The sequence below is a fragment of the Gallinula chloropus genome, assembly GCF_964237585.1.
Source record: "Gallinula chloropus genome assembly, chromosome: Z".
Classification (NCBI taxonomy): domain Eukaryota; kingdom Metazoa; phylum Chordata; class Aves; order Gruiformes; family Rallidae; genus Gallinula; species Gallinula chloropus.
The window spans coordinates 86,442,727-86,543,678 of NC_140089.1; the positions used below are offsets into that span (position 1 = coordinate 86,442,727).

The 100,952-nt window shown below is 43.5% G+C and overlaps 1 protein-coding gene across 3 annotated transcripts; it reads right to left on the reverse strand.

Moving 5' to 3' along the window:
* Positions 1–9,382: 9,382 nt before the first annotated feature.
* On the reverse strand, positions 9,383–52,192 carry ST8SIA5 (ST8 alpha-N-acetyl-neuraminide alpha-2,8-sialyltransferase 5; the record flags this gene model as incomplete). 3 transcript variants are annotated; one of them, XM_084277949.1, is made up of 8 exons in its annotated part: positions 9,383–9,851; positions 11,641–11,733; positions 15,032–15,144; positions 17,471–17,615; positions 19,487–19,573; positions 22,383–22,475; positions 35,569–35,676; positions 52,062–52,192. In XM_084277949.1, 8 exons carry the CDS (start codon positions 52,190–52,192, stop codon positions 9,383–9,385), a joined length of 1,239 nt encoding a protein of 412 aa, XP_084134075.1. The 3 variants fall into 3 exon arrangements, with proteins under 3 accessions (XP_084134075.1, XP_084134076.1, XP_084134077.1); XM_084277950.1 differs by lacking the exon at positions 35,569–35,676; XM_084277951.1 differs by lacking the exons at positions 22,383–22,475; positions 35,569–35,676.
* Between the last annotated feature and the right edge of the window lie 48,760 nt (positions 52,193–100,952).

Below are 100,952 nucleotides of genomic sequence, written 5' to 3' on the forward strand. Positions count from 1 at the left end.
TGGAGCAGGGGGAGACATACAGGAGATGCTGTGACCCACGTTGGAGCAAGACCCTGGAGAGATACAGAAACACAGAGATGAGCAAGGGAGAGAGACCCAAACAGGTTTGCGGGGGGTGGAGGGTGGTTGTGACCCTGTTGGGGGGACCAGGCTGGAGCAGTCTGGGCCTGAGTGACTGAGAGACATTCTGTGATTTGTGACTGCACACATAGCAGTGACCCACACTGGGGCAGTTGGGGAAGAGCTGAAGCCCCAAGGGAAAGGACTCACACTGGAGAAGTTGGTGGAGGACTGTCTGCTGTGGGTGGCATCCCACGGTGCAGCAGGGGAAGGGGGTGAGGAATGCTCCCCCCATTCTGGCTGAGAAAGAAACAACTGATGGCGAACTGACTGAAAGTCCCACCCGCCATCCCTGCTCCTCCCTGTGCCACAGTGAGAGGCAGAAGGGAGTGAAATCCTGACAAAGGTGAAGTCTGGGAAGAGGGAAGTGAGCAGGGAGGTGCTTTAATATCTGGCCACACTTCTCGTGATTCTGGTGTCACTGGGGTGCAGGGCAGGGCCATCAATTAGAGAGTTTTCTCTCCTTTATTCTGTGCTGAGTCTGTTCTGCCCGTGTCACTGGCTGTGGAATGATCTCTCACTGCCCTTATCTCCACTTCTGAGCCTCTCCTTATCTATTTTCTCCCCTGTCCAGCTGAAAAGGGCAATGATAGAGTGACTTTGGTGGGCATCTGGGCTCCAGCCAGTCTCAAGCCACCACAGTGAGGTCTGAGTTTCCACGAGGAGGAAGCTTTGTCACAGCCGCCCGTGCAACCTGTGTGTCTTCTCCACCTGAAAAGATGCCCATGGCAAGAATTATACACACTTCATGGAATATTTTCTGTCTCTTTGATGGACATATCTCCTTTATGGATTTAAATGGTTTATTCCTCCATCCACATCCACTGGAGGGGCTTGAGCCTTAGAGCAAGATAAAAGTTACCTGACAGCTAGCACTTCACCACCCAGGCGCACATCATGGCTAGCAGTGCTCATCACTTCTCTACAGCTGGTTGAAAAAAGAAAAGGAAAAGATAAATGGAGATTAATTTTATTCCAGGAGGCGATGCCTGTCGTGCCTGTGATGGATGAAGCGAGGTCAGTACCCACTCTGGTCCCACCTGGCAGGTCCCACAACCCAAAGGCTTCTTTCTGGGTGCCCTTGTATCACGGAGTCTCCTGGGCACTGTCAGAAACAGCCAGTGGTGAAACGTTTCTGTAATTCACTGTGGCTTTTTATTGAGACTTTCTCAGAGGAAAGGCTGCAAATGCCACTAAGGGAAGTGATGGATGCTGCAGTCCTTAGGAAATGAACCATTCTTTGATTGCTTGTTTAGCTGAGCAATTTGCAATGTGATAGACAGCAATTATATCATCCAGTGTCAATTTGTCTATTCATTTTTCCCTCTCCACATGTTTCCTCTTCTTGATTGAATAATCACTAACAATAATCACAAGCAGCTGGGGGAAGGAAGTGCATCCATCAGTTTTAATGTCAGGAAGAATGAGAACTGATTCCTCCAGCATTCACCACAGCCCTGCATCTTCAAAGTCATTTACATTTTCCTTATACCAGTGCTAATGCTAAGATGGTATCTTTTCTACTACCTGCTCCTCTTTCAGCTTATCATCTAGGAACAATAGAGCACCACAGGAAAATAACCAATTAAAAAAAAAAAAAAAGAAAGAAAGGTTGATGGGTCTGCTATTCAGTATTCCCACAAATATTTTTACATTTATGTTTCAATTCTCCTTAAGCTGAAAACATTGGTGGAAGTGTGAGCCTAAAGACTGCAGCTATGTAAAATAGACCAGACCCAAGGAAGATGTGTTTATGTATAGGATGAGGGCAGTAAAGGAATCAGATGTTAGGAAGATATTAGCAGGCAAAACCCGGGTATTGCAGAGGCTTTTCCAAGTGTCTCGCTACTTCTAGCAATAAACTACTTTACTGTGCCCATGTATGTTGCAGGTTACCTTCCTGGATGTAACACTGAACATCCAGCGACCTGGGGGGCATTAAAAGGAGTGTGGCCAGCAGGTCACAGGAGGGGATCCTCCCCCTCTGCTCTGCCCTGGTCAGGCCTCACCTGGAGTGTTGTGTCCAGTTCTGGGCTCCCTGGTACAAGAAAGACAGGGATCTCCTGGAGAGAGTCCAGCAGAGGCTACAAAGGTGATTAAAGGCCTGGAGAATCTCCCCTGTGAGGAAAGGCTGAGTGAGCTGGGACTGTTCAGCCTGGAGAAAAGAAGACTGAGAGGGGATCTGATCAATGGGTATCGATATCTGAAGTGTGGGACACAGGGGGAAATGGCCAGCCTCTTCTCAGTGTCTGTGGGGACAGGACAAGGGGCAATGGCTGCAAGTTGCAAGTTCCCCACCAATCTGGGGAAGAACTTTTACCCAGCAAGGGTGAGGGAGCTCTGGGACAGGCTGCCCAGGGGGTGTGGAGTCTCCTTCTCTGGAGAGATTCCAGCTCTGTCTGGACACCGACCTGTGTGACCTGTCCTAGGGAGCTGCTTTGGCAGGGGGGTTGGACCCGATGAGCTCTGGAGGTCCCTTCCAACCCCTACAATTCTATGAATTCTGTGCAAATACCAAATTCTCGACTTATATCATAATATAACCTTACACATGCTTTTATATATCTGCATACATACGTGTTATATCATCATATAATCCTGCAGTGCTATTGCCTAGTTACACGAACCAATTTCTGTCAGCTGAGCCCCCAACTCTCTCTGCTCAGAGACACACGACAGCAGAAAATACAGAAACGAGCCTGAAAGAACAGAGAGGGGCCCGAAGGTTGCATATGCCATAAAACTGTTAAAGTGGTTTATTCAAGAGAATTAGATCATCTTTCAAACACAGTGACACAGACTGAAAAAAAAATAAATAAAATAATACCCTGATTACTGTTTTAGTTATGGCTTACATCGATTGATAGGCTTTCTATTACAACCATAATACAGCTACAGAAACGATAAGCGAAGATTACAGGGTGGAAGGTTGGCAAAAAGAAAGGCGAGTCGATGGGCACGAGGGATGAACGTCAGCATGAAACCACCCTTGACTCCACTGGGATTTCTCCACACACACACCCCCCTCCACCATCACCGCCTTACAGAAGGAACAAACATGAGAAACAAGCCTTATTTTTTTGCAATAGCCCAAGCTCCCTGGCATGAAGAGACACGGTTTTGCTCCAGCCTTTCCAAACTAAGCGTTTGTTTCCCAACCAAGTGAAAATGGGGGGACACTGCTCAACAGGCAGCAGCTGCTCAATACGATTTACATGGGCTGGACACAGAGGTCTGCCCAGAAACCTCATGGTTGACAATGAGGAGGACCCAGAAGCGCAGGGAAAACCACCACGTCCTGTGCCAGAGCACAGGCACAGGCAGTGCTCCTCATTTCTAAAGGGGACAGGCTGCAGTGTCACCCGTAGGCGTGCATCGCTTGGCCAACGCAAGGTTAACAAACAGGGATTGATTCCATTCCACTCGCTCCCCACTGCTAAAACTGGGAATAACCAGATCTGCTGGGAGAAAAGGCCAGCGCCTTGGTCCCCCCAGACAGCTTCAGGTGGGACAGGCGTTATGAGAACCAGCCAACACCCCCCATCTGATTTTGCTGGCTCCCCTTGCTGCCACACTGCATGCTAACACCTTTTACAGAGATTACTACAGCTAAAAACGTACATCCAGAGGGACCAAACACCGAGAACATTTATGGCTTCTGAAGGGGAAAGGTCAGACACGTCAGTAAGATATTTACAGCCTTCAATCCTTGAAGCACTGAGGCAGATTTGTCTTTCTCCACGTTTCCCATCGTGGCCCAGTCCCACGTTTCTGATGCTTGACAGACACTTGGACCTTCAGAGAGCACCGGGAGGTGCCTGGGACTCCGGCTCCCTCACTCAACGCCACAGTACATCTGGCTTTCCCTTGAATTTGCTTTAAAAAAGCACTTAAGTACAATTGCTTGTGGATTTTGAAGTGCCATGCAGACAACACCGGGATGCCCAGCAGCCTCACCCACATAAGACAGCATGATAATAAGCCATAAAAATGATAATAGGGTTTTTTAGGAGGTGCAGGGTACTGGTTTGACTTACAAGCGTCAGACCCAATCGTTCTGGGTTTTTTTTTTTTTTCTATTGAAGCCAAATGTGGATGTTGGGATGGGTTCAGAGGTTATGGGCTGAATCTGGCCTTGAATACATCCATATCAGCAATGAATTCCACACTGGTATTTTAAAGCAAGCAGAAGAAACGTCCCTCTTCTCAAGGCATGTGATTGGTATGCCTACAGTTGGGTACAGAGGGTCCATGTGTGATCTGATAGGGTGATTTACACCAGCGTGATGAAATGCTTTGCATAGATGAGTTTGAAAGGATGAGAAGTGCTGAAATCTGGGAGAGTGGCAGTCACAACATTTCTGTTTCCAGATAAATTTGTTCTACACACACTATTAAAAACACAGTGTTGCTACTGCACTCTTATCTACAATATTTTTTTTTTAAATGTGTCTGAAACCAAGCGAGTGAGGAACTGGAGGCTGCTCTTCCTGCTCATGGCAAGAGCTTGTTTCTGGAACCTTCCTCTGAAGTACAGTGAACTTTCCACAGGCTCCACCAGACTTTGGAAAAGCCCCTAAGCGTAAATACTGACTCCTTTATTCCTAAAGCCTCAGCTCACCCCAGAATTTCCCAGGAATTCGGCCCTTGGGGGTCGTGGAAGTTTTCTCTCTGTTTCCTTTTTCACATACGTGTAAAAGCTCCAAAGTTCCCTGGGCACATGGATGCCAGTGAGGTGGGGGACAGGATCATCTCTGAGCTCTCCATTTTCACCACCCAAGCTTGAACACTCCACAGTCAGAGCTCTGCTGACAAGGCACCAGGCCTCAGAAGATTAAAAGGGAGAGACTCAGCGTTTGATCCACCCTGGTTTCCCTCACGCACAAACCAGAGACTGTGCTTTCCAGCCATGCCACGCCAAGGAAGGGCGGTCTGCCCACCTCCTCGCACCAACACCAGTGGTTTTGCTTTCAAATTCTACTGATTCACCAGACCCCCCACAGAGGGGGCTACTCTTAGAGAAGGTTACAACATCTAAAGAACATTGGCTTTAATTTATCATCAGGAGAGCCTGCACGCAGGGACTAGGGGAGCTGCTCCTGGCCCTTGCAAGCTGTGAAGCTTCATCTGTCATTGCTATCATGTTACACCACAGTGTTAAAGGTTCCAGACCAGAGTGGTGGTTGCAATCTCCAGTACTACCTTTACGTGACTGTATCACCTACCTGCTTGCTCAGGAGGAGCTGCCACAGCACAGCTCTCCCTTTGCAATTCAAGAGCTGGCTCTGACAGCTCCGTTGCAATCACAGACAACACACTAAAACGTTATATTGGCCCTGTCACCATTATAATCCAACTTTGCTGTTGGATTCCATAAACCAAAAGTGAGTAGTTAAAAATATTTTGACTAAATACTTCCTTCCCTTTGATGAGAGCCCTGGCAGATTCGTAAGCCTCCTCTGGTGACCTGACAGTGAAGGAGGAGCAGTTCTAGTGATGCTTTTCCAACCGAATTTGCATCGCTGGTGTATGCAGATCTCAGGAACTTCTTAAGAGATTCTCCTAAATAATACAGGGAGTTGGTGATTAAACCCTAATACTGTGATTTTCTCTTTCCCTGTCTCAGATTTCATATCCTCAGCAGCAGAGCTGGGATTACAGCCTGAGCTGAGGATGTGAAACCAGACAGCCGACAGCGTTTATTCTTGGACAGATCAGGTTTTCATACTGGGGGATTTCTCTGGGGCCTGCATCCTTTCCTGTGGGAAAGCACAATGTGCTATGCACGCCATTTATTTGCCATAACAGCATGCAGCACCCACACACAGCCTCCTGACAGCCACTTCCTATCAATCTGGTATCCTAAGGAGGTTAAAACTGGACATTTTGGAGCTTTGACCACATGGGAGAAAGGGAAACAGAACAGTCTTGAACTCAGAAATATTCTCAATGTCAAAAGAGTATTTTCTTACACTCAGTACACAAAGGAATGATGTCAGAAAACAAGGAGGGTCCTTCTTTCTGCAAAAAAGCCCTTCTTTTCCATCTGTTTAAGAGGGACAGGGCAGAAGAACTAGTGTCCATCTTCAGACTCTGCCTCTGCAAGCGCCACCACCCCATTTCCACTCGGTCCCACAGACAACCGTGATACAGCAGCAGAAACCTCATTTTCCAGCGCTCAGTGCAAGGAAAAGAAGCCAAAAAATATCAGAAAGCTTCTGCATATGGCATTCCTGACAACTGCCATAGGTTTTTCAATCTTTTTTTTTTTTGAGCAACACCTGCAAAAACGAATCAGGAAGTAAACGTGTTGCAACATGCATTTCATCTCAAGGACTATTTTATATATATATATATATTTCTTTAAGCATCTTTCTGGCTTGCAAATCACTTCTTATATCTAACTATACACCTATGTACACCTTCAAAGACGTGTCTGGGCCTGTTTCTGCAGTCCCCACACAAATAAAACATCCCATCCCCTCGAATGGGAAGCTCTTTTCAGATAAATGTGGCAAGATTGGGCCTTTGGTGCACACGCGCGGGTATCCTGCACACACGTTTTAAAATCACTAAAAAAATAGAGTAGCTATAGATTTTGTAGCAGATCAAAATCTAAACACAGTAAAACTGCACCTATCAGAGTACAGCCTAGGTGGATTTACATTGCTCATTTAGATGAAGCAAACAAAGGAAAGGAAACATCTGCGACCCTATAACCACGGGCGAACTGCAATCACAGTTTTGCTTATCCTTTTGGCTGTCCAGAAAGTCCAAAAGGATACTTGCAACTAAAACAAAAAAAAGAGGGATTTGCACCATTTCTTTTCCAACATAGGGATGCTTCTCAAGTGCTTTCCCATCTTTTTCAAAGAGTCTTTCACAACATACCCGGACTCCTTTCGGTTACTTCTGTTCGCTTCAACCACCATAGTAAAGAAAAAATCCCTTACTAAAAGTAAACTTAGCAAAGCAGCAGCAGCAAAGCAATACTGAAGTCACTACTAGTCCCATACTCAGGCAGAATAAGGAGCAAGGGTTCTAGATGCCAGCTTCAGCATCGTTCCTGTTACCATAAAGCTTAATGCACAGCAAGATGGCCAACCCACAGGGTCACGTTGCTCTCTAAATAGCATTTTCATCACAGCACTTCGTTATCAAAGCCCTTTGCACATAAATTTATAAAACACAGCAAAGAAAAAGATCTCTTTTGCATATTAAATCAAGAGAACCATCTCATCTACAAGTTCATTCTCAGCGTGCCGCGTTATTTCACAGCGAGCCGATGCGAGGTGGTGCTCACTACAACACATGGCGTAACTCTAAGGCCAAAAGCACAACACCACAAATACATAAAGCTGAAGCACAGGTCCTTCCACCTACCCCTGGCTGGTATTTCCCATGTGAGCTTTGTCAAGGCTTTTAAAGCCTATAGTAAAGTTCAGGGAATACGTGTCTCACATACCCTCCAGGTCACCGCGGGTCAGTAGGGACTTTTGCAGTGGTGACCATCGTGCTTCACTCCCTTCTCCAACATTTTATCTGTAGTGTGAGCAACTTCCACGGCTTTCAGCACAGCACAGAGGCTTTTAAAAGAAGCTTTGTGCCTTTGTGCATCACAAATTCAAAATCCAAGCAGAGAGTTGGATTTAAATCCTCTCTCTCCCCCCCTTTTCCCACCCCTCCCCGCAAAAAAGTATCACTCATACAGAACTAGCACTTTAAACTCCAAATCCTTGATCAAAAATCTTGCACTCTAAGTAAGACAAGGCATCAGACCACAGTCCAAGTGCTTCAGACCAAGAACTTACACAAGAAAACTCTGTTTAACTATGCCAGCACAGCTGAAACAGCAAACCTCCCCCTCCTGTGAGTGCAGTCGTACCAGTATGAAAGAGCATATACTGGCAGCCTACCACACAGCTCAGCAGCCAAAATAAACTCCAGCAACATGTGGCATCTTTGATGCATCAGGGTTTTGCCAATTTTACTGTATCAGGTGAAAAATTAATCTTGGCATAACAGACAGAGTTACACCAGTAACTTTTTTAAGAACACACCAGCCCTTTTCCTATCCTGACAACATTCTCAACACACAAAAAATGTCACGTTAAGACGTCTGGCATCTTGAGATGCATAAGCAGCATCCAAGCCACAAAGTATCTTCGCTGTATTTTAACTTCCCTTCCTGCCAGCATTTACCAGAGATACCTGAAAGCATTTAACTCGACCTGCACAACAGTGAATCAACATTCAGATATTTTTACAGAGTCTTTAATAAAAAAACGAAGAGGAAATGCCTTTTTCTATCCTATGGTGTGATATTTGAAACAAAAAAATCAACTCAGAAAATATAACTACATTATCCCCTTTCTATTTGTCACTAGAAAAGCTTGCACAAGTGTGAAGGTACATGTTTCTTCAGGAAGGACTCCAAGCTGAAGCTGAGATGGCCACTGTAGGAGGAAATACACACGTTGCTCACGTGTCAGCTAGAAGGAAAGCAGTACAGACAATGAGAAAGAAAACAAGGTCAGCAGAGGAGACCAGAAATATAAGACACAAGAAGGAAGAAGGAACTCTAAAACAACTGCACACCATAATCAACAAAATTACCTGGTGCTGTGAATGGGAGTTTTAACATTCTCTTCTATCCTGGCTGAAAGATTTCATAAAGTAATCTTGGGGGTTTTTTTTCCTATCACATATATCTGCTATTTTTCACCAATACTTTGTGACTTTATAGAACAAATACCTCAAGTTACATACTTACCCTTAAAACTATAGTGCTAAAGAATATTTTCAGAAGGCCAAATGCCAGAGAACAGTGCTTTCAATAAAATCTGGCGATGCCCCAAGGTACTCGATTCAGAAACCTATGTGAAGTCATCACACAGTCTATACTAAAATTCTCCACCACTGATTCTCCTCAAATGTTTGGTGCTTTTCTTCATAGTGAAATTATAACTATAGTGATGTGCTCTGCTTATCCCTAAGCCTACTGGAAATGTGCTTCTAATCTGACTTGCTTTCCAGGGCAGTGGCTACCCTGGGATGGAGGAGTTCTGCTTCTCCCATGTTATTACGGACCCAACTCTACTAGCAGGAAAGATGCTGGTATCCTAGATCTTATGGGATGCAATGCCTTGAGGAAATTTATATCAAACAATTATTGCATAATCTCAGGGTGTAATAAAACCTCCTACACCATATACAGGCATCAAGCTCCTGTTATACTTTTGTGTCAGAGGCAACTTCCCTGTCAACAGCAGCTGCAGGTCCCTGTATGGACCCGCAGTATCCCCTTGCTGTGCATGTGGAGGAAGTTGAAGATTTCTGAGGGCATAGCATGAAAACCAGGGCGAGGTTTCACATTGTCATAGTAGTGGTGAGTTATAAAAATCCCTGAGGGGTTCATGGGGAAGGCCCAAAAGCCAAAAAGGTGGACCTCTTCGCAGAGCTCCAGGGCAGCAGTCACCAGGATCAATCCAGTGCTAATCCGCTTCGCCCGCACCCCTTGGCCAAGCCAGTAGCGTGAGACGTTGATGAGATACTGGGGGTGAAAGTAATAAACAGCTTGTTGGGATTCAAAATCATCCAGGACGTATTTGACACGGATTGAGACGTCCGTGTTGCGAGTGTTGTAGAAAGCTGGCAGCAGCACAGACGCGTTCTCGTAGACCTGGAGCACATCGTAGAAGGGTTTCCTCCATTTCTCCAGCTTGTGGAATCTAAAGGAAAAAGGGATGTGAGTGATGGTCAGACCAGCACAGACTCAGTCTGGACACAGCAGGCAGGAAACCTCCAAAATGGGGTTTTATGGAAACATGCAGGGGGAAATGGCCAGCCCCTTTTCAGTGGTCTGTGGGGACAGGACAAGGGGCAATGGCTGCAAGTTGGAGCACAGGGAGTTTCGCATCAACGTGCAGAAGAACTTTTTCGCAGTGAGGGTGAGGGAGCCCTGGGACAGGCTGCCCAGGGGGTGTGGAGTCTCCTTCTCTGGAGATATTCCAGACTCGTCTGAACGTCTGTCTGTGCAATATGAGCTGGGGAGCTGCTTTGGCAGGGGGGTTGGACCTGATGATCCCTCCAGGTCCCTTCCAACTCCTATGATTCTATGATTCTATGATTCTATGATTCTATGATTTCTGATACAGAGATAATTAGAATGATGCTTCAGTTAGCAAGGGGAATATATTTAGCTACAGCATCTGTGAAATGTAGGGCAAAAATGCAGTGGATAAAAAAAATACATATTCCCCCCTCTTTTGGCAATTAAAGAGTGGGCAAACTTTGTGGGTTTTTCTAACCATGTCTCAGTCACATTTTATTATAAGCAGCATGTAATTTTTCCAAGGTTTGGCCAGCTGTGTCACAGAATCACAAAACGTTAGGGGTTGGAAGGGACCTTGAAAGATCATCTAGTCCAACCCCGCTGCCAGAGCAGGAGCACCCAGACTAAATCACATAGGAATGTGTCCAGGCGGGTTTGGAGACTCCACAACCTCTCTGAGCAGCTTGTCCCAGTGCTCCATCTCCCTCACAGGGAAAAAGTTTCTCCTTACATTCATGTGGAACTTGCTCTGCTCCAGCTTGTACCCACTGCCCCTTGTCCTGTCGCTGCCGTCACTGAGAAGAGCCTGGCTCTGTCCTCCCCTTTACATATTTATAGACATGAATAAGGTCACCCCTCAGTCTTTTCTCCAGGCTAAAGAGGCCCAGCTCCCTCAGCCTGTCCTCATAAGGAAGGTGTTCCATTCCCTCCATCACCTTAGTGGCCCTGTGCTGGGCTCTCTCAAGGAGTTCTATGTCCTTCTTGAACTGAGGGGCCCAGAACTGGACACAATATATCAGATGCACCATGCAGTGCACAACTGTATAAGAAAGTGGAAAATCCTAAAGAAAAGCAAAAACATTCCTAAAATGTCTAGCTATAACATTAAAAAGTATCCACAATGTAATCAATGAGTTTATATTGCTCGAGTAAAGGAAGAGATTTCCCCCAGCAAAAGAAAGTAAAGCACAAATTAGCTCAATCATCAGCAAGGCAGCATAAGATATGAGCAAGTACAAAATTAAAATTGTTCAGTCAATCCTGATAACAAAGTTTAACTGCCATTTTTTTTAAGAAGCATATGACAAAGTGTGTTACTTTCTTTAATCAATTAGACTGTGAATCTGTTGCTTCCACCCTGATATGTCCACTACATTTGCCTGGGGCTTGCTAGTCCAGTCCTGGAGTTCCAGAGGAAGGACAGCTCTGCTGTTATGATTTTAGCTCATCACCTCCCCACTTTGTGCTTCCAGTGTGCAGGTGTAAGGTTTTAGCACATTTCTGTAAGTTGTTATGGATTCCATAGTCTTAATAACTTCAATTCAGACTGAAATGTATGATTTGAAGTGTCAGTTTAAAGTAATATTGGGGAAAAAAAATTCTCTGTAACAGAATGTAGTGAAAGGTTGATTTGAAAAAGCAATAAGAAATTAAAATAGAAAAAAAAAAAAAAAACCAGAAATGACCTCTCAGTAATTATGCTGGGATTGACAGTCACGACATCCGTCTTCACCCCAACGTCTGTGAAGTACTTCTCAGATATAGGAGGCAAATTGCATCTGTAAAGGGAAAAAAAAATAAAGTAAATAAGTTAAAAAAATTCCTTTTCAGGTCTAGAAAGCAGAATTGATTCAAGCATTTCTTCCAAGCAAAAAGTCTACAAACAGATTGAGAATTTAAAGTTGTGTTGATGCCCAAGATGTGCATTAAGGCAACAAGTTCTCAGGGGCTGTGTGGTGATCTCTCTCCTCCCCTGAGTCTGAGAGAGGTGACTGTTTTTTGCAGATGCATCCAATGCTCACTCCTTTTGCTTCTTTAATAGGGGTTCTGCTATTTACTTTGATGGTTTAGGATGAGAAATAGGAGGAAGCCCCAAGGACAACCAGCCCATAAAATCAAAGGCTTCCTCAGCAATAGCTGTGCTGTATTCAATAATTAATAGACAAACTACATCTATAACATTGCCTTTAATATGCTTTGGTTTATACCCAAGAGAATGTATGGGAAATGGCCCACAAAAGACGTATCAGTCCAATCCTAATTAATCCAAGACTATCAGCTTCCCTCTATAAATTATCTCCCAGCATGGTCTAAGAGCAGCAATTCTGGCTACAGACTCACCAGAAGCTGTCAAAACTGTTGGGAGCAAACTTGTGAAGATCTGCAAACCTTGACTTTGCCCAGCTCCCACTCACCTTGGCCTTGACATAGATTCACCATCTCACAAAATTTAGAGCATCCCTCAAGAGATGCTGAAGATACACACAAGGTATCACACAGTCTTCACTTCCATGGGCCAGCTAAAAAACCAAAAGCTTCAGTAGGTGTTGTCACAATAAGTGGCCTTGCAACTAGTTTTACTCTAAGTTTAAGCTAACATTAGATACTTGCTGACATTTTAAAAACTTTCTGAAGTGATCCACAAGCCTCAATAAAAGGCATCACTGTTCAGACGCCCACATCTCAAAAACTCTGCTATGTCTAATTTCCAAATATCTCCATTGAATCCTGAACTGGTTTGGGTGGGAAGGGAACTTAATGCACATCTAGTCCTGCCCCTACCATGGACAGGGACACCCTCCACTAGCCCAGGGTGCCCAAAGCCTCATCCAACCCGGCCCTGAACCTTGCCAGGGATCCAGGGGCAGCCCCAGCTTCTCTGGGCACCCTGTTCCAGTGCCTCACCACCCTCACAGGGAAGGATTTCTGCCTAATACCTAATCAAAATCTACCCTCTTTCAGCTTAATATTCAGCTTCCGTGTTTCTGAAGATCAGGGTTGAACAGGAGAAAACTGTGAAGGTATTTAGGGTAAGCAGTGCTCAGTGTTTTCACAGTACTACTGTTCAGCTGCCAGCACAATTTCTCAGTCCCAGGCAGGGAGCAGAAGAAAGCACAAAATATCTTTCAAAGTCCTTCTCAAACTCAGGACGTTCACAATGACCTTCCAGATGGTCCCTCTTTACCAGGTCAGAGAACCTTTCTTTTAGCCACCTCATCCTTCTCACAGGCAGTGTTATTTCCAGCTCTTTCCTAGGTGATGCAACGTCCTTCTGATGTCCTCTAGCATCACTACTTCCACCTAGCACTGGGCACTGTTCTCATCAGATTATATTTGAAAAAAAACTTTTCAGATACTCAGCTTCAATATTTTTGAACAGTCGACTTCCACCAGATTAAAGACTGGACTTGTTGAAAGTGATAATTCCTTACAAAAGTGTTTCTGTACTTTTGCCACAGGACTCCAAAAACTCATCCCTGCAAAGAGAGTAGTCATCCCATCCCTAAATACACCCGCTCTTTCGTCAGAGATCTGTCCTCTGGCCAGTAGATGGAGATAGACAATAACAACTAGTAAATGTGGTCTCTGTGTGTGTATTATATGCGTTCTGTTGTACTACAGCTGACTGCTATGAGAGTTTATTTCATAGAAAACTCTTGGTTGTATCTTGCTGGCCACAAGCCTCCTGATAAAAGATTTTCCCAGGTGTCTCAAAGGTATCACTGAACATTACCAGTGCTTCATAGATAGTTTTTGAAATATTTTAAAGAATTATTATGTTGGGAACCAAGATAATGCTTCCTGACAGTCTGGTGAACTGGTGTGAGGCTGGAAAGTGGCTGTGTCTACACCTGACCTTAAAAACAAACGTTATGTTAAGATTGATGTCAGAAGATCTTAAGCTCTTAAGCATTGGCACGTCTGTGTGCATCACTCTGGCCCCCATGTTTTAGAGATGGTGAACCAAGGGTTTCTTTTGCACAAGCACTGGTGTATTTATTCATATCTCAGTTCTACTTAAGCCCCTATTTAATTAATTACTGGTACCAAAAGCAAATTCATTTCTAAGTTCTATATTGATATGATCTGCTCTTTTTTATCACTTTTGGTACAGTTCAAGAAAGGAAAGGGTGTGCTGGTTTTATGAGAGATAGAGTTAATATTCTTCATAGGAGTTATTATGAGGCTAATTATGTGAAGCCTGGACTGTTTCACAGATTAAAACTAAGTTTTCTATAAAGTGGGCAGAAGAGGCAGATACAGAGGTCTGAAAACAATGAATAGTGAAGGTAGGACCTGTAAAATTTCATTTTTCATTTAAATTAATAACATAATGAGCCAAAATCTGATATAAAATTTGCTGGTGTGAGATCAGAGAAATTAATTGATTTCTGCAGTTATTCTAAACTGGCAGCAATATACCCAGGATAAGAAAACAGGCAAACAGCAGTAAAAAGATTCTACTTTTCTACAGAACAGGTCATGAATCTGCAAGCTAGCTGTCATACACCATGACCCAGGCAAAGAGCTTAACAGGATTTAGAGAGGGATTAGTCATGCATATGAATAATAAAGTCCTTCCCATATATATTAAGAAGGATAACAGTGCTGCTAAACTCCATTATCCAGGGGCAAAAGTTGTGGGACCTCCCAGTCTATACAAAACCTGGATAACCTGCTCCTCCACACATGGTGCACAATAGGAAGACACTCAGCCTTTGAAGTTGTTTAGGTGTCTCTGCACACCCTGGAGTTCACACTAATGTTACTGTAACTCCCATTACCCAGCAGTTGGGCTCTGCACCGCTTCAGCAGCACACCTCCAAGGCATGTGAGCTGCAGAGCTATTTACATCTGGCCAAGCTGCTTGTCATGCAGCAGAGGCTGCACCTCTGGTTTAGAACTGCCCCAGAAAATCATGACCCCGTTCGCAGTGCACTGCTCCCGGGCTCATGCCCACAGAAGGATAAATCCACAGCCTGAGCAGCAAGGGATGCCCTGACCTGTGTCAATAAGTCAGTAATTAGTGTCATTAAAACAGAAAAAAAAATGATAAATGGTGCTTATTTTTATTACCTAAAGACGAAATCTGCACTGTCGATCTCCCGGCCGCAGCGGCTGTTCTTCAGGATCCCTCCGTTTCCAACCACAGCACACTTCTTAAACTGGGAGCGGTGGTAGGGCATGTCCTGCAACAGCACAGCAAGGAAACAGTTAAATATTCTGAAACATGGAGGCAGCAAGTCTCTTTTTTTTTTACTTTTTTCCTCTTTTTTTTTTGGTGCAGCTGCATCTTGTTGTAGATGCACTAATCATAGCAAGTTGACACTGGCTCTGGCTTGCAGTATTCCCATGGAGTGCATAAACGGGTGGGATTGTTTTCTGTGAAATGAGAGATGCTATGGACAAGCAACTCAGAGAAGAGAGAGGGGAAAAAAAAAAAAAAAAGCAATAACCTTGTTTTTGTCCAGACTTAATAATTGAAGAAGTAATTTTAGAAACTTGCTTTCCTCCTGATTTCCACATGAGGGCACGAACCATAAAATTAGCGTGAAGTGCTCGCTCTTTCCTCAGGCTCAGATGTCCTGCTTTTGAGAAGCTGGCACGTGCAGACCCAGAGCAGCTAGTAAAGCCCAGGAAGCCTCTCTAAATCAGACAGCTTGTTACAGCTATTTATCAGAACCGAGCTCAAATTTCAGTACTTGCTACCATTAATTTAACTCATAGTATTAACGATTATTGATTAGTCCTCGTACCACCAGTGATGCTTAGAGCCTCTGGTCAGGCATTGTTCTGGACTTGTGCAGGACACGTCCTCCTTGTGATCACTGGGTGAAAAATTCTGTCCTCCTAAGCAGGCATGCAGCTGCTTGCCAAAACCAGAGAGAGTGAAAATCACATCTCTGAGAACAGAACTGGGCCGTCAGGGTGAGAGGGCTGTGACGCAGAGCTGAGTCGCACTACACCTTATAAATATGTAGAGATGTGCTTATATAAGCATGAGAGTGCTCCTTTTGGTACATACATATTTTATCAATAATTTCATACCATGAACTACAGAGACAGAGAGAGAGAGAGACAGAGCAGTGGCATGACATTTCTAGGTGATTATTCCCAGGATCTTTCCACAGCACTCATGAGCCATGAGGCGAAAGGGCATGCAATTACACCTGCTTAAAAAAAGCAGCAGCCGTCTCACAGAGAGCCATTACAGAGTTGTCTGTGTTTATCCAGTGATTTCTTAACCCAAACCGCCTTGACAGTCCCTTTTAGGGAGAAAAGAAGCCAGGTCTCTGCACACAGCACAAAGCTCTTGCTCTTACAGTCTTGCTCCCATGCTTTTTTTAGTCCTTTGTCTCCTATGCTTGCCATGCTGCAGCCCTGCTCCTAGGCAAAGGGTGACTTTGGCCTCACAGGTGCTGCCCAGTGAATCCCAAAGGTACTTTGGCATGGGGTAGAGCCTTCAAAGCATCCTCAAGGCACACCTGGATAAACACAACAGCAGCTACAGGACATTCCTTTTAAGAGCACAGGAATCTAGTCCTTCATGCATTCATCCACACAATCAGGCAGGGTTTTGAGGATTATACTCCTGGATTTAGATGTACCCATTCTTTGTGTGTCTCTAGATGCCAAAGCGTTTTCCTGGATCTGAGTCTTTCCCCTACTCTTCCCTGGTTTCCCACGTGCACATTTAGATAACAGCACCACCCTTTCCCCTAGTAGTGCTCCAAAAGCAAATGGATTAAAAGGGGTTAGACCCTGAAGGACAACGTTAGTGGCCCAAGTCTAAACACTTTAGTATTTTTCTGATGTTCTGAAAAGGATAAATTCAGTTATAGCCTCCAAACGTGCAACTTTAAATTCCTGAGGTGTTCCTCATGATAACCCAGTAGCCACACAAGGCCATTTCTGCACATCAGTTGCTTTGGACAATGGGAATCACCCACTGGTTCTAACTTGGAATGACCCTCAGGTCAAGGATTATTTGCTGAAAAGATTCTGACTAATCATTATAATGAATACATTTTAAAATTGTGCAGCCTGTTCACAGATAAACTGCAAACAGAAACAGGTGTGAAAATAGTCACTGTGAACATGAATTATAAAATAATCATGCCCCTAAAAAGCAGACCTTCCCCAAATGTTTGATTTATTGCTTGTAAGCATTGTGCTTTTTCAAAGTTCTGATCAGTAAGTGCCCCTTTTATTCAGCTTTCTTAAGTTATTTCATTGGTCACTTTTCTGCTAGGTCAGTAATATTCTGCATATTATTTATATATATATATCATACACATACATACACACGTATGTTTTGCATACTAGAGCAGATGACCACTAGAAAATAAGATAAACAGCTAAAATATCACAAAAATATAAACATTTCAAAAGTATAAACAATGAAGCATGTAGAAATGTCAAACAACCAACTGCCAAATGCTTGGCTATAGGACAGCAACTAATGCAGGAAGTAGAGTGAAGTTGATTGTGCAAATGGACAGAGACATGGGGCACCTTGGGAAACATTTTGAAGATTTCTTGGTTGATGTGGAAGATTCCACTAGTGTCCACTTCATATTTCAGCTTAGTTCCCAAGGGAGTGTTCTTCTGGGTGGTGAAAAGAAAGGCAGGGGCATTGCAACACCTTGACAAAGTTGACCTGTAAAATGAAAAAGAGAGAAGTAAGATCAAGGAGCTGATATATTGCCTTAGGATTTGCAACTACTATCATTCTTAGTGCATTTTTTTGTTTAGAAAATTTCAGAGCCAATTATATTTTCCTTGATTGAGGAACATATGGTTCAAAAAACAAACAAAAAAAAAGACAAAAAAGAAATTACATCCCTGTACCTGTCTTTTCTAGGTTACAGGAAATATATGTGCAAATTCTGCCCTGCTCCAGACCCCAAGGCTAAGCTTCTGTCCCCAGTATCCTGGAGTAAACACCCTACTGAGTTAGACCCTCTCTGCTTTAGAGGTATTCCACTTTTTGTAGAATATTTTCTCATCGCTGGGCAGGAAACAGAGGTTGAAGTCTTCACCTGGGGATGTGGAAACCTGGCAGAGCAGGGACTCAAACACAGCAATGCCTAAAGACAGAGCTACCCCACTTTTTACCAGACTACTATGGAGGACAGGATGCTTTGATAACAAAAAGACTTTCAAAGGTCCTAGTTTTGCCCTTGGAATATTTGCATCAAGAAGATGACACGTCCCCAACAGATGGGTGCCAGGCAGAGTGGTCATGGCTGAAACTCCAAAACCTTAGAGAAATGGCCAAAAATTTCTTAGTTGCTGGGACAAAATGGGAGGTATTACAATGTAAACAAGAACTGGTTTTAAATCTCAAAAATAGAATTCTTGGCATGACAGAAAAACTTATTCATCTCTGATATGAAATTTAGATAGGAAACAGAGGTATGAAATTTAGATAGGAAACAGAGGTACATTCCTTAGCTCCCATCTTTCCCTGAATGCTTTTGCCCTGTTACCAGTGGAACTGAAAACCCTGACTTCAGCTTACTCTCACTCCAGAGGCAGCTTGTTTTTCAGCCAATGCATCTTTTACTTTTAATGAAAAATATGTGGCATGACAAATGCAGAAACATGAAGACAAAGCCAAATGGCTCTCAAATAACCTAGATTAAATACCTTGCCTCTGGGGGATGTGGCCTCATTATGAGCAGGAAGAAGACAACAGTCTTCCTTACAGGTTTTATTACAAGCACCAGAAAGCAAGCACAGGATTATGCAAACATTTCAGTGAAGTCCAAATCACTATCACCCATTTGACTCATGCAAAATGACACAATATGATGATCAGATCAAGGCAGCAATTGGAACTGAGTAAGTCGAGTAATTTCTAATAACAAAATTGTTAAATAATTACAAGCAGGTAGAAGGATTGAATTGTGATATAAAATAAGCTATTCATTAGTTCTGCATTAAGGAATTGAAGGAGATGTTGTGCTTTAATCTAATGACCAAATGGCTTTTCTTAATATAAATGTCTGATACCTGATGGAAGAAGACTGTTGAAGTAATTGCTTTCCTTATTCTCCTTACAAAAGCTCACGTGATCTGTGTGCTTAAGCAGCCACCATTTGACTTTTTCTGGATTGTCCCCTTCTCACCTGATGGCTCAGAACTGGCAAAGTTCAAGTGGCCACAAGCTAGTGTTGCTAGACCACTTCCTTTTACCCTCCTACTAGTCTACCTCCAAACTCAGACACTGGTCTGCTTTTCAGGGACCACAGTTTCCCCACACATCCAACACACTAAAGTCTCTGTTCCATAAGACAACACTGAAACAAACTTTGAAACTTATTTTTTTGGAGGGGTGTCATTTGTGTCATGATTATTGCTCCTGGAACCAGCTAACAAAAGTTAGTCAAAAGGATGGTACTCTGGTAGTAATGGTGTTATAAAGCTTACTCTTGCTATCCATATGGAAGTTTGATCTCTTTACAGGAAGCTAAACTCAAACTGAAGTAATTCTTACTCAGTCTCATTAATGGGGATGATTCTTACTTGAATAAATTAGCTTCTGTGACATTCATCTCCCATTTGCACATCTGCAGGCTCTTCCATCGGTCAAACAACTCAGTTTGTTTCACCCTAAAAGATGAAAAGAAAGAAAATAAAAAGTCACTGAATTACAGGGGCTTCATTTCCTAAAACAGCTGCAGCCAGGGTGCCATGCAGTTGGCTTCAGATAGGGCAAGCCACTCAGTCCACTCGGTGCAAGGTTTATCGTTCTTATCTCTCTTTCTGCTCAGAGAAAGCAACTCTAAGCCATGTATATAAGCTCTGATGGAGCTCTTCAGATGTTTTGGGACTGATTTCTACTCTCTGAGAGGCATTCTCCATTTCTTCAGGATAAAAATTGCAACACCAAGCAAGAAGCATCTACTGCACCGAAGTTTGTTCACGGTTTGCTGGGAAACTAATGAGTGTCTGGCAGCCACAGCAGCTCTGGGGAGAAAAGGTGCACCTAGCAGAAGGTCCCAGCAGAGAGGTATGGGAAGAGAGGATGCTACCATTATATTCTGGTGAGGTTATTTTAATATGTGAAATCCTACCAACAGCACTGTTGGTAAATCTATTTATAAACTGCAGTAGCACATGTGTAGGGATAAGCATGAAGACATGAAAAACTTTTCACTTAAGGATATCACACCCCCACACCCTCCCCATTAATAAATATACTTTTAGTTATATCAAAAAAATGGCACTCCTATTTCTATTAGGCTGATTCAGGGTGACACATGTTTGGTGACAGCACCAATTCCAACCAATTCCACCTTAGAATTCACACTTACACTTCTGTGTTCGGACAACAGAGATAACGAAGGCCTTGCAAATATCTATAGCTGGGGAGCAATGCTATAATCTGGCTGGGAAATTTTAAAGTCTGAGATTTCTTGGTGACTGATAGGTCTTAATGAGTTCTCTTCAGGCTTGAGGGCTTTACATGTTGGAATGAAGAGAAGATTTTTAAGATAATTATGTATTTAAAGTGAGTAGAACTTCGGATTTCCCAGGCTGTGGAAGTTACAGGAAGGAATTAGGTCATCCTGTACTTTCTGTAGCCCACCAGAGCACATTAACTTGGAAATCTTCCATTACTGTAAGGGCTGGCTTAGGAAACATAGCACATTAGAAGCCAGTGCATCAGAAGAACCCAGCCTCATTAAAGAGTTTGATGTCAAATGTCATCTGTCGTAGAAGTAAAGCTTACGCCATCCAGCTGAGCAGGAGTCCACTACCTCCTATGTAGCATTGAATGAGATGAAGAGAAATGAGTAGTTCTCTGTGCCATCTGATAAGCATGCAGAAAAGCAACTCAAAACTCCCCATCTTCAGCAGAACACTGTGGCAGAAGCGTCACATTCTCACCCCTTCTCTTTATTTTTAAGCACTGCCAGTCAGCAAGCAGTGCAGAGTTGTTACTCGTGTATCCTTCATCCAGCACCAAATGCAGAAGGCAAGGACACGACCTACATTTTCCTGTGGCAAAGTCAGGGAGGGAGACAAGCTCAGAAATTCAGGCAGACCTGGAGCAACGCGTTGCTCAACGCTGTGCTTCCAATTGAGATTCCCTTCACATACCTTAATAAAACCTTGTGGGTTGTCAGGATTACTGAACCTCTGGGTTTAGATATGGGAAGGGATTTGGCATAATCTAAGCACCTAAATTCAGTGCTACGCTGAAAATGTGAAAGGAAACCACAAATATCTTTTTTTTGCTCTGTTCAATGAGCTGCAACTTCACTTTTTTGCCGATTCCATCTCTGTGGCTTCATGAATACAACTCACTCAGCTCATTGGTTTTCTAATGTGTGTATAGGGCCATGAAGACAAAATATAGATACTTTATTATTTCTCAGATTTGCGTTTTCCTATTTTTAAGTGAGTGTTATTATCTTGTGAATCTCTCACTGCCACTAGAAATTGTGGAGGTCAAAAGTACAAATGGGCTCAGAAATGACCTAGGCAAACTAACAGAGAGATCAGTTGTCCACTCTCACTACTCCACTCTTGTCACCACCTACCCCTCAGCAAGTCCCCATGCCAGTTTTCAGGAAGGGATAACTTTCAGCTTCATTTCTTAACCTGTGCTGCTGGCCACTGTCAACAACAGAGACTTAGGAGAGATGGACACTTGCTATGAGTCAGTCTGGCTGTTGTTACTCTTCAATTACCCTCAGTAGGGGACATGGAATATACTATTACAGGTAATAATATTACACTGTATTTCATTCTAGACAGTGATACTGCACCTGACCAACATTCCTTGATGTATGTGAAATGCCTGTATATTTTTTTTTCAGACAGATCTGAGATGAAGTTCAAATGTGACAACTTGCACACAGGAGAGAACCTCAGGAATCCCTGATGGGATCCCTATTGATGGGATCTCTTGAGCCTTGCATCTAAGACGAACATCTCCCCTATGAGGATAGGCTGAGTAAGCTGGGACTTTTCAGCCTTGAGAAGAGAAGACTAAGGGGGGACCTAATTAAAGTTTATAATTATCTGAAGCAGGGGATGCAGGGGGAATCAGCCAGCCCCTTTTCAGTGGTCTGTGGGGATAGGACAAGGGGCAATGGCTGCAAGTTGGAGCACAGGAAGTTCCGCACCAACATGCGGAAGAACTTTTTCCCAGTGAGGGTGAGGGAGCCCTGGGACAGGCTGCCCAGGGAGGTGGTGGAGTCTCCTTCTCTGGAGATATTCAAGACCCGTCTGGACGCCTATCTGAGTGGTATGTCCTAGGGACCCTGCTTTGGCAGGGGGGTTGGACCCGATGATCTCTGGAGGTCCCTTCCAACCCCTACAATTCTATGATTGTATGATTCTATGACGTTTTTGTAAGTAAGTTATCATTTTCATCCTGCCACCCTGGCAAACACACATTCATACTTACATCGACAGAACTTTCACCTCAATGATGTCCTGCCGTAACTCCAGGCATTTGGTAGAGTTGTATTCCAAAGGCCCTTCATAAAACTCAAAATACCTGAAGAAGGACAAAGGCAAAGAAAAAAATATTATAAATAAGCTTTAGAGTGGAATATTTGTTTTACACATCAACATAACTTTGCTTAAAGTTGACATTTATGATTTCTTCCTAACTTGAGACTGTACTGTGTGCAGCTTATTACATCACAGGAAAACACAGATGTCATTGTTGACTGTAGAAAAGCCACCCATGCCCAGTTTGTCCATCCCTGCAAGAGTTATTCCCCTTGTAGGCACCAAAAAGGAACAGCTACTCAGGCTTTCAGCAGTCAGCACATGGCAGCTGCCACTGAAAGTCAGGGGAAAAACAGTGATCACTTATGGAACACTGTTCCCATCCTTCGGGTGCCCAAATGTGATAAGAGTTTAAAAATTAGTCCCTTATTTTGCTCTTAGATGAAAAGTAAAGTGCTGGAGGTTGTATCCTGTCTGTGAACACTGCTGCCTAACTGTGTAATTGAGCTTTACATGGTGATTTATTCTTTTGGTATATTTGGAGGGAAAGGGAAGCTATGGTTTTCTTCTCAAAAAAACTGCAATGGTTTTAAGTACAAAAGGATTTAAATGCCCAGACAAAGCACAAACAGCAGTGCTATCCTTAATTAAAATGTAGACATAAACATTGACTTTTTTTGGTTAAATTCCCCCACCTTAGCCATCAGACTGGAGCAAAGGGAAAACAAAAACACAATGAGAGAGGTGGGCTACTGAGAGAAAGCCCAGGTTGCTCAGTGAGTTAAATGAGACTGTATTGAAATGACAAAAAAAAAAAAGGCTTAGTCTTTAAAACCAGCTCTGTGTCAGTTTCACCACTTACCATCAGGAGTCTGTACTAAAACCTAAGAACTGCACATACCCATAGGATGAGAGCTAGGCATTATGTCCAAGCATAAAACAAGTAATTTTTATGGATCCTTTAAAATCTCAGAATTCATGAAGCTCCAACTATCTCCTGAATTTTCAATATGGGAAAAAAAAAAACCCATAAAAGATTCCAGGAGGAGTTTTATTTAATCTGTCATTGGAAATGGAGTGTTTTGGGGTTTGTGTCATTTAAAAATAACAATAAAATTCATGTTTGACCTGAAATTCTGTTCAGGTTTGAATTATATAATCCTTAAGTAGGAAAGTCTCCTTAGTAGTTCATGTTTATAGTTAATAGCACAGTCTGGGGGGATCCAAAATTGATCTGTTCTGACGAAGTGCTAACAGTTCACACCTTCCAGGGGATCTGTAGGGAAGGAAAGTGTCCAGAAAACAACATCTCCAACTGGAGCCCCAAAGGCTAGAAGCATCTTAAAACCAAACAGCTTCTGAATTTTGCTGTGTAAATGGTTCCAGAAATCAACCTGAAAAAGCAGGAAAGAGAGGAACCTACAGAAGGGAGAAAGGGACCACAGCATGCAACTGGCAAAAGCCCAAGAATTTCTCAAAGGAAAACCAACTGGGAATGTTTCTGTCCTCTCAAAGGCTGCTCTAGGATGTGTCTTCTTCACCTCTCTCTGAGGTTTTCAGCACCTCAGCTTTGCCAAATCCCAAACCAATCAGATCTGTGATCCAGTGAGAGGCACAAATGTTGAGACTGAACGGATGAAGGCCATGCCTCAAAGGTGGCAGGAGAACATCACAATTCCTAATAAAGAAGTAAACTGTTTACTATCAGCAATCTGTAAAGAAAATGTGACTATTTGGAAATGTGTTTACATAGTCTTCAAGGCAACAAATATATTTTTATGAATTTTGCAAAGGGAAATACATATTTAAAGTGAGAAGAGACTTCCTTGGCCTGCAGAGGGGAGATAAATCTTACGTAATGGGAACGTTCATCTGTTCTTTCGCCAAAAGACTTGGGCTCTCCTTCCAGTTCAGTTGTGCACCTGGACATTCAGCCTAAAACCCACTGACTGGCACATCTCCTGCGTGCTTGGCTCGTGGAGCTGGTGCTGAGCAACTCTGAAAGTTGCCCCAGCTGAAACGGGATGAAGAGCTCACTTGGTTGCACCAGGCCCTGTGTGGATGTACTCCAGATATTCCAAACTACACTGAAATCTCTCTCTGTGGGGCCAACACCATGGGACTTATGACTGGTCACAGAATTTTACAAGAGTGAAAGAAGCCCTCTGGCTACCAGCCCAGACAACTTTTTTATCTTTCTGACATACTAATTTTTCTTGCTGCATTTTGTAGTGTATATATGCTTTACTTTGGTTCTTTGTGACAGACAAGACTGGGCCCCTGAACATGCACCTTCTACACAACATCTAGGGACAGGTATACATCCCATGCAACACTCATCACGTTACACATGACTCCAATCTCTTTGGATGTGAGGAGAATACAAATTGGCTATCAGCCTCATCTTCACCCTTCACCTAGCACTAGATTTGATGCACATAGTACCTTCTGTGTGCATCAGGACATGTAAGAGTGGCAAAAATCTAGATGAACACATACTTTTATCTTTCCTGTGCACTTCTGACTCTACTGCTAAGCTAGAGAACCGCAGCTCAGATGTCAAGCAGCACATGCTATCATGTGTGAATGCCACAGTAGGGAAAAGCTAGCTTCGGCCCATGGCACTGGATACAAAGATGTCATTTTATGAAACAGATATGAAATTTACTGAGTCCCAGAGATTCCCTTTGATCACTGCCTGTTTACCCAACCCACAAACTGAAAATAGAAATTATAAAGGATGTGTTACCAAAGAGGCAGAAGGTTGAGGAGGAAAGGAATGCATTTAAAAAAAATTGAGATAGAGATTCAGTTCTCAATCTGCAAGGAAATGCATGAGGCAGCACTGCATTTGTAGCAAAGTTATTCCATTAGCCTACAGTTTCCTAAAGCATAGGGCTGTCCTGCAAGTCTCTTACTCCAGCAACAGCTCCAGCTTTTCCAGCAGAGTCACTGGGAGTGGTAAAAATCACTGTTTGGCACTGTGTGGAAGTGCAGAGGGAGGATCTGTGAAACAGGCCAGATGACAAACTTCCAGTGAGACACCTACATGCCTCCCCCAGCAAAGGCAGCGGTAGAGAAGATGTTACTGTCCATGGGGTAAGCTTGACTGAAACTAACTCGTTGCCAAGTATCCTTAAGTGTTGCAGTACCAATGCTGTAGCAGCCAGGCTGCAGGTGTTAATGGCACTACAACTGCATTAAGAAATTTTCAAGACCCCACAAACCCCATTTTTCTTCCTTTTCTCCCAAGGGGGTATTCATGCAATTTATTTGCTTCACAGCAATTCACCTCCTACTATGGACAGGGAGCCAAATTAGCAGAGGCAGGTCCCTGGAGCACTGGCCAACCTCCTCCTGCAGAAGTGTTCCACGCTGTACGTTCCCAGGATACAGGTTCTGCACAACACCAGGCTCCAGCAGAAGGAACATGGGTTCCCTCAACCCCCGCGGATGTCCTTTAAACACAACTCCTCCGCTCAGCAGGGCCTGGTCCCGCTGGGAGTGTTTGCAGACCATCCCCCTGCGCTCTCTCAGAGGAAGCATCAGTCTCACCCACTCCCTGGGCTCTAAGTGCTGCTTCTGCCTTTTAACTCCCACTCTAAACCATGTAGTTCCCTGTGAATGAAAATACATTTGCCTGTCAGAGAGCTTAATTAGCACAAATGGAAACTGTCCTACCCATCATCTTCCTCAGCCTGATATCCAGCTAAGAAGCATGGGTGCAGTGCAGTTTATTTTGATTCATGATCTGGATTAGTGACAAACCTGACTACACTACTCATTTTGCTATGGAAAAGGGCTGTGTTTCAGCTTTACAAGAATGACAGTCCTGTCATTTATATCCATAAAACTGAGTTGATATCTCCCCACCTGAATGTCCTCTCCCTGCATTGCCTTCACTTCCCCTGCTGAAATTTAAACTTATCCCTCAAAGGTCAAAATTCTACAGGAAAGCCAACACAAGAATCCACGATACTTTACAACAGGGAATACAAACTACAACTTAATCACAACAAACCACACAGTTCCATTGTTGTAATTGTGCATGGCTGGGTTCTGGCAGAGGAGGGGGATGCAGGGGCAGCTTCTGCAAGGAGCAGCCAGAAGCTTCCCCCAGGCCCCACAGAGCAAACACCAGCCGGCTCCAGGCCAGAGTCGTTCCTGACCAAGGCCCAGCCCATCAGCGATGGTCACAGCGCCTCTGGGAATCACCCTGAGGAGAAACAACCTCAAGCAGCTACTTTTTGCCCCAGAGAACGGAGTGAGAAGGGGTGAGAGACTGTGCAGGCACCACGGGCAGGGAAGGGGGGAGGAGGTGCCCCACGTGCCAGACAGAAAGATGCCCCTGAGCCCCTGGAGAAACCCATGGTGGAGCGGGTGTCGCCCCACAGCCCATGGAAAAGGCCCAGACCCCACCTGCAGCCTGTGGAGAGGCCCCAGGCTGGAGCAAGGGGAGACATGCAGGAGATGCTGTGACCTGCATTGGAGCAAGCCCCTGCCAGCACTTGCAGCCCAGAGAAAGAGACAGAGACACAGAGATGAGTGAGGGAGAGAGACCCACACCAGAGCAGGTTTGCTGGAGGGGCTTGTGACCCCGTGGGGACCAGGCTGGAGCAGTCTGGGCCTGAGAGACTGAGAGACATTCTGTGATTTATGACTGCACCCATAGCAGTGACCCACACTGGGGCAGCTGGGGAAGAGCTGAAGCCCTGTGGGAAAGGATTCATGTTGGAGAAGTTGGTGGAGGACTGTCTGCTGTGGGTGGGACCCCATGGTGCAGCAGGGGAAGGAGATGTGGAATGCCCCCCCCCCCCCCCGCCCCCCTCCACCCCGGCTAAGAAGGAAATAGCTGGTGAGAAACTGACCGAAACCCCCATTACCCCAGTCCCTGCCCCTCCCCTGTGCCACAATCGGGGAAGGAAGAAGGGAGTGAAATCCTGACTAAAGGGAGGTCTGGGACAAAGGGAGGGGTTGGGGGGAGGTTCCTTAAGATCTGGCCACACTTCTCATCACCCACCTCTGGTGTCACTGGGGGTGCAGGGCAGGACCATCAATTAGAGAGTTTTCTTTCCTTTATTCCATGTTGAGCCTGTTCTGCCTGTGTCATTGTGTCCTGGTTTTGGTCAGGATGGATTTAATTTCATTCGTAACAGCGGCTGGAATGCTGTGTTTGGGAGTTACAATGGGAGTAGTGCTGATAACACCCTGATGTTGTTAGTTGCTGTCAGACAGTCAAGGACTTTCTCAGCTCTTCATGAGAAAGGAGGGGCGAAGCCAGGACAGGTGCCCCAGCTGCCCAAAGAGAGGATTCCAGCCAGTTACGTCCTGCCCAGGATATCGGGGGCTGACGGGAGGAAGGCCGAGGGCGGCTCCGGGACGCGCGGTTCTAGGGGGACGGTCGGATCCTGGGACGGCTCTGGGTGGCACGGCCTGAGCTGTGGGTTTGGTGAGAAACTGCATTGTGTATCAACAGCTTCATATATTTTTGCTTTGAAGTCCTGTTAGCATTGTTATATTGTATCTTTCTGTTATCTTAGTAAACTATCCTTATCCCAACCCACGGGCCTCTTATTTCTTGGTTTGGGGTTATTTGCCCCTTCCTCTTCCTTTTCCCTTCCCTTACTTCTCCCCCCCACCCCCTACCCCCCCCCCCCCCCCCCCCCCTTCCCTTTAACCTGCTCTTTTCCTTTAAGGAGCAGGCAGCTGCGTGGATCTTGGCCCTCAGCTGGGGTGAAACCACGACACACTGATTGTGGAATGATCTCTCCCTGTCCTTATCTCCACTCCTGAGCCTCTCAATATCTATTTTCTCACCTGTCCAGCTGAAAAGCAGAGTGATAGAGTGGCTTTGGTGGGTGTCTGGCCTCCAGCTAGGGCCAAACCACCACATGCATGTTGCACTGCATTTTCCCAGGCTACCGGGCAGTACACACAACTCTGCCCTATGTCCATTCTGGTCAACTGTAGCTTTCAAATCTACAATTTTCTAGGATCAAATCTTGCAACTGCATACAACTCCAGCTGCAATCTCACATTCAGAGAAGACTCTTTTTCATGTATCTTAGTAATGAATGCCCGGAAATGAGATGCTATTCACTCTGTAATTTTCTGTTTCTGAGTGAGACTTTCTTCTTTTCTAACCATCACGTCTCCCGTTGCCACCTCACTCCCAGCTGAGCAGCTTGCTGAGCTCACTAGTGAGAGACAGATTTGGTTTCCCCACTACACCAGCTCTCTGGTCTTTGATCATCTGCAGTTGGGCTGCCCCTGCTTTGATCAAAAGTAAGCTTTCCATGATCATGCTACATAAATTAAAAAGCCCGATACTTCAATCCTGCCTTCAAGTGACACTTGGATTGAGGCACTGATTTGTCTGATACACTGAGTAAAGGTTTTAAAATATAATTGAATGTATTTTAAACAGACCGTTTTCTCCTCAAAAAAACACCTTCCCACTCTGCTCCTTCCTGCAGTGCCAGTTCTGCACTGTTTGCAGTGAGGCTGCAGCACTTAACCCTGGAAGAGAGCAGAGCATTGCAGGAAGGATTCCACCTACCCTCCAGGAAAAACAAAGATCTTTCTGAAAATATATATTGTGCAACGACTAAGGAATGAGAATAAATCAACCAAGCCCTGCAGGCTTCTAAATACTTAGTAAGAGAACTATCCAAGTAGCAGTGCCTGCACTCATCAGCATGGGCAGATCCATGCCTAAACTTAGGTCTAGATTCACCTTCCTTACTCAGGAACTCAAGGGTGCCAAGAGCACGGTCCCCAGAGTAGGCAGGGACTCCCACTCATTTGGCAGGACCAGCATGGGATCATCAGACCCTTGCATCAAAAATACTGCTGAGGTATAACAAATATATCATGGCTACAGGAGCTCTGGGAAACTCATCTGGAGCACAGCAAACTAGGCATTGGCTTCATCAGAGAGACCATTGTGAGTGAGTGACCAAATCCCACTAGCCTTTGCTTCTACTGACATTTCTATGTGGCCACATCAAAAGCTACAAGATTTGGTTGAAAGATTTGAGGGCCTGACATCAATATAGTGATTTTCCCCTCAAAGACTGCATCCTAACACTTTGCATGGCATATTCTCCTGAGATTATTTTGACCTCATTTGCCAAGCACAATCCCCATTTGGAAGACAAAGCAGCTGACTGACAGGTAATTCCATGGCAGAAAGAACAGGGACCTTAGGCTCTGATCTCACAGACACTGCCTAGACTACACAATTACCACCAAGAACAAGAGCAGCCTCTGAAGTTGATGGAAATCATAATGCTCTTTCATATTACACCTTGCAAAGGAAAACACCCCTGGACGTATGGATGTTAAATGAGTTCCCCCTGCTCTGAGAACTGGCCAGTGAAGCAGAAATGTTTGATGCCCTTTGATTAATTTACACTTCACTAGGGTTGTGGCACCAAAAACTAATCACATAGCTGCATGTGTTGTTTCTGCCATTTGACAGCCTGACTTGTCCACAACAGGATGGTTCTTGGAAGACTGAACTGAGAGAGGAGATGTTGTGAGCACAAAGGAGGAGGCTGGAGAAGCAACAGGCTTCTCTTATCACAGAATTGTAGGGGTTGGAAAGGACCTTGAGAGATCATCGGGTCCAATCCCCAAATCAACTTGATGAAACTATTTGACTACATCCTCTGTGGGGACAGGACATTAAAAAAGGATCGTTCACATTCCTTCTGGATACCACCTGCTGATGTCAATGTCACTGGCATTAACTGGTTTAAATCTTTTGCCATCCTCATCTCTAATGCTGCTAGCTGCAGTAGATGTCTAAATGATCATGAACTTTCAGTATGTGGCTGTACTTGGGAAGGAAACGTGTCACTATAAACTGCCATGTAAAAAAAAGGGGAAAAAACAAGCAAGAGAAAATGCTCATACATCTTTGTATTCATCATGTGGTAACAGCTCTTCTGAGTTACTGTGACCCATTCTCATATTTCATCTTTGAGGGTTTTAGACGCTGGCAAGAGTTGCAGAAGGACCTGCGGAAATTATTTGAGTTCTAAAAAGTATGAGAGCCATGTGAAACTTAATCTAAACATATGGTGGCTGAGACACTGCACCAGGAAGCAATTACTAGTGGCAGGAAGCTTTTATAGCAAGAAAAAAAAATAATTGTATCCAATGCCTGGGAGCTAAAGATAGAAATGGCATCTTTAGTTCAAAGCTGGTTTTCTTTCTAGAAGAACCAGAATAATCACACAAAATTCAGGAGCTGGAATTCTTGTACAGGGACTCGTGCTTTCCAGGAGATTCACTTAGCTGAGGTTAAAGTTATTAACCATGAACCTCCTGATGGTCCACCTAAGGTATTTTGAAATGTTAGGCTCAATTTGTCTCCTTAAAGTGCCACAATTTTTTCTGGCTTTTGATAATAGATGACATCAGAAACGCCCATGCACCAAGACAGGGGCAGCTTCCCAAAGTACCCTGCCTACTTTCCAAATTAAAGATTTTTATTAAATAGAAAACAAGCCAAAACAAAAGTGCTTCCATGAACCAGGCCTAAATTCATAATTTTGACCTTCCACAGGAGTGGCTTTTCTACTTCTGCCCTTTAAAAGTAGTTCATTGATAGCTCTATGTACCTCCCAAGTAACCTCAGACAAGCACATGCACCCCATCTGTCGTTACTCAGGGACGCCCCTTCTCTGGATTCCTTATTTGATCTGGTCCTGTGGCTCTCAGACAGTTTACACATCTGTACAGTTCAGATGACAGCTGTGATACCCTGAGGACATGTTTTTCAACATGTTTATGAAAGCTCCTGGCAAACTGGTGCTGCCTGCTCACTGACATTCTGATTTTGATCTCCTGTCTTCATGTCTGAGCACACAGATCGCTTGGGATTGTTTGGCTCCGCTTCCCAAAACCACATTAACAGTGTGAATTGACCAAACATCCACACCAGTCATTGCCACGTCCTTCTCTCCTCATCTGTCCACTTATCTCAGAGCCAAGTGTCTCCAAAATTTCAGGCTGATAGATTACCCAGTGCAGTTCTACCACAAGAGAGTATATTGAATTTTGCGGGGGGAATTTTTGGGAGATCTTGGTGTTTCTGTCCTTTCAGTCACTGTATGAAACCATCCGCTCCTGAGAAGCAGCAGTGGAATATGCTGCAGGGAGTCCAATTTTACCAATGTCATTTCAGAACTCTTCCTTTTAATAAACTGCTGTTGGGCTATTTTAATCAAGCCCGCTCCCATCACTCTGACTGAAATATCTGATGACTTTGTAAACCGTATGACCACCCAGGAGGCATAACAAAACACATAACAACACTTACACATCAATAACATCTCAAAAAACACATTTTAGTTTATCATTGCAAGAAACATCACCTTTTTTGTTATTTTATTTTCTTGCTTTTTCTTTTCTTACTTTTTTTTTTTTGGTGGTTCTCAAGATTTCAGTATCTGTTTAAGAAGTTCAGCACTACGACTTATGGAACATCCTCAGCTGCTGTCCCAGGCAATGAGATCTGTTTTCTCAAGGCCTTCCATTCATTCTCTTAAAATGTGTAATTAATGACCCCAGTTGATTGTAGTTTCTATTCTGTAGCCACTGGGGACAAAACCTGAAGAATTCAGTGTACAAACTGACAGGCCCTAAAAACGTAAAGCTCTTGACTTGGCTTCTGTGGTCTCATCACCAAAGTCCTACATTGAACCTTATCTTCAGCTCAGGTGGACTGAAGGTGGCATAGAACACCAGAACCCAACTAACAGGGCAGACAGATCATCACACGATGAAGGCAGATTCCTGGCAATGAAAAGTGCTTCAAGCATTAGGACTTACAATCCCAGTCAGCTACAAAACATGTTAGAAGGAGAAGGCTGTAGGAAGTAGTTTCATATATTACTTCTCATAGCCAGCATCAGATAGAAACCTTTGCCTGATTCCCCACAAGGATGTTGTAAGATTTATAATGCTTAGCACAAGGTAAAAAGCAAAAGGTAGAAATCTAAGCAATAGTTGATACGTAAGAACAAAAAATGAGCCAGCATCTGGTAACTGGTCGACATTGCACCTGAGTGGATGTTTTAAAAAGCCCATGTAGTCCTCCTTAAACTGAAAGCTCACATCTCTATGGCTTTGGGCACATGTTCACAACTTCATTTTTACTCCTTGCAGGCATCCACAGCTTTTTCACCACCTGGAAGAGCTGCATCAGTTCAATATGCATCACAATGAAGCTTTTGATGCCCAGAAAGACCCAGCAAATAGAGATCTCTACCAGGCATCAACCTACAGCAATATTGGAGGCTATAAAAATGATCCATGCTTTCAGTTACACTCCATACTGAGCTGGCCTCGTGGTACTATCTTTTATCTCCATGGATGGGTTCTACACAACCTGAAGAAGTGTCCAGTGCACTAAGGTGAAAAGCCTTCGTTATCTTGGTTACTCTGGCACCATGGAGCTGTCTGCACACAGAGTAGAGCTCGTTTTCTGAAACTGCACAACGAACTCCCCCGAAGGGTGAAAAAACATTCTAATTGCAATCCAGGCTTTAACTTTGTCAATTAGTTCAGGTCTGAATCAGTTTCTACTGAAATCAGATAATACGACATTCTTTGTTTGTGTCCTACTAGATCCTTTTCATGTGATGTTTAATCTTCACTGCTCATTGGTTTTGATATGGCTGCTACTCTGATGGAGGCTGGCTGTCTTGCAAATCTAATGCAAATCTCAGTGTGCCTTTGCTTTGGAAGTCCTTCATTTTCATCTAATAAATCCTCCTACAGAGTGAGTTGTCAAAGGCTCTACACCATCCATTAAGTTACATGATTAAAAGACAAAGAGTAGTTACAGACCATACATGACTTGATAACATGTATGTATGAACACAGGTGTATCTATATAGAGAGAAGTATATAAATGATGCAAGTTAGGGAAAAGCATGTTAATATCTATTTCAGTTAAAATCTTTAAACACCAAACCTTTCACAAGCCGTTGGTAACTTAATAAACTGCAGAGCCATGCAGTGAAACGTGTTTACTGTGCATATGCTGACATATAGTTGGTTTTGTGCACTTCAGACATGTCTCTGCAGACATATGTGTGTGTATATATGTGTATATATATACACATACAAGTGAAATCAGGTCAGTAAAAGGCAGTCTGCAAGTTTTCCATTTGGTGGAAACAATTATCCATTAGAAGAAGGCTTGTTTCCAACTGACATCAACAGCCTGAAGTTGGGTGTCAGATTAAGTCTCTCAGGAGTTGCTTAGTGATAATACAGTAAGAAAGGTGATAAAAGGTAAACAATAAACAATTTATGATATAACTCTTCAGTTATTCACACAGTGTCGCCTCCACATTTATAGAGTTCTTTTTTTATTTGGCTGCACTCTCAGCTTTCAGACAGTAGACAAATGGGTAAGTAACATCTCTCATGCACTTACATGCACAACATACATTGCAGCTAGAATCCTTAACTCAAAATCCCCATCTTTCAGCTACACAGTCATTAACTTGACATAGGCTTTGAAATTGTCATCTTTTAATGATACAATAGCCTTTGACTTTTATACCTAATTTATGTCTGCTTGTACACAAAACACTTGTACCCTGAACTTCATCTCTGAAGGGGCCAGATTGAGAATAGCACTATGATTCAGTGCCTCACAACTAGCATGTGAAGGGTTTTGTTCCCCATCCTGCAATCAATGATGGTTCAATTGTCTCTGTCAAGGGTGCCTAGAGGGGGAAATCTATATTTATTAGTTGCCTTATGTCTTCAAGAAGATCTCTATCTGTCTTTGTGCCACATTGAGTTCTTTTACATGCCAAGTGCCTGAACTGAAGACTATACAGATTACAGACGCGTGCATAGATAAGGCAAGAAAAGAAGAGACAGAGAGACAGTCAGACAGACAGATACACACAGATATACATATATAAATAAAATGAGTCATTTTTCCCTCGCTCTTGAGTGAAAAACCCGCAGCTCAAGCTGGTTCTTTATATAAAGAGCCTTTCCAGTTAAACCAGCCAAATGGTGGGCAGCGTTTATGCAGGATCACATTACAGCAGAGAGCCGTGGCAGGAATTGCAGCACTGCTGCAGTTCAGTGAGACTGGGTAATTTTTGGCAGGTCAGGCTCCCCACTTCCGCTTGCCTTTGAAACGCTATCAGCTCCACAGCTGCAGTGGTGTCTGGTTACCAAACCACACTTGGACCGTATTTTAAACAAAATAGGTAATTTATACATGGGTATCAAATGTAATCTTCCTTTATTTTTCTCTCTCTTTTGTTTTTTTTTTTTAACTTAAGGTCTTTCTAAGATCTCCCTGATATTTACTGAACATGATACTATACACGCCTCACAGTTTTTAACCTCCACAACTGAGGTTCCCAGATTTATACAGCCTGTGATAGCCATGGAGCCCTTTAGACAAAACTGCAGCCAGCTTCCTGTCTATGCACTTGGCTCTTCGGGACCCATGTCAGTCAAGGGGATCTGACTAAATATCAATAAGTATAAAAAGCGCAGCAGCACACCAATGCTTCTTATAGAATCATCGAATCACAGAATATCCTGAGTTGGAAGAACCCATAAGGGTCATCGAATCCAACTCCTTGCTCCAACACAGCACCAGTCAAGTTTCAAAACAGTGGAAATAAAGGAAATATTCTCCTCTTATCCTGACAGAACACATCTCCCCTACTAAGTCCTGGAAACATTTTAAGTTAAACTTACTGTTTACATATCATATTATAAGGAAAGCCCTGGGTCAAATTCTTCAGTGTGCTTCGTGTGCATCTATATTGTCATGTTGGGACATTACTCACCCATGTCCCATTCTCCCACATTGCCACATACAAACATACAGCATTGATGGGACATGGAAATAGAAGAGGCCAGAACACAGAAGTCACCATCCTGTGCCCTGCATAGATGCTGATGGCATATTCCAAAATGGCCCCAATGGCCCAAGGCCTCCTTGGGCATGCCTGGCACCTTCTGTGCCATGGGGAGCAGTACCAAGCAGCCAAAGCAAACTGCAAATCTCATTTTTCATACAGCCTGGGCTCACATTTGTGGTTCACAGAGAGTAGTCATTCCCTCGGGTGTTGTACCTGGTGCCTGTGTCACTGCCACTCTTCACTGCTCCGTCATCCGTGAAATTAAAGGTGCCGCTCCAATTTGCCAACTCCTCTCCATTCTGCCAGCTAAACTGCAGCCCTCTAGCAAGAAAACGAGGCAGTTGATATTTGATATCATTCATTAAGTTAAGTCTATCAGCATGAGTTCTCATGTGCCTTTTCTTAACGCAAAAATTAGACTATGACACATTCATCATAAACAATAAAAAGATCCCAAGAAGCACAGGACAGCATCTTACTGGTGGAAACAAATCCCGTGTGGAGCAAGGTGGAAATTTCGTTCCCAGAGACACAGGGGCAAAAAGCTGGAGACTTATGTGGAAAACTGCATGGCCAAAGGAGTAAGCCCTCCTTACATCTGCAGTAGCTGTTAAAGGTGGTGGGTATCGAGTCCTTCCTCTGACTGGCTGGCCATACAAGTAAAGGATTTGTCATTTGATGACTTCTCTAAGTCACACTGTATTGCATCTTTCCCCTGTTTGGCAAGATGACATTTTTTAAGCCAATGCATATCAGAATCATCACAACTCCCTGTTTTCCAAACTTTCACAAGTTCATTCCAAGACCCACAATGCCTGTAGTTTTCTGGAAACTCCACCTGTAGTTGGGTAGAAATTTCACATGTGTTTAAAAAAATCTGGGTCTGGGGAAACATTTGACAACACAAGTCAAATCCTTCCCTTAGCTTGGAAGTCAACAAAAGAGAATCTCATGGAGTGTTATCTCTGATCTTCTCCAATTTAACCCAATTTCATGATTGCAGAAGCCTGGCAACTGAGTTGGTGAACATTCGGTGCTGTGCAATAATGAAAGTTACCTTCCTGACTGGGCTGGGTGAGGACAGCCAGGACTCAATCTGCCAGCTGCTTTGCCCAAAGGAAAAGGCATCCCAGATCCCACTAGTTTTCATGGTCAGCTTGGACCTTGAGAATTACAAAGCTTATTACAAGGACCAGAGAATCTCACAGATAACATCCATCCTCTAGTCTCATTGGCAGAAGTTATAAGCATAGAATATTAAGAGGGAACAAAATGGGGTGTTTAAATAAGGCCTATTTTCTTCCTGCCCCAGAAAAGGGGAGTAGCTCTGAACAACCCCAAAAACATACAGTAGGAGTATATTTGTTCCCTGTCATGAAAATGTGTGCACACAACCTCTTGTTGTCACAGTTAAGACAACCCTGTCTAACTTCAAGTATCTGATCTGCAGGCATTTCTATATGAGCTATTTGTCTTTGTTCTTAAAAAACAGCAGAGACTGGTTGGTTAGTCTGTTAACTGGTTAGTTAGTTTACAGAAAGATTCACCCCATCAAAGGAGAGAAAGAGATTCTGGAGAGCTGTCAGGCAGAGAAGGTACTGGGGGTGTTGGGTAACTGCAGGTTGACAATGAGCCAGCAGTGTGCCCAGGCAGCCTGGCTTGTGTCAGACACAGTGTGGCCAGTAGGTCTGCGGAGGGGATTGTGCCCCTGGACTGGGCACTGGTAAGGCTGCACCTCGAGTGCTGGGTCCAGTTCTGGGCTCCTCACCATCAGAAGGACATTGAGGTCCTGGAGCGAGTCCAGAGAAGGGCAACCAGGCTGGGCAAGGGGCTGGAGGGCAAATCCTGTGAGGAGCAGCTGAGGGAGCTGGGGGTGTTGAGCCTGGAGAAGAGGAGGCTGAGGGGAGACCTTCTCCCCACCTCCACTGCCCTGCCAGGAGGGTGCAGATGGTCTCTTCAGCCAGGGGACAGGAGATGGGACAAGGGGCAATGGGCTCAAGCTGCCCCAGGGCAGGGTCAGATTAGATATTAGAAAAAAAATTTTTACTGCAAGAGTTGTCAGGGCCTGGAACAGGCTGTCCAGGGATGTGGTTGAGTCACCTTCCCTGGATATGTTTAAAAAAGGGGTAGATGAGATGCTCAGGGATCTGGTTTAGCATCGGATGGGAATGGTTGGACTTGGTGATCTTAAAGGTCTTTTCCAACCTTGTGATTCTGTGATTCTGCAAAGCCTGGCCTTCACCCTAGGGTGAACGGATCCCCCAAACTCTTCCTCCATTAGCAGTACAGAGAGCCCAGAGTAGCTTGTAACATGGGTACACGTGACAGAAAGATCCCACTACCCAAGTAAAGTGCAGTGCATGTCATCACAAATGTTTCTTTTCTGACCTAAACCCAAGATATTTTGAAAGAATTTAAGAACATTAGTCTTGTATGCTTTTTGCCTTTTAATCTTCATGTTTGGTTTGGGGGTGGAGTGTGTGTGTGTGTGTGTTTGGTTTGGGTGGGTTTTTTACTGAAAACAGACTATTTGTAAAGGCATTTTGAGGGTGAAGGAATTCTTAATAAAGTAGAGACCCATTTTAAAAACTGAATTCCAGAAAGAGCTGGCACCCTAAACTACCCCCTTCCCTCCAAAACTCCTTCCCACCACAAAAGGTGGGAGAAAAGCACTATGAATCTCTGAACCTTTCAAATGTATTTTCATATTTTGCTTTTTTTTCCCAAGAAAAACCTAGGCTGCATAAAATTTCAAATAAACATTTGTGTAACATTTCAGATTTTAAAAAAGCCAAATTTTTGCTCATAGGAGACCCATTCTGGTCACTTCTTAGTTAAATACATCGATGCAGTTCTCCTGTTTTCCAAAACAATCAGAACAGGTGGGTTGTTGCCACCCAGTTGTTGAGGGTAACTGTTGCTTGCCATAAGCATAACAAGATGATATCACACCCCTACATCTTACATCCAGCTTGGGGAGAGCTACTTTTGCTCTGAATCTGGAGGATCACATCAAAGGGTCTATAGGTTTTGCTGTAATGGCTGTAGGTTAACGGGGTGCTATGGCTTGACAGGGAGTCCCACACCTTTTACATTGCCCTGAGAGCTTTTTAATCAGCTGAGTCGGCCCAAGGTACAACTTCTGAGAAGAATATTGGTGAGAAGAAAATATGAGAAAATTCTCACTTTTACTAAGACACCTTCACTTTTAGGCTTGTTGAAATAAACACTTGTGATTCTCTACCATGTACCACAGTCTAACACATTTTTTTGCCACACTTTAACCAGTATGGAAACATGTTTCTTTTGGATGTGTATGTTCTTGCAAAAGGCATCTAAATATATGGCCTTAAAAACACATTTGAACTGCTAAGGGCAGCACTGAATGATACATGGAACTGTACTTTTAACTTTGATTTAAATTAGGTATTTTGGGCTTAGTTATTTACTTTGAAACTGAAAGAGAGAGCATTAATCTAGATAAATAGCTGGTGTCAGTGTGTCCTTCAGAGGTGAACTCTCCTAAAGCATAGCCAATATTTGGGCAGATGAAATGAAGAATTAAAACATTCAGTAAACTCTTTTCCCTTTGTACATCTTCACTCCACATGTAACAGCTGGAAGGAAAGCTAAGTAAATGCTCAAAGGCAGAGGGGGGTGAATCTGTCCATAAAGCAAAAGAAATTATAAAACCACTCTTTAATGCCCTCCTCTCATCAAGTCTTTTTTGGGAACAGTGTGTACTGCAGCTGAGGCACCAAGTTTAAAGGAGGACATGTACATTTTGGGTAAGATCCAAGAGGAGATCAGGAAGACTAACACTGAGGAATGGTAGACATGTCTTATGATGAACAGCTTAAAATACTTAGCTTTGAAGTGGCAGAATGGGGGATCTAATTGAGGTACAAAAATATCTAACGAGGGCAGGCAAGGGTCTGGGTATGATACTTCTACATGGTAAGGACAAAGCTGTGAGCTGAGCTTAGGGTCAGCAGCAAGCTGAGTGTCTGATCTTGAACCAGACAGTAAAAGGGGGACCACACAGTGCTCTTCTTCCAACAAACTGGTACTCAGGAGTTTAATAACACGTAGACTTACACATATTCAAAGCACAACACTGAAGAAGCATTACACAGCTCATAGGACTGAGAGTCTGCAAGACTGAGACCAAGCTGTGGCTCTGCATCTTCTGGAGAGATGGTACAATAAACCTGTTCCACCTGGTAGGAACAAATCCCACAGATCATGGTTTGTAGTACTAGCTCTGAGCAGAAATCAAGGATGAGACATTTAAAAACACTGACCTGAAATAATTCTGTTCCTTACAAGATTACTGAGAGTTTTATCATTTATTTCAATTAGTCTCAAGTTGGGAGATTTCCATTTCAAAATTAAAAACATTTCTAGGCCTCTACATTGTAAACCTTAAGAGTTCATAAAAGCTGTCTGGCCAAATATGCAAACAGCCTGAGAAAATGGAGAAGAAACTTAACCTGCTCCATCAGTATATTTCTTTGGCCTGTTATGGTAGCTAAATTCTGCCATGTTCACTCTCACCACTAACTACGCTTTGATAGGTAAACAAAGAGGTAAATTAAGTTTCTGTGAACCCAGAACTGCAAAAGGAAGCACATGCAGAAAGGAAACACAGAAAAGGAAGAGAAAAAGAAAGATTAAAAGAAGGGAAGGGTAGAAAATGACTTAGACAGAGAGGTCTGAGGGTTTGGGTTTGTATGGGTTTGGTTTTTTTTGAAAAAATGCTAATTTTAGGCCTGGGATCATTACCAATGATTACCAATGATGGAAGTTTGCCACTTGCTCAATTTGCCTTAATGTTATTTCCTTCTAAATTTAGTACAACTCCCTAACGTGTGATGCAGATGATGACAAGGGAAGGCTTTATAAAAGATGTAATAACAAGTAACATTCATAGTGCAGAAGGGCTATGTTTTGCCCATCCACTGTAAGCACATTTCCCATGAAGATTTAAGGACATAATTAATCACAGGATATACATACCTCTAGCAAGAGTATGAGCAATGCTGCACCTTGCGTTAGAGAAACTCTGTTAAGTTGGATGTCTTAGCAATAAAGACCTTGAGTTTCAGGTAAATGTCAAAGCAATATTTTGATCCTAATTGGCAACTGTAAATGTTGAATCAGTATGTGGTCAAACAAACACTGGCATAATGTAAGAATAGCAGGAGGGGGTGAAAAAAACAGAAAATTAACAAAGCAGCAGTAATTCTGAAGGGTTTGTCAAGACCGGCTGTCAAGAAGCAGCAGGAAGCAAAGCAAAAAGCCTGTTGCCTCAAATCTAAAACAACTCCTGCACAAGCAGAGGTTTTAATGCCAGAGGACGTCAAACAGTTTTGTGAGGGGTTTTGAACTATAAGGTGAGAATGAGCAAGTGGATAGATTGCAGCAAGGAGCTTTGTATCCATGCCATCATCAAACCGAGATCCCACCTCAGGGGTGTCTCGTTCCCTTTCTGAAATGGGAAGGCAAGGTGAAAATTAAGCTGAGACAAGAAAGCAAGGCTTTTAAAAAGGGAGCTATTCTACAGATAAATAGAGAAGACCTAAAAGGCTTTAAGCACAGCTGGCAGTCCTGTTGGGACTCTAAGCAGAGAGCAAGCCACAGCCATGTATGCACCAGAATTTATCCAGGGGAGACCCATGTGCTTTCAAGGCATAAAAGCAGCTTGGAGCAAGTGGCTGAGTAACCAGTGATCAGCACCTATGAGTAACAAGGACTGAGTAGCAATGGGAGCATCATACAGGAGAGGGAATGGACAAGTACCTGCTACTCCAATGCCAACCCACTCCCCAAAAAGCACTGGCTGACCTCATTTAATCCCACCCATCAGGCTATTCCCACTCTTCATTCAAGGTGAGAGCTACCACTGTCCCCATCCTGTGTCTACCAGAGGCAGACTAACCCTGAAAGGAAGCAAAACCAGACAGAAACCAAAGTCATTCTGTATGGGTGAAGCTAAGCCAAAATCTGACTCAGCTTGCTGGCCTACCACAGATGGTCAAGCACAGGGAAGCAGGGGAGTGAGTCTAAAGAGTCCATTTCTGAAGGAGAGAAAGGAAGAACGTTCCCAAGATCAAGGCAAGTCACTGCCTTTTACTTTTTTTCTGAGCTCCCCCACTTATTTCTCTTCACTTTTCCTGCTCTTTCTTCCCTGCAGTTCTCATATTCCTTCTCTGTATGTGTTCTCCCTAGCAGAGGCCTGTAGAAGATGACAGCAGGCCCAGCTTTTGTGACTCTGGCTTCAGTTTAAGCTACAAGCTAACAGTATATACATTAATTCCATACACACCACTGGTAATTTTGTAATCATATTTCTGCAGGCCTGGTCATGGTGCTGCCCTACACCATTACATACTGCCCAAACACAGAGGCCACACAGAGTCCCTGCTCTGACAAACAGAGAAGCCAGGCAACGTACAGGCTGCCTAAAATCAGTGGAACACCACTTATTTTCACTGTACCTCAGTTTCCCTGTTGCATAATTCTTGTGCACTTGAGGAACTGAAGACTTCAGTATCAAACGATCATGCAACTGCCTTTGAAAATGGAAAGTGATGCCCCCAGCATCCTACTAACAGGGACGTCGGGGAGATGTTGGAGACTCAGATGGTTAATCTTTCTGAATTCTGCAAAACATGGAAACTGTGACTCACCGTGTCCACGGGGTGTATGGAAAATAAAATGAAAACAGTGGCATGCAAGAATGACCTGCAGCTATGAGTGACTGAAAACACTCTCACTGAAATGGATCAGAGAGGAAGAGGAGGTTGGGTAAAGAAGGGGAATTTCAGGAGTCTCCAGCGTGACAGACTGCTGCCCAACTGAAGACAAGCATAGCAGCCAACAGAGATAACAATGAGAAGAGTTTTGGAGAAAACACAAGGATACAAATTATTTTGGTACGGGCCAGAAACTGCAAGTTGATTTACACTGCACTTGAAAAGACATCAGAGGGGCTTGGAAGGAGTAAAGCATCCACTAACTAACAGTGAGATGCTGAGATCAAACCCAAGCCAGCAGAGCCGAGGCAGACTAGCCTCAGTGTCCAAAAAACTCCATTTTCCTGACAAATGGGCTAGATTTGGTCTCTGAAGACAATGAAGTTAGATGATAGAATAAAGGCAAATGATTACTTGAATAGTTTAATATCACTTCAAATACTCTGATTGATTTAAAAATAAAGTTTCAAGGCACAGCAATCTAAAAATTGCAGCATACATGAAAGAAAGAAATGCAAATCTGCCTGTAGCAGTCTTGGCCCAATTCACCTGTGCTATAACAGCAGGAAAATACCATGTGTGCATTGGCTTCTTTAAGTGGACAATCTGTGGGTATAACCCTCATACCCACACAAAACATTTCTGGGGCCAACTCATGTAGTTGAGAAGGATGTTCCCCTTATTAGAGTCCATAATAAGACTCATCTCTGCACTCAGTGGAAGCAGAGGTGAATCTCACCAGACAGGTTTAGAAAAATACTTGTTTCTTTAGTAAAACTAGCAAAATAGAAGTTTTAATGTGGGTACATTCACATATGTACTCTGCTCACCGCATTAGTAGAGACCAACCTTTGTCTCAACAACCTATAGCTTTGCAAGTGAAAAGGCAGTGGGTAACTGCTAAGCTGATTGCTTGCTATCTTATTGGGAAAAACCCTTAGAAAAGGTTTTGAAAATGTAAGAAAACATGTGGGAGAGCAGGAATGGTATATTCACAACAAAAGGAGGAGATGAAATAATAACACGTCCTTATGAAAAGCAAATCACAGATGGAAGATGTGGGAAAGGGGCACATCTGGTTACACCACACACTTGGCCATACAGTATTATACCAGGGACACGCTGGGCTTTACGTCTTAGAGGGAAATGGTAGCAATGAAGTGGTGGAGGAGTATATTTTGACTAGCACAAAGAACAGAATTGGAAACATAGGTGGGAAGCTTCTGGATTATAACCACTATTATACAGAAAAGAGGTGTGGGTTTGGTTGTTTTTTTTTTTTTTTCCCTGGATTAAACCTTGTATCAGATATTCACATGCAACGTCTGAAAAACCTGATCTAAAATCCCTTCCCAAGAAAGATAGAATAGAATCAGCACCAACTCTGGACTAGCCTGCTTAAAAGGGATGAAGAGTTGACATTAAAGGAAACCTTTCAAAATAACAGAATCTTTACTTTTTTCATCTGTGGTGGAAGACAGACATCCAAGTAATAGATAATGAGTAGAAATTCATTCTTAGTAATTGTTCATAATTAAAATGTATTTTACTTATCGTAATTAGGGACAACAGAAAGCACACGAGAGACTGAGATGACATTAAAAGAGGTTGTTTTCTATCCAAGGCAAAAGACCAGTCAAGTCCCAAGCAGAGACTCACAGGAAACCCCAAATATTTTAAAATACCAGGAAATTCTGACTTTTGAGATTGCAGTGTGGGTACCATCAGCACTTAGAGATCTGACTGAGCTAACTGCTTTGCATCTCATGTTTCCAAAACTAACATGTTTATTGGCAGGTCAGACTTGCCTACGCAGCTCTATGTTCTTGTGTGTAAACATACCCATGAAGCCCCAACTGCACTGAGGACTCATGCTGAAGACAATGAGCAAAATGCCATTTGGAGTCAATGTGTATGCGGTATCAGTGGCCAATACTCCCTCTCTCCATGCCCAGGAGCAGAGAACACAAACTCCTCTTACCATTTTTTTCAAGCCCTCCAAACTGTTGGCTGCTCAAGATTTCCAGCTAAGGACTGTGAAAAGCCTAGCTTTGGCTGTATTTGCTCTTATGGGAAGTGTCATGAAACTGCTAGCGACAGAGACTGCTTTTAAGGTTTTTATCAGGAGAACTAAAGCATAACACTAACTAAATAAAGAGGACGTGGAAGGGCAGTGACTATCTGCAGGGCTGATGAAGAAGCAAAATGGATGCAAGCAATGGAGGGCAAGGATGCCTCAAAGAAATGAGGTTAAGTCCATGGTTTGCCTGAGGGAGGCATGGACTGCTGAGCAATGAATACACTTGAATTAAAAAATGAGAAATGAAATGAAAAAGCAATCAAGGGTAAGAATGAGGTGCAGTGAAAGTAAGAAAACACAAAGCTTTGCACAATGATTATGTCTGAACCAAATTCAGCAAGTGTTAAGAACCATCAGGAAACTCCAACCAGGTCAAAAATAAAAGACCAGGAGGTCTGCAACACTAGCCAAGGAGGACTTTACCCATACACATAGAGGGCAGGCAGCTGATTTTTTTTCAGAATTACATAAAACAAGTTGTTGGCAAGTCGTACCACAGGTGTTTTTGAAAGAAATGTCATGAGATCTAAACCAATTTGGATGAAAGGGCTTTTGAGTCACAGGTGTCGAACGCTGGGCAGTGGTAAAACTCAACCATCTGAGGCAACAGATCTGTGTGAAGTGCAGAAAGAAGAGTTCAGCCTAGATATTCAGCCAAATATTCAAAAAGGGCTGGTTGCATGGACAGAAGTAGGCCTAGATTCCCCCACAATTCAGCTAGACTGAATCAAACTGCTACTAGCTATTATGTGAACTAGAATTAGGATTTGTCTCTCTGTTCATCAGGGGAGATAATGGCCTTCTTTTGGCTGGTAAACAGGCCACCTATAACTCAACACTCCAGGGCAAGAAGCTTGTGAAGAGCTCCTACAGCCCAACATGTTCAAACCCAAGGCAAACCAGCCACTTCTGTGTAGGGTGGGCTTGTGGAAGCTGCTTTAGGGGCTGCCGGGTAGCCACAGCCACAGCGAAAGGGACAAGTGTCTGTAGATCGCTCTGTAGTGAGTCATATCCCCCATGGTTTGACCTCAGGAAGGACCAGGGAATGGCATGCACAGGATAAGGCAATTTGCATATGTAAAATACTGAAGTAACAGATTTTCATTACGTTAATTTACTGTTATCTGGGGAATGGAGAAGGACTGGTAATTCACAGAACAGATCAGTGAGTGGTTCTGCTGTCTTAACAGCAGCGGTGCAACACCAGCAAAAGGCCAGAAATAAAGCGAGTCTAGAGGGAGCAGGGATTCAAACCCTGTATGTTTTCTGCATCAGAGCCACATAGAGCACTTCCAGGGAGCACAAGAGAGGAAATTACATGTCCTCATGATCTGGTACTAAAACTTCAGCCACTTTTCTTTAAAAGCAAGTCAAAATTACGGGTCAGAAAAAAACCTCCAAGTAGCAGAAGGTAAAATTTTCACAGTAAAAGTCTCTGTTGCAGCCTGTGACGGAGCTGTAATTGATTGCAGATTCCTGCAGAGCTTTAATTCACATGCCATGTACTTGTGAGGACTCTCTTTTATTTGATGTGGGGAGATAGGAGCATTATGTAAAGAAACAAACAGCAGCAGTGAGAAAGGAAAAGGGATGACCAGACATTGATGACTTTGCAGGCAGCTGAGTTAATCTATCAGCTCCTTGTTTGCTCTGCTTCCTCCATCCCACTGCCATCTCTACCCCAAGCACAGGCTCCAGTGGTCCTCCGACCTCGTGGAAGCTCATTCAGCTCCTTGTCTTTGCAAGGTCAGTTAGGCACAACAGGGATGTCAGCACCCTGGTCCCCATCCCCTTGAAATGCTCTTGGGAATATCCTGTAGCAATTATAGCACAGATGGAGTTTTGGTTGCTCCTGCTATGCTAGACTAGATCCAGTCACTTTAAGGTGATGGCCATACCCGAAATATACACAAACTGGTCTCCTCAAGTTTCCAGTGTTTCTCTGAAGAAAATAAACAAAAAGCAAGAGCAGCTCTGCAGCGCCATCAGGGGCTCAGAGAGGTGACTAATGGGTTGCATGTGACTTCACTGGGATAATGTTTCAGACTGGTTAGAAATGGAGGGGGCACAGACCTGTGTGTAGAGAGGTGACTCACTAGGTGACCTTCATCTGACATCTCTTGGGAAAAAATATTTAAGTGAAGAGATTTTTAACACTGGAATAGATACTCTTAGGTAGTGGTTAACATCTTCACAGGGCGAAAGGAAGAGGCCAGAGGAGCAAACATCCAGTACAGGTCAGAAGCTTTCAACTGACATGAGTTAGCTGTAGGTCCTTGAGAGCCCATCTTAGGACAGAAACACAGCTCAAGCCACATGCAGCCTCTGTGTCCAGATTGCAACTACTGTATAAATGCTGTAGTTTTGTGTGGCTTGGTTCTGGCAGAGGAGAGGGATGCAGGGGCAGCTTCTGCAAGGAGCAGCCAGAGGCTTCCCCCAGGCCCCACAGAGCAAACACCAGCCGGCTCCAGGCCGGAGTCGCTGCTGACCAAGGCCCAGCCCATCAGCGATGGTCACAGCGCCTCTGGGAATCACAGTGAGGAGAAAAAAAAGGCAAGCAGCTGCTTTTTGCCCCAGAGAAGTGAGTGAGAAGGTGTGAGAGACTGTGCGGGCACCAAGGGCAGGGAACGGGGGGAGGAGGTGCCTCAGGTGCTGGAGAGAAATCTGCCCCTGAGCCCCTGGAGAAACCCATGGTGGAGCGGGTGTCCCCCCACAGCCCATGGAAAAGGCCCAGACCCCACCCTGGAGAGGCCCCATGCTGGAGCAGGGGGAGACATGCAGGAGCACGTTGGAGCAAGCCCCTGGCAGCACTTGCAGCCCAGGGAGAAAGACAGACAGAGAGATGAGCAAGGGAGAGAGACCAAGAGACCCACGCCAGAGCAGCTTTGCTGGAGGAGGAGGGGTGTTTGTGACACCGTGGGGGACCAGGCTGGAGCAGTCTGGGCCTGAGAGACTGAGAGACATTCTGTGATTTGTGACTGCACCCATAGCAGTGACCCACACCGGGGCAGCTGGGGAAGAGCTGAAGCCCTGTGGGAAAGGATTCATGTTGGAGAAGTTGGTGGAGGACTGTCTGCTGTGGGTGGGACCCCACGGTGCAGCAGGGGAAGGGGGTGAGGAATGTCCCCCCACCCCGGCTAGGAAGGAAACAATTGGTGAGGAACTGACTGAAACCCCCATTCCCCCAGTCCCTGCCCCTCCCTGTGCCACAATGGGGGGAAGAAGGGGACAAAATCCTGACAAAAGTGAAGTCCAGGAAGAAGGGAGGGGTGGGGGAAGGTGCTGTAAGATCTGGTTGCACTTCTCATCACCTGACTCTGGTGGCACTGGGGGTGCAGGGCAGGGTCATCAATTGAAGAGTTTCTGTCCTTTATTCTGTGCTGAGTCTGTGCTGCCTGTGTCACTGATTGTGGAATGATCTCTCCCTGTCCTTCTCTCCACTCCTGAGCCTCTCAGTACCTATTTTCTCCCCTGTCCAGCTGAAAAGGGCAGTGATAGATCAACTTTTGTGGGTGTCTGGCCTCCAGCCAGGGCTAAACCACCACATGCTTTAAGTTTGATATGACCTTGCCTCATAGCATGGCACAGACTAAATGATTTCTCAAGGGGTTGGCCAGATTTACTTTCTGTGGGTTTATACCTTGTCTGCCTATGGCGTGCGAAGTATGATCATAAGCATTCTTTCTTATGTGGGTAAGGAAAGGAGTAAGGATGTCTGGGGACTGATTTGCAGCTGTTGAATAAAAGCTGCTTCAGAAATACCAAAATGGTGGTATAACCTCACATTACGAGAGTTTGATATTAATTATAGGGTACACACATGGAGGAGTGATGTTTTATTCTAGTTTAAAAGATGTAAAACTTTCAAATAATGCAGGCTGCCAGTATGGAAAGGTTTGCTGTTTCTTGATGTATGATTTTTTGAGTTACTGTACAGGCCCCCTCTGACAGACCCCAGGGGCAAACTATGTTTAAAGTCTTTCTTAGCTTTGAAAACATGTTCTTGCATGGCTGAAAAATGGTATTTTTAAAGGGTCAGACTCCCTTTTTCAGATGACTCTTACCCTGTACAGAAATCAGGCTTTTTTTTAAAAAAAAAACAGTATTTAGTGAATTCCCTGCCAATAGAGTACCAGTATATATAAACGTATTGCTCTGATATTTTTCCCTTACCAAAGCAGACAAGGACCGTCCTATTGATCTCTCCCATGCTACAGGTTGGGAGATGAAGACATTTTTTACTGTAGTGGCAGTTTTCTGATGTAATCCAGGATTATTCCCTGCTGGCCAAACAAGAGCTCACAAAAAAAAGGCCAGCCCTCAGCTGAGCATCTGATTCAAAAGAAAATTCAGCTGAAAGCTGAGCATTGGAAAGATGAGTCAATACAAAGGCAAGTGGCAGCTCTGGATTTAAGCAGAAGTCCACAGCATTTAACCTACTTTAGCAGATCAATGCAGCGGGTTTTTAATCATCACATTAATCCTAAAATAAAAATAATTACCCCAGAGATCCGTATTAAAGTCCCTTAATTATATCTCATTTCATCATCCTTTTCACTCAGGATCAGGAGCTAGAGAGACCAGAGCTTCTTGATGTCGTTCTCCTGCTTGCAGTTAACTCTCTGTTTAGGACTCTGGATGCTGCTGTGGGTACTGGCCCTGCTGGGAGTCCTCACATCTATCCCACTTGGGGGAAAGAGGGAAAAAAAGGTGGGCAAGATTCTGCTGTCCAATGACATGGTACAAAACTTCAGGGAAACGAGCAGAGAACGTTATATGGTGGGTGGAAAAGGAGCACATACATTGAAATTTGATCTTTACATTCTCCCCTTCTTCCAGCTGTGCCAGGAGCTCATTAATATCTCATTAAGGGGAAAGAGAGGACTTGACTGGAGGGTGAGCCCCTTATCACAAGTCACTGAGCATCCTCTCAAATTTCTTGGAGTGTCCTCTCCCGCCCACAGTCCTGCCATCCCCACAGCCACACAGGCAAATGCAGGACCACAAGCCTCCATGGCACCCTCCAGGGAGAGCTTAAGGTGGGTTTTTATGGTAATAAAAACACTGCTTGCAAGGGTAAGTGGCATGACACAGCCTACATCCATCCATGCAGCTAGCTCTTCCATCTTCTGGAAAAGGGGGCCTTTGTCTTCACCATTCATTGGGACCAGTCCCTAAGTCTGTGTTGTCCCCTGTGTTGTGCCCACACTGCTTGTTTTACATCAGATGCCCCCTGCCTTGCTGGCAGTTACCTATTTCCACCATCTTCTTGCAGAGAAATGAGTTAGCCCTGTGTTATACTTAGGTTTAAAAGCACTGTATGTTTACTGGCATGGTGCTTCAGGGTAATTTTCCCTAAATACACCAGGGCATTTCTTCCCACTGCCTTGGGAAGAGGCCCAGAGGGCTGTTACCATTGCAGATGTTGGGATGCAGTCACAGGCTATCATAAAACAAGCAGCACGTTGAATTCTAGCGAGTGAAAGGCTTTAGGTTTAGGCAGCATCCCCTAAGCTCCAGCCTGGCAAGCAGCACCCAAGCTATAAATATCCCACTTCCCCTTTGCAAGGATGCTCTCCAAAACCACCAGCTCCACTGTGGTCCCTGGAGGTGCAAGCTAAAACGTGTCCAAGGAACCTGACAGCCAACATCAGCTCCTAACAGGGTACTTAACACAGGAGGTTTGTGAAAGAGAAGATGAATTAAAGGTTACAGCTACCCCTGCATGGAGCGGACTGGCAGTTTGACTGCCTGGGAACGTAGTGCAGGGCATAAGAGTGGGAAAGGGAAAGAAACAATGAAGAAGTACCTTCATGATAATATTATGGCAGTGTTTTAGGCCATTATGTAAATCACCTTTCTGTCATTAATAACTGACAGCCCAAGAGTGCCACATCCTGCATTTTTATTTCCGTGAAAGATGGGAACTGTGGAAGGAGCTGAAGTGCTTTTTCCCCTGCACTGAGTGTGGCTGGAGGAGCCCCTCTTAGAGACTCCTTCATGTCAGCAGGGGAAAAAAAAAAAAAAAAAAAAAAGGAGGAAATGAAACAAATCATTACAGGCTGGAATTTAAAAAAAAAAAAATTAAAAATTTAAATAAACAACATTTTCCAGTCCAAGTGACAAAATTTATGCACATTTCCCTTCTTGAGCCCCTCTGATGGCAGGGTGCTCAAAAACCAGACCGTCTTCTAGCAAGCCTGGGAATTGGACATCACCCTTTTTTCATTCCCTGCATCCCGCTGATGACAGGAGAGGGTCCCAGGGCACAAGGCAGCACAGAGACTGACCACAGACATCACTCACTGGAAGAGTTTTACCTGCATCTTCTCATCATTTTGTCTTCATTTTGCCTCTTGTTTTTTTATTATTTGAATTGATACTTGGAATTTATTTTTCATCGCTGTAGCCCTGTGGCAGTCATTGTCATTTCAACTTGGAAAAGAAACTATTGGTAAGGCTGCAAGGCCTCAAGGATAAATGGAAAAACGTGGGAAAATAAGGCAAGATGAGACCTCACCTGGTCATAAAGTCATTCTCTCAACACCACAGCAACTTGGTACAACCCTTGTCTACCTAACAGGTTCCTGAAGCCCCCAAAGGTGGAGTATAGCCTTTTTCTTAGTTAAATCCGAATTTTCCCTGCTGCAGCTGAAGTCCATGACTTCTTGTCATGTCATGAATCTTCAGAGAGACGTGTTTGTCGCCTTCCTCTTAGCAGAAATGTCTTGAGTACTCCAACTTAGTTATCACATCTCCCCAAAATTTTCCCCAAGCCAAACACACGTTTTCTACACCTCTGCTCATTCTTGCTCCTTCCCTTTAGATCCTTCTGACTTTCTGGAAGCGAGGTGCTCAAAAGCACTCAAAAGTCTCCCAGCCCAGACCTCACTGCTAAGCAAGGCACACAAATTGCTCTGTGGGTAAACTGCAATACTCCTGTCTATACATATTAATGTCAGGCTCTGCTGTTCCCCACCCCCACCGAGAAACATTTGCTGATTTGTCAGCGCTTTGCTTGCTCTCAGCACAAGGCAAACAACTACATGAGTTGCAAACCAGGCAAGAGCTAAACCATTGATCTCCTCTGGCAAAAAAGCAGCTAAATTCCAATAAAAAAAATTCCACGGCGCTTGCCTAAACTGCTGAAACCCACTTACCTCAAAGCACGTAAGAGAAACATTTCCTTTTGTAAAATAATAGAAGACATAACACCTGAAACTAGATATAAGTAAAACAAAGTCTGCAGGGCTCAAGGTTAAAGATTTGAAGATCCCCACTGGTGTTTGCTGTAAAAGGATCAAAGACCAATGTGCCCTACAACACAGCAGTCTCAGCGGCAATTCATGAGAATACAGCAACAACAACAACAACATAAAAAAAGAAAATAAAGTGCTCTTGCTGTTATTTGGAACATCAATATTGCCACTTTGATTTTAGGAATTGCATCCATATGTTTCTGAAGACATTTAGGCAAGGATCACGCTACCTTATTTCAACTTCTCAAGCCATCTCAGCTTGAACATCGGGTAGAGAACCCTTATATAGCAGGGCTTGATCAGGGGCAAATACTCAGCTGGTGGAAGTGAGTCTAGCTTAAGTTAAGTAAGACCTAGATTTTTACAACAGCTGTGGACTAAAACACAATCTAAGACACACACACAAATCATTACATTCTGCCCAGCGTTCTCCCTTGTTGTTAATTTCACAGACATTACAGATGCTGGATGCACCTTCCCACATTGACAAGATATTAATATTGCCAGCACAACACCCAGAAGTGGTTTGAACCGCTCTAATGGTACGGCTGGATCCCTGTCTCCATTCAGTCTGATCAACTTTTCCTATTCCCCCAAATCCCCCCTTACCTTTTGAGATAGTTTCTTCCATAGAGGATCTGCTGCAGCAAGGTGACCACGGCAAAAGCGCAGATGAATATGAAGAACAAAGTTCTGTTTCCCAGCAAATCCCTGCTTGATGAAGGGTCAGTGTATCCCATCCTTCTTAAAAGCCACTGAAGCTCTGCTGGGTAAAATTCAGTTCATCGTTGCTTTCATGCTTATTTTGCTGGGAAGTGGAGGGGACAGCTCGCTGGCTTTTCTGTGAACAATCCAAGGACAAGGTATCCCATTGTTTGGTCCTGCCGCCCCTTCCTTTGCCCCTTTTTGGATGTTAGCTCCAGGATTGTGCGCAATGGCTTGCTTCCCACAGTAAAGTTTCCAGGAGATTCAGACGTGGATAACATCTAAAATCATCTCTCAGAGCTCCTTCAGTGCCGGCAGCCTGCGCAGCGCGAGAGGCATTCTGTTCCCCTCTAAAGCCTCTCTTGAAAACCCGCTGCTAGCAATTATCTACTTCAATCCCATTTTCATATTCCAGATGGGGGAAGCTGCAAATAAACCAGGAAACCGCAGCCAATGGCACACACAGGGCTCCGTCGACCTGCGTTGGAAACACATAGTCGTCAGCTCTCCTTTGCTTCTGCTCAGTGATTCCCGTGCAATGTGCTTGCGAGGAGACGTGACTGGGGTGTGCTATTATTGAACGAGCATGTAACGATCATGAGGATTTCATTCAGTCCCCTGCAAAAAAAACCCAAACCACAAACACACACACACACACACACACACCCCCCAGAGGCAATCTGGTCAGGCTAAGCAGGAAAGCTGCATTCTGTGTGGCAGCGTGCCGTCCGTACCGGGCTGTGGGTACCGTAGCGTCTGCGTGCAGAATGCGGTGCCTTTAGTCCTACCCTGCTCACTGTTTGGGCTCCTGTATTCATTCCCCCCTAGTTATTCCTCCGGAGTAAGCACGAGCAAGGTCACTGTGCATCCCTTCAAGGACAGAGCTCTCAGCTCCTGCATGCTGATTTATTGGAGGCTGTGAGTAGCCTCACAGCCGCAGAGAGGGAGACTGCCTCTCAGTGCAGGCTCTAAGAGCCATTCATTTAAAGAGACAAATGTTGCGATTGTTCCTCCACCAGGAACAGTTCTCTTTTTGAAAGGGCAAAGCAACAAGACCTTGTCCACAGCCATCGTAACTCCTCTAGAAATCCCCCCGTTGTCGGGAGAGGCTCGGTTCAGCTCACCGGGAAAAATCAGTGGGAGTTTTGTTGATGATTTTACTGGGAGCAAAATCTGCCCCCAAACCCTAGCTTCTTAAGATAAGTCCCAGTGAAAGCTTTATCCATGAATGAAACATCCTGGCTAGGAGGTTGTCTTGCTCCAATAACAGAGGAGCAAATTATTTTGACAACAAAACGCAGCAGGGTAGGGGGGGTGTGTGGGGGGAGAAATCCTTTGTCTAAGAGAATGGGAAGATTTTTGTGTGAATAAATGTTCCAACAGTTAAATCAGCGTATGCAAAATGTTCAAGTGTGCCAGCAACCCAGCTGTGCAAAGCAGCGAACAGGGACTGTCTCTGGACTTTGCCTCAGCTGTAGTCGGTGCTGCATGGGAAGAGGGGCCAAAGGTAACTTTGTGCAACCCTTTCAACACAGTTCCAGACGCCAGGACCTGTCCTCAAGCATGACCTATGACAACTGAGGTAAGACAATTGAGGGCTAAAGCAGGTTTTTCCCTACATAATTTTAAGCAACAATAGTGTTAAAAAGTGTAACCTGGTCACTTTGAACTCCTGCAGGCAGGGAGATCTCCCCAGGGACGTCCCAGCCCTTCAGACACCCTTAAATTTGTGGAGATGTGTAGGGATCCAGCCTCTGACACATCTTAATTCAGTTCCTTCCACAGCTCCCACACATGTGCTTGTGAACCCTGCTAAATGCTTCAGTTACCACCTCTGTGTATAAAGGGTGGTGATCCCAGGTCAGACCAAAGATTACCCATCCCAGTGCCTTGTCCCTGATGCTGGCCAGTGGTGGATACACAGAAGATGGCAAGAACATACTCAGACTTCCTTGGAAACACTCTACTACCATTTAGTAGCAAACTGTGTGAGGAAAATTAATATTATGCTTAGAAAAATAACTGAGTTGGATGCACTAATTTGTCCTGTTCTGGGAATAATACACATTCCAGGGGACTGCAAATGAGATAGCAAAAGTTTGATTCTCTCAGGTCAAAATCATCAGCTCCAGGGACAGATACGTTTCTTTTAATGATCAGCTCACTTAACCCTGTATCACAGGAGAGTGTTCCCATGTAGGAACCATACCATTTAGATGGATCTAACCACACACCCTTCTCAGTAACAGGAAAGGCAGCATGGCCATCAGAAATCCCAGGCTGGGACCCTGCAAGATACTACGCAGGCACATTTGTATGGGGAGGATGAAAGGTAAGGTGGGAAAGGGAAGGTGTGAAGGAAAATGTACTTAATGCTTTGATTTATTGGATTTTTACTGATAGGTTTGCAAATCCCCTCCAAGAAATTTGTCTGAGTTGTTTCAGGAGTTGTAACGCAAAGTGTCGGAGAGCAGAAATTTGGCTCCATATGACCTTGTGTGGGTGTGAGGGCAGTTTTGCAGATTTTATTACCATCTTGGCTTTGGTGAAAACACTTTCAGCCTTTCTTACTCTATTCCACTTCATTCAAAGTGATTTTTTTTCTTCAGATATCTGTGCTGTAGTGCATCAAACTAAGGAGCCTAATAGTTTTCCTTTCTTTTGGACTGGTGGTCAGCCCAAGCTGCAGCAAAACAGTGCAGGAGCACCCTGTCAGCCTTTGATTTTCTCTGTCTCCTCATCCTTTTCTGCTGTATCAAAGATGGACAGAAGATAGGCACCTGAGATGCCTACGTGCAGGAGAGTTGCAAGCCCAAAGCAAAAGGCAAAGCACAAAGATATATATTACAAGCAGAGAGAGTTTTCTGTGCCAGATCTTGCACAGACACTGTTCCTGATGTCACATGTAAAAGAAATCTGTTTGCTGCCTTCAGCCCAGCACTACAATAAGACTGCAGAACTGGAAGCAGAACAGCTCTGTGCAAGCATAAAGAAATAGGATGTCTGCTGACAGATTTTCAGAGGATGCTCAAAGGTTGCCTGCAATATTTGTTGAGTGAAAATAGTCATATACTGCACGCAGAAGGGCTGGATGAGCAATGCCAGTGCTCATTCCCATGGGCCCTTTGAGAGTTTGACTTGTCAACCACAGGCCTCCCTGGCAGCATCTGGCCTTTGCAGAGACCAAATTTATGGGGTTTTAAAATTGTTTTACATCTGACACTTAAGCAAGCAATGGGAAACAATTCAGATTCAGAAATGGGTTCGGGGAAAAGCGCCTTATAGTAAGACAGATTTGCTGGGCATCACAGGGCCTCAGGTGCTGTGTATACAGTAGGCATTGAGCCTACAACGGGCAGTGTAGCTACAGTGGCACTGGTAACATACCAGCAGTCAAGGCAACATCACACTATACTCCAGTCAGCGTCACGCCAGAGCAGAGGAACCCAGTAAATAAGATCTCTTCCATCACCAGAGGGTTGAGTGTCACTTAATTCAGCTACTCAAAATACCTCTTACGAGACGGTGATGGAGAGCTGGATGAACTGCATGACATGCAGGAGCTCAGAAAGGGTATTCTTGTGTTGTTTATGAGTACAGACTGAAGTACAGACTGCAGAGGCTAAAGCAAAAGTAGCAAAATGGAAGTGCTTACAGCCTATCATAACAGGAAGCTGCCAGAAGCTGTCTTACGCGTTGCTGGCCTTCCTTCGTTGTGAGCTGCTTGCTCTGTATTGTCAGAGATAATCTATCATAAGAAACTTCCCCAGCCTGAGCCATGTAACACAAACACACTCCAGACAGTAACACCCTCCGATGAGGGCTCCTCATCTGCTCAGAAGTTCAAATGAAGCAGAAGTTATTATTTTTTTTAAAAGAAAGTTAACATTGAATCTCAAAGACAAAGAAATCTTGGCTAACCACCAGCAGCCTGTTTCTGAAGCTCCACAGAATGAAAGCTGAATTAGCAAAAGCACAGAACCTGGTAGCAGTCAGTCTCTGCTTCCCTTGTGCAGGGAACAAGCACGTCTCAAAAGACAATATGCAGCCCTTATTTCTAAGGTGATGTTTCTTTTTTTTTTTTTTTTAATGCAAATGAAACAGAGAAATTAACTTCTGATGGGCAGGTCTGATTGGGAATTTCCCCAATTACCTTTCACTGAACCTGTCATTTGAATCAGCGTTTGACTGATTATGCATTCTAAATTCAGTGGAAAGCCAGGACATTTAGTCTCTCACATGATAGCAGGATCTGCCTGTTGGTTGTTTAAATCATGCTATATACATAACTCAATATGTTAAACTCACAGTACAGTACAGGTTCAGAGTAAAGCAAAACAAGCTTCATTTCCCCCTTTGTGATTTTTTACTCTCCCTGCCTGTGCAGTTACTCTCCACTCCTCTTCATGCCTGTTACGTGGATTAGAGAACTTCACACCCAGCACAGAAAAATACTATGGGCTGTAAAAGGTTTAAGCAGAACACTTTTTACGTCTCATTTTAGTATCTTTTTTTTTTTTTTTCCTCTAAATTAAAATTAAATCAAGTCTTTTTACAGTTTTTATGATGCCTGTGTCAACTGCTAGATCCCTGATTTTGCAAAGCGCTGGCACATTAGGTATATGCCTGGAAGGTTCTGCTGAATAAGAAACTCATAAACATATGCTTATCAATATTAATTCTTTTGCAGATATAAAACATGAATTTATTAGCATAGCATAGTAGTTAACGCAATGTCTAGTCCCCCATCACTGCCACAAATCTGTGTGTCTCAAACTGGGAAGAAAGCTGATAGATTTGGCTAAGCTGTAAACATTTATTTCCTCTTGAACTGGGCTAAGCCACAAGATGACAATGGCTACGTTGGCACCAGGCCTTCTACCTGTGGAGCTGCCTGAGTTGGAGGAAGTTTCCTGAAGGTAACATATGGTCTGTACACTGGATATACATTACATCATCTATTGAATCATCACCAGTTTCCTTCCAACTATGGGTCAAATATGCACTGGAGGATAAATCACGCAGCGCATAAAATACCCCTTTTTTTTACAGTGTTCACACTGACTCCATTGGAAAAGGAGCAAGGTCTTCTTTATGCTGGTGGGAAGCTCTAATGCAGAAAGATGTCACAGCTATCACAGAATCACAGAATGCTGTGAGATCCTGACTCTCGCCCTTTACATATTTATAGACATTAATAAGGTCACCCCTCAGTCTCCTCCAAGCTAAAGAGACCCAGCTCCCTCAGCCTCTTCTCGTAAGGAAGGTGTTCCACCCCCTTCAGCCCTGCCACTTCCTCCCAGCCCTGCACTGGGCTCTTTCAAGGAGTTCTATGTCCTTCTTGAACTGAGGGGCCCAGAACTGGACACACTATTCAACGTCCTCATCCTGATCAGGCGGCCTGTAAATTGATGAGGCCTTCTAGAGGTAGCTGATAGGAGCCTTGCAGTCACAGGCCCTGGTTCTTATGGGGGATTGCAACCTACTCAGGTATTTTCTGGAAGGCCTGAACAGTCCTGTGACTGACCCCACTGGCATTTGCTTTATTCCACTTACTTCCTGTGCTCACTTCTCTCTAGCAAAGGAGCCCCAGTACAATCTCCTTCCCATCAGCCTGTAAGAGGCACCCACAACAGCATCCCCTACGCTCGCCTGACCTTTAATTCTCACCCACAAACTCTGGACCCGTTCCTCATCTGCCCCTGGACAGAACTCAATAGCTGCTCTTTTTTCTATAGTGATGCACATTTACTATTAACAGCTCCTTACAGCAGGGCTTGCTAAAACATATAGCAGTGCAAAACTAAGCTGGGCTCAATGCTAGGCACAGACTTCCATTCCCAGACGTGTTTCCAGGTTCCTAGAAAATACAGGAAGTTTAGCATGATTGTTACAATCCTGTACAGGCTCACAACAACCCTGCAAATAACTGACAGTGATGGAAGCTGTTCCTCTGCAGGGAAAAAAAAAACAGGGTCAATTTTTTTTTACAGGAGTCACCTGTTAAAAGCCCTATTTTGACTTAAAAGCACTGTATGGGAGCCCTGTATTTAACACCAAAACAACAGGACTGGGATGTTAGCAGAACCACAGAGAGGGTCAGTGTATTTCCATGTCCATTATTTTCTCTAGAGTAGCAGCATGATCCTGCCTCTAATCTCAAGCAAGTCACAAATACCACCTACGTCGTCAAAACCAACTTAAAACCTTCTAGTGGAAGCCTGGAAGGTGCTGGAGCCAGTAGAACTCACTTTAAAAGTTTAATGGCAGTTGAAAGCTTTGGCACTAATACAATGAACAAATATTTCCTATGGCCAAAATAAGGATCACTAATTATTTAATGCTGAAAAACACAATTATTAAATATTTCAATATTTTGACACATTTTTGCAGCACAAACAAAAACACGTAGTTGAGATATTAAAAAATCCCTATAATATGGCATATAAAGTTAGTCCATGCTAACCCATGCTTACTTCAGCCCATGACAAAAATGAAAATAAGAAAAAAAAAACACTAATGACTTATTCAAAAATCCCCGCTCCTCCTGAAATATATTCTATTTCACCCTTCTGGCACTGTGTAAATCTCACTGGAAATCTGGACAGCCAACCCTAAATAGAGAAATCTCTATCCCCACAGTGCTGTGGCTAGGCACATCTTTCTATGCCTCTTATGATAGTGTGGATTCAGCTTTTAAGCTCTGCACAGTGTCTGGTCTGACCTGCATGTGGTTACAGAGATGGCTATTAATAAAACCAGTGATCCTTTCAAATTCCTTCCTTTGGATCAGAGATGTGCCATGAATTCCTGTGTCATGCTTATCTGTCTCAGGGTAGAGACCATTCCTGGAACAGGACTGTATTAGACACTGAGGTTGGGCATTAGCAGTTCTTGCTGTGACAATTTATAATTTAAGCAGGCAAGAAGGAAAGATGAAAGGGGGATTTATGATTTAGAACTGTGATTTAGAGTTTGCATGCTGATACGTGTTTGCAAGCTGAGCATGCAACTTGCTCAGCTTGCAAACCCATACCAGCATGCAAAGCCAAGGTGATGATGATCCATTTTGCTGACAAACAAGTCTGGAGGTCCCAAGGGAACAGCTAGCCACCCAGACCCAGAAACTCATCAGTAGACAGGGCCTGAATCACCCCTACCCTCTACCAGCAGTTTGAGCTTTGCCAGTTCTGTGATCATAAATGTCACTGCACTGTCACAGGCAATGCTGATGTGGGCAGGGAGATTGAGGGCTGCAGCCAAAAGAGTATTTAAGCATCTTCCTCCTCTTGAAATTTTGAGAGTTAAAAAAAAAACCCTTGTTTGGCTCTTGGCTGCAGCAGATTGTTCAGGGCTACGATTCAGATAAGGACTCACAGCAAGACCTTAAACCCAACTGAAGCTTGAGGAGTTGTTCTGACCTGAACATGGTATACCCCACGGGGAAGCTGGAGCTACCCATGAGCCATGAGCCAGATTATAATGGCATGAGTCTAAAAACTCTCCTCAGGCTGAAGGTAGAGACCTGTGCTTTTCCCACCTGCATACCTAAACACACCACAAGCACGGCTGGCTGACTTTTGAATATCACTAGTTATCTCTAATGAGCCTGTGACGCAGATTTCCATCCTCCACAACACACTCCCAAGGAAAGATCCTGTGTCTGACCCCATTGGCATTTGCTTTATTCCACTTACTTCCAGTGCTCACTTCTCCCTAGCAAAAGACCACCAGTACAGCCTTCTTCCCATCAGCCAGAGAGTTTTCTGTGTTTATCAGCCATCCTTGGTGCTGGTGCTGACCTTCTGCAGAAAAGCCTGCCACAAGCTGTTTGTTTAAATAGCTGAGTGCAGCCACTCAGTTGTGTTTTTCCTTTAAAAACCTAAAATGGGGAAGGCAGAGTGGTAGTTTATCCACAGCCTGCTATTAATCTCCAGCACAGGGAGACAGGACAGCATCTGGCCTATGGGATCCAGTACTCTACAAGCAAGCATTAAGGAAATGCCTTTGACAGGGAGAGACATCCCCTGGAAAGCTCTCCTCAGAGGAGAGGGAAGCACAGTGTGGCATTTAGCCAGAATAGGGAAATTTTTTCTTTGCAGAACATTCCCATCACCACCACCACCTTTATTTAGACTTCACTTTCAATCAGCATCTTTTATTTTCTTCCAGGTGTATCCAGCAGCTCCTTGGGAGCTAAGAAGTTTGTGCGTGGGGTTTTTTTCATGCAGTGTGGGTAGGAAGGTATGTGGGAACTGTAATTCAGTCACTTTAAATCACACAAAGCTGAAGCTTGAAAGGAAAAATAATAATAAATGGCTCAGATTGTCAGGCTCGGTGCAATTCTCAATCAATTAAAGCTTATTTTAGCATCAGGGCAGTTTATTTTTAAAGAGTTCTCCTGGCACTTCGATGCTTTTATGTTACTGTGCAGCTAGAAAGGTCTTGCTGGGAACAAATTATTCTTTGTAAAGCATTTTCTGAACCACATTTTTAGTTTCTGTCAGATGACAATAAATAATATCCACATGAACAAGCAGCAACACAATAGCTAGTGGCAGTGGGAGAGTGAGGCTTTGGTCCTGGGTAAAAGAAGGAAATAAATCTGGGGCTCAGGCACAGCAGAAGTTTGGTTGTTTGGGTTCAGAGTCTACAAATGCACCTAACTTTCAATCGTGGTTCAGTATGTTGGGACATTAGGCAACAGAAAGTCACCAGTGAAGTTATTCTACGTTGGATTGTTGGGGTTTTTTTCACCATCAGTTTAAAACTAAATATTCTGCCTGCAATTTGGATATTTGTTTTGTGACGTCACCTTGGTTCCCCTGTGGCAGATGTGGATGACACAGGAACAGCCAAATCAGTGCTCCTCTTCTGCAATCCACACAGCGCTGAAGAAAATGAAGCACAGTGCCAGATTCCCACTGGAAGTTTCAGAGGCCCCAAAAATTGGCTAACTGATGAGGAAAACTCTTCCCTGGTGTGATAAAAATTGTAGCTAGTAGTGTCTGTGGGTTCTTGCAGTCTATGAGGGTGAGTGGCAAACAAGAACAATGCTGTTCTGGAATCACAACAAAATATTTGCTTAATAAAAAGGGCAATAATCACATTCATATTTTTTCTTTTTTTTTTTTTTTACTGTGGCAAAGACAAAGAGATTATGGAGGATATATGCCGTGCTGTTGCATACTGTCATCATAAACCCATTATACTTTTTGGTCCAAGGTTTAACAGACAAGGAATGTAACATAAAGTTTGAAAGTGTGTTTGAAGACTGTCCCTTACCCCTTTTTTTAACTTATAACTTTCTAAGGAACTATGGCATGGTCATCAATTTCCCTCTGACAGCTCAAATTCAGATGCTATCCCCTTGCTTTGGATGCTACTACAAGTTTGCCTTGGAAATCCAGGGAAGCTGGAGTTCAGATCTATACATACAGCATCCATCTGCTTTGTGCAAAGGAAGGATGTACTTTCTTCCTCAGCATTTCTCCTTCCAGTTGATGAAGCAGAGGAATTGGCTGGCACTGCAAAAAATCAGTGCTTCATGATGAACATTGTTCTGTGGCAGATGATCTCAGTTCAGACAGTCGCCACCTTCACAGGAATTCCTACTTTGGTCTGGGCCACACATCTGATAAATCCCTGCAAGCTCAGACCAGCCCTGCACAGAGCAGAGCTTGACTTCCAATGTTCAATATATAATTGAATTTAGAAGCTGCTGTCTGGAACCAGCACATCACCCTTCCCTAAAATATGCAGGAAATCCATTAACTCTGCATTTCATGTCTGCTGCCCTTCCTTGGTATCCTCACTCTCTCCTCAGAGCACGTCTGTGCTCCAAAACTTATACATTCCTGTTAAAAGTATTCTCTTCCCAGCTGCTAGTGTAAAGTTATAGAGCTACAGAAGAGTTACAGTTCAACAATACCCACCCTAGCTGACTTCAGGTATCAGCTCCACGTGTTTCAGACCCCACTGGTTTTAATAGGTTATTAAGAGATACAATTAAACACACACACAAAGCACACAAAAAACCAAACAAACTATTCCTTAGTTTGCTATTTTTGCATAACTATCCAGTCCTTTTTTTAACATAACCCCCTAAACTTCCAGGACTTGGGGGTCCTGGTTGATGACAGGTTGGCCATGAGCCAGCAGTGTGCCCTGCTGGCTAAGAGAGCCAATGGGATCCTGGGGTGCATCCGGAGGAGTGTAGCCAGCAGGTCAAAGGAGGTGATCCTCCCCCTCTACTCTGCCCTGGTCAGGCCCCACCTGGAGTGTTGTGTCCAGTTCTGGGCTCCTTGGTATAAAAAGGACAGGGATCTCCTGGAGATCTTCTCTGGAGTCCAGAGAAGGGCTACGAAGATGATTAAGGGCCTGGAGCATCTCCCGTATGAGCAAAGGCTGAGTAAATTGGGACTGTTCACCCTTGAGAAGAGAAGACTAAGGGGGGACCTAATTAAAGTCTATAATTATCTTAAGCAGGGGATGCAGGGGGAATCAGCCAGCCCCTTTTCACTGTCTGTGGGGACAGGACAAGGGGCAATGGCTGCAAGTTGGAGCACAGGAAGTTCCGCACCAACATGCGGAAAAACTTTTTCCCAGTGAGGGTGAGGGAGCCCTGGGACAGGCTGCCCAAGAGGGTGGTGGAGTCTCCTTCACTGGAGATACTCAAGCCCCGTCTGGATGCTGAGCTGTGTGACCTGTCCTAGGGACCCTGCTTGGACAGGGGGGTTGGACCCGATGATCTCTGGAGGTCCCTTCCAACCCCTACGATTCTGTGAGTCTGTGAGTCTGTGAGTCTGTGACGTGCCTGCCTCCCACCATAAACGCGCGTACAGCCTGCTGAAGCCCTCCATGCAGTTAGCCAAGACTGAGTGAACACACTCCACAGAGACTGCCAGTTCTGTTCACCTTAAAGTAAATTTCTAAGCGGTGTCAAATGAACCACATCCTACAAATGCCTTGGTCTTTTCTGACTGCGATGGGAGTTTGGGATGGCCAGTTCAGTTGCAGGCATCTGCGTAGTGGATGCTTAAATGTTGGTGAGAGTGACAAGACTGAAAACAGCACGAAAACAAGTCATAGCTAATGCAAAATAAATAACATAAGGAAGTGACCTGTGCACATTTTCCTCTTAATATTTAAGCCACTGAAAGCACCTATATTAATTTCAGTGAATCATGGACACTCACATTTCCTGCAGCCACCTGCCATTGAGAGGGGAGGAAGCTACAGAATTTCACCTCCATCCCCAGTAATATCCTGGTCCTCCTTTTTGTCTCTCAGCTACTGTAGATAATCATCAGCAAATGAATAAAACATACTTTCATGCAAATGAAACAACACGTGCCAGCTTTGCTGCCGGCATTCTTGCCCACATGACTAGCACTCCCTTTGCTAACTCTTCCTCCCATTTCTACCATTAACCCTCCTGTCACAGCCAAAAGGAAGGCAAATCTGGAAGTTGTGGAATTTCTTTTCCCCAGTAACATCCTAAAATGGGGGGGGAAGTTACATTCCCAGGCAATATAAGAAAATCAGATACATTAAAATATCATTTGTGCTACAACTGAAAGAATTTTAAAAGTAACAAAAATGGAATCATTTGAAACTATTAAAAAGAAATGTGCAGTTATATAGCACATAGCTTTTGGAAGTCCCTGCTGCATGGCGAAGTGTTTACTGACATTCACAAACTCCTTTGATGACCCATGCAAAGGATAAGAGCAGTGACAGCTTCGCAGATTGCGTACTAACACCACAGAATCCCTGCCTGAGCCACTCAGAACTTCCTCAGCTAGGTGATTCTGTAATCTTCTGTCAGGAAGGTGGGAGATAGGAACAGCTTATATGATCTGAAGCATTTGTTATTCAACATTCCCTTATTTTCATACCCTTTGCTAAGATGCCTGACCTCCAGGTTCCCCCAGAGGGGTGGCAGGGAATGGCGACAGGAATATAAAATGAATATATACTCTTGTTTGCAGAAGTTGGCTCTTGGATGAAGTCTGAGAGTTAAATCAGGGAAGCTAAGGACTGTTAAGAGAATCTGCCCTGTTTTTTATGTTATATCTCACCCTTTGGTCATCTCCTCTGGCTGCAGACTAAATACCACCTGCTATGGCAATAACAAATACAGCTTACTGGGGCTACAGTTCCTGGAACACTGCTTTATTTCCTGTGAACACTTCAGGAAAAGGGAATTAAAATGCCCACAAAAGAAATCTTCACTTGCTGCACCATTTGAAGGTTAGCAGAGAAATCCTCGAACAAAAAAGCAGCTAACAGTTGGGTAAATGCCAGGTTTCACTGCACTGAGCCAGGGACGTGTTTGGCCATGTATTTTTCATCCATGCATCCCCCATAAGTTTGACTCATCGGTCAAATTCTGCTTAATCAGAACCTAAGCCAGTACATGCTTAAATCAATGGGAGGCAATTTGGATTTCCAAGGGAGGAAGTGGTATCTAAATGACTTTATTATCAATTCAGACTCTTCTTTTTTGTTCTCATAGCAAAGTCTACTCTGTAAGTGACTTTCCCCTACCTCTGTTACCATCATGGAGATCTGCAGAGATCCTTGATCCAGCAACTGGCTGGGCACCCACAAGCTCTCTTAAAGCCCTAGGGAAAGCTTAGAGTAATCCTGGGAAACATCCAATATCCTACTGGACTGATATGTAAAATAGCTATTTCAAGCTGTGTTTTCTCCCTTATTTGTTACTGTGTCAGGAAAAAAAAAAACCAAAAAGGCATTAACTAATTATTTTAATTGCACTTTTTGTAGTATTTCTCATGGGACCTGCACTGCAGCTGCCTCAGCTTGATCCCATCTGGCTGGGGGATGGGAAACTACTATAAAATGTGTTTTCCCCAGAGAGAATAGGACTTTCTGATGCAGCTGCCTTTATGGAGGTGGGGAAGTTATTGGAAGCAGGTGTACTGCACGTAAGCGCTCCCTGGATTGAAGCAATCTAATGGAATCCAGCAGGAAAACTTCAATCAACTCCACAGGATCAAAACTAGCCCAACTCTCATCCCCCCCTTTTTTGTAGAGGAACAAAACTTGCAATTATTACTTTTAAAAGGACAAATAACTCGGGAGGGCTGATGTCTTGAAAAGGTATTTATGGCTTTCCAGAGCAAGTTTGATTTGTTTCTGATGGCAAAATACTGCAACTTCTTTTGAGCAGTCATGATCTTGCAGGCAATGAATTATCTGCACCGAGATTAAGATCACTTATGGAAAAATACACTGTTAGGGATGGAGTGAAGGAAAACACCCACACACAAACCTGATTAATCAAGTACAATTGGCAGCAAGCATAGAAGAGAGTGTTCTTTAGGAGGCATTTTTTAGTGCAGATGAGTTTTTGCTTGGCTCCAAGTGATGTTGTCGTGTTTTCCCTACTCCCATTCCTGTTTCACACCTTGTCAAAGGCTCTGTCGGTAGGTGGGTTGATGAAGGTGCTGAGGTTCTGGCAAAGGTTTCCCAGAGAAGATGTAGCTGTCCCTGGATCCCTGGCAGGGCTCAAGACCAGGCTGGATAGGGCTTTGGGCACTCTGGGCTGGTGGAGGGTGTCCCTGCCCATGGCAGGGGGTGGGACTAGATGGGCTTTAAGGTCCCTTACAACCCAAATGATTCTCTGATTCTAGGTTCTGACTCATTTTGCTTGGGCTCCAGTCTGTGGCTGCTAGAAATCTCCATTTCCCCAAAAAAATCTTGCTCATGTTAAACGTGAGCTACATTGAGATGGGCATAAGGAATTACCAGGAACTGGACAGATCCCGTTCTCCAGAGGAACCACAACAATGTAACCTCCTGACACGCTGCTGGGAACCATTTTGTGCCCAGCTCTTCTGGGGGTAGGCTAGAGGGTGAAGCTTTCCCCCCCTCTCAGTGAGGATTTGATTGCCAGAAGTGGATATTGCTCCTTCTCCATGTCTGATTTGAGGGAGTTAACTTTCTTCTCCCTGTGTTATTTTTAACTCCTTTCCTGAACATGTAACAGATGTGCCCAGAGCGCAGAGAAGGAGCTTTGGGAAACATTTCTGGTTTTTCACTAAACAAATTCTGACAAGCAGAACATCCAGAGTACAACTCCCTTCTACTCTGACCTCTGCCTCCCAGCTTGGGGAGGCTGTCAAAGGCCTTTTCCTCCCCTCACACTTTCCTGTGTCCTCAGCCTGGTCTGCACACTGTTACAGCTTGCATGCTACCCTGGGGAGGACACAGCATCTCCTGACTCTGGAAGAGACTAAATTACATCATTTTGGGCAGAGAAAGGGTTTTCTTTGACTCTCTTACATCTGCACAGTGAGCTAATGGAAGTGCAGCATCTGGTCTAACAGGCTCTAATTTAAAAAAAAAATAAAAACAACCAACTAACCAACCAAACAAAAAACCCACCCAAACCCCACCACTTTCTCAAACATTTCCAACTAGCTGTTCCAAACTACATTATTTTATGGAAATGTTTATGGTGTGCCAGGAGAGAATGTGTTTTAAAAAAGGGTAGATGAGGTACTTAGGGATCTGGTTTAGCTTAGGATGGGAATGGTTGGACTCGATGATCTTAAAGGTCTTTCCCAACCTTGTGATTCTGTGTGAATTTCTTTTAACAGCTGAAGATAACTTGAAGCTGAAGCAGTACAAGTCCTACAATCTGTCCCAGGCTTGTATTACCCACAGGAAAAACAAACTTCACCTGCTCTCAGCTTCGTTGCTGCTGCACTGCTCTTTCCTTTGTGCAGTGCTAGTGTTTGCATGGATGTGTTGTTACCATCAAAGCAGTGATCCAGTTAAGAATAAACCTGGCATAAAAGGAATTTAAAATGTTAATTTTCCTGTGGATCAACCTCCTAGTCCAGATTCACTGCACAAGCACATGAACACTCCAGAAAACAGGAGAAAGCATGTTACACAGGAGGCATGGGTAGGGAAGCTGGAGGTGAAGGGGCAGGCAGGACAGACTGTTTTGGTAACTGTGTTGGAATTTGTCACCTGAAAGCATTTGCAAATTGATAACAAGTGATCTGTGGCATCCTTAAGCAAGCCCTGCTGAAATCACGGGGCAACACCATGTCATGTCTCTCTATTTCCATGCAGCACAGGCTGGTTTCCCAACAAGTCCAGTCTGTTCAAGTGGGAGGAAGGATAAAGACATGTCACACAAGCGGCCAGCACAAGGAGAACCACAAAAGACATGTGGAGACGGGTGATTTTAACTGCAGGAGAGCTACTGCCTCCCTGTGTGACCTTGGAGGAGGCGTATGGCCTCAATGTGCCTTAGCTGGAAAGCTGGTGGGGCGGGATGTGCGGGTGCACAGGCCTGACAACGTGACATTGCGGCTGAGCTGGGCTTTGCTGGGTGTTGTGTAGCTGCTCGTGGGCAAATACATGCAAAATCACAACAGTGATGCTAGAAAAAGCTCCAGGCATCCTCACCAGACTTTGCTGGCCATAAATCCAGCAGAAGGCTGCTAATGGCATCTGATCGCTTCCTTTGTGCTACTGCCATTTAAGGTCACTCTCAAGGACACAAACTCTTGTGCATTTTACAGAGTGAGATTCAGGCAGAATAATAACCGTGGATTTCAGAGAAGGAGCTCTCAAAATGACAATAAGCTAAGGAGATGTGGATTTTATTTTTTTAAGTCTGCAGCCATGAACCAAAAAGGAAAAAAACTCTTGAAAAGCAAGGATCTCTGGTGGTAAATGAAACACCACCTATTGACAGCAGATGAAGAACTAATCCATGAGGCTTCTGTTACTCAAAACATTTAGAACAAGCCTCTGATTATGAATCTCACCCATTGCAAAGCCTGGCTGCAATATAGCTCCTGTGTGTCCACCTGGCATCACTGCACATGTAGAAGTACATGCAATCCACTGGGGAGTTCACAGCTTGCCAGTGTGCAGCAGAGAATTTCAGTGCGGGTCACAGAGGGATATACCAGCACAGGAGTAAGGGAAGTGTTCTTCACATCACCCGTGGGATCAGACCTGCCAGCTCTAGCTAGGAAAACTTTCAACACAGGAGTTGCTATCAAGCTGAAGAGTCTTTTCACAAGATCACAAGGTTGGAAAAGACCTTTATGATCATCAAGTCCAACCATTCCTGTCCTAAACCAGATCCCTGAGCACCTCATCTCCCCTCTGTTAAACACACCCAGGGGACTCAGCCACCTCCCTGGGCAGCCTGTGCCAGGCCCTGACAACTCTGCCAGGGAAGAACTTTTCCCTCCCAGCTGAGCTGACCCTGCCCTGGGGCAGCTTGAGCCCGTTGCCCTTTGTCCCATCTCCTGTCCCCTGGCTGATGAGACCATCGCCCACCTCTCTGCACCCTCCTGGCAGGGCAGGGGAGGTGGGGAGAAGGTCTCCCCTCAGTCTCCTCTTCTCCAGGCTCAACACCCCCAGCTCCCTCAGCTGCTCCTCACAGGATTTGCCCTCCAGCCCCTTCCCCAGCCTGGTTGCCCTTCTCTGGACTTGCTCCAGGACCTCAATGTCCTTCTGATGGTGAGGGGCCCAGGTCCAGTCTTTGGCAGATGACTTTTAGTCAGCATGGTTATGGACTGGTCAGCACTATGGCAGGTTGTGATTTGTTCCTTCCCAGTGAATATAACAGACATATCATTCACTGCCTGATTTGAAAAGCACCACAACCCAGAGCCATTGACTTTTTCTCAAGGGTTAGCCTGATCTCAGTCTCAGAGTCTGGAGAGTCAACTACCATGTGCAAAAAGAGCAAAACCAGAGCTAGAGGGAGAAGAGAGAGACAAGACCCAAACTATCTTGACACACAATCAGCTCCTTACAGCCTCAAAGAAAGAGTTAAGCTGACCCAGAATGGATGGTGAGCATCACCACAGGGGTTAGTTTGCAAAGAGATGTAGCTTCCCTGTAGCTAAAGACAGTGATAATGAGATTGCATCACTCAGCAAGTGTACCACTGCCTGCCTTCCTGCCTGGCCCCAGGAGGTGTTAAGCTAGAAACCCAGTATGACCTCCCTGCCTTGTGCAAGGAAAACTAGAAGAGGAAGCATAAAAAGCATGGAGAGTACCTGAAAGTCAGAGGCACCAGCTAAATGGCATGAACCAGCCAGACTGAAAAATCCCATATCCTGTGGAACAGCTCTAATACAGGACTAATTTAGGGATAAACACTCATCTCTGCCCAGATGTCTCAAAAACACATTGAAAACACATTTTTAAACACTTCTTAAAACAGTTTAAAAATGGTGTGTGTATGTTTGTGTGTTTATTATGGACAAATGAATGTCCAAAGGGAAGACTAACCAGTTTGTACAGCAAATGAGTCTCACAATTTAAGTCACATACAGTTTTTTTATATGACTTGTGGTCAAAGGAGGATGTAAATGGGGAATTGAAACCCACCTTCACTAGTGCATGGGACAGCAGTGTAGCTGAAAGCAAAATCTGATTGGAAAAAAGGAGTGCTGTAAGCATTCCTGACTGATAAACCACAGCTGGTGGGTTTAGAACAGTGGGTCTCAGGGTTAAAGCATTATGTAGGCTGAAAAGAGCATGTCACATCTTTTAAAATGACTGTGCCTTGTATCATTTAATATTCTGCATGCTCTTAGGATCAGTTCTTGGGTCCTCATTCACGAATGGGAACCTCCACCTCAAATACAGCTAATGTTTAGGGTTACTCACTCATTCTCAGAGGCTTTTATTAGAGATTTTGCCTCCAACACTGCTGTATTGTATTTCCTCATTTGTACTCTTCAAATCCTACCTTAATGGTTTCCCTGGGAACCAATGAACATCCCACATGTAGAAAAAGGAGAACTACAACCCCTGTCTTTTCTTTACACAGATAATTCGTAACACAAAATAGTAGTGCATTGTCCATTCACTCAAATGTCTTAACTGTAAATAATATGCCAGACCATCAGACATAACAGTGTACTCAGCTCCTAAAGTTCATCATCAAAAAGTCCTCAATTTATGAATCCAACTTCCAGAGTTCAGGCACCAGACTGCTTTACCTGTGGGTTTTCACTCTGTTTCATGCAAATAATAGAAACTAAATTTTCTGCATGTCACATTATACAGAGAGAGAAAAAAAAGCATATTTGTTAAATGTGGCAAATGAAAATCCTGATTAATGTTTAATTGAGACAGCATTAATTACATCTACATCTAATTGAGGTTATGTATTGTGCCTTTTCTGAACTTTAATTTTTTTAAAAAATAAATTCAATTTTCTTTCTGGAGAAAACTTGCAACAGCTCTTGCTATGGACCTGCCCAGAACATGTGCGTGGTATGTAAAATGCAGAATTAATTTGATTGAATGTTAGCTCTCTCACTGATAGATCTCTAGAAGAGCTGTTCAGCAGACTCCTACTATAGTCAAAAGATGAATACAGGCATCTCCAGAAATGTTTAATTGTTTTTTTTAAGGTAAACAGACAGGCAGATCAGCCACTGGGTCTGCTTCTCTCTCTCCACTGGCTACAGAAGGTGTTTAAGCGACTGTCTTAGGCTACAGATTTAGTTTATTTACAGCTAAATGAGATTAATCCCAACTTGACGGAAAGCTCATGAAAGATGATGTAGAAACTTCTATTAACAAGCTTGAGCTCTTGCTCTTTACATTCCTGAGAAGTGAACAAGGCCTCACTCACTGCTTTTTGACACCTCTGTACCAACTTTAGCTCCTTCTTAATATCAAAATGAGGCACCATGAGTTTACACGATGACGCAGAGAGCGTATACATCTCTCTCTATATATACACACAGCTATGGGAAATACATTGCAGCCTCCTACATTGTGATGTGCCATGGTTTTCTCAGCGTGCCTCTGTCTTTGTAGCCTGGTAACCGGGCTGAGCTCAGTCCTTTGGCAAGTGAATTCCCACGCCCCTGACCTCTGAGGTGGCTGGATGCCCATAGTACAGATTTATCCTTAGAAAGCTTCCTTCCCAAGCCACAGGCAGGTGAAGGTATCTAGTGACTTGCTCAAGATCCACAGAACCACAGAATCGCAAGGTTGGAAAAGACCTTTAAGATCATCAAGTCCAACTGTACCCATCCTCTACTAAACCATATCCCTGAGCATCCTGTCTACCTGTCTGTTAAACACAGCCAGGGGTGGGGACTCAGCCCCCTCCCTGGGCAGCCTGTGTCAGGCCCTGACAACTCTGCCAGGGAAAAACTTTTCCCTCCCAGCTGAGCTGACCCTACCCTGGGGCAGCTTGAGCCCATTGCCCCTTGTCCCATCTCCTGTCCCCTGGCTGAAGAGACCATCGCCCACCTCTCTGCACCCTCCTGGCAGGGCAGTGTAGGCAGTCTTATAAGGTCTCCCCTCAGCCTCCTCTTCTCCAGGCTAAATAACTCCAGTTCCCTCAGCTGCTTCCCTTAAGATTTGTTCTCCAGGCCCTTCCCCAGCTTGGTTGGCCTTCTCTGGTCATGCTCCAGGACCTCAATGTCTTTCTTGTAGTGAGAGGCCCAAAACTCAACACAGTATTCAAGGTGTGGCCTCACCAATGCCAACTACAGGAGCACAGTCGCAGAGCCAAGACTACCACACCTAACATGGATTAAACAGATTTGCAGATGGCACCCATCTAAACCACATTCCTTCTTATAACTTTGTTTTCATTTCCTTCCTCTTTTAAAACACATTCTAGTCATTGGTAGGGAAAGAAATCCGGAAAATGGGATGCTTTCTTCTAAATGTCATAATTTGATTTAAATGTCATCATTTAGAAGTTCATCATCACCCAAAAATTCCAGTAAGAAAGGGGAGGTATCAGGCTGGAGAAGTTTATGGAATGAATGTGAACACAGGACCGACTTGGAGCATCAATACTGGCCAAATACACTCAGAATAGCAACTAAGATCAGAGTGGCACATCTACTCAGCTCGAACTGTGAGATTCCATGGCTAAACTGGATCTTAAACTCTCATACATGGAGTCCAAAACTCACAGATCAATCTGTGACAGAAGGAACTTCTGGAGATCCTCTACTCCAACCTGACACCCAGAGCAAGGCCTACTCTGAAGCTGTGATGAGTTCCTCAGGGCCTTCTTCAGTGAGGTTTCGAGTATCTCCAAGGATGGCTGTCTCCTAGCAGCCTCTTGTAATGCTTGAATGAACACTCCCAGGAGTCCACTTAATAAATTGGCTTTGAAATTCTACAAAACTTTAGTAATTTGTCTCAGGATAGATTTTCTCTCCTCTCTTAACTATGCAGTGCTGTCAAAAAATAATCTGCAGTGAAAAAAATTTTTTAAGAAATAATATGCTTCATGGCCCAGAAAATCTGATGAGTTTGGAGGTTCAGTACCACAAGCAATTTGCTTCCACTCCTAACTGAAACCCATTTTTTTTTTGTCAGATAATGAAAAGTACTGCAGGTGGGATTCATTTACCTGACTAATAATGCCTCTCACTCTGTTCTAAGCCTTAAGAGATGTCAAAAGCTTAGATGAAAAGCAGCAGAAGCTACATTGCTTTAATGAGCTCAAACTGTTTTGCAAGAAATGTAAAAAATTGCACAAAAAACCAAGAAACACAAAAAATTGCCTGGCTGTCTGGCAATTTTAATTTCAGAGCACAGGCCACTAAAATCTGTGGATTACTCCAACATATAGCATAGCATATTTTTGGATTGCATCCTCTCACAAAATAGATCTACGAAGGTCTGAAGAACACAGGTAACTACAGAACTTTGAACCTGCTCTTTGAAACCAGTATTTTTATTATTAGCTGTCTAACTGGGAAGCATATCAATTTCAGCTGCAGGTGTAGGAAGCTGCACATGCTAAGAAAATTCCACTGGTTGTAGTCCTATTTCCAAAAATTACATATCCACTCACCTGGAGGTTCTTAATGTGCATATAGTTATCTTTACATCGATAAGCACAAACATAGAGATCCACTAAAACTGAATTGATACCTGCCTTTTGTTTCAGAACAGAAGGCTGCACTCTGGAAATGTCATTAACTACGCAATTTAAGCAAGGAAATAATATTGACAGATAAACTCCCTTTAGTAGGATAGTAAAAACCACATGACATGTTAAAAAAGTAATAGAATTTTAAAATTAACTTTAAAATAATTATGATTTTAAAAATAAGAAATTGCTTCAAAAGAGGAGGTAGCAGTTAACAGATCAGGCGCTACGAATGGTTGCCAGGATCACACAGAACATAGAGAGCCTCCAACAAAGGTGATCACAGACAATTTTTACATGTAAAATCACTGAAGGGATATTGACAGGAACAGCAGCAAAACAGAACAGGTAATGGAGTACAAAGCTCTCACATTGCCAGTAAAAACAGGCCAACCATTGCTTCTTTCTCAGATCTCAAGCCAGGATATATATATATATATATAACCGAGTTCTCAGATTGGGACTGCTGATTTGCCCAGTGTTAGAGATTCAAAAAGGGGCATTTTGCTAAGACCACAAAAGCAGCTAAGAATGCAGAAACACTGTCAGTGTTTAAAGGTGCTGCACAAAGATGCTCGTCTAACTTGGCATTAATGGGCAGAGATGGTGGGGTGAGATTTCACTTCAGAAGTTGTACTTCTCTCTCTCTCTTCTTGAAAAAGAGAGTTAAAAGCTCCTCAGTGAGTCTACATCCTTGCTGGTAAGACCTGGAGAGATCCAGTGAGATTTTTAGTATGCTATTTTTCTTGTACTAATTAAAGCTAATTTTCCTAACAGAGACTATAATGACAGTTATGAGCTGTAAATTTAAATATTTTGCAACAATCCTCTTCACATCCTAATAACCAAATAGTAAGAATCGCACTCTTGAGAGCTTCGTAAGGCAAATGCATTCTAATTCTTTGGGGAATTGCTGGGAAGGTGATAAATGAACACTGAGGGTTGGTTATCACTGATGAAGAGGAGCAAATGCAATAAATGCAGTGTTTGTGGTCTGTGACTCTGAGTCCCCTTAGAGCAGCTCACCTGATGTGCAACACTTCCTCTGGCACTCTCTTTCCCAGCTATGGACCACTGATTACATTTCCAGCCTGCCACTTTCAGTGACCTAATGAGCCTCCCACAACCCAGTTTTAAAACTATTTTCCAAGTAAAAACTGACCTAAAAAGAAGCTAGAGGTAAAATTAGCAATCCAACATTCCCAGGTTCAATAAAAAAGAATAACAGAATAACTGTTATTAGAATAACATTCTAATTAAATCCTATACCAATACTGCCTGTAGTACCAAAGCTATTCTGATACAGTCATCAAAGCTCTAGACAGTTAGCCTTGAGCTCTAAAAGCTACCTGCCAGCTTTGCAAAACCTTAAGGCTGGTATCACCCAGAGTATATCATGCCTCTGAGTCAAAGCACAAACAGCTGAACCATTTAATGGCATGGGCTCTTTTCCATCTTCCCAAGCTTCCTTTCCCATGTAATCCTGGAGGTCAGACTTTCATGGCTGCATCTCCATCCCATTAAAGTGTAGTCTGTGATAAGATTTTCAAGTATCACACTTGAAAATCTTATCACACACAACCTTTTACTGAAAATTCCACAGATTTTGTACAACTTAGTGTTTTCACAGTGTCTATATCCTTTGAGAGAAGATGTATAGATGCTATACTGACTACTCCCATTTTCTCACTTTCCCTGTCAAGAAAACACTGCTGTTTTTCAATTCTCTAGAAATATAGAGTTGTGATTAAAAAGATAAATAATAATAATTAAGTGGACTTCTAAAAATAAGTTAATATTACAGCAAATAGGATAACAGCCAAGAATAAAATTAATCTGCAGAAGCAGATGTTTTCTTTGCACAACCTTTGAGAATTTAGTTCTGGAAGAAACCAACACTAGTGGTCAAAAACACCTGTATCTTTAGATACCCTAGTTAAAAATAGTTGCTGTCTTTCAAAACCATGATGCATCCACATATTCATGTGCTTTAGAAATCTTAGAACTAGTCTAGGAATAGGTTTAGGTGCTTCTGTACATTGATCCTAAACCAATCTTAATTTGGCCCTGTCTGTTACAAAATTTGGATCATTTCTGAGCAAAAATCAAGTGGCTTGGTTGCTGTCAACTTAAAATACAACACCTAATTCTCCACCAAACACCTCATTCTGATCTGTCTGTGAAAATGTGTTTTGAGAAGGTCGCTATGTGCATAAGCACCCTGGCCTTCTCCCCAGAGACCTGGTGCAACCCAACGCTGAGCCATGGGGCTGAATGAGTGGCTGGAGACTCATTTAGCTCTTCAGTGGTAGGATATGGATGATGCATCCTGCCTCTGTAGAGCAATTAATTGCAACTACTGCAGCCTGTGTTTGTGGTTGCTGCATTCCTGCAGGAATACCTAAGCACTGGGGGGGTTTTGCCCGTGAATCAAGCACAAAATGAACCAAGCTGAGTTCTCTGAACCAAGTTTCTCTGGAGTTGGAGTGCATGTTGGAAGTCCTGCTCTGTCCTTTTTTTATTTTTTTTAAATCTTGGCTTTTATCTTTTTCTCTTTTCCATAATATTTCAGCACTCTTAAAAGCTTTGCACGTAATTAGAGCGTGTAATGTCAGAGAGGTGCCGAGCTGCTAGCAGCCTCCCCTGGATGTGGTGGAAAGACTTACTGTTGCCATCAAAATATTGGTGGATGGTGGATACTGGATTTCTACAGAAACAGGAAATAATGATCTTAAATCTCTTCCTTCAAGGTTAGAACCAGTGGCACTTTTGTAGGGTCAGATGCTAAGACACAGGTTCCTTTCTTCTCTCATTCTCATCCACACAGTGGATAATCTTCACTGCTGTTTAGTTTAAGGGGGTTCTGTATCACCTGCAGCATCAAGCAAACACCCTGATCACTCATCCCCAAAACTCATGCTCGAATGACTATTCACTTGATTAACTTTAGCAGCACCTGGAAATGCTCAAATACTGTTCAGGTAGCACAAGGAAAAACACCCTGCAACCCCACAGAAGTCAAGTTGAGACAAATCAAATCTGAGTCAGATTTAATAGGACTTAATTTGACTTCTGATTTGTTTACACTCCATCACACAGTCGGTTTCCATTACGATGGCTGTTTATTTCCTACTTCTATAATTTCACACCATTCTCCTAAGGTAGGAGACTGTTACTAGAATTACTTAAATACTCCAAGATTTTTGGCAACCATGCTCAATGCAGCTGCTAGCAGTTGGCCAATACATCTAAAATAAACAATCTAAAGGACATAGGAAGTTCATATGTAATTTCAACTGATCTTTAGCTTGCAAACCACCTTCCCATAACACATATGCATTTTACAGATGTGCCATGCCTGTCTTCTCAACTCTCATTTTCTTCCATGCAAATGTATTTTACTTTAAAAAAAATAAAAATAAAAATAAAAAAACCCCAACAAAAGCCAAAAAGCACCATTAGGAAACTAATTCTTTCAGGTTTGGAGTTGATTCAGAATGTTTAACAAAGGCTTTAGATTAATGCAAATCACTGTGGAGCTGAGTTTCCAGCAGAGGCTGGCATGAATGTATCACAAATATGCTGTAGAGAGAACAGCACATACCATCTGCAAGCAATCCAGCCAGACCAGGAGAGCAGCAGCAATCAGAGGTTTTCCAGTGAAATCACCCCTGATGTTACTGTGATTACCTATTTACCTTCTGCACGTGCTGTGGCTGCCCTCCTGTTATGCCAGATTGACCTTTTCTCTGTTCCTCCTTCAGTGCCACTCGTGGACTCCTGCTTCTTTCGCCCTTTGAATCGCGGGCTCTCCCCCTCTTTCACCTCCCCTAAACGTCAAGCCAGATCCAGCCTTCACCTTTACATCACAGGCAGCTTCCACCAATGCCAGGTTTCAGTTTACTTCTGATGTCAAATTTCAGCCCAGCCCATGAAACCCACCCCCTTGCCTTTGCTCTTGCATCACGAGCTGGAAAGCCTCCCTGTGCTCCAGACCTTGTAAAGGGTATTTGTAAGGAAGCAGCGGTTTTATTCACTCTACACTTTATGCCCTGCTTGTTTTGCAGCCTTTCTTCATCTTTTTCTTCTTTGGTTTGTTTTGGGGGGGTGGTGGGAGATGATGTTGGTGAGAAAAAGCAGCTGTTTGTGTTGGGGGAAGTCTCTTTCCTGTGCTAAATCCTTGCTTTTGCTGGAAACAGCTTTCAGCTGCTCCAGAGGCACTGAAATTCCCTGGAGTCAATAAAACTTTTCTAAGGAGCAGTTCTACTACCAATCTTTACTTTTCTGTCTAAAAGAAGCACTTAGATACATAGAAACATAGAGGAGTTTAGGTTGGAAAAGATCTCCAAGATCAAGTCCAGCTGCAAACCTAACACTGCCAAACCCACCACTAAACCATGTCCCTAAGTTATTTAAAATATTTAGACTGTCTTTAAAGAGACTTATTTCTATTAAAATGTGAAAAAGGTTTTAAATCTAAAATTCTTAATCAATGCATTTTTTTATAGGTATGACTCCTGAAAAGGAAAAAAAAAGGGGGGAAAGGCTTCTTTCCTGCATCATTTTGAGTTAAAAACTCAATCTGCAGGTTAATCCTGCAACTTGTCTCATACATTGGCCTGTTTTGGGGCCACTCACATGAGTACAGTGGTAACACAGAATAGGTTAAAATTGGCAGAAACAGCTAATTGAGGCCAGGACAGCCTGATACTGCTCGTTTGACACACAGCCACCAAGCAGCTTTTCTGCTCCTGCTAAAAGCCTCCAGGTAGATCTCCAGTTAAGACTGAGTGGTAACAACAGATTGCTGATGACATCTGGAGAAACATACCTGCCTGATCAACTCTCCATCACGTTTTACACCTCAGATCAGGTTTGAAGTTTTAAAGCTGGATAAGCAAGTGCAGATTAACCCAGCTTGGTTAGGTACACTCACATAGGTAGGATAATGGGGAAGAAGTTACATTCTAGGACTTCTCAGTTCCTGGTACAACTCTCTAATTGTCATAATGTATAGGTTTATGTGACATTCCCACTTAGGAAGCACTTTCCCCAAGCTCTGGGCTTGTTTCTGTTTAAAACACACCACGACTAAATCTAGACTCTTAACACAATTATTCCAACATTCTCATTGTCAGACTGAATTCCCAAACCAGGTACATTTTCAGGATTCCCTGGGAGAAAAAAAGCAATATGAGGGGATAAAATGTTTCTTTGGCCACCTTTGTTTCTTTGTATGCACTTGATGGAGAAGAGTCACTGGTCCTAAGGAGCTCCCAGCACCTGAGGTCCCACAATAAACTGACCTCAGAGCCCCACAGTTTGTGGGAATGATTCTCAAAACTTCTCATCAGAGAGGTGTTTTTCTATCAGAATTGTGAAAGTTTGCTACATATGTTTCTCCCTGTGTTTTTACTACTCTGTTTACAGAAATATGACTTCATCCTTTATTTACCACCATCAACACCACCAGATCACAGTGGGCCAGCAGAAGGTGAGCACAAAGGATTATAAACTCTTTTAAAAGTGGTATTTCTGAATTTTTATGAACTTTGTTTCCTCCCACAGAAAAGGAAAGGGAGAGCAATGTTTTCATCAGATCCCGTGGATTAAGGATAAATGGCAAGTTCAGGAAAAGTATCTCAAGAGTGATTATTCACTGAGAGATATTCCTCAAAAAAAGCAAAGCAGGTTAAAAGACATCAATGTTAAAAAGGATGTAAAATGCATGCACAGGCATGAGATCTGGTGTTTAGGAGGACTGGATGAGGCGCTAGGGCTTCCAAGGGATACTGTGCTGTTTCCCATTAGAAAACCTTGCTACCTTCTTTTGCCCAGGTTGTGGTGGATTCTGGCCAGAGAGAAAAACATTAAAATACCAAACACAACAGAATTATTTGCTCAGCAGATGGAGCATGCAAATAGAGCGTGTGCTTGCTGGGAAAGCAAGGTGATGCTGCATGTTGCCATTAATGATGCAAATGACAATCCCATAACTGTTTCCAACTCTGCTCAACACCTCTGAAGTAAAAGTATATTTTCTAGCACACAGCAGTGATGATGAGGAGGAGGAAGTTGTGCAATTCATTCAAACAGTATAGATACAGGTGTTGACATGGGCACTGCAGCAGGGCAAATAAATGCTCTGATGAATGCTCTGCATGCTGCTGCCAAGTCACATCTGGGGACAAATGACTGCCTGGAAGGGGAAATCAGAAACTTTTATAACAGGTCTGCAATATTTATTTTCCATTTACTGTGCCCACATTTGAGTTAGTCTGCATTACTTCACATTTTCAGTTTTGTGGGGGCAACAGGCAAGAGGAAGATAAGGCAAGGCAAAGGAGAGAGATAGAAGCACACCTAGATTTCAAACATGGAGAAAGAACAACTTGGTATTTCAGCCCTGTTACTCACAGCTGTACTACAACCACACTGCATAACTGGCAGGTTACACCCAAATCTGTGTCCACAAACCCCCTTTCATCCCCACTGGCAAGCACAGCTCCAGGTTGCTAACTGTTTGGTCACCACAACACAGAAAGCCTGTGGTGTAGAAATCCCTCAGTGGTACATGTGCAGGGAACTTTGTCAGGGGTTAATTGTGCTCAGAGGGATTTAGTGCAGATAGAAATCATAGAGGTCAAAAGCCCAATAGGATTTTTAAAAGGATTGGACAATGCAAATACCAACAGTTACACTGGAGATAATAGCTCTAGAGACAATAATGATATGTTTTAGGAGACATAAAACCCCCTCCAGCCTCAGAATACAAGCCAGCCATTAAACTGCTTATGATGACAGACAAACAACCCCCTCATGGGCTTCCTATTCCAAAGCTGTGAAGTGCCTAAGATTTATGCCTTTTTCCTCAGCCAGAAGCAACAGCCTCACTCACAAATTGTATTGCACGCTGACCAGATACTGACGCAAACACAACTGCTTCTGTTTTCTCCAGTAATCCCAGATCACACACACACATCTGAGGCATTTCACTGGAATCCACACAAATGGAGGCCCTGGAGATGTGAAGCTCCCTGTGTAGTTGTAGACGTGCATGGCCAAGCCCAGGAGAGCAAGATGATAGGAACTTGGGTTTTGCTAACACTTCTGCAGCTTCGCGTGAGCCTTGAGGAGTGCACTGTGAAAGTTAAACAAGAAATAATAAATTCTGAAATGCTTTACTTCCCATGCAGTCACTTCCAAGGCTAGGAAGGAATCCTGAGATCAAACCAACCACCATTCAGGGGAACAAAAACTCACTGAGGACCAACACTGCTTTCCTAAGGAGCCTCCACCGCTTCCATATGGGGAGAGATTCCTTCTTCTGGAATTCCAGCATCCTAAATCTCAATCAAGGCCATTAAAATCCAAGCCTCCATAACATTATAAAGATGGTTCAGACAATTAGTGGGGAAATTTTTCATACCTCTTCTCTGTTTCTTCTCTCTGAAGTGGGACCTGATCTACTAGACAGCTTTTAAGATGGAGGAGCTCTCTATTTAAGCATGAACAGAATAGTTGAATATAAATCACAAAGATCATATTTGCTAGAGAAGACAAGAAAAGGAAAATTCACAGTCAGAGCTGGAATATTATTGCACCATATGCTTTCCAACAGTCAAGCACAACGGGGTCCCCCTACAATCCTTGCCTTACTGCACCCTGTTGTATTTCCACCTGGAAAGACATATGGCAGTGCCTAAGAGCAAAACTCTTCATTTTTCTTTTTTTTTTTTTTTTTTCTAATTTTAATGCAATTTCCCAGCTTTGGTTATGAAACACGCTCTGGCCAAGGTTAAAAAAAAAAGGTTCCTATCTGTTCCCAATAATGACAAAAACAGGTTTGTTGACCTGTTAGTATTGTGACCAGAAGAAAACTTGAAAGAATGGCTTGGATGCTACTTTGTCTCATGCATCGCTGACAAAAATTGTCTGCCCTGCAGAAACCCGATGCCTTGCAGTTATCTCAGGGACACTAAAGAGTACAAATCTTATTTTTCAGCTCTCATGGAGCACTGGGAGAGAGAGGCATTATAAAAATCATCCTTCTGCTTGCAAAGTGAAAAAACGCTGCTTTATAAAGAACTTACCATGAACAAATGTTCAGCACCACAACAGATGCTCTTACCCCTGATTACAGTCAGTTTTTATAATGACATTATTCACTGTGAGCACATTCATTATTACAGTAAACTGCTCATGACTGCTGCTAGATGACGGAAGAAGTTATGTTAGAAGATGGGAGTCCCTGGAAGAACAAGAAACTACACAAAAAGCTCTTAGAAGTACCCTGTGATCACTCAGACAAGAAGAAATATTTAACAGTGGTGTTATTTTAGTGGTAATGCTTTTCACCTTCCCACAGTATCCCTAAGTGAGTTAGCTTAGTTCACTTCTGCTTGAAGAGGACTATACTGAGTCACCCTTTCCAAAAAAATGCTGCATAAAGCCTATTACTACAAGCCTCACCATAGCTGGGTATGAGAGGCAGATGGTGATGTGAGTGTGATCGTTGTGGAGGGTTGTTGCACCTCCCTTTAGTGAGGGTGCCCTTTCTCTGGTTGTCTGACGCTGTGCCTGAGCCCTGTGATATCCACTGCCTGCAAAGGGCACATCTGCCTTGGCCTGCTGTAAGGGGAGAGAAAGTCTGAATGCCCCAGGCAGCTGATCCAACAAGGGTTTTGAAGTGCCAGTTCCTCCACTCCAGACTTCAAAGTGCTCACAGTGGTTTTACCAATGAAGGAATCTGGGCTGTCGGGCCTGGCTCAAGCTTGGAGCTTTCAGTCTTAATCTCTTCACTTCCTGAGTAATAAAGATGCAGAGATTCCCTTAGAGACTCCCAACCTTGTATTTGTGGGCTCACCGAGACTGCTCATTCCTGATAGACTCTCTTGAAATTGTGTTTGCTTCCTCATGGTCTTTGCTCAGGGCAGCCTTATTGCATTGCCACTTGGCCTACACCATTCTTTTCAATCAATTACAAAACATATCCTGTTCCCAGATAAACAGATGTGAGCTTTTCAGTGCAATTTGGCAGAAGTTCTCAATGTAGCCAAGTTAACAGAAAGATGAGTGGTAGCCCTTAATTAATTCACTGTAGAAAATCTGCCTGCATTCTTCCTGAAGCAGAAAAATACTTCATTCCTTCATTCCCTGTACTTGTTTTCCCTTTCTTTTCATTCTGTTTTACAATCAGAATGGAATGAACACTATGACTGAAATGTCTTGAATCTTTAATAAAATGTAACTACTTCTACATCCATATCACTATATTCAGTATTACAGATTCATAAAATCACAGAATCCCAGCCTGATCTGGGTTGGAAGGGACCCCAAGGATCACAGAGCTCCAACCCCCTGCCACAGGCAGGGACACCAACCTCCAGGCCTGGAGCTACACAAGGTTGCCCAGGGCCCCATCCAACCTGGCCTTGAACACCCCCAGGGATGGGGCATGTACCACCTCCCTGGGCAGCCTGTTCCAGCCCTCACCACTCTCTGTGTAAAAAACGTCCCCCTAATATCCAATTTAAAGCTTCCTTCCTTTAGTTTTAATCCATCCCCCTTGTCCTGCCAGTCTTGGCCTTTTGAACAAGCTGATTCCCCTCCTGTTCCTCTGCTCCCTTCAGGGACTGGAAGGCTGCAATGAGGTCCCCCCACAGCTTTCTCTTCTCCAGGCTGAACCAGCCCAGCTCCCTCAGCCTCTCTTCGTTGGGGAGCTGCTCCAGCCCTCTGAGCATCTTCATGCCCCTCCTCCTTATCATTTAAAATAAACTTAAGATGCATCAAAATAATAAATTATGATAAGGCACAGAAGTGTTATGAATTTAATTCACAAGGAGGCCCCTCATGGCAAAGAAATCATGTTATTTTTTTCAGCATTCACTTTCCCTGACCAACTCAGGTGCCTCATCTACCAAACCCACCCTCAGCCCGAAACAAACTGCTTCAGTTATGCTTGTGTTCGTTAGGCACACGTCGACAAGCCAGCATGTTTCAGCAGCACAACTGATCACGCACACAATCCATTTCAAACTCACACATCCTAGTCATTGCTAAATGCTGGTTTTTAAAGCTTCATTTTTCTTCAAAACCAGTCATTTTGAGCCAAACTGTTTCAAACCAATGGCAGCAGCGATCTCGCTGATCCGAGGAGAGCAGAGAAAAAGGCAACACAGAGGCAGTACTTCTGAAAAATCACATGCACTGCTTTTATGTGTTAGTATCAATACCAGATATTCTTGCAAACCATCCAGTGAAGGAGCAGAAATAATATCATGTGGCATATTCTACTAGTCATTCAGTCACAACAAATCACAGGCCAACAGGAAGCTGAAATGCCTTCCTGAAATGCCTGTCTCTCTTCATTGCTAAGTAAGGCCTGCAATGTAGATATCTCTGTTAAATGCTTAATATTTTGTGAGAAGGACCCAGGCACTTCTGAGGTGCAGGCAAAATCTGAAGAGATTGCTTGGCTATAGCCAAGACAATGTAATTTTTAAAAAATAATTAAAAATCAACAACTCGTCACCTCTCTGATTAATACTTTTAAAGGAATTCCATGCCACTAGGAAAAAAATGTCCATGAGGGGAAGAAAAGTCACACTCAGTATGTAACTGGATACCCTTGTCTGTCCGAATTTCAAGATGAATTTAAGTTTAGTTGGACAGTCAAGTGTTCAAGCCCAGAGGCTGCTTGAGATGAGAGGTTACACAGTTAAAAAAAAAAAAACCAAAAACCTATGGCAACAGATGAAGGAAACTTTCAGCCTTAAAAGCAGTGCTACCCTGGAAAATCCGAAAAGCCTGTAGGAAAATTGTTCTCTGCCTTTCGAAGATCACTATCCCACACAGCTTCAACTTACAACTAAGAGGATTTTCTTTTCACAGTCCTGAAAAACAAGAATTTTAGACTTTTTCTGCTCTTTGCAAGGTTTACTGGTACCAGTTTCACGGGTTTTCTAATGCTGTATTAGTCAGGTGCCTTTTTGCTGCCATAAATGCAGGCATCACAGGCTTTTATTCAAACAGAAATATTGTAAAGCAGAAGGTTCACAGTGATATTTTGAGATAAATGGTCCACTGCTTCCTTGATGAAAACGCTGCAGGACTGGTCCCTGTTAGTGGTCCAAAAATTATGTGAATCATCAGCTGTAAAGAAACAGTTGCTCCATCAGGCATCTTACATCAGTAAAAGCTTTTGTTGTGGAGTAGCTTAGTAATAAAGTTGCATATTTTTTTTTCTCCTCATGTATCATTACTAGAAATCAGATCCAAATAGTTAATCTACTGAAACATGGATAAACCTGCTGTGTCCAGAGGATCCCCTCAGAGGTGTTAATGGTAGGTTTAGAGAAGTGAGATTGGTAAATAAAACAAATAGGCTACAGACCAACCTCATTTGTGTGGTGTCTTAACAGTAATAATGCTGCAAATGAGAAAATATTTTAGTCAGTACACAAATAAGGCCCTGGATTTACAAAAGAAGATAAGCTGTTGGTGAAGGCAGCATCATTCTTACCCAGGCAGGGTTCAAATGTGAACTGTTCTGGGAAAAATATACCTATATATATATACATACTTATGTGTATATATATATGAAAAATATATATATATGAAAAATAGACATCCATATATATATATATATATATATATATATATATATAGGCAGAAGGCAGAGTTGAGCTCTTCCCAACACTGCTGTGGAAGCTGTACAGCAATGACAATGGAGTGCCACCCCTGAATTAACACATTCCCCTGAGGAACAACAGACATCAAAGGTCAAAATATATATTAGGTCAAAACCAGACCATGCTATCAAAATTAATTTGTACAGAGAAATGGGACAGTTCAGCTTAGTTACTGCCATGGAAAACCAAGTGTTCTGTGCACTACAGAGCAAGCCAAATGTACCAGAATCTGACAGAAAGCAGAATGTACCCTAAAGTACATCAGGCACTACATAAGGAAAACCTTTGCATGTGGATCTGGAGCAAAACAGGGCAAGTGAAAATGGATTAATTGCTCTGAGTAACACTGGAAACAGAAAATGGCTTCTCCTGTCCCACCACAGCTTCTCCTGCCACACAGGTTTTAGCTAGCAGAGCAATCTTCTCCCCGTTCCAGTCTATCTTACTGAATAAGGACGCTGGCTCTCATGGCCTCAATAAAACGGTGGAGCAATACGGGGTGCAGGTTGGACCAACTTCTTTTCATGAAGCCTCAGACAGAAGTTTCTCAAAGTTTTTAATAACCTGCAAAATTTGCTACAATCTACTCCTAATTATACTGCTCTGCACATAGAACAATTAATCATTTACATTAAATTATTTTAGATTCTCCTAGGCATACCACAGTATATTAAAAAAAAAAAAGTCAGTACAGGAGACAGGTACAAAAATACAAAAATAATGTATCACTTCAATTTCACTTATGCCTTTAAAATGTGTGCCAAACATCACACAGTCCTTGGGCTGAGCTATTTCTATCAGCACAACTTTCATTCTACAGGCACAGTTTAGTTGATTTGTCTCACTGGAGATGCAACCAGAATGGGTTTAGCACAGCACTGTCCATACCCATGGCTGAAAGTAATGATGTGGAGGAGAGAATAAAGACACTCATTGCTCCAGAAAGGCAAAAGAAGGATGTGATCTTAGTTTGAAAAGGAAAAAAAAAAAAAAGCATGAAGAGAAATATAGTCAGCACCTGTAGGTAGTGTGCAGGTTGAAAGATACCTTGTGACTTTGGACAAGTAAATTATTTACTGTGAATATACTAAGCTTCTGGCTGGAAGAGGTTTGGAGATCTCATATCTAGCTTTTCCTCCATTAAAGTATCACAGGTCAAGGGGCAATGGCTTCAAATTGGAGCACAGGAATTTCCACACCAATATAAGGAAGATTTTATTCCCAGTGAGGGTGAGGGAGCCCTGGGACAGGCTGCCCAGAGGGTGTGGAGTCTCCTTCTCTGGAGATATTCCAGCCCCATCGGGACACCAACCTGTGTGACCTGTCCTAGGGACTCTGCTTTGGCAGGGGGTTGGACCCCATGATCTCTGGAGGTCCCTTCCGACCCCTATGATTCTGTGACTCTGTGATCCTGACTTTGAAAAGTATGGTGCACTAATACCTGATCTCCAACAAAGTGAGTAATACGCTCGAGGCAAGGTGTAATTCTGAACTCCTGTTAGCCATTTATGACCACTGAAATTGCTGTTTAATAGAAATACCCCCCCCAGGCCAGAATTTCCTCATCACATTCCCTCTTTGGCTCCTCCCTGAGTGCTTGCTCTTGCCATTTTGAGATCTTAAACATATTTGATTGCGTTAAACTTTACTTAAATGAGTGAAATCCTGCGAGTTCTCCTTGGGCAGAGGCTCTGTTGAAAAGTAACAGAACAGTGTTTTTCCATGCCTGAGGCAAGAGCCATTCATTCCGTATGGCTGATAGGGCTATTTATTTCGCCCAAAGGGCTGCATATCACACACACACAGAATCACAAGGTTGGAAAAGACCTTTAAAGATCATCAAGTCCAACCATTCCCATTCTAAGCTAAACCATATCCCTAAATACCTCATCTACCCTTTTTTTAAACACATCTAGGGAAGGTGACTCAGCCCCCTCTCTGGGCAGCCTGTTCCAGGCTCTGACAACTCTTTCAGGGAAGAACTTTTCCCTCCCAGCTGAGCTGACCCTGCCCTGGGACAGCTTGAGCCCATTGCCCCTTGTCCCATCTCCTGTCCCCTGGCTGAAGAGACCATCGCCCACCTCTCTGCACCCTCCTGGCAGGGCAGGGGAGGTGGGGAGAAGGTCTCCCCTCAGTCTCCTCTTCTCCAGGCTCAACACCCCCAGCTCCCTCAGCTGCTCCTCAGAGGATTTGCCCTCCAGCCCCTTCCCCAGCCTGGTTGCCCTTCTCTGGACTCGCTCCAGGACCTCAATGTCCTTCTGATGGTGAGGAGCCCAGAATTGGACCCAGCACTCCAGGTGCAGCCTCACCAGTGCCCAGTACAGGGATATGTTTGTGTAATAGCTTGTTACTCTTCTTTTCTGATCTTCTGCTCTCGGGGAGTATTACTGTACAAATTCGCCTGCAGTTTGATCCCAGAAGTTGGTGCTTTCAGCAAAAAGACACTCGCACACTCATCCTGCGCCTGACAATTTAATTACCTAATATTTCTAAAAGCCGTTTTCGTGTGGAAGCCTGCATTGGAAACCTGAAGCGCTGTTATTACTTTAGCTGCCTTTCGTGACAGCGAGTTATTTTCACGGGGACGCGATGTCATCCTCGCATTTCAACCGGGAGCGGATCAGTCATTCAACCCATTTTTAAAAGTAACTAATAAGGGGGCGCCTGACTACCTGTTCAAAGCAAGCAAGCAAGCAATCCTGCCAGGAAATACCCTGAGAGGACAAGCCAACCGGGGCTGTGTACACCATCACGGCCGGCTCGGCATCCTCTCCCCCCCAATCCCCCGGCTTCCCACCGCAGGTCCCGCTGAGAGGAAGGGACCGGGCTCCATCTAACGTCTCGCTGCGAGCTGACGGAGCATGGCCGGAGCCCGAGACTCGCCATCCATCCATCCATCCATCCCCACACCCCTCGCAGGAACCTGGTGTTGGCAGCCTGTCAGGGAAGGGGGATTAACGAACCCAGGGGCCACCATAACGCTCTGCGGTGGCGGGGGGTGGGGGGGGGGGATGCCCGCGCCCAGCCTGTCACCGCCTCCCCGCGCCCTCCATGGGCTCCCGTCCCCTCACGGTACCCCGGGAGCCGCCTCCCCTCTGAGGGACGGGGGGTCTACAGCGGCGTTAAGGGGCCCAGGTTACCGCTGAGAAAGAGCTCCGGGGAGCAGCGGCCGGGAGGATCGCGGCGGGAGCGGGCGGCTCACCTCCGGGGAAGGGTCACGGGCGGCAGCCGAGGGTGGCTGGGGACATCCAGCCCCGTCTCCGCCGGCGTGTGGGGGAGAGAACCGCCCGCCCCTCAGCGCACACCAGGGGCGTCGGTCGGCCGAGCTGAGGAGCGCTCGGCGGGGCCAGCGGGGAGGCGAGCCCGGCAACCGCTGATCTGGGCTCGTTCCCACCTCCCGCCTGAGGTGACAGGTGAGATCTGGAGCCGGCCGCCTTCACGGTGAGTGCTCCCGCGGGCAGGGGGCCAGCTCAGGCGTGGGGACGCCCGGAGGGCGGCCAAACCACCGACCCACGGCCATGCTCTGAGGCAGCCAGGCTCTGCCCGCGCCGTATCAGAGGGCAGTTACCGGGGACGGGGGGCGCGGCCGCCATCTTTCTCGCCATACCTGTCACAGCGCTGCCTGCCAGGCATAGTGGGCTGGGAGAGCGGTGGCTGGTCGGAGCAACCCTCGCCGGAGCCTGATACTTTTCAGTAGTTTCTTAATTCTCCTTCAATCCCGGCGGGCTGGGCAAGGGAGGAGGGGAAGGAGGTGGTTACCACCCTCCCGGGTACTGACAGGAGTCTGGGGAGGCGGCAGCTCTGAGGCGGACCTGGCCTCATCCTTTTATCCCTCCTGTGAGACTCGGGCACCGCTGAGCTTATTTACTTATTTTTATCCGTATATATCTTTACATACACACACACAGGCCATCTATACTCATTTACTAGAGATTGTATGGGGAGGGTTGTGTTCCCTCACTCTCCTTTGGCGGGTATGGGGAGCGCACCTTGTCACAAGTCTGAACACTTTCTGCACATGCCAGTGAACCCGAGCGTAAGCTTTGGGGTTGAGTTCTGATCATTAATATCCATCAAGGCAGGAAATAAAAGCCTTGCTTCTAAGGAGACTGGAGAAAGGCTGTGCATAAGCATTATACAGCGCTACACTGTGCGAAGCTTTGGGGAAGAACAGCCTGACCTGAAGCAGGTCACTGTTTCCTCAGGGAAATCAATCTGTTAGAAACACTGTCTGGTGGGTTGTGTTGGTTTGGTTTCAATTTATTTCTCCCCTTAGTAAGCATGCCCCGTTACTTTAAATTGCTGTGGTCCTGGATATGTGTTTAACCCGGTTTTAGTCCCTTTTTATTGTCGCAAGAATTTTACCAGCCTGTTTCTGTGACAAACAGGTGCTTACACATCTTCCCCTTTCTTGATAATTAATACTATTGGAATGCTATCCTTTTTTTTTTCTTTTTTTTAAATCCTTGTAATCTTTCATTGTATAATTACTATTATTTACTGAAATGGATGTTCTAGTTATCTATCGCAGCTTCAGTAAGTGTTTTCATTCCTCTTTGGATTTAGAATATATATTTCTGAATTGAAGTGGTTCATTAAAATAAGAATTTGAACATTTTTAAGAGCAACAGATGCCCTGCAGAATTGGAAATCAGTCTACTCTAGAGAGATTATGGATAGCCAACACTATCAGCCCATACACTGCAGTATGGGCTACCCAAGTAATATGATGCATTAGTTAAAAGGAGCGAGGCCATTATCTGGCTGTAGTTGCCACAAAACTTCAGGGTTTTGGCAAAAGTGATGCCCCTCTTATAATAAAACTGTGATGTTTCTCCCTTCTTCAAATACAGCTTTCATCTTCTTTGTTTTTTGCTTGCTGTTGCATGCAGAAGACCTTAACTCCTCTGCAGCAAGCATTTCATAGTCAGATAACATTGATCTGGTTGCTATCACAGCAGAACAGAAATTCTGTAATAGTTCTTAATTGGAAAACATTTAAAATTGAAATTACTTTTTAATTACTTTTTCATCTGATTTTGTGCTTTTATTTGTATTTATGACAAAAAAAATTCTGATGCCAGTGCCTCTCTCTGTTAGAGAACAGCACGTAACAGTAAACCTTGTTTTGTCATTTGTGTAAATGAAGTGGTAAATGAAATGTTTGGAGGTGGGTAGCATTTATTAACATGTAATGCTGCAGTTCCAGCCAGGAGGCTCGATACCACATTAATATTAATGCTTGAATTGAGCTCTATCTTTTCTAATATACTACATTTTACTAACAAGCTAAGTAGCAAAACCTTAAGAATGGTTTACCCAGTTACATTAACAAGAACATCTGCTATGATATAACAGAATTAAAAGTGAGCCAGCAGTGTTAAGCTCTTAAAAATAGTTATTTAGGGCAAGGGATGAAACAAACAGCAGTAAAGGAGTGCCACTTACCTCAACTTGGCTCTCAGTATTAGCTGCCTGGAGACAGAAAGCTTCGTGCTCAGGTGTATTATATTGTTCTAGCAAAAAGTACTACTGCAGTGACATCTACATCATTCAGTTTCTGGGAAGGGGTGCAGACTTGTAGTTGAGCAAAAGGATGGCAATTTCGAAATAAAAAATTGTTGTTTGCATTGACTTGCCATGAGACTTTGACAGCAGAAGCTTCAAGGTCACTCATGGAGAGGCCTGCCTCTTACCTCCTTGACTGCCATGACTTCTTTTGAGGTGTACTATTGTAGAGCTCTGGGTCCCACAGTTCATCTGATCCCTTAAACATGATTGTAGATTTCCCTTGTCCTTTGCTTTACCCCCCTACCCCAGTACTGTCTGAGTCCTCTCATGGTGCTTCTCTTAGCTCTCCTTTCCTTCAGTGACTGTTTCCTTTCCACCTCACAACTAAGTTGCTCCAGCTCCGCTGCAAAGTCACAGCAGTGTATTAATGAGCTGTTGAAACACCAAGCAACTAAACCAATAAACCTAATTTTTTCATATACCCACATCTTATATAATGGTCACTCTGTGCATCTGTTTTCATTCTGCTGTTTCACCAGTGGGACATAATTCTCCCAGTTGGAGATGAAGGCTCATTGTTTTTAGGCACAAATCAGGGGTTTTACAACTCTGGTGCCATCCTTTCTCAGATTAAGTGGATAGCTTCAGCACTCCACAGGAGAGCATACAGCCCTGTCAGAGGAAAAGGCACACAAAGTTTACATTTAGAATGAACATAAATGGATGCATGCTGGAGGTCTGTATGCTGAAAATATGAGGAAGAAGTAAATTGTCATGGGCATTGCTGCTTCTTGCCCCAAAAGGAAACTACAGTTTAGCCTGTGTTTCAGAATGTGTTGGAAACTTGGAGGCAATGGAAAAAACCCACAGGTTTCAGGTAAAAATATGATATCTGTGCTAGTTAAGTATTTATCAGAAGCAAATTTCACCTATTTCATTAAGAATGTGTATAATTAGCAAATGCAAAGACCTGGTAGATAAGCTTCTCAACACTTAAGTATTTCTTTGCTTTATAAAATGAGAGTGCATATCACAGCTCTAGCACTATACTTAATTCTCAGTAGGGCTGCTGATTCTTTTTTGCACAGCACAATTTAAAAACAGGGAAATTGATAAAGGGAGAAAACCCGTGGAGTTAATTTCTTTAAATGGAAAAGAATGAAAAAAAATATTTCAGGGTCTCAGGAGAAGTGTGTAAATTTTGCTTGAGTTAAACTTTTGAATGCTGGGACACCCTAGGACATTCTAGAAAAGAAATACTATTGGATTTTATTAAACTGAGGAATAATTCAGAAAATAAGTGTTTTCACTTGAGGTGGATCACTGACATAACTGTAATCAGAGTTTAAAAATGTTCTTGTTTGTACTAAACTTTCTTTAGCAGAAAAAAAAGAAGGGGGCCTTGGGTTGTTTGTTTTTCTCCATCACAGACTTTGAGGTAGGAAGGAAATAATAGATGAAGAGGAGAGTGGAGAAATAGTGCATTTTGGCAGAAGAGACCAGACTGCTGCTTAGTTTGGAGGTTTCTCATCTCTAAAAAGAACTTGTTTATTCTAATTAGAGTATTCCTTTTTTAATGAGAATCTTGTTCTTCAGAAAATGGAAAATTAAACAGTTGAATTGAGAATCCAAAGTTAGTATGGGAATATACAGTAATAAGATGTATATCTCAGAAGGATACCTGTAGTGTTTAAAAAAAATTATCCTGTTTTGTCTCCTACATATCATTATGTTTTTAGCTGGGCAGGATTGGGGTTTTTTTAATTAGTATCTTATCTTTGCAAGCAGCCAGGTTCCCTGTGTTCAGATGTACTCATTAAGACCCAACTGTATAAGAAACCTTTTGTCAGTGTAGCAATAGAAAGGCATATTTTGTTATTTCTGTGTCATTTCACACTCAAAACCAGACAAGGAACATATTGAGGTGTTTTCTTCACTTGAATAACTCGTATAAACTGCTGTTGTGGGATGTGACTGTTGTATATTTTTTGTTAAATATTCCCCATCGTTTTTTGCTTCCCAATTCTGTCATTTTCTGTGTCCCTGAAAAGCACTTCATGCATTAAAGGGATTTGCAAGAACAACCAGGTTAACTGCAATCCTGTGACCTACAGGTGACTCATTACAGAATGAGACAGGCTGAGATTAGTAAAATCTCATCTTCCTTTGCTAGGCTGCCCTGTGTTTAATAGCTAATTATGAGGCTTTCTAAGAGGCAAGATTTTATTTTCCCTTGCAAACTGGAGCAGGGGGCAAATTGTTCTTAGCAAGAGATAGAATGATGATGGAAATGAGTTGTGGGAGGTGCTCTAAAAACCTTGCTTTTTGGTAGTTAAATGTTTAAAGAGCTTTCTTGGCCGAGCCACATTCCAATTCCAAACTGCCAGTTCCTAGAGCTGGTGTGTTGGCAACAAAAGGACAAAACCCAGCCTCTTCTCAAAACCAGGAAGAGTGGTTCACTTGGAAAGCCCTGGGAGATGGAGAGTGGGTGTGGGAGGAAGACTTGGCAAAGTGAGGGGCAGTGGTGGGAGGGGAGGAGAAGGATGTGTGTGGAAACTCTGATGCCAGCTGCAGCTTGCAGCTGTGCACACTAATCCCCCTGTACTGTTTGAAAGGATGAGCTCTTCTGTCTCCACAGGTGGATTCCTCATTTCTGTGGTGGTTGACCTTTTGTGGTACCAGGTCTGAGCTGTCTTTCAAGTTCTGCCTCCACTCTTTGTACCATGACAAAAAAAAAAAACATGATATGAACAACTATTTGTAATGCTAATCCTAATTTCTTCTTTAGAATGTGAATTTAATAACAATTACTAAAATTTCACATGGACATTTGTGTGCCTTAAAAGGAAAAAAACAGCTGGGTGGGTTTTGGTTTTTTTTTTTTTCCCTTGTTCTCCCCCATCCAGGTGAATTTCACATCAGACCAGATCAGAGCAATCGTGGCCAAAAAGCCCTGTGTCAGGAATCTGTCTGTGGTAGTTCCTACCAGCCATGGCAAATCAACCTTGACAGACCCCTTGGTGTGTAGAGTGGGCATCCTTGCCTCAACCAGAGGCGGAGGACCGTGACTCACAGAAAGATGCATCACAAGCCTGTGTAAGAAGTTGTTTGTGTGTTTCTTTCTTTTCAGCCTGAAGGCAGAAAAATGGTTTGCTCAAAGCCTTGCATCTCGTCAGATCTTTTTTTAAGCTGACATATGAATCAAGCTGTGAATTGCAGAAGAGAAGTTCACAGTCTTCTGAGTGCAATCTGGGCAATATTGGAGTAGAGCTTTTAAATGCTATCTAGCAACCACTGTGGAGGAAGATCCTTTCAGAAAGAGACTTAGTAGTAACCTTTGTTTTTTATTGGATTGCTTACAGACTAATTGGGCAGCCCCTTTTCAGTGGTCTGTGGAGATAAGACAAGGGGCAATGGCTGCAAATTGGAGCACAGGGAGTTCCGCTCCAACATGTGGAAGATCTTTTACCCAGTGAGGGTGAGGGAGCCCTGAGACAGGCTGCCCAGGGAGGTGGTGGAGTCTCCTTCTCTGGAGATATTCCAGACTTGTCTGGACACCAACCTGTGCAATATGAGCTGGGGAGCTGCTTTGGCAGGGGGGTTGGACCCAATGATCTCTCAAGGTCCCTTCCAACCCCTACAATTCTGTGATTCTCCAAGCCACTGTCATGGGCTGTCTTGCTATTATTACCTGTGTCTTTGACAGCTGCAAATTTAACAAGTTGTAAAGTGATTTGCAGCATGACTTTACAAGTGTCTGACAGTGATATTGCTTTATTACTACTATCTTGATGTGCTGATATTTAATAAGGGTAAAAATTAATTACACACAAAGGAAATACTAGATCCTAAGGACTTTGGAAATTGCAATACCAGTCTTCTTGTGGTTTTGCCTTTAAGTATATAACGAAATACTGGCACTTCAACAGAGCAGCTATAGGAGGCTGACCAATGCAAAGTTTAAAATTAGCAAATTATGAAAGATTATTAAATTATTAAAAATGTTTTTCTTCTCTTACAGGGCAATTTCTATGTATTATGAACTCTCAGAGAACAACTTGGCCTGCATCAAAAAGTGTATGAGGGCTTCAAGTTTTAACTGATTCACCCGGTGTCCTGGTTTTAGCTGAGATGGAGTTAATTTCCTTCCTAATAAAAGCTAGCCCCTGGTATGAGCCTATGTTTTGGATTTGTGTTGGAAACAGTGTTGATAATATAGAGATGGTTTTGTTATACAGAGGTGGGTTTTGTTATGGTTGAGCAGCAACACTTTATCACTAACAAAATGTGTAACTCTAAAACAGCTACTCAGTGTAATTCAAATACCAAACATCAGGTATTTGCCTAGGGCAAACTGCTAAAGGGAAGCTGTAGCCTAAAGTTTAAGGTAAAGGATCAGAAGCCAGATTAGCTTTCTATGCCCAACTTTGCTGCTTATGTCACTTACACAACAAAAAGCATGTCCTTTCTGCTACTGCTCACTGATAAGACATTTAATTTACTCTTTTCTGATCCAAAGATGCAGGTATCTGTTATTCTACCAGTAATTATATTGTAATGTGCTGGATACCTCTGAAAGGATGGTTTGAAAGCAGAAAGACAAATATTAAAAAAGGCATATGGTAAAAAGAAGTAGAAAGATAAAATCATATTTCCTGTATTGCAGCTGAGAATTGTAAAGTAAAAAAACCCAAGTCAACTGTAAGTCTTCTCTGGTGGTCCAACTGTTAGAGTAAGGAATTGTTAGAATCAGGCTGTTCCAGATATTTTTTCCACTAATTACAAGACAGATCCTCTAACCAGAGTTTACAGACCTGCTTCCCTTTGTTTAGATGTGATCACCCTGTACTAACTTGCTTTATGGTTAAAATTCAGTGCAGCTTACTGGAATTACTGGAACAGAATACCCTCAGTTAGGACTGTATTCTGATTCAGACCAGTTTTATATGTGTGGCAGGAATCATAGGATCATTTGGGTTGGAAGGGATTTCAATGCTCATCTAGTTCCAAACCCCATACCATGGGCAGGGACACCCTCCACTAGACCACCTATATTTTTATTTCCAGAATGGCCTACCTATATTTCAATTTCCAGAGAAATTTCACTAAGAATTCATTTATATTCCTTACAAAATCATAATCCACGGTATCCTACTTGGCACTTGCAAAATCGATTTCTAAAGTTTTTATTTTATCCTTGGTTATAAATATTTCCACTGTCTGGGACAAAGTAAGGCACTTGCTCCAAAGCAGTATTCATTAGAACCATTTTAGGGGAAATAATTCCTTGTTCTATATTCCAGAAAATAGTTGGCATCTTTACTGATCCCACCTGTCACTGAAAGTAAATGATACGTTTCAAATCAGTGTTTTGTGAAATGTATTCACTTTTTTTCCCTCTTTTTAAAGGTTGATCCCGTTATTGGCACCGTTGGGTTTGGCTCTGGTCTGAATGGCTGGGCATTTACTCTGAACCAGTTTGCTGAGGTGTAAGTAAACAACTTTGCAGCCAAAGGTGAAGAAGTGGACAGCTCCCCACAGCTGAGAGTTCAAAGAAAGTGGAAGATATGACGTGATAAGTAAGTGATAAGAGATAAGTAACACATTAGGTGTGGAATGAACGCTGATACCTGCTTAGGTACCACAGTGACAGTCTAAGGATGTCAGTGGTGTGTCACAGAGCATGTTGAGTTTGTGCTGCTGTAAATCTAAGCTTTCAGGGGCAGCTTAGACAGTTAGAGACACGAGTTTGTACCTCTTAAAACAAAAATGTGTTTGGATCTGAGAAAGGCAGTTGCTTGCAATGCAGATAACCTGTATGTGCCTTATGTGGTGTGTTCTGATAAGCTGCTCAGAGAAAGAAGATTCGTTCTCAGAACTTCAGAACATAAATGATTTTACTGAACTGCATAGGTAAAATCAATGCACAACACAAGAATATGGACCAAGTACAGTCTTTTGGTACCAGTGAGTATTTCTGTCATTTTAATGAACCTTAAATTATATCCCAGACAATGGAGTTAATTTCCTATTAGATGTGTACACAACGTGCTGAATGCTTTATTCATCTGTGAAATGTATTTCCTTGTCTCCTGATGCCTTACAACAATTGGCCTACCTTGACTCATTTAGCTCATAGAGTTCTCCAAGAACTTGTATGGTGTTTAAATTACCTCAGCACAGCTTCAAAAGACAGAGATAACAGGGTGGGGTAAGAGAATTCTTGGCAACAGGTTTGCTTACAGTGCCTAGTTCCCTGTGAAAGCCTAAAAAACCATGTTGCTGTCAGTGTGTTTAAATGTAGTAAAAAAAAATCTCATAAACCTCAACAAACAAGGAGCCATACCATGCCTCTCCAAACATGTGATGGTAATTGTGACACTCAAATAAGGATTAGACACTCTTCTGCTCTTTTAACCTCTGCTTCAATGTGAAACTTCACAAAGTTTCCTTAACTAAGTCAAAATTTTTAGGAAAAGTGGATAGTCCTCAAGGTCAAACTGAATAAGTAAATATAAAAATATATAGGTTTTAATATAAATATACATATATATATATGTAATTTTTTAAATATATGTTTTTATTTTGTTCCAACAACTGGAAAATTCAGCAAATCAGCCACTGGCCCATTTGAAAAGAGGTTGCCAGGAACATTTTTCCAGCTATGTCTGGATCCTGTTTTTTACATAAACATTATTTTGTCTTGATTTGACTGCAGGGGTGTCAGAGGAGACTTTTTAGTTTAGCAGGTTAGCTCTAAGGGAAGTAATTTATCTTATAAAGTAGCTCCACACTTCCCACAGAGACTGCATTTTTTTCTGGATTTGTGTAGATTTATCACTTCCCTCACAAATCCAGGAGCGTTGAAATCAAATCATCTTTAAAGTAGTTTTGAAGTCCAGTATTAGCAGAAGAGAAGCCTGTCTGTAGAGACCACACGTTTTTAATCCTCTAATAAGCTGTTAAATCTTGCTCACAAAACCACCACAGGACTTTGGGTTGGTTGAGGTCCTGGTTCTGCTTGTACACTCTGTGTTATCACCAAGGACACAAACTTCTAGCACGGAGTTTTCTCTTCTTGTTTCTCATGTTTTTCAGCAGTTTTCACCCCCCTATACAGAACTTTTCCTGTGAGGAGGTCGTATCAGTGCAGATTCAGTGATACCATGGAACCTGCTACTGGGAGAAGGAAGCTTGGGCAGGCAGGAAATAAGTACTGCCAGAGATCTCAGCGTTGAAAGAAACAAGTGGTGATGATGATCTGTTACCTAATAAAGAATCTTTGATACCTATTGTAACTGTAGTTCTGTCCTCATACGTTTGTCCTTTAATAACTGTGAAAGGGAGGAGCTGTCAATCAGGGTCAGTGAATTTTTGAAGTCTCACTGAAAATGTGTCTGATGCAGATAGATACCTTATTGCAGGTTTCAAAACCTGTGAGCATAAAGACCCTCTGGTGATGGGTGTTTACAACATGGTCCCCAAAGGGGCCCCATAAGGGCTGTTTCTGAAGTGTTTAGTGATGCTTTTTTTGATCAGTGCTTTTCCTTATGCTTATTTTGATGTTCAGGTGCCTCTGTAGGACGGGAACTGTGTTTAATGTGAGAGTACCCAGATTTGTTGATGAGGAGATTCATTCAGGGGCGCTCCCAGAAACAATATAGAGATAAGAATTTGTGGAATTATTGAATACTTGTGTTTGAGCAGTTTTGGGGTCTGATACTTTCCTGATTTGGTCAGTGCATGTTCTTGTTAATACTAATAAATTACTAAAATGCTTACTCCCTATTATTTCCTCTTCTAGTGTATTATTGAAGGGTCTGATGGGCCCATCATTGCTGGATCAGGGGAGCTGTACCTAGAAATTTGCCTTAAAGATCTGGAAGATTACCCCTGCCTTCCAGTTAAGGTATTCAAGATTCTTTTGTGGACTGCAGTGTATGGAAAATGACTTAAATATTAACCTCTGAAAGTGTGATCTTAATCTGCTGTTGTTGGTTTCTGTAGACCAACTGTCAGTAACTGGTAAGGACAAGGTAGTGGGCTGGTTGGAATTTGTCCCCACTGAAGCACGTACGTCACACAGCCTATGCAATGAACACAGTGCTGTCTGTGTGTATTTAAATGTTTGCTCTGGGTGTTTGTTCTCAATTACTAAAGAACTTAAGTCCTTTCTAGAAGGACTTTGCTGTGTGTATAGTGTACACTTCCTGGTCTGAATATAACTGCTCAGCATTGGCATGTGTGACATCAATCAGGCCAGGATCCTGCTAAGTGAGGGTTTGTATGTTAGAAACTCCTGAGTTGTATCACACCTTTGTTCTTCCTCTTTTAATTCTGTGGGGTGTCTTGTGTGAGGGGAACATGAGAGGTGTTTGTTTTGTTATCCATGATGCCACTCTGCACGCTGATGCTGTTCACCACGCTGTCAGGCAAATAGTTCCAACTGTGAGGAAGGTCCTGTATGCCTCTGCTCTTATGGCACAACCCAGGTTAATGGAGCCCATCTGTCTGGCAGAAATACAGGTATGCAACAGGGTGTGATACCTGAGATCACAGAATCATTTAGGCTGAAAAAGACCCTAGAGATCAAGCCCAGGATTACGTCTGTCCAAACAGATCCAATTGTGTTTCCACATTCTCCTCCAGGTAGCCATGAGAGCTCTGTTCTGTGTCCTTTAGATCTGTGATGCAAAGACTTTGAGGACAGAGGTTTTTTATTACAAATTTAGGAAAAGTTTAAATTGTAACAGCAATATTCAGGTGGGGAGGTGAATTATGCTGTTCTTCATGAATTGCCAGTACTTTGGGGGAGTTATGATTTGGGTTTTTTTTCCCCTTTCTGTCACTGTAAATGTTCAGGAGACCAAACAACAGGTATCCTAATTGACAAGGAAGAGCAGCAAGGATTATTTTTTTAATAAGACTCTTTTTTGATCTGGTTAAACATTCACTTCTGTCCTTTGAATAACTGGGTTTTCTTGGCAAATTGAATTCTTCCATGAAATACCCTGGAGAATATATAAATACATTTATTTATCACGAAGTAAGTGCAGCTTATTCACACACCAGTTTGTCTTCACCCTCTTAAAAGCAACTGGAAGATTTAAAACCTGCTATAAAAGTGAAATCCAGGCTCCAGCACTGGGTGGTGGGTAGGAAGTGTCCCAGTGCAGGTGCTTTAAAGGTGTCTTTGCCACAGGGGCTGAAGTCAGTAAGGGCAAGTAAGGACCAAACAGCAAAACCAAAGATTTCATCACCTTGATGACTCATGAGACCAACCCTGACAAAGCAGAGGAGTTTTGCAGCCTTGGTGGCATGTTTCTAAGCCAATGCTGGGTTTGTAAGTACAGTTTTTATCAGAGTGTTTGTCAGTCACGTTGCAACTTCTAAGATAAGGAGTGGTGAGATCCTCTCTGTATAAAATTTCCATCCTGTTCTAAACATATCTATTAAGAAGGACCAGAGGAAGGGAATTAATTCACCAAGTGTATGCACTTTTGTGATGTAAACTACAATCCAGTCCAGCTAGTGTGTACAGTAATTGGAAACTTCAGTCATGTGAAGCAGAGAAGGCAGGAAGAGCTTCTGAAAGGTGTCTTGGAAGAGAGAGCAAAGCCACCCGTTACATGAGGGAAATTTCTCTGAGTGAGGAGCTATCATGAGGAAAACATCAAGAGAACTGCCTGGAGGGACTGCCTAATGCTGCCTGGCTGTGCTTTAATAACTGGTGATCTCCTTTTAGGTAGCTTTTGATAGAATTACATCTTTTTTTATAGTTCCTGGCATGATTGGTTGATGGGATCGGTCGTGTGCTGAGCAGGAAAAGAAGGTTTGGAAAAAACCCCAAGCAGCAGGAGCTCCAGTGTTTGTGGCCAAGGGGCACCTACCTGTAAAGGAATCATCTGGTAAGACAACACTTCCTTTATTACCCACGTGCAATTAAAGACAGACCTCTGCAGGATGAAAGGGACTTAAGAATTCCCATTAATTAGCTCCAAACTTCTTCCTGTTGTCTCCACATCTTCAGTCCGCTGATTGAGAACAAATAGTTCACTCCTTTCTCTCCCAGTGGCTGCTCCACTGGGCAGAGCAGGCCAGACGGATGTGCGCGGCCTCTGCGCGTTTTGGTGTACACCAGGTTTGGTTTCCATCACCTTAAATCAAGGTCTTCCTTGGAAGCAAGCCTTGAGGAAAGAACTGGGCTTCAACAGCAGCAGGATAGAAAATTTGGGACCGATTTTACTCATCAAAGGATGGAGTGCCAGCTTGAGTAGTAACGCCGGCTTAAATGGCAATACAGCCTCTTGCCAATCTTAAGACAACCTTTAATATAATTAACCACTGGCTGGAGAGCTCTCAGGAAGAGAAGGACATGGGGGTGTTGGGTGACTGCAGGCTGAACATGAGCCAGCAGTGTGCCCAGGTGGCCAAGAAGGCCAATGGCATCTTGGCTTGAATCAAAAACAGTGTGGCCAGTAGGTCCAGGAGAGGATTGTGCCCCTGGACTGGGCACTGGTGAGGCTGCACCTCGAGTGCTGGGTCCAGTTCTGGGCTCCTCACCATCAGAAGGACATTGAGGTCCTGGAGTGAGTGCAGAGAAGGGCAACCAGGGTAGATGAGGTAATTAGGGATATGGTTTAGCTTAGGATG